The sequence below is a fragment of the Hippocampus comes genome, unplaced genomic scaffold (assembly GCF_001891065.2).
Source record: "Hippocampus comes isolate QL1 unplaced genomic scaffold, H_comes_QL1_v1.1 scaffold76, whole genome shotgun sequence".
Taxonomy (NCBI): Eukaryota; Metazoa; Chordata; class Actinopteri; order Syngnathiformes; family Syngnathidae; genus Hippocampus; species Hippocampus comes.
This window is the reverse complement of record NW_017805277.1, coordinates 3,461,524-3,584,987: the sequence shown is the minus strand read 5'-3', so window position 1 is coordinate 3,584,987 and position 123,464 is coordinate 3,461,524. Positions and strand designations below refer to the sequence as shown.

Sequence of the window (123,464 nt, the reverse complement as noted above, 5' to 3'; positions counted from 1 at the left end):
CTAGATCAATATAATTGACGATGAGGAAATTGTTTTCTGCTGTTTTTGTCAGGCTTTGTGATTGAGACCATTAAATGCAACCAACACAAGAAATCCTCCTGTGCGTCATCGATATTCTTAAACACAATGCAGTCAGACACCAGCGGTTACACGAGTATGCCTGCGTGTGTGTGTTTTTGCAGCGATCGTGTCTGTTGGTGTTTACGGTTGTTGGCTCAGCTACGCAACAAGCTATAACGAGAACAACTATATTATGGGTTGCAATTTAATGCAAACCTCTTGAGTGTGTGGTAAGATGAGTTATTTTGCTTCTTTTTCTTGCCTTTACATCATGGAGTTGTGAGCATCCAACATGTATTTTTATTACAGGCAGAACAGCAGAGCTGTAAGAAAGAGTGGTTTTTATTTAGTATTTATTTCTTGTAAGAAGTGGCTCTCAGACACTTCTCCTGGCAAACTGTCACCTCCCCTACTGCACCCCAATGAACTACTGAACTCCAGATGGAGCAGACTGGCTCACTTATTAAAGATTTACCAGCTGAGTCTGCTGCTGTACCCTTGACCTTCCATACAGTGACTGAACAAAGAGAGTGGGTGTGTGAGCCAGTGTGAGGGGCCAGGAAGTTGGAAAAACGACTTTGCTGGGTTTGCCACTAGATAGCACTGGCAGACTTTCAGCAGAGAGAATGCAATACCATTTGTAGTAAATTACAGGCCTTGTAAGTTAAGTTTGCACTGACAGCTGCCCCGGCCGTCACAAAGAAAACACCTCGACCGTCAAAACTGCACTCAACTGGGGACATTACAACATCAGCAAAAGTATTTCAAACTACAGTATATAAATTAATTTAGTAATCTGGTTCGAGAAATCTTTTTTTCAATGTTTTTCATGGCAGAATTTTATTATTTTTACATGATATCATTACTTTGGCAACAATCACAGCTGTAACAAGGTGATGTCCATATAATAATAATAATAATGTACAATAATAAATATCTAAATACCCTTTTATTTTCTAATCAAAATATACCGTAGCTCCCTTTGCATTGATATTTCACATACAGGAGGTGCAGAGTTTTATTCTTGTTGCACATGTGCAAAGCTGTTAGTAGATGACAGAGGGGAAGCCAGATTTAAGTCTCCAATGACAAGTATGAGGGCGCCCCGATGTCTCAATCACAGCGTACATGACATCTCTCCTGTTTGCTACAAGCTGCGTTTGAACATAAACAAACAAATGTCGTTTTCTAAAGGCTGATAGTTGGTCCTTTGGTGAAAAACAGTGATAAAAGTTGTGTGTCACAGAAGTAACACAGTTAAGCTAAGTGTTTTTTGCTACAACGCAGTATTGTAAGGCGTTAGTAATAAAATCCCCTCTGTGAGCCATCATCTTACCGTGGTGGAGGAGTTAGTGTGTCCCAATGATTGAAGCTGCCAAGTTGTCTGAGGCTTTATATCCCTAGCATGGTCTCCAATGGCAACAGATCTTAGGTGAGGGCCCAGACAAAACACTGTTCACATGACCTCTTATGATGAATAACACAAATGGACATTTTCCCAAGCCTGGACATGGGTCACTGGGACCCCCCTCTGGAGCCAGGCCTGGAGGTGGGACTTGTGGGCAAGCAGCTGGTGGTCGGGTCTGCACCCCTGCATCGTCAGATTGTCCTCCACACAGAGCTTAGGCTCTGGTACCAGACCTTTTGAGAGGTGTTGGAAACTCTTCACCTCTTGAGTGTATGTTGGGGTTCACCCTGGTGGACAAGAGGGTAGCCTCCCTGCACCTTCAGATGTGGGGGGACAGGTCCTGACTGTTGTTTGTGTCAATGCACCAAATAGCAGCTCAGAGTGCCCACCCTCTGTAGGATGTCCTGTCTGGGTCAGGGATGAGATCCTGCCCCTAGTGGAGGAGTTCAGTATTTTGCGGTCTTCTTCACGAGTGAGTGCAGGATGGAGCAGGAGATCGACAGGCAGACCAGTGCAGCGTCTGCTGTGATGCGATCTGTATCTGTGTGTGTTTAGAGATTTGTAGCAGGGAGAATAAAAAAGTATGTGGTTTTGTAGAGGCTGACTGACCGCCGTAAAAAGCAATTTCAGCCCGTGGTGAGACACGGCATGTGGTCATGCTCCAGTTAGTCACTGAGTTCACCAGAGGTCAAGTGTTCCAAAAACACAGAACTTGTGAAATAGATGCATGCACAGCTGGACAGCTCATGTGCATCCACAGTTGTCTCAAGTGATTTTGACGTGTGCTGGTGGCTGAAGGGTAACAGCACCACAACGCAGACGAAGTAACACACAGTGCTTTGCCATGACCCTCATGATTTGTGTGTGTGGTTGAGTGAGTCCATTTTACCGCCTGGCTACGTGGTCCAGACTAGATCTAGATCACTGGCTCAGTGCTCACGCTGATCTCAGAAGAAGTGACCTCAATACATCCAATAACCCTGCTCACACGTGCGCAACAGCAAGATTGGAGAAAAAGGAGGTGTCTTATCTTAGATGGCGCTCTAAATGAGACTACTGCACATTATTTTGTGCTGGTGTAAATCTAAGACAGATGATGCATTGTCATGCGGACGATAATGCAAATGTAACAAATAAAATATCTGCTGCTAAATATTTTTAGGTGCTGTTTTACAAATAGATTACATTTTTTGTTCTATTTCTCATTCGGTTTCATCATGATTCATTCTCATCTGGCATAATTTTTTGGCGTGACACTATAATGAACCCAAACTAATCATAAGACCCTGCCCATAACATATTGCTTACTGACATACTTTCCACGATGACTTGGTGAATGTGTTTTGTGCGTAAACAACAGTTTCCATTTCCACATACGTATTTGCCGTCTTATTACATACACAATAAACGGTCATAGTATAAACACATTTACTGTAATTTAAGACCTGATTTTACAAGAATAAGAACCTTCTGTTTTCATAAGAGATATTAATTGAAAATATACTGTTTAAAACAAACACAATAGCAAGTTGAAAACTGTTCATGTCAACTCAAGTGGCTATTGGCCTGCGGAAGAATAAAAATGAACCAATATATGTAGAGGTGTTTTTGACGGATTATTTTGGAAAATATATACACAAGTAATCACAAATAAAAATGGTTTACATCTTGTGGTTGCTGAATTTACATACTTACCTTCAGTTTATTGATCGGTGATTGCCTGATCCTAAGAGAGGGCATTCCTCAACAAGGTGACTGTGTGGGGACCATGCATTTGGCACTCCTTACCCTGCTAAATGCAAATGATGCAAGATGTGCCGTACGGAGGAATAAATGTCACAGATTTCTGCGTTTTGGTTCCCAGAATATGAATGAGCACCTCTCGCCCTGAAGCGAAGACGGCCTCAAAAGCGTATTACAGATCCACAGCTCCCCCTTTCGGTTGCTTTTAAATAGACGACGCTTGGACAGTGGCAAAACCACCTAAAATCAAATTCTACAGACTGTATTCAAGAAGTTTTTGTTTGTTTGTTTGTTTTGTTTCAAAAATGGGGATGTACTTCTTACACATGAAATGGATGAAAGAAAAGATTTCAGTATGTTTCCTGAAATTGTCACAAGTATAATTAAGATATCAGTCACATGGTTCATCAGTCATCAAATACGCTTATTTTTAATTACTGTCTTTTTAAAAAGACAGAATGAGAGTCTCAAACCACTCCCTCATGACCTGTTTCCAATGGCTGTCGTATAAATAAATATCACATTTCAGACGTACAATAATTATTTCCATTTTAATATGCACCAATAGGTCCCCATTCCACAAAACATTATACAGAGCATATAGAAAAATGTTAACATAACATTTCTGAGAAATTATGCAACCTATGACCTAACAAGTTGACCGATAAAGAAACAAATCTAGTAGTAGTAGCACAAAAAAAACCGGATGCATAGATGAAGTTTTTGTTTTAGTCATTGTAATAATAATGTAATCTGACAAAAAAATTATTAAGTATTGATTTTTTGTGGTAAATGACTGATTAACCACGGTGAACTTCCACTGCCTATTTAGTTATTTATTTCTCGACAATTACACATTACATCTGGTAATGTCAACATCTCAAAGATAGCAAGAAGGGCTGCATGATATCATCATTGCAATATTTAACATGTCGCTAAAGAAATGACTTTTTTATTATGGAATGAAAGAGATACTTTTTTTTTCTTGCGGTAAAATAAGCAGGCTCGCGTACTGTAGGGCTGCTGGAGAGACGGTTATCTCCGTGTTGTCCCTCAAAATTGTTTATCATACCACTCACAATCATGGTTTCATGAAATAAAGTGCATACATATCCACCACCTTGCTCAACACATTCATACTGTTATAAAAACAAGAACAAACATAAGTAAAGTACATAGAGAGTTGTGAGCATGCATAGGTGCACGCATGTGCAGGTCGGTTTGCGTCAAAATGTCAGGGTGGAATTTTTATGAACAGTCCAGCCCTGCTTGTAAACATAATCACTGTATGGGAGTACAGTGTATATATAAAATGTGGACAACTTTCATTTCATGGTCATTAAACAATCGTGAATTAAAACGCATAAACTACAAAGTGGGCGGCATGTTCGTTGACTGGTGAGCATATCAGCTTCACAGACCAAAGGTCATGGGTTCAAATCTGGTCTTTGGTCTCCCTGTCTTGAGTTTGCATGCCATTCCTGCGTGCTTTTTAAAATTTTTATTTATTCATTTTTTTAGTACTTTGGTTTCCTCTCACATTCCCAAAACATTCGTGGTGGGTTAATTGAATACTCTGAATTGCCCACAGTGTGGTTGTTCGTCAATGTGTGCCCTGTGATTGATTGCCTGGTGACCAGTTCAGGCTGAAGCACGCCTATTACCCAAAGATGGATGGATGGCTAAATGAACGAATTAGACAGTCTTTTGCTCTTTAGCAAGGTGAAGTTCCTTAGCATACTCTTCAAGCTTGGTCTCAAGTTCACTGGCTTCAGGCCGGTCCTCTGGCATTGAGCAAAGCATTGACTTGATCATTTGTTGCTGCCAAAAAAATAAATGAATCGATCAATCAATACCACACCATATGTTGACTAAGCCAAGATTCTCAATCATTCAAGCTGCTTCTGTGAAACTTGCATTCATCTTGCAAGTAAAATGTCAAAGTGTTGCTGTACCTCTGTGGGGAAGAGATGCGAAAACTCAGGAGGGAATTTCTGGCTTCTGACATCAGCACAAAGCTGGTTTAAATGACAAGGAATGACAAAATAAAGTAACAGCATGTCTAATGAGGTTGAGTGAAAAATCATACCGTCTTTGAGACACACATTATCACTGTGAGATCACACACCTGTACAATTGTACTGTATTTTCACATAGTGTGGCCGATGCAGTTTATTTACTCCACTGCAAATACATTTTCCTAATATTCGAATCAATCAATAGATGTCAAGTTAACTGACCAGGAAGCACACAAGAAATTCTACGAAAGGTGCACCAGAACAAATTTTACAAATTATCTATCCGTGACAACATGAAGGCAGAATGAGCTAAACTGATTCTGTGTAGGAGGCTAGGAGCATGTGTATTTGCATTCTATATTTAATAGATATTACATATTTAATACATAGAGTAAAAGTAATTTAATCAGAGGACTGTACTCATGACCAAATGTATATTTGGAGCTGTTTCATTAGTTTTAAAGCGAGTGACACGGTCACTGTAAAAGCGTTGCCCAGCAACGCAACTCGCCACACACGTGGGCGCTTCACTTCTATGGAGTTTACAACCGACAAGGATTCAAAGAATATTACATTTATTTAATACTGAAAGAAATGATTAAAAATCTAACTCACCATTGTCACCATTAGAATGACTGGTGTTGTGAGCTGGGCTTTCAAACAAACTCCAAGCCACCAGCAAGAGTCAGCAGCCACTTGGTCAAATGGCCATCACCAGTGGAGTACGAACGCAGTTGTTTGAATCAAAACGCGGAATATGATGTTTCAGCTTTATGAGGCTCTGGTCCTTAGTACAGCCTCCTTAGTGCACGAGACGAAAGATGCTCGAGCCTCTGGGAAAATTTGCGCACTGCTAGGTCTGACAGGGGATACCCTCATTCCAACGTGGCTCCACCCAGAGTGTGTGCTTTTCACAAAGTGTGTACTGACACACTTAAGTCAATGGGAGAATATGTTCAGCCCCAAAAAAGTGGGCAGACACGCGCCTTTTCTGACTCAAGCACGCGGGAGAATATGGTCCTAAATTCAGAGGCGTAGCTTCCCATTCAGCAAGGCAGGCAATTGCTTGGAGGCCGCGAGCCAGCAGATGTGCAGTTTTAAAACTAATCAACATGTACACCACGAATGGTTGTCTTTTGTGCCCCCTAATTCTTTCTGTAACTGTGCACAAGCTTCTAACTTTTACTTGCACTCTTTTCCTCTACCTATAATGACTTTGAGAGGTTACATTTTCGGATCATGCCTCAACAGTAGCTCAACTCACCTTATTTCTTTCACAGCGGGTGAACATGCACCAGAGGAGCTCAAAATAAATCAGACCCAGAGCAAATATGTCCACTTTTCGGTCATAATCAGTCTTGTCTTTCTGCAATAAACAAAGAATGCAGTAGGCATACAGTTAAAAGAAAGTGAGCACTGGTGATCTTGAGCAAGATTACGATGCAATAATTAGTCTTACCTCCCTGACTGCTGTGGTACATATACTCGTCTAAAAGCCTAAAATGTAACGTGCAAAATTATGAGCACCTCTCATTCATTTGTTCTGCAGCACTGTAATCATCACTCAATAGCACACTTTTTATTCAATTGTTATTGACATTTGCATTTAGTATCACCGGTGACATCATTTTAGGAGTCATCACCTGTTCTGAGGTTAAATAAATTTGATACACAAATTGTTTTTGTTTTGTGTTCAGCTCAGGTCAGTTTTTTTGCTTTCAAGCACATAAGCCGATGCATCCATTTAAACACTTTCTGTGCTGTTTCTTCTCATTCGGATCACGGGTTATGTATGCATAGTATATATTCCATTAACCACAGCAAGCTCCAGCCTGTCGCACTTTTTTCTTTGTAGCCTACTAAAGCAAATAAAGTGTGTATTTATTTTCTTCCTAACTACTTTCCTGACAAAATGGACTGCCATAAAAACAAGTTGAATGGGGAAAAAAAAACAAAGAGAGTAATAAGAGGGAGGTTTTGCGTTGGAATATGGCAAAAAAAACAAAGAAATAAAATACAAAATAAATTGTATATGTGGAAATCCTTCAAAATATGATGATGATATCTCCTATTAACAATATTCGATGTTACACAATGTGTGCAGATTTTCTCACTTGCTCAGGCGCCATATAAAATGGGGTTCCACTGTACAAGCTTCTGTCCTCGCTGTAAGTATTGACAGTAACTAGGCCAAAGTCTCCGATCTTCACTTTTTGATCCAGCCCAAACAGGATGTTGGCAGGCTAAACGTTCAGAAAAAGACAAATACACATGTGGACAACAATGTTAGTACCCTTGTCAAGAGAAAGAAAAACCCACAAAAGTCAGTGAACTAAGTTGAAACATTGTCAGCGATGGTAACTTGACTATATCTGGAAACGACTGCTTTGAATGGACTATCTAGTTGAAAACCTCCCCTGAGTAACGTTGTAGCAGGTCGTTGCCCATCTTGTGTGCAGGCAATGTGGGTACAGTGCCAACTTTTCACTCAGTGTGTGTATGTGAGTGTGAATGGTTGCTCCCTGTGGTTGAGCGTCTTTTTGCCTGAAGTCAACTGGGAAAGACTCCAGCACCCTGCAACCCTAAACAGGATAAGTACTGAAAATCGGTTGAGGGATATCTTGAAAAGGGCAAAAGTAATGATAAAATTTAATTTACCTAAAACTACCGAATGAAAATCGGACATTGCTCTTATTGTAGTACAACAACATTATTTTTAAAAATAATGAAAGTACAATGTCATACTTTTGTCGAACAACCCTTAAGAGAATCACTTTAATCAAACAAATTTACATTTGTCACATTTACGTTATTACAGTTATCACGGTGGGTTTTTCTTTCACAGAAGGGTACCAACAATTTTGTTCTGGTGTAATACCTTACTGTACATTAACTCTGTGACTGCAGCACATAAACTCACCTTCAGATCTCTATGGATTAACATTTTGTCATGAATGCATTTGACTCCTGAAATTATTTGCTTTACAATGGGCGAACAGGATTCCGCTCTTTGTAGAGAATTCACATTTTGAGTGTTCATATCATCAATCCAATTTCGGAGGGTTTTTTCGTCACACAACTCCATCTGGATATAGAGGAACCTTGCAGATGCATTTATGATAGACATGCAAAAGACAAAACAAAAAGTCATTCAACCTTGCGTGTTGTTAATATATTCCTTGACATTCAAGAATCCTTGAATAAGACTCACTTGCTGGAGGAACTTTTAGCTGCACTACCACGTTTGTAATCAGCATCTTCCATCCAACATGTGTAGTATCTTACAATGTTGATGTGTTGGAGGTCTGATAAAGCCTTGATCTCTCGTAATGATTTTCTGACCAAAAAGATAACAGATGTTTAAGATGCGCTGCACCGAAGCTTCACAACAGCAAAATTAGAAGAAAGTGTGCATCAATGATTTGGAGTGAACAGAGACTTAACTTACTTTTTGCATTCAACAATCTTCACGGCATATTTCTTCCCTTCTAACTTGTGTTTTGCCTTGTAAACAGAGCCAAAGGTTCCTCTATTTATGGATTCGATACAGTCAAAGTCCTGTTCAAACCTGTTGAGTGGAATAGGAAACTGATGCTATCTGGATTAAACATTGGAACAAAGAATAATCATATTCACTTAAAAACTACCATACCTTGACATGGTTGACTCTAATTTTCGTTCGCTATTTCCTTCACGCTCTTTGAAATCTTGATTCTTCACAACACATTTATGGAATGAAGATGAAATAAAAATGTATTCAACATCAATTTTCAACTACATTATTATTTATTTTTACCTGTTGTCCACAAGCATTCGGAAAAATGGCTGCAATTCTAAGGCGACAGAAAAAGGAAAGTAAACAGATACACAGCTAAATAAATAAATACACACATAAGGGGTGGAGGGGGGCAAGGGGGCGGGGTTAAATATGCCATAGTTTCATCCAAGTTGAACTTAGATGGTGACTTACTTTCTATTGGGCTTGCAGTCTGGACTTTGACCCTTGGTTGAAGAAAAGTAAACAACATACAAAACAGTTTTTCAGGTTAGACACACTTGACCGATCAAAATGCGTTTTTCAAGACAACGGTCTGAAACATTGAAGGATCACAGGCTTTCCCTGATGCAGTATACGAACGTTACATCTATCCATATATCGTTGTTAATAACGCACCTGAGCTTGGGGAGAAGACTCTGCAAACTGTACTGAGAAACTTGAAGAGGAACTCTTCATGTTTTTCGATGCTGCATTAGGGGATCCCCTTTAAAAATGAAAAGAGGGATGTTTCTATGACTCAAACGTAAAAATTTGAGGTACTCACCCATCACTCAGCAACTTACCGGAAGTTTGAAGTGGACACCATGCTACTTGCTGTACTACTGGCACATGCAGAGGACCGCAAGACCTGTCAGGCACCAAGTAAATGACAAAGTAAGTAATAATCAGCACTTGAAGATCTAAATATTTGCTTGTGTGGTACTCAGTGTAAAATGTTTTGGAACCACTGCTATAGAGCGAGCATCTTACTCAAGATGAGACCGAAATGAATACCTCTCACACATTGAAAAAAAAAACAACAACAACAAATGACAAATGAAGGAGGCTGTAAATGCCTGGGAGAAAAACAAACATTAACAATGGAAACGTTCTGTGTTGTCAGTGGCTCACTCTCTTCACCCAAGTGTCCAAAACATGCGGCTGCAAATCCGATGACACAACCACAAAGTCAACCATCGAATTGCGACCAAGGGCATCCTGGTGCCAAGTGCACATATTGACAGCCTTATGTTTTGGTGTTCGTTATGGACAATTTGTGACAAGTACAGTAGTCCAATCACGGAACACCAACAACAGAACACCACTCGGGTTCAGATCGAGGAGGGGCATTCCTGTCAAACACATCCCACAACCTGAAGGCGAAAGGAAGCTACCTTCTTGTCCACTGGGGTGAACTCCAATCTATTGGCTCCGAGCCGGGCGGGGGAATAATTACGCCCACACCCGCTCTGCGCCTCTCACAGTAGAAAACTCCAGAGTGGAAGAGAGTCCACCCCTTCTCAAGACAACTGATAACAGAGCTCGAGCTGTATGTGGAGTTTCGACTTTATGTCATGTCGGAATTTCTCTGGCTCGCACAGCAGCTTGGGGAACCCAGCCAGAGAGGTGACATTGTCCCTTATGCTAGCTTCTGTAGCCGGGGCTCACAAAGCATCCAACCCCTGTGGCCCCTAAATCTAAATATTGAGTCTTATAAAACTAAATATTGAGTCTTATTCATTAAAATCAACTTAAGTATGCTTTTTTTCCAGTACTTTTTAAACATAAAATAGTGGTGTTTTGTTTCAAATACTCTATCTATTCAGTCAAATGAACTTCAGAAGTCTACTTTTTTGTTGTTGTTGCTGAGTATTTCGGAAAAACCTGGTGATGTTCCACCTTGAGTCCCAATATAATGTAAATGCTGTATCATCAGGATTTAAAAAAAACAAAAAAACAACAACAACAACAGCAGAAAACAATAAATAATACCTCATTGTCTTCTTTTTCAAGGGTAGAAAGGGCCAAGTGAGCTGCGTTTTGCTTGGCTTCCTTGATAGTCTTTCCCGCGCCCACGGGGTAGTCCTTACCATCGATCACTAACTTGTAGGAAAATCTGTGGTGACAGGGAGGCAATATTTGAACTTAGTGTTGAAAATGAGATTCTAGTTTGCAAATTGTTAGGTTTCTGGATGGAGACTTGGCCTGACTTATGGTTATGAGATGGGCCACTTCTCTGCACTTCGATAAAATTTGGAGTCCGATGTGTTCTCTGACAGTACTCGTTGATATTTCCGATAAAATTTTTCTCTATTAAGCCATCATCTTCAGTCTTTGAACTTGGTGTCTTGTCACTGCAATACCAAAGACATAGAAATTTATCAAATCAGGTCAGTCCACCGATTTCAAACACAAATGTGCCATGGTTTATGCTCACCAGATCTCTGACATTTCCTCCTCTTGTCGACTTGAAGCACCAGAGGGTTCCTCACCTTCACTCTTCAAATAAATACAATATTTTTGGTGGATTGATTGGAGTGGGCCTACTAGCCTTATGTGGCAAAATGGCCACAATTTAAACATAATTGTGAGATTCTGCAATTTCTTGCGCAGATAGACTGGAGCATCAGGCAAATGCACAGATATTTTGGTGGTAGGTGCTCAAGTAAGAAAAAAAAGGGCACCAATTACGAAAATTAGTATACAATTCAGAAAAAAATTGCATATATTTAACTTATGTATGTATTTCTGTTAACATTATCAACACAGTAAACAAAAAACTATTAAAAAAGAAAGCAAAAGAAAGCTACAGTCGCTATAAAAAGTCTACCGATCCCATCTCAAATGCCATTTTTTTTGTGATATATAAAAATAAAAATCATATCATAACTTTTTCCACCAGTAATGTGAAATCTATTCTTTACAATAAAAAAAAAAAAAAACACCTTCTAGAGAGGAGGAGGCAAGGTTGGAGCATATGCGAGTCGCTGATCAGCGAGTGCACAATTCTTACAAGGATTCGAAAAAATGTCCATCAGATATCAAAACACTTTGTGGGGGAGGGGGGTGTTTGATGACAGAAAGGGTGATTACTTTTTTAAGTACTGATGAATGAATAAAAAAACAGCTCTACCAGAAAGCGTGCATGAGCCTGCCAAGCATGATTACAAATGCGACCTCTTACCTGCGATGCCTCATATATGGCATGATATGCAAGTTTAGCAGCTTCTGCCTTGGCTTCTTTCTTTGTCGTTCCAGTGGCAACCGGATACTCAATCAGCCCAACCAAGAATCTACATCTTAGGAAAATAAAACATTGCTTCAACAACTCTGCATTTATAACTTGGCAGCATTATTGAGACTTACTGAAAGGACTCGTATGATCCAGGCATTGTGTGCTCGATAAATCGAACACTCATCTTGATTTTCTGACCATACTCATAGAGCCAGGACACGTGATTTTTCACTGTTTGGCTGACTGGTCCAATAGAAGATTCTGATGCATGCTTCTTCTGTCAACATAAAATATATTATCCATTTAATTCATTTCTATTTTGAGGTTCATACAAAAATACATGCAATGTATAATAGATAACATCATGTGTGCAATCTGGATTCACCTTTTCCATTAATTTTTTTAAAGCATATTTGGCAGCGTTCTGTTTGGCCTCTTTCCTATTGTTTCCCACCCCCTCTGGATATGCCTCGCCATTGACAACAGCTCTTATGGTAAATCTGTGATTAAACACACACACACACACACATACACACACACACACACACACACACACACACACACACACAGACAAGGACCAACCACTGTATTAAAGTTGAAAAATTCAAAGTGCTCCACGAGATCACTTCTCGGAAATGGCCAAGCCTTTAATAAAATCCACGTCATCCACTTAACCGTAATTATTTTCCAACTCACGTTTTGATGTGATCCGGACCATCGGTTCTGATGTCCTCATACTTGAGTTCCGAACGTGTCCTCTGAATGTACTCGTTCAATTTCGCTATGTAATTTTCGGTATCCATCATAATTCCAAAACTGTATCTAAAATCAAATTGAGCAAGTCAAGACACATTACATTATCGTGTAGAGCCGTATGCAAATTTTCATATAAAAAAAAACAGTTTATACAGTATTCACCGTTTGCCTTGTTATGTAGCTGCGGTGTCAACTGCAGGACTCCAGGACAGTACTGTCAGGTATTCCAAGTTTCAGGTTTCGATTTCGATTTGTCGAAATGAAAACTTCCGGCTTCTGCGTGGTGCCTTCTTGTGTAGTCCGAAAACACAGTTTTCCCGAGTACACACGCAGCAGTCAATAAACACTATTTCTCAGTTTGCAAATAAACCCGCATTGTATATTGTGTATTACCGTATTCCGTGCGTAATAGAGCCATGTACCGTACATAGGTGGCTTACGCGCGACTGTTTTTCTGCAGTGGAACAGACTTGGGACATCTACTCAGTCCTACCCCGTACAAGAACATACTGTGGCGCTGATGAGTTCCAAAAGGAGAACGGAGGTTTACAGAAGAAGAGATTCAACTCGAAAAAGCGAATGGAAATCAACTTCGCTTGAATGGAACGTCATTGTTTACCGTCCAATAAACAAACAATGGCCACACACCAACTGGCCTGACATATCGTTTATACATATGCTTATAACAATGTAGGCAGAAGCAAAAGTAAAAATAAACGGTTAGAGAAAATAAATCAGCGCCAGCGGACTTTTAACTTCCCCCGTGAGGAGCATCTCCACATGCGGATGGGACTTGCAGTTGATGCGCCTGTCACAGACAAAGCGGACATCGTAATAATGGTCCGCAAACTATCGATTTTCTGGGGTGTTTGTGGCGCCACGCGCCCAGTGCGTTACTTAGCAACCTGGTCAACGCTCAACTTGTACCGTCTCCGAAACTTTTTATGATCACGGTATTTTGTTTAAATTACTATCGGATTCATTAAAAAGTGAATAACGCTCCTTCAAAGTCGCCTGTGGATGAGCCGAGCACACGTCACTGGCGGTAACTGCCGAATTCAAAGTGTGAAATCTATGGAATTCTCAAGTCTCATGAAAACTCTATGTTCTGGAAATTAGGGCCACCCTAACACTATACCGAATCACGCCTCTGGTAGTTGTGTACAAACAGTATTTCCAAGTTACGCATGGTGGGTGAGTCAGAGGCCAAGAAGGGAATCGCCGCATCTTTTAAAGTATGGAAGAAATGCGCATAAGGAATTGACTTCAGAGCGAACAGGAGATAATGGCCCATAGCGTCTTGCTCAAGGACACCTTGATTTGTTTGTTCCTGCTTATATTATGAGTGTTCGTGCAAGATTGGTATACAGTACTGTACGCAGAGATGGGCACTTGACCCTACTTCGCCGGTCTGTCCTCCGTCCGCGTCCTGGGTACCCTTTCGTCATCGTCCCTCCATCCTTATTCATATAATAATCTTTGTCCTCTGAACTGCGATCGATGGTCACCAAAATCTATGGAGACATCTTGACTTAATGCCCACATGTAATGTAGCATAGTGTCGTCTAATTAGAACCATTCATACTGCTGCATATCATATTCTAGATTGAGAACTAATCACCAAGGCGGATTGGGAAATTGATGATGGACAGTCCTGAAATGCTCCTCTACAAAATATATAAATAATTCTATCTCACTCTGCACCCCATTACCAAATTGCCAGCCACAGACCAGTGGTTGGGGATAACTGCATTGGTCTACAACTGGTCATAATGACGTGGTCAATATATTAATTTGGATCAGTAAACCAGAGAAATACTTTTTATTAATTTAAAACATTTATCAACATACGTACATTACATTGTGGATACAATGTAATTTAATGGAAATACTGAGGCATGTACAAGAAATTATGGTACTGATTATCGTTTACTCCATTTAAATAAAACCTTGGTACAAAGAAATGTCGAAAAAAAAATACAGTCTAATAGGACCAGTTTCCCTCCACACATCATTACTTTGACTGCCTGTTGTTATTGTTCCTTTCACAATGTCGATGACTCCAGCTCTGAACTATATAGAGTGTCTATATTGATTACGGTAAATTCATTCATGCTCTGCTGCTGTATCCCCGGGACAGTTCGAGGATAGGTCTCCCTCATCTGGCAAGAGGAAAATATTTCAGCCGATCAACAAAGAGAATAAAACAACATGTGTAAAAATGAATAAATACATGTAATGTTATGAATATGATCTAGCTTACCATCATAGGCCGTTCCACACCATGTGCAGTAAAAATGGATCCCTCTTAAATAGGATGTCAGTATTTGCAGTTGATCAAAGGACTGTAAGAGAGAGATTACTCGGTTTCATATGGTGGCGAGGGGTGGCCTCTTTTCCCCCAACTGATCCACCACCCCTTCGCCACCTTGGGTAAAACTTTCTAGAGCCGCCACTGCTTATAATAGATAACCAAGTTGCATGTTGAGACTTCTTGGGAAACCAACCTCTCCACTCCATACTGTACAGTGAACCCCAGCATACTCGCAGCTTTTGTTGGAATTTTGAGAGATGTATTTTATCATCAAACAATAAAACAAAACTTACTGGTAATTCCAAAATCTCATCTTCCTCCTCTTTTTCTTCTTTAAATTCATCGATCTCCTCGTCAACTCCTATTTTTGGCCAGTACCATTGTTCTCTGGGGACTGTGATGCCCTGAAATGAAAAGGCTAATTGTTTAGACACAAGCAAAAACTCAAGTGCTATTTTCATAGTGACAGTACATGTCATTTTTCTGTATGAATATCATTATACTGTATAGTGTACTGGTACATCATTTTTGGTCTGATGTCCTGATTTTCATGCACAAGAACCAATTATTCTCCAACCTTCTGAGAATCTAACTGCTCACAGGCTCGTTGACTTCGTCGAAGGTCGCCTTCAATTTTTCGCTCTTCTCGCTCTGTCCTTACTCTTGACCTTGAAAGGTGACAGTGTGAGCAGAGACAGACAATGAAATACTGGCATCTTACAGTATAGCTCAGATCTATATATTCACTTAGTCTTTACCTAAAATCTTCCAAAGATTTAGTTTCATTTTGTTGTTTGGCCTGTACTTTCTTTCGATATTGCTCCAGTTCCTTCTCAGCTTTTCTCTTTTTTGCTTCTTCCATCCCGATGCCACCTCTATCTGAGTCATTCAAGGTCAAAAACAGAGAACATACAGTAATTGGAGTAATATATCACAAGCATGACAAAATGCTTTCTTACCAGTTTTAATATTCAGTGGAATTGGATCAACTCTGCCAGCCCCTAAATTGGTAAATGATATTATCATCAACACAAGTACAACATACAGTAGCAGATCAAATTTCAGAAGGTCAGATAAGAAAACATGCCTTCTTTTCCAAGACCTTGCCCAGCTTTGTAACCCATTTTTTGCAAAAGTGCAAATCCCTTATTGTCATTACTGATGGAACTCTGTAAAGCTGTTTCACGGCTTTCCTTTTCTTGCTCCTTGAAGGTTTTTTGACGGTTTTTAATGTTGCTCTCTTTGTGCTTTTCTTCCCGTTTCATTGCCTCTTTTACTCGCTTCACCATGGCGACACCTGGTTTGACATCTTGTCTGACACAAGAAAAAGGGCGTTATTATAATAACAAAATGACACTTACAGGAATTGAATGATAAAAATTCACTATTGTGGTTCAATATGTAAGAGTATATAAATATATACTATTCAAATCTTAACGATCAATAGTTTCATAAAGGATTATCTATCCTTTATTGTCTATAAGGTTCATAAACCGTATTTCTTTGTCTCGTATTTACCATGCTGTATGTTGTTGAGCATTTAACAGTAGGCATAATAATAATAATCATCATCATCATCGTAAATTTAAAACATTTTTAGCGTGTAAAAGCAGACCAAAACAGTCATGCCGACACACGTTTAAAGACAAATACCGTCCAGAGCAACACTTACATTTGACTGAGGAAAGCATCGGACATATAATCGTCTTCCTCATCGGACATTATTAAACTTTAAAAAAAAAAAGAGAGAAAATGAACAAATAATGCCAAAATTCTTTATTACTCCAGCACTGTAATGGACGTTGCTGCTTCCGCTAATTTTCGGTTCCTCGACAACGCACTCCGACTAACAACAAATTAAATTTTAATACGCTATTACTTGTATGTGGATGCCAGGAAGTCGTCGACTGGTAGTTTATAATGGCTTTAAAACATACAATTTCACGGTTAAGTCATTAAAATGATCATCTTGGAAATTATTCAACTTAATTTTACGACAGGATTACTTGCCCGGTTATTTTTGTTTCATCCGGCAAGTGTTACTGTAACACAAGTGCTACCGTCGTAATTCTCGCCAGGATACGGGAACACGGATGAATACATGTAAAGTTGCTGTCTGAAACAACCTAATCTATTAAGACGCGGTGGTAAAGGGATGTAATCCATTCAGACTTTAAGTCTATTGACGAAGTGTGGCTTTTGATCGTAAGTACTCGCTAGCTTCAGGTTGCTAACAGCTGGAGGAAGCTGTCAACACTGGAGGATCATCGGAACGAAAAGACAAACGGTAACACGCCTTACATTTAACAGTTTTAACGTGGCAATTAGAACGATTTCGCGTAAGGCCCTAAAAACACAATAAAGTACTGTAGTTTGGTTAAGGCTGTGCTGTTGTACTTCGCAAGATGTTTCAAAGGTGGCTATCTTGTTTGAATAGAATATACAGAGCGCACTGTTGATTAAGAAGTTTTGAGGACATCTGTGAAAATCCTCGCCATGGAGCTGGCTCACAGTCTCCTGCTCAACGAGGAAGCGTTGGCGCAGATCACTGAGGCAAAGAGGCCCGTCTTCATCTTCGAATGGCTCCGTTTCTTGGATAAGGTTCTTGTGGCCGCAAATAAGGTGACTGAAACGTTTTTAAGAACTGATCGCTGTGTATTTTATTATGTGTTAGCTACAGATTTTGTCCTTTAACGACAGGTGGATGTGAAGGAAAAGCAGAAAAAACTGGTGGAGCAACTGACGGGACTGATCAGCAGTGCTCCCGGTCCACCAACAAGAAAGCTGCTCGCCAAAAACCTTGCTACACTGTACAGTATTGGTGACACATTTACGGTTTTCCAGACGCTGGATAAATGCAATGATATCATCAAAAGCAAGGACGACACACCTGCTTACCTGCCGACAAAACTGTAAGATAACATTGTATAGTGTGTTGTTCTTTTTAAACATATATTGCAATGACAGGTTTACATTAATTTTACTTTCAAAATTTCAGCAATGTATTTCTCTGTTAGAGGATTTAGTCGTTAAGCCAAATGTTACTCTGATCTTTCATACTTAATGGTGGGATTAAATATACAAGTGGATCCGTGGAGGCATTAATGCAGCCTGATAATGACTGCATCTCACTGCCTGGCCCATTTGTATCGTAAAGCACTGTGCCCTCAGAAAGGTCTATTTGAGAGACAGACGTTTAACCAAAATGTGTTTGATTGACTCTGGCCAAAACTAATAAGGAATAAATTGAATATTTTTAATTTTTCTAATTCTGTGTTTATGGGCTGCAAAAAATATTGGTGAATGTTTTGAACTCCTGCTTCAATTTTGCTTGTTAAAAGTAAGTTGTGTCATATTGGGGGATTTAGTTGAATATCCAGTAACTGATGTAATGTGTTTTTTCTTTCACCACAAACGTGTTGTGATTGGATGTGTCTCTCCAAGCTGATTGCTTGTACATTCCATCTTGTCTCAAGTGTTTAATGAAACAGCCGTGAATTCCAATCAATCAACTGAATTCTTAACAAATCAATTAAGCAATTTTTATTCCCATCCCCGCAAATGGAAATGTTCAAAAGTTATGTGATAAATGTGCACATAGAATATCTACTGTTAATTTACTTATACAGAAACCTCATCTAATTATCTTTGTTTTCGGTTTTCCTAGTGCTGCAGTGGCATGTGTTGGTGCTTTTTATGAAAAGATGGGCAGGATGCTTGGAAGTTCTTTTCCAGATACCATCAATAATCTTTTAAAGGCATTAAAGAATGCAGAGGTATGACATTAGTAGACAACCATGAACACATTTCATTGACTACACTGGAAGTATAGACTGTAGATTCCTCATGTTGTTACTTAACATTTAGGTTTGTTGTCCTAATTCTATCTTCATGCAGTCTCAAGGCAGAGGAGAAATACTCATCAGTTTGCAGAAGGTGCTCAGTGGACTAGGTGGAGCTGCAGCTTCATGCCACAGAGACATCTACAAGAATGCCCGCTCTTTACTCACAGACAGGTCAATGGCTGTGCGCTGTGCAGTGGCTAAGGTAGGTCACATTGTCATCATACCAAAAAGCATAAAGCTAGGTTTGGAAAAGCTAAAGAAGTAATAATTTTGCCAATTTGTTGATTTTCCAAAGCTTAGGATCCCAACTTTCATGTTCATCAAACCCTATTACTTATCCGAGTGACAATGACAATGATGTCATATCCCCCGAATGTGTATCATGTTCTGAATGTTAAAAAAATCCTCTATTGAGTATTATGATTTCACACAGACTCACAATATCTATTGGTATTTGTAGGAAGACAATATACCAGTGATTTTGCAGCCTAGAAAAAAAAATCTGCATAAAATGCTATCTGATAAAGTATCACTAACATGACTCAAATCTCTATTCCATTTACCCGATCAGTGCTTGTTGGAACTGCAGAATGAGGCAGTATTCATGTGGACTACAGAACTGGAGAACATGGCCACATTGTGTTTCAAGGCCCTGGAGGGTTCAAACTACGGTGTTCGGGTTGCTGTGGCCAAGCTCCTTGGGACCGTCATGGCTACAGCTCTGATGCCTAAACAAGCTGCTGGTTAGATATGACACTTGTAGCCAATATAATTTCTTATTCGTACAATAGTATATTCACCATTGGTATTTCTTTTCCTCAGTGATGCGTCAGAATGTGAAACGGGCGACGCTTGAGGAAGTTTTTGAGTTAATGGCCACAGGTTTTCTGCGTGGTGGATCTGGCTTCTTGAAGAGTGGAGGGGAAATGTTGAAGGGAGGCGTTTCTGTCAGCAGAGAAGTCCGGGTGGGCGTCACACAGGTGGGCTGCATTCCTCATAACAAAACACACTTTGGCACGTTTTCCTGTCCCTTACATTTGAAGCCATTTTTTTTCCTTAGGCTTATGTCGTATTTGTTACTACGCTTGGTGGTCAGTGGCTGGAGCGCAACTTTGCCACCTTTCTCTCCCACGTTTTGGACCTTGTGTCCCATCCACGAGCCACACAGACACATGTTGAAGCTGTGTACTCGCGGCGCTGTGTTTCCTTTATGCTACGAGCCACCCTGGGTGGCTTACTCGGTGAGAAAGCGCAGATAGCAGCTGGCAAAGAAATCTGCCAAGCCATCAGCAAGCAAATGAGGGCTGTGGGTAAGGAGAATGTCTTTTATAGTCTTCTGCCAGTGTGTTTCTGTGATCTTTGTTTTATACTATATTACACATTAGCAGACCACATAACCGTCACAGAGCAAAAAATGGCTGTATGGGCCACTAAATTTGCACACTCATGGTAGGAACAAGCCACTTCTGCTCAACGTAACCGCTACCGGTAGCAATATTTGTGAATTTGTCCATCAGATTTCATCACTTTATCTTCTCTACACACGCTAGCACACGAAACAAAAACTAAAAATGGGGGTTCAGAACTTTCAAAAGTTTTCATTCTTACTCTGGTTTTCTCTTAAACCTTTAAACTGTCCAAATGTGCAATAAGTGGCTTTTGTTGTTTTGTATAGCCTCGAGACAATACTTGAAGAAGATAACAAAATGTATATCTGCACGAAACACAATGGTTTCCGAGAGACACTCTGCTCTATTTGTCAATTTATACAGGAAAAAAATAAATGCAAAATTCAGGAAACAGCTTCTAAATCTATTCGTTAAGTATTAAAAGACTCAAAGAAATAACCAAAAATCTATTTATTGCATTTCTCTGCCCCTTGTTATTCCAGATGCAGTTGTCAATGACCCCAATGGAGAAAACAAGACTGGTGCAACTGATGTTTCGGCCAGTCAGCATGTTATGGTTTGTGCCCTAAAAGAGTTGGGCAGCCTTGTTCAGAGCTTGAGTGCCACAGCTTCGCCTCTCATTCAGGAGCCTTCCATTGGTGCGAAGTGTATTTTTTATGATTCACTTCCAGCAGTCCTTTCCGAATAAACAAAATGCAGTTGTGACAATGGAAGTATATTTAACTGTTTTTCAATGACATCTTTCTTAGGACTTCTGGAAACTGTAACCTCAGTATTGCTACACCCAAGCATGGCGGCTCGTTTGGCTGCTGCTTGGTGCCTACGCTGTGTTGCTGTAGCGCTGCCCTATCAGTTAACACCGCTGCTCGACCGCTGTGCTGAGAGGATTAACAGTCTCAAGAGTTCACCCGATGCTGTCAGCGGCTACAGCTTTGCGATGGCGGCTCTCCTTGGAGGTGTACACCAGTGCCCTCTGGGAATACCACATTCTAAGGGCAAGGTATGGAAACACATCATTGTCTAACAGCAATTTAAACATTCTAGATCCCGCTCATCTCTGTCTTTTAATGAAATTTGTAGTCCTAAATATTAAAATTAGATGTCGATTCTGAGTTTAATATCAAAGCGTTGTTTCCCTGCAGTTGGTGGTAAGCATAGCTGAAGACCTCCTTCGGACAGCAGCTCAGAACAGTCGATTGTCTTTGCAGCGGACCCAAGCTGGATGGCTGCTGCTGGGCGCCCTCATGACCTTGGGTGAGTTACTCACAAATATTATCTTAACTGTGATTTGTCAACTATGTTTTTGCCGTACACCATAAACTCCCCTCTGTTTGATGTGTATGGATGCAAAGGTTCGTCCCTGGTACGTTATCACCTTCCCAAGATGCTGCTGCTGTGGAGGAATGTGTTTCCTCGGTCTCAGAAGGAGCTGGAGGCAGAAAAGGCGAGGGGAGACTCCTTTACGTGGCAGGTCACCCTAGAAGGCCGAGCTGGAGCATTATGTGGTAAACGAATTTTCTCCTACCGCTTTATTAAATTGCGTGAAATCTCAACACGTTCCCTTGTGATTCTATCCCTTCCTGTTAAGCCATGCGTAGTTTTGTGGCTCACTGTCCGGAGCTCCTTACGGAGGATGTCATTCGTAGGCTGATGACACCCATTGAATGTGCTATGACGATGATATCTCAGTGAGTATGATGCTTTCATTATGTACTTTTTTTTCGAGATACGGTTAAAAACGTGGAGGGTGCACAAAAATATGTGATTTTTAAATGGATGTCATAACTTAATGTCTGCTCCTCAGTGTCCCTGCCATCATCAAAGTTCACGGGGCACATCTAAAAGCAAGCGCAGCAATGGTGAGACTCAGGCTGTACGACATCTTGGCTCTACTCCCTCCTAAAACATATGAAGGTAAGACATTTGGATTTTTTTCTAATTCTGTGATTTTTTTTTTTTTTTTTTTGTGAATCAATGAACACACTAAACTAACCATCCCTGTCACTCGAAACAACGTCCATTCTTTTTTTTTTGCTGGTACTAACAAACTTTTTTTTCGAGATACGGTTAAAAACGTGGAGGGTGCACAAAAATATGTGATTTTTAAATGGATGTCATAACTTAATGTCTGCTCCTCAGTGTCCCTGCCATCATCAAAGTTCACGGGGCACATCTAAAAGCAAGCGCAGCAATGGTGAGACTCAGGCTGTACGACATCTTGGCTCTACTCCCTCCTAAAACATATGAAGGTAAGACATTTGGATTTTTTTCTAATTCTGTGATTTTTTTTTTTTTTTGAGAATCGCTGAACACACGAATTTGACTAACCCTGTCACTCGAAACAATGTCCACTCTTGTCTTTTTACTGGTAGTGCCAAAGACACAATAGCATCATGGACTTCCCTCTGAGAACAAATCAAGCTCAGTTAAATCTTGAATTTATTGCTGTGCTCCTCCAGGCAGCTTCAATGCACTCCTCAGGGAGCTGGTGGCAGAATTCACTTTGACTGACAACTCATCCAACACCACCACTTCTTTGTTGCGCTCTCTCTGCCACTATGATGACAGTGTGCTCATGGGCTCGTGGCTGCAGGAAACTGACCACAAGTCTATCGAGGACCAGGTAAAATAACCTGTAATTTGCATATTTAATATCCCCATTGTCTGTTTTTCATTCAAATTAAATCAAGTTATTGTTTTCCAAACTATGATTGTTGCATAACAGCTGCAGCCTAACAGTGCGTCTGGCAGTGGTGCTTTGGAGCATGATCCCTCCTCCATATACTTGCGAGTGCCTGTAGGTGAAGCCATCCCAGGTCCACTCCCTCTGGGAGTATCAGTCATTGATGCCTCTGTGGCTCTCTTTGGGGTAGTTTTCCCCCATGTGTCTTTCAAACACAGGTAAGCAATTGAATCAGGAGCATACCTCACATTAAACAAACGTTTTGGTTTGTTTTTAATCATTTTGGTTAATCAGTGTTTGTGTTCCAATGCTGTTGTCCAAAAAATGAGTTAAAATGATTAATTTGGTCTCGTCTACATAATTCAGGTTGCAGATGCTCGACCACTTTGCAGAATGTATCAAGCAGGCTAAAGGAATTCGGCAGCAAGCCGTCCAACTTAACATCTTCACTGCTGTGCTGAGTGCTCTAAAGGTTAGAATCAATCAATTCCCTTTAATGTTTCTTGAGTCGGTTAAAATATGTTGGGAAACTACATCTTTTCTTGTCTTACTTGAAGGGTTTGGCAGAGAATAAGAGTACTTTGGGCCCAGAGGAGGTCCGCAAGTCAGCCCTGGCCCTGGTGATGGGGGCCCTGGATAATCCCAATCCGATTTTGCGCTGCGCTGCTGGAGAGGCTCTCGGCAGAATGGCTCAGGTAGTGGGAGAGGCTACTTTCATCGCAAGAATGGCACAGACCAGTTTTGACAAGTAAGCATTTTCCTCCTCTTTTACTCAAAGTCAGCATAGCAGCAGTATAATCTTTTGTGTGTGTGTAGGGGGGGGCACAATTTTAATGTTTGAAATATGGATTTCAAGCACAAATTGCCTTCAGATGAATCTAAACGTGAATCAGTTGATTCATAAACTATATGGTGTACCAACCTGTGTTTGCAGGCTGAAGTCAGCGCGCGACGTAGTGTCAAGGACAGGTCATTCACTGGCTCTCGGTTGTCTGCATCGATATGTAGGAGGCATTGGCTCTGGTCAGCACTTAAAGACTAGTGTTAGTATTCTACTGGCACTGGCCCAGGATGGATCCTCCCATGAGGTCCAGGTAAAGTATGTCAACAATCGCAAAGATTAAACTGGAAAATAATTTGCGATTCTCCACGATTTGGGGATTGAGTGTGTCATCTTGTCATTTTAAACTACAATATGTTTTTTTTGTTTGGTAGTTGTTTTTTTGGGGGGAGGGGGGTGTAGGGTGGGGATTAATTTTTTTTTTTTTTTTGGTTTCGTTTGAAGTGAATTGTCAAGATTAAGGATTTCACTCAACTAATCATGACACTTATCAACATTCATATGTTTTTTTGACAGACATGGGCTCTGCACTCTTTGGCTCTCATTGTGGACTCAAGTGGTCCTATGTATAGAGGCTACGTGGAACCCACCTTGTCCTTGGTCCTTACCTTGCTCCTTACTGTGCCCCCGTCACATACAGAGGTGCATCAGTGTCTGGGGCGCTGTTTGGGAGCTCTCATCACTACTGTTGGACCAGAATTACAAGGTACTGTAAATCTATCGGAGAGAAAATCAAAGTCTTGATTAAATATCAGATTTGACAAATGCCCTGTTAATTGCACTCAGCTTTCTTGACCAGTAGGTGGGAGTATTGTCAATTTTAAGCCACATACATTCACAATGATGTCATGACTACCTACACTCTTCCTATATTTGTGAAGGAAATGGTACCACCATCTCCACCATCCGCTCGTCTTGCCTCGTTGGCTGCGCGATAATGCAGGATCACTCTGACTCGCTGGTGCAGGCAGCTGCCATCTCGTGTCTGCAACAGCTTCACATGTTTGCTCCTCGCCATGTCAATCTCTCGAGTTTGGTGCCATGTCTTTGTGTAAGACCAATTGGAATTTATCATTAACGGTTCACCTTATAAAGATGTTATTAATGGTGTTCTTTTTGTGCGGTTTCTACATTACTTCATAACAACATATATTTCACACATTAACATTTTGCCTCATAATGGGGCTTTTTCAGGTGCACTTATGCAGCTCTCACCTGTTGCTGCGCCGTGCTGCTGTAGCCTGCTTGAGACAGCTTGCTCAGAGAGAGGCCTCCGAGGTCTGTGAGTATGCCATGAGCCTTGCAAAGAAGGCAGGAAATGGCAAAAACACTGCAATAAGTGAGTGCAAACCTGAACACTAACAAGAATTTGTTGAGCTGGCATGATTTTTAATGAGACGCTGGTGTTTTACTTGCTGATTCAGATCTGAACATCACTGAGACGGGTCTTGAGGGGGCACTGTTTGGCATGCTGGATCACGAAACAGACAGGAAGCTGTGCTCTGATATTCATGACACATTGGGTCACATGCTGTCATCACTTGCTGTGGAAAAGCTCTCTCATTGGCTTAAACTATGCAAGGATGTCCTTGCAGCAACAACAGGTGACTCCAAACGAGAAGAACATCACCAATTATCATTGTCTCTAAAGAAATCAAGACAGAATACTGTTAACTGAGTCTTCGTTTTTTTATGTGCTTCAAAATATGGCCTTCATTCTCTGTCAGATGTGGGAGGAGCTGTTACATTTGAGGTGGAAAAAGATGAAGACTCCGAGAAAAAAGACGAGATGGACGACGACATCATGTTTACGGGTTTAGGCGATGATGACAAGTCGAAGCCCTCAGTGGCACCTCGCTGGGTGACGCGAGTGTTTGCTGCAGATTGCCTGTGCCGCATTATCCTCCTGTGTGAGAACGCAGACAAAGCACACTTTGACCTGGCAACTGCCCGTTCTACACAAGGAAAAAACCCTAAAGGTATTACACGTGACTTTCTGCAAAACACTGGACACATTTTATTGATTACTGTCCTGGGTTACTTTGATCAATCAATCAATCAAGTCAAACTTTGCAACCTTCTGCAGTCTGTAGCACCATTTAAATTTGCCTTTGATGTTCACTTCAGTTATCTTTGTCAAATTTGTTTGGTGATCTTAAATATTTAAGTGGGGAAAGTATGCAAAAAAAATCTCAATTTGAGAAGGCGGAAACACTTTTTCACAACACTGTATATGTTGGTCTTGGTGCGCAAATTAACATACTGTATAATCTGAGCCAAATGCGGTTGATTCCCAGCCAGATTCCTTGATCAAGGTACTCTCATGAGACCTTGATTTTGGTACTTGAAAGCTACATACTGTGCTTGCTGCCCACAGCTCTCTACGAGTGGTCTAAAACTAATTTCGCTCTACATTGAATGAAGTATGGAACAATTAAAAGTGCCTTGATGTTCATTTAACAGTCGTAAAAGGATAATGATAATTGGACAGCCTTTTTTCACTGTCTCCCAACTAACTGGCTGCTCATTTAAGTACCGGTAATGCGTATGCATTCCTTATATAATCTTTTAATTTCCCTACCATCTCTCTTTTTCTAGGAGAACTGCTAGTGCTCCATTTGTCTGACCTCATCCGGATGGCTTTCATGGCTGCCACAGACCACAGTAACCAGTTGAGAATGGCTGGTCTGCAAGCACTGGAAGACATCATTAAAAAGTTTGCGTCTGTTCCCGAGCCTGAGTTCCCAGGGCATGTCATCTTGGAACAATACCAGGCCAATGTGAGTCTCTTTGAAGGAATTCAGTTATACACTAATAGTCAAAATAATTGATTATCCAATCATTTCACCGTCAATTTTATGTATTAAGGTTGGAGCTGCACTCAGACCAGCTTTTTCACCTGATACACCATCTGACATAACAGCAAAAGCATGCCAAGTAAGAAACTTTGTCATTCCCTTTTTGAAGGAATACATTCCAACTAATGTGCTCTTCATTTCCCTTTGCTTACTTTTGTTTAAATTATGTAATGGCTGTATTGCCGGTATTTAGAGCAGAAATAATCATAATGATCACCCTTAAGGCCATTACAGCCAGCTACGTTACTGCTGCATTATTCATCCTTACGATTAACTTGTATCTGTTCATACATGTACACAGTCACAGTCAACTGTAGAAACAGTAATTCCCCTCCAGTGGCAATTTCTCTCAGAGTGCAAGGACAGTTCCGTTTGCTTGAAAATGTGTGTGAAATATGTACGGCTGCGTTTACATCTCATTGACTAAATATGCGCTGATTCTCTGTCTTTGCAATCTATTTGAATACAATTTAAAAAGTTGCATAATAACAGACCAAGATATGTAAGAAGGACTTTAATAAAGTTCAGATCACCTTCATCTCTGAATGTGTATGTCCCTAGGTGTGCAGCACTTGGATTGGTAGTGGTGTAGTAAGTGACCTCAACGACCTGCGGCGAGTCCACAACCTGCTAGTGTCATCATTGGACAAAGTGCAAGCTGGGAAGGGTTCATCCAGTCAGCTGTACAGTGAGAGTGCCACCACCATGGAGAAGCTGGCTGTACTTAAAGCATGGGCGGAGGTGATACCCACGACTCTTTTGTTCTGTCCATAACACCGATGTGTTAAGCTTGATGATGTGTAAAGGATACTTGTGTAAACACTTGACTATTCTATTATTATGGGTGTTATTAACAGGTTTATGTGGTAGCGATGAAGATTAAGAAAGAGGCAGAATCAAAGCCTGTCAAACCGGTTCGAAGCGGAGATGAGGATGAGGATGATCTGGGTGCAGATGTGCTTCCACCTGACAGTCTCATCACTTTAGTGCAGCCTGAACTGCCCTCGCTTAGTCAACTGTGGTTGGCCATGCTCCGAGACTATGCCCTGCTCACTCTGCCTGCAGAGTTTTCCAGTCAGCTGCCTCCTGATGGTACAACACAACTGTGCCTTTTGATTGCTGAATAGTGCAATGAAATGTTTGAGACATTTACTTCTGTACGAGGCCTGGTGCTCATCCCTTCTTGCATGTGGATGCGCACCGCTGGAGTTCATTGGTTTTTGTTCTATTTTTGGCCTTGCTTTTAAAGAGAGTTACTCCACTATTAACGTTTCAAATGTAATTTACACCAGGTGGAGCATTTTATACTCCAGAGACGATAGACACAGCAAGGCTCCATTACCGCAACTCATGGGCTCCTGTACTGCATGCCGTGGCCTTATGGCTAAGCAGCACTGGCTTTGGAGCTTGTGAAGCAAAAGAAGAGGTTTCTCCAGTACTCTCCAAGGCTCCTGCCCTCCAAACAGGAGCCTCACCGACCGTTAAGACCTTTGAAGAGTCAGTCAAAGAGAGGATGCACCTAATGTTAGGTAAAGATATAGAGACATTGAATGTAATTTAAAGCGTTCATGTTCAACTGATGTTGATTTTAATTTCGTAGCCCCTCACAATCCTTTTGTACCTGGCAAAAAAAACATATTTCTTACTGGGCACCAAAGATTGCAAAAAAAGAAAGGAAAAGAATTGTGTTTTTCTTTGTCTCTCAGGTGTCAGTATAGAGTTTCTTTGCTTTCCCCGGCCCGAGGAACCCATTGAGCATGTCATGTCCTGCCTGCTAGCCTTGTCCACTCTGCTTGAGTCTCCCTGTGCAAAGACCCACATTGCGGAAGACCAGGTAAGGGCATCTTTGTTTTTGATTGAAAAGCTTTGGGACGTTCACACAGCTTTCTGTTTCTGAATTTTTCTGCATTGTCAATTCTGAAACAATTTCTTGCTTTTTAATAAAGGGAATGACAATTTGTTTATTTATTTATTTTTATCTGATTTGATGATTAATCGAATTTTTTTTTTTTTACAGATTATTGAAATAATCGTTAGTTGCAGCCCAAGTATTTATGTTGTAAGAGGAATACAGCAAGCAGCTTCACTCTAGCTGTTTCATTGTTGTACATCAAGTGACACATTTGCCAGGATTGCTTCAGTGAAAACACCTGTTAAATACAACAAGGCCATGTGGTACTTACTGCTTTCACAAGGTGACAAGGGTCACTTGGGTGCGCTATCATACAATAGATCTATGCCAAACCTATGCTTTGATTTGGTTAGGTTGACCTGTTGAAATTCTAAAGGCCACAACACATGCCTGTGATTGGCAAGACTGGAGTATTTGCTTTCTTGCACTAGTTTCAATAAGTGTTACTTTTTTTTCTAGCTGCTGGCAGTGGAGCTCCTGAATGTACTTCACAGACTGTTGTTGACCCGGGACCCTCCTGCAGTCCAGCTCCAGGTGACTGCTGTCGTACAGGAGACCATAAAAGCTGCGGTGGACCATATTCAGCAACAACATATCAACAAAGGTCATGAGCTAACCCATTGCCCTCCTTGGTTTACATGACAACATGACACTGTGTTCCAAAGTTCTTCGTTTGACAATATTTGTTGGTAGGTTTAGACAGCAAAGTGGTGTAGTGGTTAGCGCATCTACCTCACATGTTTTAGGTTGGAGGTTTGATTGAGGGCTCTGGCCATCCTGTGTGACATATGTATGTTCCCCCTTTGCACTAACTCCCAAATCCCAAAAACATGTATGTTTAATTGTTTCATGGTAGACTAAATTGTCCAGAGGCCACAATATGAGTGTGAATGGTTGTTCATCTATTTGTGCCCCATAATTGGGCAACCAGACCAAAGTGTACCCGTCTCTAGTCTGAAGTCAACTGCGACCCAAATAAAGATAAGCAGTATAGAAAGTGGAAGGAGAGGTTATTGGTTTGCTTTCTACTGACAGAGCAATATGATGTTCAGTTTTACTGATCTAGGTCATGATGGCATTTTGCACAGGCAAAGAGGAGGAAGGCCAGAGAGATTCTCAACTCAGCCTAGGGGAAGGAGGAGAGACGGGTGAACTCGTCCCTGGCACCTCTCTGGTGTTTGCCGCAATGGAGCTGCTGGTGTTCATCCTGGTTCGCCACTTACCACAGCTCAATACACGTATGAAGGAGTCACCCAGCCATGTGTTGATCAGGCCTCAACGACTACCTGAGGAGAGTGCACGCCTCGTGGCAAACAGCGTTTCCATCTTGGCAGAACTGCCCTTGCTCTGTTCCCCAGCTGGTAAGACACACATCTTAAAAAAACAATGCTGAGTTTGTTTCACTAAAGAAACTATACTTGAACATTTTTTCTGCATACTATATTACAACTCAGACATTTTTACTGTTGTGTTTATTCATCATGAAAATGATGCCCATGTTCTTGTGGTTTCTGTTCTCAGGTAGCATGACCATCCTACCTACTGTCCTCTTCCTAATCACCGGCGTGCTGAGGGAAACTGCAATTAAGACTGCTGACAATTCCGTGCCTATATCTGTGTCTGCCGCACTGCAGGGCATCAAGACCATTATCACCTCCCCATTGGCTCGAGTAGATAGCCTCCAGACACAGTGGACTGCTCTTGTGAGGAGCAGCCTGGCTTCTGTACTTGAGGACTCACAGCCAGGTTTGTACAGACATACTCATCCTAAAGGACGAACCATGAGCAATATGCGATATGTCAAACATAATTTGTTTTTTTCTTTAGATGAGTCCAGACCAGATTTGGATGAGATCAGTATGTTGACGGCAATAACACTCCTCCTACTGTCTGCTAGTAATGAACTTGTAGGAGTTACTGTCCTGCAAAAGGGCTGCATGGAACGTTTCCGCAATGCCCTCAACTCTTGTGATCCTTGGGTAAGTGCCTGAACCGCAAAACGCTCATCATACACATTGAAATCCTGGATGTGACTTGTTCTCTTTTGTGATTTTTCATTCAATTTTTTTTTTTTTTTTTAAACACTCGTTCCAGGTTCAGGCACGGTGTTACCAGCTGCTCTTGTCAGTGTTTCAACATCCTAGCCGTCAACTTTCTACACCATACATTCACGCTCTGGCTCCACTCATGGTGGAGAAACTGAAGGCAGTAGAGCGCAGTCGGCCAAGGACGTCCGCTGAGCTGCAGGCTGTGCAGGAGGGCATCAGGGTCCTGGAGAATCTTGTTGGCATGGGTGAAGAGCAGAACCGTGAGTGTCTCTTTGCTTAATGGATTACTAATGTGTGCTCTGTTTTTCCATTCAAGTGTATAGTTCAGTGGCTATAAATGTGCATTAGTAATGATCAAAGCATCAAGGCTATTTTTAGGATGCTTACTACAGCTTTACTGGCAATTTTGCTGTTATTGTATTCTATTAATATTCGTGAATTTCTTTTGTATGTCCCCTGACGGATGTACGACAAAGCTATACAAAAATATTCACCGAGTTATGAATTATCTGGCATACCGTATGTGCAGGGCTTTAAACTGCCCCTAAACGGTGGCGTTTTTCTCCTAAAATTCAAGACAGTGCATGTAAATTATTCAGATAGTCGCACCTGTGCAACCAGTAGTAAAGTCGCTGATATATATTTTTTAATTAAATAGTTTCTGTTGGTGACAAACGTCTTTTCCACACTTGAGCCCATTTAGCAGTATTGAGTGGAAATGTTTACTTCCACAAATCCTCTGATTATGCCCCCTACAATGTACACTGTTCTCCCAATAATTTTTTTTTAAAAAGTTAGTGGAAAATATTGCCACCAAAACTGAATGCTCAAGGAGCTGAACTGAATGCTCGAGGAGCTGTTACCTCCTGTCGTATCACAAGATACTGGCACCCACCACAGTAAAACAGTGAGGAAAAAAAAACCCACAATGACCAATGGTGGGTGAATAAAATACAATTTTACTTGAATATGAAAAATGATTCAACACCATCAGATTTTGTGCAAAGATGACTGAGAATGCTGCAATTTGAATTGTATTATAATTACTCAATAATTGACTCACTTTACTCGCATAAAGACTTGGATAATGTTATTTCTAATTATTATTGTTGTATTATCTCATTGTTTTTCCATGTGCCCAATAGGAGTGCAGTTGGTGGCTCTTCTTGTTCCAACACTTATCTCGTACCTTTTGGATGAAAATGCCATTCCTACTGCATCCCAAGCCTCCAAAGGCCTCCATGACTTTGCCCTTCAGAACTTGATGCGCATCGGCCCTCTATACCCAGCTGCCTTCAAGATGGTCATTGGTGCAGCGCCTGAGCTTAAAACCCGGCTGGAATCTGCTGTTCGGGCAAACCAGGCCACCAGCAAAGCTAAAGACGCAGCACGCCAAGCTCAGCCAACAGTCCAAGTTGCACCAACTATCAAACTCAAAACTAGCTTCTTCTAAACACTCAAATGTTCTCACACAGACCTGTTTGATTTGTGTCAAATGAATGTCTGTATCAAGGAATAATTTTTTCCATTGTATTTATTTTAAATCTCATCTGTGTCTTAAACAAATGAGAGACCCTTGTGACGTCCTTAAAATGCATCTGAATGTTCAATGAAAAGATTGTCCCTGTAAAATCCATTGCACATTTTGATCACACAAATGTATTGTCTTCTGGATTGATACACATTTGCGGTATTGTACTTTTGCCCCTACTACTTTCTACCCCCCTTCATCCAAATACATTATTTTTACATCACCTTAAGCCTTGCAGTAATAGGTTCCATCAAATTTTAATTGTCTTGAATTAATATTCCAATGCCCTGTTTTAGTCGTGATTATTTTGAGCGCTCAAGTGTGAGGCTTTTTGGATTAATTGTGTAATTATCTTATTTACATTGAATCTGAACTCTTTCATACAAAATTTTAAAATAAGCCTGTGTCTAGTTTTGATCAGAATTAGCTCTCATGCTAAATTTAAAGATTACTTAACAACCACAGTACAGATCAGGGTCACCAAAATGGCACCATGTAGCTCCTGAGGACCATAGGAGTATCCTGTGGGCTTGTTCTAAAAATAGTGATGGGACATTATGATTTCATATTAATGATGATCATTTCTAAATGTAAACACTTGCAGAGCTATATAGAAATAAAGTGTTGCAGACAGTATTGATATTTTTTTCTTTCCTTTTAAAATCATTGTTGATAATTGTTAGAAGTCATTAACATCATCACTGTCTTCATAGAGATTAATATATTGTTAGTAATAAAAACATACACGGTAAGATGTGCAAATTTGCTATTTTAGGAGTGTGTATCCATCTAGTAGCGCTTTGCATTCATCAGCATCCAAGGGGGGCTCTCAGTTTCCAAACGGTTAGATCGTCCATCTTTAGATTATTCAACACAAATACTATTCGGATAAAGTCCTTAATTGTTGTGTTGACATTTTTTGGGGCGTTGTAATTTGGAAAGCTAATGCTTTTATTTTCAACATCATTCCCAATTGTTCACTTTTTAGTGCCGTTTCCTTGCTCGAGAAATGAAATACAGTAGATGAGTCTGACCCCCTCCCAGCTAGCATGTGGGCGGGGCCTTTACGCTGACGTCATTCAATGACAGCTAGCTGTCAGAAAGTGAGTTCATTCCCCGGACTCGAGAAGACGGTACGCCGTCGAAAGCGGGTATCTGTTTGCTTACATTTAGCGACAAGAAACGGTGAGACAGAGGATAAATCATCGTAGCGAGCCCGGCCATGGATGAACAGGCCGGCCCCGGCGTGTTCTTCAACAACAATAACAACTCGGTTTTACCCGGCGCTGGTAAAGGACCGCTGCCCGATGGTGACGCAGGGGAGGCGGCTCGGGCGCAGTACAGTATCCCGGGGATCTTACACTTCCTGCAGCACGAATGGGCCCGCTTCGAAGTCGAAAGGGCACAATGGGACGTGGAGCGGGCCGAATTACAGGTGAAAATCACCCCATTTTGCACATTGGTGACTATTTATTCTGACAGTCTCGAGGCATTGCCCGATTCCATTCCAGTGCTTCTCGTTTGAGCTTCTGCGAATGATTGTCCTCATTACTAGGCTAGCTTGTTAGCTTTCGCTTAGAAGCTAAACGCTATAACGACCCCCACGACCCGACCGGACGATGGTTGTTTTCGACCCAGTTACTGAACCAGCTTGCTGTGTCGGATGAATGCGTTTGTTTTTTGCGTCGCGTTTGATAGTGGACTTGAACAAACAATTTGTGGATTTCCTGTTAGCAAAGTGATACAGTTGTTAGCTAGCTGTTGCTAACAGTCACGGCTAAGTTCGCTGGACGCTTATGTTTTCGTTGTTTAAGTTCACGAAATTTCCCGAAGAAGCTTTACTAAACTAATGTTTCTATGGTGATGATTACCAAGTACCTATGTAGTTGTCGGTCATTTGTTTTGTTATTAGCTAGCTCCTCCAAAAGCCACATACCACACTATGGAGTCACAATGTATTGTTATGCATTGGATTGGATCGTATGGCTGCCACTGCCACTCCCCAGAAACAAGGCGTTAAGATCAATCTCGACCACTGTATGTGTATATCTCATATCAGTTTCACTTTAAGTCACTTTAAATATAGCTCACAAAACTGAATTCTGAGACCTGGCTAAAAGTATGGCTGTCAATGGCTGTCTCCCCTTCCAAACACATTTACTGTTTGTATATTTTTTCTCATGTAATGCTTCCAACAGTGACATAAGTAATGCCCCAATTTGAAAGCAAACCACATAATTGACTTCCTGCAGTAGATTGACCACATTCTATTTTCTGATTGAATTAAGTTTTCATGCCAAACGTTTATCTCTGTTATTTTGAGCCGACATGTGGGGTTGAATCAAGACGCATTTTGTTGTCTGGGGGTAGAATTGTCCTCCAATTATGCTGCTCACTGTGTGGCCACTGTTTTTAACTTCCTGCCTGTATGCAGAAACAATTCTAGCAAAGCATAGTGAGTTTGCTGAATGTCTTGTTGGGTGGTATGTTTGTGGCGGCAAACTACAGCACAATCAATTCCAGCTTACTTTTTTGTTGTTGGCATCTTTAATGACCGGTTGATATTCTGGGCATGATTTCAATGTCTCGTTTGTGCAATGCGGCATACTAAGCACTTAACGCTTGTTCTTACTCACAATTTTGATCACTCGAGCACTTGTTCTCCATTAATGCATCCATTCTACACCACTTACGCTGTGCAAGGACACAGGAAAGTTTGTGTCGCTCCCAGCAGACTTCAGGTTGAAAGATGTTCGTCAATCACCGCGCATGGCACTTTTTGTTTTGTTTTCCCAACAACCCGAAACGCTACGATCATGATTGTATCAAATGTGACTGCAACCTTTTTGTGTCCTTGACCTACAGTATCCTCCAAAAGTATTGGAAGGGCAAGGTAAATTACTTTGCTTTTCTTGTATAATGAAGACGCTTGGGTTATATTCATCATAAGATTAACATAAAATTAATATGAGGCAAAAGTTCATAAGTTCAACTTTGATTTCATGGTATTTACATCTAGATGTCACAAACAACTCGGGACAGAGCACATTTTGTTTGCAGCAACCCACTTTTCAAGTGAGTAAAATGATTGGAACTGACTTTATCCACTGAATTTAAAGTGAACAACGTTTAATATATACCAGTAGTGGCATGACTCTTACTTGCAATAACTGCATCTAGCCTGTGACCCAAAGACCTCTTCAGATTGTTGCATTTTTCATTTGAAATTCTTTTCCAGGCCTTTACTGTAGTCTCTTTCAGTTCTTGTTTATTTCAGGGGCTTTCTCCATTAATTTCACCTCTTCAGGAAGTAAAATAAATGCAATATTCAGTTAAGTTTTTTTGTTTGTTTTGTTTTGTAAAATGCCTAATTTGTTGTTCTGTTTATTTTTTTTTATTGTTTTTTACTACATAAAGTGCCTTTGAGTGTTCTGTTAAAGCGCTGTATTATTATTGTTCTTATAGGGCTACATTCACACTGCAGGCCGTTATGACCAATTCCATTTTTTTTTTTTTTTTTTTAATCTGAGTTTTTTATGGGCTTGTTCACATTACAAAAACCTAAGCAACTTCTAATGTGAATGCAACGCTTCTTTGATATGACACGCATGCGCACAAAGCACAACATGGCTGTGTTTACGAAAGTAAATATCGTCAGGCGTGTAGGGGCTCATGTTTTTATCATTTTATAATAACAGAGGAGCGATATGGGAGGAGTTAGAAATATTATTGGGAGGTGGGCAATGATTTTCGATCTCTTCCTTTCATGGAGACGTCGACTAGAGATGATCTCACATCATCACCACATGTAAGAAATGAGCCATTTGCATGGCTGAATTACTACTGTCACAACAAATGTCAACTTTATGCTTCATGTTACAAGTGGGATTAAATTAAAGTCAAATGTAAATTCAACGCTGTTACTCGAAACAGTGCAGATTCACGGTAGTCTCCCGAGCTAATATTCTTCCCCGCCTGCACGGAGCGCATATTGGGCTTTTGATGATGTTAAGGTTGGATGCATGCAGACACATTTCATACATATTCAGTTTATATCCAAAGATGTTAGAGGCCCAGGTCAGATTTGAAAAAATATGAGTTGTACTGTTCACACTGCATGAAAATATCTGATACGTGTGGTCAATATGGTCAAAAAAAATCGAGATTTAGCTGCAGTGACACATCACCAAAGACTTTGCACTTTTTCCCCCTGAAGTCCTTTGTTTTGTTGGTAGTGTTTTGGGTCATTGTCTTGTTGCATGACAAAGTTTCTCCCAATTAGTTTTGATGCACTTTTCTGTAAATTTCCAGAAAAATGGTATTGTAGACTTAAGAATTCATTCTGCTGATACCATTATGAGTAACATCACCAATAAAAAACTAGTGAGCCTGTTCTAGAAGCAGCCATGCAAGCCCAAGCCATGACATTACCTCTCCCACGCTTCACAGATGATCTTGTGTGTTGTGGATCATAAGAAGATCCTTTCTTTCTCTATATTTTGGCCTTTCCATCTCTTTGCTGGAGGTTCATCTTGATCTCATCAGTCCAGAAAATGTTTTCCCCAAAACTTTAGTGGTCCATCTCTGTACTTCTTTGCAAAATCCAATCTGGTCTTCTAGTTATTTTTACTGATGAGGGGTTTGCATCTTGTGCTTTGGCTTTTATGTTCTCCTCTTGAAGTCTTCTTTGAACAGTTTATTCTGATACCCCTCCCCTGTGGTGGTTGGCAGTGATGTCACTGACTGTTGTCTTTGGGTGTTTCTTCACAGCTCTTCCAATGTTTCTGTCATCAACTGATGTCGATACCCATAACCGACCTGTTTGATGTCTGTTGTGCACCAGTAATCTTTCTTTTTCAGGTCGTTCCAAATCGTACAATGTTTATGCAAAAGTTCTGATGCTTGTGGAGGCTCTGTCGTACAGGAAAGTTCCATCGTAGAAAGGGTTCCGTCAGTCGTCATCTGTACCTGTGGGTAAAAAAAAAAAAAAACAAACAAACAAAAAAAAAAACTACGACAAAAGTTCTGATTGATTGTTCCTCTTCTCTCAGCTTCAAAATGGTTTGATTGAATCACAAAGACAGTTTTCTGGTCTTTGTGTTTGCTGAACAGCCAATCCAGATTTTACAGGTGAAACCCAAAACAAAAAACAAATACTAGCTAAGGTTTCATCAGTCAATCTAAAAGGCAATACCCGAGCAACTACAAAGACCCATCAGTCACTCGTTCCAATACTTTTGCTCACTTGGGTTCAAACAGAAGATGCTCTGTATACTCTTATCATATATTGCCGAATTAACATCCAACAATTGAGAAATTTAGCATTATTTCAGTCATTGCTTGTTTCAATATTTAACTGAGCCAGTGTGGGACAAATAAAGGATATCTTAAGAGTCCATTTGCGTACACAACATGTCTTATTTTGCTTTATTTGGGCCGATGGCAAGCCCCACAGCATGCAAGAATGTTGCCCAGCAAGCATGTTAGGTCCCGTGAAGAGCCACTCCTCTTTACCTGGGCAGCCCTGAAACTGACTGTACTGTACTGTACTGTACTGTACCTGTCAGCTCTTCTAGTTGCTGTGTTGTGCTGCGGTCAGACCGCAAATGTCCGTTACGACTCGGCCCACGTCTTGTGTTGATCGGCCCATTTTTTTGATTGTGTACATTTGAAACTGATCTTATTCTCTGTTACATTTTCTATGTCCAAGGTTTGTAATGATAACAAAGTAAAGTATATCACAACTGTATGTTCTTGTTTTTTTTTTTTTTTTGTCCCCCCCCCAAGTAAATGTTTTTTGTCATAAAATCATTAGTCTGAGCGGGTCGCTTCCTCAGTTTCTTGTAGGAGATGCTGAACTCCATGTTTAAGTTACTCTTGGTATGTGTGTGTGAGTAGTCTGTACAAGGGCTTTGTTTTGAAACTTTTTTTTATGGATGTAATCCAGTGTTCATAGGGTACATTATATAGGAGAAGATGTTTGAAAATACTCTGGAAGCCTGTTGATAGCGGAAAAAAAATCTATGTTTATGATTGTAAATTGTCAGTGACAACTGAAGTTAGCTTCAGATAAGTTTAGTTTTAGTGAGCCTAGATAAAATTACGATGTTCTTGAGTTGACTTTCAAGACAAAGCCAGACAATTTGGCCCTAACGCTCAGAGGAAAAAAAGCACAGTGCCAAGTTCAAACACAGACTTGCACTTTATGTGGCTTTCAGAAATTCAGTCACTGTCACTCCTTGGTCAACTCAGTACTTTATTTCTCCAAACAGGCTGGAGTTATTTTTACTTCCCAGTACATGCATCAGCTTGGGAAAGTACAAACAAGTATAATTCCAAAAGATGCGATTGTTACATTGCGACTACTCATGTTGTTTCTCACAACAGTTCCCAACTCATAGTTTTAACAAGACCGTCATATTTGGCACCAAAGCAGTCGTTGCAGTGACAAATAGTCAGTGTGAACAGATAACAATCAGCCCGATAAAATATGATTCTTAAAGCTTGTTTCTCTGAGCTTAAGAATATACCCAATGGGCACAGTTTCTCTGATTAAAAAGTAAGAATTGATTTCCTTGTTCATTGTTACTAGAAACCGCAGGGTAAATCCCGAGGTCTCCTCATGCTCCAAAAATAATTAGTCACCCTCTACGCTAGTGGCTACACTGGAGTAAAATGTATGTGTCACTTTCTCTTGAAGTGGAGTGAAGCTGTCGGACATGCTGAAAGCTGTTCCAGATAGCCATGACCTTCTCTATCTTGTGGGGCCACGTCCTCTTAAAAGATGCCAAAGGTCACTTGCTGCTTGCTTGTTCTCACTCTCTGAGGTTGGTCATCAAGAGCAACACTCCATTGTAATACTGTGCCAGTAAACAGGAGATGTAACATGCACAGGCAGTTTAGTTAGGCATAGGCGATGTTTTGTACCATCTTGATTAGTGTTGCACCAAGTACCGGTACCAAACCGAGTCAACATTTTAGCCAGCAAAAATGATTCAGTACCATAATTTTTTCAGTATGGGGATTTGAAAAACAAATACATAAAAATCAGTGATGCCGCTCCACTCTGTCAAAAGGGGGATGCTGCTCAATGTGTTGGTACCCAAGTCAAGTGCAGTCTTAGACACAGACAGATGTGGCTACGAACTCTTGTACTTTGATGTTTAACTAACTCCTTACAAAGAAAGAAGATGCACGCAGTGTTGTCTGGACTTCTTTTGTAGACTTTCCACTTGGGATGGGTACCAAGCCCCGGTACTAAACTGGCCCCTGGGGCTGAATTATTAACAACTGAAGTATCGGTATGCCTCATGCTTTCACATCAGCTGCAGCTGTAACAAATTCCTTTCCAGAACATTTAATAATTGTTTCTTCCATAATAGATTATAGTCCAGCCCTAATTCCAATGCAATGTTGTTCTCATGTGTCAAGAGGAAAACATTGTCATGGATTGAACAGCAGTTTTTTAATTTTGATATGGATTGTTAGTTTTGTAATGGACTAAATTAATCCAAATGATGTTTTATTTTGTTTTTTGTTGCCCCCCAAAATAAACATTCCTGATAAATCCCAGCTGGAGTTAACTGTATTTACTACTCTTTCAGATGATGAATGACTTGCACCTGTCTTGCTTCTGGACTTGTGCCACTTATCATCCCTTGTTGCTGCCACTGTGATGGAATGTGTGGAATGTACTTGGCAAGTTATCAGTTCGAACATCATGTTGATTGTGGTGTGGTGGGGAGCTGAGTCAACTCCGCTCATTGAAAGAAAGCTTGTTTGCATTTGACATAAGGGATTTACACCAACCCCTGTTCCTCCTCCAGTCGCAAAGGGTCACCATGTGTGGAAGCCCTGAGGCCATATGAGTAGCCTCATGCAATCCTGTAAAATGGAGAAAACTCAAGCTTTGTTCAACTGCAATTCATCGTGTTAACTGTTTTGAGCTCGATCAACGGACTTGCTGTTAGTAGAGTCCTTAATATTAATCTCATTGATATCTGGAGTTAAGACGCTTTTGCATCACTTCAGGCCTAGAATACTTAATAATAATAATCTTCATCATCATCATCATCATAATAGAGGTGTCCAAATTAACCGATTAATCAACAACTAATCAATCATCAAATTAATCAACAAATATTTCATTCATTGAGTAATCATTTAGACTCAGTTGTTTAAAATTGACCAACTCCTCTAATTTCAGCCTCTTAATAATAGTTACTCTCTTATTCATGTTGTCCTAATGAAAGCAGACAGATTATTTTTGTGTTTAATCAAAAGAAGTTATTTGCAAATATGCGCTTTTTTTTTGGAAAACAATGACCAGTCCAATAACTGAATCAGTTTCTACACGGTTGGTGAATACAACATCAACACCTCTTTTTGTGTTGCTGTTTAATTGTTGTTTGGGGGGTTTTCCTTACCACTAAACAATACCAAAATAAACAATATTTGGTTAATAAGTAGTTGGGAGAACATTTTTTTGTGATATCTGACAATTTGCCAGAGTCGCATATGAGGACTGACATGTAAAATTGCAAACTCCCGTTCATATCTTGTCCGAGCAGAATTTTTGAAGAATTTTATTTATTTCCGTCCTTTGCCCATCGTCGAAAAAAACAAAAACAAAACACAAACCAAAAAAAACCACCACGCTCTAAGATGGATGCCCACTCCTACATGTCCCTCACTCAGACACACTGAGGAGCTCTTATCCCAGAGCCCAATAATGCAGTCAGTGTGAAGCCAGGATTAAATGCTTCCTGTGTCTCTTTACAGCCTTAGTTGACTCATTACCTTCCTCCTAAGGTTAATGTTTGATCAGGGTGTAGATGGCAAGCCAGAAATTCACAGAGCTTCACTCTTCTCACTCTCTGGCACCACAAAACACCGGGTGTCTTTGGGCAAGTGCTTCATGGGGTGAAGGAAGTGGATGCTTGATATTGGGTCTACATTTCTTTGCAATCACGTCACATATTCCGTGGTGGAAATAGTTCCACAATCACCTGAATTAAAAAAAGAATGTGTGGGTTTGAACACCTCCGCTTTTTTATGTTGATACACCTTTGTTTAGGAAGTTGTCCTGACTGACAATTTGGATTGAAGCCTGAGCACGTTATTTTAAGAGCCTGAGTCTAAATTATCCACTCATCAACGAATAGTTGAATTTGAGAATGCCAAACCCCAAATATGTGGGGGTCCACTGTATTCTGAAGCCGAGTGCTTGTGCTACACCAGATATTGCAAAAGACAAATTCATACATGTGTTAGTGCCTTCCCGCACATACGCACAACAGTCAAGCCACAACATAGCTGAGCGCAACAACAGTTGACGATGATTTCAGTTTGAAAAGATGAGTGACTGAGTAGCCTTTGTTGGGTCTCTGGACTCCTGAGGGTCCGCAAAATAAATAGCATTAATCTCTGGGTATCATGACAAAAAGTGCATTATTACATATGGAAAACACTGTTGCCAATATAACAAATGATACAGTAAATGAGTAGCTTACTTATATTGATATTGGGCCCTTGTCTTGGCACATCGCCAGAGGCGCGGTCATTTCCTAGTAGTCTCTCACTACCACGAAGAATGTTATTTATATTTGTCAACTACATGCTACGCAAAACCCAAACCAGATATACAGAAACTCGAGCGATGTCTACGGGTTGGCCATCGAGAATCAAGTGGAGCCGGGACTAACATTTCGGTTTGCCCGGAATCTAAAATTTCAATGCCTTCGTTTGCCGCATGAAAGTCGCCGAACATGAATCAAGGAGGGCCATTTGGAAATGTGTGTGTGCGCAGTGCACACTAATGTGCCAGGCACAAAGGAAGAACCACGTGGAAGTTCGTGCTCGATGCTCGCCAGCTGCGATAACTGATACTCCTCGGCGCAGATGACAAGTGTGGCTGAACTTTAGAAAAATTATAACAAGAATGAAAAGCCAGTCTTCTGCCTCGTGCAACACGTCATAAAATAATATCAAAGGGGATTGCACTTCAACCTTCCTGTGCTTCCTCTAACTTCATCTCCGACCGTCAGCCTGGTACCAAACCGATACATTTAATCCCAACATTTAGCCAACAAGGTAAACTGGAACTTAAACACCAGATCAACACTCAAATACAAATACCTGACACAGCATACGCATGCCTGCATAGTTATACAGATGCACCATTTTCCTTGTGTGCCCCCCCTCAAATACAGCTTTGTTTTTGTCATTGTTTTTCCTTTTTTTGTTTCTGTAGAAACACGCCACTAGGTTCAGTTAGCCCATCAGTGTTCAGTAGCATGCTGCATTGTTGTATTTTCTTGAGGTTTTTCATCCCCAAAATAGCTCTTGTTCTCTCCTTTTTTGAGCTAAGTACAATTGAATCACCACTGTTAGCTTTTTGTAATGCATATTAGCACATTTAACTTCTTAAAAAACAAATGACCGGTACACCATTTTTAGTAGTCACATAGTACAGTATAGGGAGAAACATGATGTATCACGATGCATTGAAATATACTTTGAGCTGATTAAGGCTGGGTGATTTTGGAAATAATAATAATCACGATTATTTTGATTGTAATTTAAATCACAATTAATAAAAATGATTATTCAGTGATTCACAAACTTGGTATTTTCTATTCACCTACCTAAAACTACCATCATAGCCTTGCTCCCAATCATCCTGGCACGTTGAACACTTTATTCTTGATCACTCACTTATTTTTGTCATGTACAAAATGAGCTTCTATCGTGTGAAATTCAACCCTCTTGCAGTTTCATTCTGCTACAGCCACACCTTTGCTGCAACACATCATTCCACACATTTAAGCCATGAATAAACACATCCCCCTATCTCTTTATCGTACTTATATTATCAATATTTTGTTCTATTTTTATTAGGGATGGTATCAATACCGGGTATCGATGCCGATACCAGCCTTATTTTAAGGTATCGGTACTCATGGACTCTTGTATTTAAATATACAGTGGGTGTCACTAAATAGCTTAAAGCATGCTCAGGCAGTGCAGAATCGCATAACGTCACACGCTTGCTGTACAAGCAACATGGTGTATTCAGGGTACATGCAAAATGCTTTTTTTCTTTGATTATAATGTTTCTAAGAGCAAGAGAAGCCAGCATAGAAATACAGTAACTATTAAATTTAGATTGATTTCTCAGACCTTTGGCCCATCACCGTAATCGACCTGAAATTGATCCCGTTCACGATTCTCAAACAAAATCGCCCAGACCTAATCTGAGTTGGAGTCCAATTGAATGGTGAATTACAAAACGGATTCCCACGCCTGCCTTTCAGACATTGATGTATTGACCTGCTTATTGATGTGACAAGTCAGACAGGCAGACAGGCAGACAGGCAGACAGGCAGACAGACAGACAGACAGACAGACAGACAGACAGACAGACAGACAGAAACTTAACATGGTTGTTGTCCGTGCAGGATGCATTTGAATGCATCCAACTCATTGTGGAATTGTAGGCTGCAGACAGAGTGGTGGATTTGATGTTGCTTCTCAAGAGCACTTGCTGACATGCATGCAAAGCTGAAATTTAGCAGGATTTTAGGAAATCGGTGCAGTGATGAGTTTGTTTGCAAAGAGCGGGGATATTTGAAATGCTACTTCCAATGTGAGGCAGACTGACATGCAGTCATGACTCATTGTTGCGGGCTACAGCAGCTCTGCTTGCTATCCGTGTGAACTCGTCATCCAGCCCACTCAAACTCACACCATCTCCTGCATATAGATTCCAATGCAGGAATTCTATTTCGTTCCCGCTGTGAAGTCAACACAAATTTAACAAAAAAGTGACGAGTTCCCGTCCCGTCTTTGCTTGCTCCTGACAGTTTTTGCGCCATTATCCCAAATAAGCTTCATGAGCATGTCATCTTTGTTTTCTTGAGCGCAGAGCAGCACCTACACCTAAGTCCACCTTGTAAAATTTTACACATGCAAAATATTGTCTTGCACCAGCTTCATGTATGGTATGTGAAAACATACAGTACGTTAATAATAGAAACATTTTTGTACAGGTTGCGCTCATTATATAGGAATTATTTTTCATCAGTGCAAGCTAGGGATGGGCATTTGAATACATTTTACGATAAACTATGGAAAATTACTGACATAAACTGAGACAACATTGTCAGCACAATTGATGAATAATGTAATCAAATCAATAAAAATGCATAGCACAAGATGGTTTTCGTTCTAGTGAACTCACAAACCTGAGGGCGAAGGGGTGAAACAAGGGCTGAGAAGGTCGCATTCTTACTGAACAACTCAAAGGAAGCCATCAATCCATTCACTCTGCCGCTCATCTAAATCTGTTTAATCTATTTAATCATGCCAGCCTTAACTTTTAAGCAATATTGAATCGACTACTATTCCATGAGGACATTTGTTGTAAATAAGGGCAAAAGTTGTGACTTTCCTGTTTTCACACCGCGTCACTCAGTTCATTTATTTGGGACAATTTCTACACGGCCCCCCCATTTTGTTATTTCACTCCTGTGGCGACCAGGCCTCCTTTAAGCACCAGCAAAGTACACCACATTACAATCTCTCTTCGGGAACCTCTTGCTTGTTGAAAAATCCACAGCTGAAAAGGCTGAAAGGAGCATCATCACCATCCAGTGTTCAGAGGCAGTCGCAGTTTCGCCAAAGAACAATTTTTTTTTTAACAGGGTACATGTTAACTGTGATGTGTGAAAAAAGGGAGACCACACTCTGTCAGTAACCTCATATATTTATGCATGTGGTCAGGGAGGGTAGCAACTCCAGCTGCTGCCTGTTTAAAATAAACAGTTAGTGTAAACTGAAAATATTTTTTGGGAACAACGTTGGAGGGTTTGTTGTTGTGTAGGAGTGTGAGTAGGTTAGGCTTATTATTTGCCATCCTGCCACGCATATTGATTTGACATTGTCCTATTTCAGTCTCAACAAAGCTGCTTTTTGATGTGCTGTAGCCTTGAGGAGGGTAACATCAAGTCTTTATTCCAAGAAATAATGTTTTAGGACGAGGTTGCCAGCAAACCAGAAAAATGTTATCTTTTTATAAACGCGGTGCATGTTTTTCTTGTACTCCTTCATAATGTCACCTGTCTTTGTATTTCCAGGCACAAATTGCCTTCTTACAAGGAGAAAGGAAGGGCCAGGAAAATCTGAAAAAAGATCTTGTGCGGAGGATCAAAATGTTGGAGTATGCGCTGAAGCAAGAGAGGTGAGTGACATCACTATCGCGGCTTCAGCCCTCCCACAGACATGTTGCATCTTTTCTTTACCTCTAAAATACCTTTTCGCCCAGAGAAAGGCGAGAAAAGATGTGGTAGTACAGTCATCAGTCAACATCTCCGTGGGTGTTTTGCATTCGAGTGCTTTCATCAGCAAGTTGCATTCATGACGATAAATGTTAGCATTTTAAGATAAATGTTAGCATTTTAAGAGTGCGCACAGTCAGGAGTCATTCGCATTGCGCTTACACAAGTACGATGTCAACAGATTCAGCAGTGGCGTGAGATGCTCTTGGGTTTAGCTGTCTGATGTCTCAGGGAGCATGTTGGCAAAAAGGTCACGTTGGCATGTCTTAAAACATGCAAAAAATGAGGACAAGAATGGAGAATTCTTTTTCCAGACGAAATGAGGTCAACGCCATAGCTTTCCCTCGTCTGAGAGATTTTGTTTTCATTCTCATGTGCTCCAGCTCGTCGCCATCTCACTTGTACCAACTTGATGCTGGTGTTGCCGATTGTTTAGCCATTGAGCAGCTTCTCAACCTATTTCTGTCGCCATCATTGCTCTCTTGACTGGCTTTGGAAACAGCAGATACGCTTGACCTAATGGATGTTTGGCTTGGGTGTAGCACATTTTTTTCAGATAGCTAGTTTTTCCTCCTTTCAGGAGCGCATAACACAAACTGAGTATTGTAAAGCCCAATCTTTTTCGGCGGATTTGGAACATCTGATACTTTCCTAACTGTTTAAGATGTCGGCCATTTAACGACTCTGCAATGCTTTGTCTTATTTTGACCCATCCCACTGCGATCTCGGAGCACAGGAATTCAAAGACTGTGTGTTTCAAACAGTCCGCTGTATTCTATTGACTTATTTCTGCCTAGACAGAAGAAAGTAGGCAGTCCCTCAATGTTGCCCGGGCCACATTTGTGATTTCTGGGAACGTAGTCACAAGTGGTCCTGACCACTTCAAATTGTTGTCTGATTGATCAGATTCCCCCTGCCCGTCTGTCTCCCCGAATGTCTTAACTTTACCTTGACCTGTCGATTTGTGGCCAGTGTTTGTGAGTGTTAACAATTTAACTAGAGCGAAGTGTTGTTCTGATTTCCTCAGTCAGCTCAGATGTCACTTGCACTGTACCTTCCTCTCCAGTCTTTCAAGCATGGGATTGTCCTCTAGCTCTTTTTAATGCGTAGTTATCCACTTTTGCCTTGCGAAAGAGCACACGTCTGCCTCAGGAGAAATGCTTGGAACCCAGAATTACTACTACTTCCCACTGGTTGCTAGGCAACCACTCACATTACCAAGAACATTTTAAAAACAGTGTGAGATTTTTATGAGGGGAGCTTCTTCTGGATGGGGGCTGGAGTCACGAGCTGAAGCCGTGTGAATTGAAAGGTGTTCAATTAATCTTTGTACCGAGCCGCCTCTGCTGGTACATTTGCAACCAAGTGTTGATAACAAGTTTTTTTTTCTTTGATTGTTACTTTGTACATGTTGCATATTACAATATTAGCAAATTCGAAAATAAAAAAAATGAAAACTTCCACCTACAGTATGTGATATCAATTTGCATGATCTTTTTTGGACACATTTGAAATGAAGGCTAAATTATATTTTTTGATGGTCTGAAAAGTCAAGTGAATATGCAGTGGCCTTCAAAGAGGTTGACTTGCAAATGTGTCTAATCCAATTGTTGAGCTGTACACCTTCTGTATTTGTTTTACTTCCAGAGCAAAGTATCATAAGTTAAAATACGGGACTGACTTAAATCAAGGTGACATGAAACCTCCAAGCTACGATTCCGGTAAGTTTGCGATCACCTCCACCTGCTCTTCTGAATTACTGTTATTGTTGTGTTCACATACCTTTTCGTGACATCACCGTTTTGCCTGTCAAGGCTTCACTCATGTCAGATCTTGTTTGCCTCCATAGTTTTCTTTTGTGTCCTGTCTTGACTGATGAAATGGTGCATGCCGATGTTAATACTGCAAACATTATTTCGAAACTACTCTTTTGTAACAGAATGTTTTCAATCGATGAACCTGTTCATTTCAACAAGCTGTACATCTGCTGCCTTCATCCACCCCTCCATATTTTTTATTACCACTTACCCTTACTAGGGTCACAGGAGAGCTGAAGCCTATTCCAGCTGGCTTTGGGTGAGAGGCGGATTACACCCTGGAATGGACACCAGCCAACCATAGGCCACATTTAGGCAAACAACCAGTCCTAGTCACATTCACACCTAGGGACAATTTATAGTCTTCAATGACCCAAACATGCATCTTTTTGGAATGTGGGAGGAAGCAAATGAGGAATGTGGGAGGGAAGACAACCCACACAAGCACAAGGAATACATGTAAACTCTGCACAGGAAGACCGGAACTGCGATTTTAATCCAGAATTGCAGTACTGTGAGGCAGATGAGCCAAATTCGATTTCACTGTCTGCTCCCCACTTGGTTTTCAATTAAACTTACAGTATTTCTGCAAAGGAGCTGGAAAGTTAAATTCCAAGGTGGTCTTTAACATCGGCATGCTAATTAAACTGCGTTAGCACTTAAAGCTTTGTTTCCCCAGCGTAAATATAAAAAAAGAAATGTGCTCGTCTTGGTGGGTCTTTTCATTGGTTTTTCATGTTCAAGTCTTTCGCCAACATCAAGTCATACATTTTGACGATTCCTCTCTTATTTCCTCATCGAGTTTCATGAGCACATTTCAAAGCTCCTCAGCCCTTGAAGTGCCGATGCAGGCGGGAGGTGAGAGAAGATGTGTTAGGTCGTGGGGGGGTAGGTGGCGAGGGTTGAGACGAGTGGGAAGTGTTGCTCATATGGTGACACAGCTGCCAATCGTTCACCTGCTGGACATGTGACCCACTACTTCAAACTTGCATCATTTGACGCCACAACTCCGGGCCACTGTGACACATTCAAATGTTTAACGTGCGTCTGGCCCATACTAGGTTCTCAGCTGACTCGCAAATGGAGTGTGAACGTAGATGAATATCACACTGGGCTTCGAGTCCCCTCATTATCAGAGCGACATTTAAACAGTTCTGGATGCATTATGTAAGGCATAAAATGTTGGCCAAACTGTAGTGGTCATTAAAAATAAAGTGGCTTGTTCAAGCATCAAGAAGTACAGATATTAATCAAGAAAGATACATTCTGAAGTCAATCACAATATATAATTAAATAATTGATCGGTAAATTCTGTTGACAAGTAACTGATAGCTGAGTTTGTGTCGTTGCTACAATGTGGTGAAGAATGTTGTGATGGAGTGTAGATATTATTAGGCCATGCTTTTTGTGGAGCACTGATTTGTGTTGTCCTCCTTTTCTCCAGACGATACGAATGAGAATGACACTTCTGGATCGCTGAACAATCAGCTGTCCTGGAAACAAGGCCGGCAGCTCCTCAGGCAGTAAGAACATTAACAGTATCTTTATACTTTCCTAGTAATCATTTCTTTATTTGGCTACAAAACATAAGAAGTGTGACTTGATTACCTGGCTGTTTGGAATGCTTTCTGGTGCATATGTTTGGCTGATCTCATGCTAATTACAGTTGGTGCACGATGGTCTACTTTGTCAGCAGTAATGAGGCCCAAAAACGTGGACAGGAGCTCCCTCACATGGGCAACATAGTCATTAACTGCTGCGTCTTTTTTGTAACTTCCTATTATAGTTTCATGTCTGTTTTTATGAAAGTAAAAAAAAAAAAAATTTAACTCATTATATGTTAAACTCTTATGCTACAATCAAAATTATTTTCACTGCACTTCCAAAAAAAAGCCACCAAAATAAAAAGATGTCATAGTTCAACAAATGAAAAATCCAATTTGATTAAAATGGTAAATGGAGTGCACTAATTATCAGTGTATCATCTACATTATACGCGAACTACCCAAAGAGCTTTCCACTCACATACACTTATGTGATGAACTGTTAAGTGTAGCGGGAATGCGCTGGTGACTGTCTGCTGGTTTTTTAACTCCTAAAATGCCAACGTTAACAATCCAGGTGGATTAATGTGCCTCGTAAATCCCTGTGAAAACCGAAACCAAGTTGTTTGACCTGAGGTAGTTATTCCATTTTGTGTCTAAATATCCAGACATTTCAGGCAGAATACAGTATATGTAGCGTCACCAGTGTATTTAATTTGCTATGTCACGTTACGTCTGTTCCCTTATCATTTTGTAAGTGATAAACTTCGGTGGAGGTATTTACAATGTTCATGTCTGTTATGTGGTCCCTCAGCTCTGTACAATGTGATCCTTCTCTCCATTCCCCATACTGCAGCCTCTCACATCATCTGCCTCGCATGCTGATCGATCAGGCAACCCATATTTCTTGATGAGCAAAGTGCTAATTTCAGCAGCGTAAGATGCTGTTAATCACATTTGTGCTAGTCGACGAAGCACATTCGACAGTAGCAAGAATCTCTTTCTCCATCTCTGATCCCATCAATGTCAGTGCAACATTTTTTTTCCTTGTCATCATCTCTGTTCCGCCAAGACATGTCTTTTTTTTTTTTTTTTTAATGCAGCACCATCAACTCAGTCGGCAGGTCATCCTTTGTCACGGTTACATTTTTCCTACAACAACTTATTTAACTTTTGTATTTGTCACTTTCTAGGTACCTGCAGGAGGTGGGTTACACCGACACCATCTTAGATGTGAAGTCACAGCGTGTGCGAGCGCTGCTGGGCCTAGCTGGCGATGGAAGTGGGAAGACGGTTGAACATATGAATACGGAGCCTTTGGTAAATGGAACAGACGCATCAACAAAGGGAATGGGGACTAGAGGGTAAGTTCTTTCTACAGTCCTTTCTGGCTGTTAAGTGAGTACAGCATCCATAAGTATTTCAGCAGCCGTTTTGGGTAGTTCAGTGGGCATCCCCACCATCCAATTCCTCTCGTTTCTCATAAGAAGCTGGTATGGACTATGACATACTACAGCAGAGTAGTAGTAACCTCAATCAAATGAATAGTACTCACATAGTTCGTAATTTCTTGATTGTAAATCTTATTGTAAGCATTCACACTCTTAACTCTTGTATTGTGTTCGAAAGCTGTTCTCATCTGAAAACGGGTCTATTCGGATTCATACTCGACAGGAAAGCTGAGCTGTCGTCTGACACAAGCGCTGTACTGGAGGCCTTCAAGTTCATCGAGAATGCGGCAGCTGAGTTCAGTGATGACGATGATGAAGAGGACAGTGAGGGCAAGGACAGGACTAATGTGGAGTCCAGAACGGTAAAATAATAGCTACACCTTCACTTGCTAAAACTGGGTTATAGCGTGACGATTTATATTTGATCTTTCTCTATGTACCCTGCAGATCATTCGGAAGAAGCCATCATCGTCAACGCCGCCAGCCAGTATGGACATTAGTGAGGACCCAGACACAGAAGATGCCCTTAAGGGCTTCGACTTCTTATCAAGTCCCGACGAGATGGACATCTCACCAGAGTGTCGCGGCACAGGGGATGGCACTGACTGGGGTGAGTGTGTTGGAAGTGGCAGCATAATGTACAAAATAAATAAAAACAGCTTCTAAAACCTGAAGAGATTGCTAATTGTTTCAACATTGTAATTTGACTTGAAACGTGATTTCCTAACACTTTTCATTCATTTGTCTTGTGTACATAAATCACAACTAATGGAGTTAATCTCATATTGTGTGATGTCATCCACTCCGTGTGTTCCCGTAGCTAGCCTGTGACTAGAGTGTGTCTCACATCCTGTGCCTTTAATCAGTCTGTTTGTCTTCCACTGGTCCTCAGACTAAAGCCAGAAAAAAATGGGCTCAATATTATACTGAGCTGTTTCTTGATAACGGGTCCTGGTTTGTGCCAGTGTTCAGAATTTTGAATTTTTGGGCATTTCGGCATGCTTGGAACGAAAACCCATCTTTGTGGTCTTTAAAGGACAATTATAGGACATCTAAATTCAACGTCTTTAACTGTATATTCGTGGACATATTTGGAAAGACTGAACAGTCTGCAGCTAGTAGTCTGCAATATTGACTTTATTTTGTTTTCTACGCAGAAACGCATTTGCCTTTGGAAATGTAGAGTTAATCCCATAAAACGCAAATTCTCAGTTTGAAGTCTGTCCACTTGTTGTGCACTCTAAAGCCGACACGCTGGGCATCCAATAATAAAATGATCCTTTTTGTGTTCAAGGTATCTATTACAAATCCAAATTAAAACATTCACGGCATGCAAAGAACCAGAAACAATACCTCTAAGATGAGAATGAGCTCTTTCAACGAGGAGACGCTCATGTGTACATGCTGTCTACCGTGAGCCTTGAGTAACCTCCAAAGTAGGAGGAAATGGAGAGACAGCTCTGTATATGCTCCACCATGCCAGGCCTTTTTAGGCTCACCACTTGGCAGTTCCTCAACAGCCTCTCGGTTTGGTTTTGTCCCCCCTATGTAGACAAGGACGAGCACGGTCCCATTTCTGAGGCCTGGGACGTGGACCCGGGCTTGATAACCAAACTCAAGGAGCAGTACAGAAAGGAACGCAAGGGGAAAAAGGGGGTGAAGAGTAAGTCCTGCCAGGCGTTGCTGCCTCCCTTCTTCTCTCTTTGTAGAGCTTCACTTTCTTGAGTTCCGTCAAAAGCTCCAATCAAATGCCCTTTAATTGGCTTTGCTCTGACTTATTCTTGTCTGTCATTTCATCCTGAATAGTTTCTGTCCTCTGTGCTGCGCATTCCAAATGTGTGCCCTTTCCTTTTCCTCGCTCACTGCATGTTGTTCTGTCCCGCTCTAATGCCACAGATATCACGAAAGGTGGTTCATCTGCGTACCAAGTCATCACCACAGCCTGTTTGTTACCGCACTGCTTTCTGCAGTGATAATAATGTCATTATCACCATTACCACCATCATGGTTTGTCAGCCTTGATGCTTGTGTTACATTTGCAGCTCTTCGCAATTGTCTCAACCGCTCAAACTCTCAGGGAAATGCACTTAAGTCGTGATAGTCTACTTCATTCTGCAATTTTTTTTCTTGCTGTGATTGAATGAAGAAATTAAGGCCATTCGCATTCTGCCTCATTTCGTCCAGTGCTACTTTTATTACTTCTCTGATTTCGCACAGATTAGTTTTACACTTCAATCTGTGGCCGAAGTCAAAGTAAACAGATGTACAGATGCTATGTGTGATACAGTGTTAAAGGAGTTGTATTGTGCATTTTTTTTCACAATTTATAACAGTTGTCAGGGGGTTTGATAAGGTTCCTGTCACATGTTTTTGACCCAAAATGAAGAATTATATCATATTTTACATATCTTATTTCTTGTCTTGCTAAAATTAGCCAGTTTTGAGGGGGCAGCCCTGTCCTACACAAGTGAGTGCTTTTCACCCTGCCCTATATCCTGCAGGGCCAATGGTGGGTAGGGATTTCGTTACCATGACGACCGGGGATGAAGCAAGTGGGCTGAATGAGGCCATCTGCTCCTACTTGCGGAAGCAGAGCCCTGAGTCTGAAAAAAAAATTTGCGAACGTAAAGACAATAATTGAATTAATTACTACTATTTGAATTAGCCCCACTGTTGCAAAAAATAAAATAAAAATAGTCAGCTGATGGAAATTGAGAATGGCTCGCTCAAAGACATATTTTCAGAGATTGGTCAGGCACTCCTGAAACCCCAACTATTTATAATGCAAGCAATTTAAAAGGCAATTGTTTTTATAGCTTGTCCCCATTAGTTAAAATGTATATCCATATTGTTTTGGGCTCCCATTCACACAAGTCTACATTTAATGACAAAAGTACCTCAGCCACCTTCCTGCCTCTTGAATTAAAAAGGCTGTGCTGCTGACTTGCATTCCGTCATTTGTATTGTTTCTGCATCCCCGAATTTTATTGCCTTTCAGTGATGCATTTCCCTCCTTTTCATGTTTAATTTCTTTACACTCTGTGTTTTCACTCATGGTTCTTGTTAACACTCTTCATGGGATGCTTTAAACAGGACCTAACCGGTCCAAGCTCCAGGACATGCTGGCTAATCTGAGAGATGCTGAGGACGTGTCCCACATGCAGCCTCCATCCACCCCCCAATCCCGATCCAACGTGGTACGCTTCAATGAGCTCGACGGCAACCGAGCAGATGAAGGTCAGCAAGAATTAATAAGTATTTTCGTTTCTACCTGCCAGTTATGTCTCACCCTGCTGTAATTTCCTTCACCATTGTGATGACTCCAGCTCTCTATTTATTTTTAGTGGAGGCGCTGACCTTCCCGCCCACCTCAGGGAAGTCGTTCATTATGGGCTCCGATGAGGCCATGGAGAGTGAGCTGGGCCTGGGCGAGCTAGCCGGGCTCACTGTAGCCAACGAGGCTGACAGTCTGGCGTACGATGTAAGTAGGAGGCAGCCAAAACTTCCACAAGGCCATCATTATGGTCACAGTGATTTCTGAGTATGATGATTGAAGCTTAGAGTTTAACACACTGACCGTGTTTCTCTAATATGCAGCGTTCACATCATATAGCCAAAATTCACAAAAATCTCAAGCTTCTATTTTCACTCTCAGAGAGAAATAGATTTGATAGTGCATTTGAAGAAATGCTGGGAAAGTTGGTGGCCATGCGGTCAGTAACTTGAGGCTATCAATTGAAATAAGGCCTATATGTGGGGCTTTTTCCAGTCCCTTCTTTTTTTATTCTACATGAAGAAATATAGCTACAATGCTTTTCCATGGACAATCACGGCATGTCGTTTGCGGTTCAATAAAATAATATAGGTGGTGCTCCAAAATGCTGGTTCTTGATTTAAAAAGAAAAAAACATAAACAAAAACACCAGAGTCCACATGATTTTGTTGCAGCGATATCAGGATTGGTGATAGGTATGCTAGGTAATTTGTTCTGCCTAGTTCAGATGCCTTGCTCAGCGTGCAGCTGGCTTTATCTCATGTCAGGCATACGCAAGCCCCTGTTTTTTTTTTTTTTTTAATTCAGCGCATTTTCACACTTCGGTTCACAATTGTGCCATACTGTTGAAAGTTCTTGACCAGAGACTATTTCCTCAGATTGGCAACAACAAAGATGCCATGAGAAAAACCTGGAATCCTAAATTCACCCTGCGGAGCCATTTTGATGCCATTCGAGCACTGGCCTTCCATCCCGTGGAGCCCGTCTTGGTCACTGCCTCAGAGGATCACACCCTCAAGATGTGGAATCTTCAAAAGACAACTCCAGCCAAAAAGTAAGAAGATGCGACATGCTGGAGAAAGTGACACTTGTGTTTGTTGAGATACTTTCTTTCCATTGGGTTGACTCAGGCATCTGCGGGGACTCGTTCTCGCTCATTAAAGTGATTTCGCAGCGCAGCTCTGTCACACACCCACACATATTTCACTGGGCGTCATTCAGAGTAAACACTTCTGGGTCAGTACAACTTGTTAATCTGCAGTTTTATAATGTCAAGAGATGCCAACTCTGATCATCGCCTCTCAGGAACATTCTGGTTATTTTGTCAGGAACATTTAGATTCAACCAAAACAAACTCATAGCACCAGAAAGACTCAGAAGAACACTCATGCATTCTAGTTTTTCTCTAAATACTGATTTGCTATTCATCGTTGGTTATTCTCCGTCATTACAAACGCGGTTCCAACAAGTGTTGTATGAAAATTGTACTGCAGGTAGCATCAACCATTTATCCCGGCGATTCCTGAATACATTTAGCAATAGTTTAGCATGGCTAAGCATTCGCCTCTCTTCTTCTTGTCCTCCTTTCTCGCAAAAAATGTTTGTCAGAAGTGTCGCTTATTCGCTGCCATGGAGGTGATGTTTTTTGACTTTTGGAGGAATCTCTACTGTTTTGCCACTATGCTAGCCAGCTCCCTGTAGCTATGGAGCAGCAAAGCTAATTTTATACACAGAGGAAGATGATATGACGTCACAAACATCATTGCGATGAATTGATTGGTCGAGTCCAAAATCTTATGTCAGCCAATCACAAACCACGGTAGCCACAGACTCACTTGAAAACTCCCAAGTTAATCCACATCACATGTTGTTCAGTCCTCTCCAGAATATTTTCAACCTCCCAGTGACAGTGGAACACGTAGCAACTGCACGTAACGAAATACGGCCAAACCTGAACGTTTGGCATCTCTGAATGTCATACAAGTGAATGTCACATGATTAGTTAAATATTTTTTTTGTTCGCAGGAGTACCTCTTTAGATGTGGAGCCAATCTACACGTTCAGGGCCCACAGGTACAATTAGTACTCTCACACAAAAACATGTTTTTAGTGATGCCAGACAAACAGTTTAACATCTGATCATACTGTAACCCACAGGGGTGCTGTGTTGAGTGTGGTCATGAGCAGCTCTGGGGAGCAGTGTTTTAGCGGAGGGGTGGACGGCACCATCCAATGCTGGAACATGCCCAATCCCAACATTGATCCCTACGATTCCTATGGTAACCTAGGCATGAATTTTGTGATCAAATAAATACATTTGACAGTGGAACTGAGTGGGTGAATTGAGTTTTTTGGTGTGTAATAGACTCAACAGTGCTGCGTGGGGAGCTCTGTGGACACACAGACTCCATTTGGGGCTTAGTGTACAGCAGTGCACATCAGCGTCTCCTTTCCTGCTCGGCTGATGGGACTGTGAGACTGTGGGATGCCAACAGCACTTCACCAGCCCTCGCTGTTTTCAACGAAAATAAGAGTAATCCTTCCACTCCCGTAACTGAGAGTTATCCGTGGTGCTTCTTTTTGTGTAACCTATGGGTGCTTATGTTTGCATCAGAGATGGGAGTTCCCTCCTCGGTGGACCTGGTGTGCAGTGAACCAGCTCACCTGGTCACGTCCTTCACGAGTGGGGAGATTGGACTCTTCAACATGGAAACTAGTCAGCTTGTCCTCAATTTGGAGTCCAGTTCGGAGCAAGGTCTGTTTGGAAAAAGCGTATATGTGCTTGATTGAAACTGAACAAGGTTTTCTTATCTTATCTTAATTTTAACAGAAGATAAATATGTTGAGTGTCTCATCTTGCAAGGCCTGGTTTATTACAGCTTACCTTCACTACTTACCGTTCGTTAATTTCTGCTTCAGTCTCTCACACGGTTTTCATTTGTGACCATAACCTCATCTGTTACAGGTTTACCTTGCTATTTCAAGTTTTCTTGCTGTTTTTCTTCCTTCTCAGTCAGATCATTCAAAAAAAAAAAAAGTTTTTTTTTTTTTTCGAAGGGATATTTGTTTTACAAAAACTGAGACAATTAGGCACTCGTCACCCCCATAATCCCTCTTCCCTCAACGAGGGTGCATTTGGAAAGACACTCAAAGCGCATTTCTTCACTCAACTGTGCCTTTCGGGTATTCTGAGTGCCCCAAAAAGCAGAGTGCTGGAGCCCAGTGTGTCAGGCAGGACAGTACAAGGAGGGTAAACAAATGAAGCACGATCTTCTAATTATAGGCTGCATTCAGAAATGAATGTGAGCGGCATGCACTCTGCCTCCGGCAGCACACGAGGATGATGAAACGTCCATTTAATAACAAAGTTTGTTTTTTTTTCTTTTTAGTTTAAAATGGCTTGCCTTAACCAGAATCCTGTGTTGCGTTGTAAAGAGAGCTATACTCCTGTTGGTTTAATATGCTTAATAAAGAAGAATCTGTGCCTGAAGTACAGACGTAGAAGACAGTAGACACGGCAACAATCTTTCAGTTTCCACAAGAAAGATTTAGTGTTCATTTTGCATTTTACACGTTACGTTTATTAAGTGGAACAAGTGTTTAGAAGGGTAGGAAACGGGGCTGTCATTGGACCGGCCCAGGCCGAACTGCCATCAATCATGGCACGGAATTACGAGGTCGACATGGCTCGGGGCGCGGGCGTTGTAATTTTGGCCATGTCATTTACATATCGAAGCGTTTCCTGATTATCCTCGCATTCCCAAGCTCATAAGGGGCTTCCACTAGCTCCAATTTTACACCAGCTTTGAGTAGATATTTGCTCCCCCAACGCAGCGTATGGCTGTCAGCGCTGGTGTTAGTGTATTAGACATTGTTCATCAAAGAGGTTCATTTGCGTAGTGATGGGCAATTCAGCCGCAAATGAAATTCATTTTCAGGAATAGATAAAAATAGTAATTATCTTGCAATGTAGATGTAATATCACAAACAATTAAAGGATGCCTAATGGGAAAATTTGTGGTCATTTACACGCATATATTTCTATTCCCACATTAATGCGTCTTTGTGCTGTGCTAGGTCCTCCTATTCACATCAACAAGATCCTCAGCCACCCCACGCTACCCATCACCATCACAGCACAGGAGGACAGACACATCAAGTTCTTTGACAACAACACTGGCAAACTGATACACTCTATGGTGGCCCACCTGGATGCCGTCACCAGCTTAGCTGTGGACCCCAACGGACTGTATCTGATGTCGGGCAGTAAGTGTCTTAACTGGGGGTTAATAGAAATAATCCCATTCCCATGACAGAACAATTACTGACAAGCAATGAAAGAATAAACACCACTCGTTAGCATGCAGTGTAGCAGCGCAGCATTACAACTCGAATCATTTCTGGCACAATAAAAGCCTTGTATTTGGAAAGGCAAGATTATTCTGTGGTCCCTGTTTTATGATGATTCCTCTCACCACCAAAGACGATACAGCCCGAATTTGAAATACAGCCAATCACAGGACACACATAGACAAACATTCGTGCTCACAATCCCACCTAGAGACAGTATAGATATAGAGCATTTAATCAACCTACCCAGCAAGGAAACCGGAGTACCTGGAGAAAACCCGCACAGGGACGGCATGCAAACACAGGAAGGCCAATTCATAACACAAATTTCAGAATTTATCGCCAACCTATGTTGACATTCTAATTACAGTCACCACACGGATAGGGAAGCACTTAACGCCCATAAGATCCAAAATATTGGAATGATTATTTTGATATCATCAGAGTTTGATGTAGGCATATGAATTTTGGTGACTCATGGTCATTGTTTTCTAACAGTAAGCTTTTGATCTATTGTGGAAGAAAATTGCTAAATGCCTATAAAATCCCAAATCCGGTGACGGTTGGTTTGGTATGTTCACGGGTTGATGTGGGCATGACTAGAGATGTGCACTTGATTTTTGATAACGATAGTTTGTAGTTTTCTGACACAAGCTTTTTTTGAGTGTTTTCGTCTGTCCCCACAAAGAAGGTCCCACAGCTGTTCACTTTAGTTGCTGTGCAGTTTCCCTGTTGCACTTGACAATGTGTTGATTCTGACAACTTTTGTCCAGGTCACGACTGTTCCATCCGCCTGTGGAACCTAGAGAGTAAAACCTGCATTCAAGAGTTCACAGCTCACCGAAAGAAGTTCGAGGAGTCCATTCATGATGTGGCTTTTCATCCGTCAAAATGCTACATCGCCAGCGCCGGGGCAGACGCCCTCGCCAAGGTGTTCGTATGACACAGTGCGGCGTCTCTCTCCGAAGCCCCCTCCACCGCCTCCGCCTCCACTGATCAGGGACCAATCGAGGCACAGGAGGGGAACCCGACCTTCAGGCACTGGTCCAAGCCCACCCCCTACCGCCCACTGGTTTTCTATCGGTCCGGCAGACACTGTAGCTGCTAACAGGCCGGGGATCTCCACGTGCAGGTCGGGCTGGGAGAACTGTCCTCCTCCCCCTCTCATCTAACATCCAGGCAGGCCTGGATGTGACCGCTCACAGCGCCCTACACCAACTCAGACTTCACCTCCACAGCCAGGAGGCTCAGGACAAGTGTGAGGAGTCAAAAAACACGGTTCCGAGACGCATTTTTGCCCCGCGACGTCAGCCCGCATCCCTCAGGCCCTCTCCTCCCCATCTAACGGTCACCACAAGATCAGGTTTTGTGTTGTCGGTCAAGATTCACTTCTCCTTCGCTTCCTGGACTGACTGACTCCGCTTGCTGGCCTGCCTTGATTTTCCTTTTTAAAACACTTGTTGACAAATGTGCCTTTGCTTTAAAAGGCCTTGGAAATGTTATTTTAACAAGGTTGTTTTGGGGGAGTGGGGAGGGAGGAACCGGCAGAGAAATGGATCTGGTTGTCACAGTGTTGCTGATTTTAACATTGGATGTAAAATGACAAATGCTTATAATAAACAAAATATATATTCAGTCTTAAAATTAACTGTGTAGTGTGAATTTGAGTGCTCCTTTTTGATAAATGTATTTGGGGAATCAGTTTTGCGCTTTTCCAGGCAAAGCTGGTAGTGTGAGGCAGAGCAGATACATTATATGGTCTGTTTGTTAGATTCTTGTACAATTGACGAGTAAGATTAACGTGCAAATATTTGTGTCTAAGGTAAACCATTTTGGTTATACTCTTACAATTCAAAGTTGGTTATTGGTGTCCATTTTAGGAGTAACTAATTGATTTTGGCCAGTTTGCTCTTGTTCCAATTGAATGGCTTGTACTGTTTGTAGTCCCTTCTCCCCACCGGACATGCTTTATTACGACGTGATGTGTCATGTCCGCTTATTGACAGTAGTCCAGTGTTTAGCAGGAACCTAGTGCAGTACTTTTAGGATTCTTTGACATACGGTAACACGTTCACCATCTAACACAGAGTGAGGTGACATTTCCTGCAACTTCTAATCCTACTGTAAAAATGTGAGGAGACGTTCCTAGGTTTTGAATCAAATGATCGGAGAGTGCAGCATCCAATGAGCCATTTTCTCATTCACTGGTTTGTAAATCAAAGCAATGTTCCAAAATAAAACCTGCTGTAAACTATTATTTTGGCTCTGATGTCAGTCATTTTCATACACGCTTGTCAAACACATTCCCAAAATAGTTCTTTAAAGTTGTCTTCATCTTCTTTATTTTATCAAAACTTGCACACAAAAAAAAAGAAATCATTGTGAGCAAATGCTTCTATATGAATATGTACAAATAGGGAAACAATCATAAATACACTTTAAACAAAAGATGTTTAAAAGCGACCGCACTGTTAAGGAAATAAAATCATGCAGTGCACGTAAGCCACATTCCAACGACCAAAGCACGAACCATAGTGTGCTCAAGGAACCGACACAATGTCCCTAAAAACAAATCTCTCCTGTTAGGAAGAAAATGCACCTCTTCAGAGAGAGCGCAAAGAAGCCACAAGAGGAAGAGCCACGTATGCCAAAGGTCTACTTTTCTTTCTGCAAGAACCACATCCCAATAAGATATTTTAGCTTTACATTTTGTTTCCACCTTCAAATAATATTCCAATTATGAACAGTTGCCATAAAAATGCTACACATCATTTACAGATGCATCTCAATACATTAAAATATCGTGCAAAGTTAATTTCAGTAGTTAAAAAAAAAAGAAACTCATTTTTATAGATCCACTGCACAGAATTTATATTTCATTATAATTATATTTCACACCTAACCGAAACCCCAAATTAACCACAATGAAGAAATTACATTACGAATAAAATCAGTTTAAAATGTTAAAAGTTATAACGGAACCAGCCTTCTGATTTTTGTATTCCTTTCATCTTCCTGTTTAATGAATCTACATATATGAGTTTCACTATTTTTAAATTCAACTGCTGAAATAAATTCATCAAAATGCACTTGTATGGATTTCATTCAACCTGCATTTTAGAGTATAGAAGTCACTGTTAGCTCGTAAATAACGGCGGTGGCTGAAAGCTAATAAAACACGGAAGCGTTACTAGCACCACTGGCAGAATGCGGGAACGTGTACCTATTCTCAAAGATTTGTTCCGTGGTAAAATGAACACTCCCCTCTGCTCAGATACGCCAATACGCCACATGTGGCCAACAGAAAGAGCAAATTTTACAGTCAGTGTTCTGTTAGGGCAGCCCACCACGTTTTGTCCTCAGTTTCTGGGCTGGGAGTTGAACTCGTGGCAGATATTTTGGACGATCTTGGACACAAATTTGTACAGGTTGTCAAACTCATCCACAAAGAAGGAATGCTCCTTGTCGGGGTCAGTGGCGATGTACTCCAGCTCGTCCTGGGCAGCCCAGGCGATCCCGATGGAGTAGGCGATCACACCTGGAACACAGGTAGGAGGAAGAGTTATACACTACAAAGACACAATAATAATGAGATCAGCGCATAACACTGGAGAACAACAAAATCTAATCAGAGATTACTTTATGTGTCCCGAAATTAATGTTTTACTTTTTTTCCACGTACATCCGGTTTTGGACATATTTGCATTTTTTTTCTTTTTAAGTTTGACCAATAAAAGCTTGCGCAATAAAGACTTGATCATGCTTTGCAATACTCAGCTATGATGTTTCTGAAAAATAGTCCACCAGTTACTGAAACTAACTCTTAATTCATAAATAATATGAAATATTTGACACAATATATTATTGTTTTCATATTATTATTGTTATTAGAATTATTAGAGGAAACCAGTTTAGTGGAGCCCAGTTTTAAAAGCAAACATGGTGAAGCAGCATTTAGCTGTACTGCTGCACGAAAGTGATATATGCTCCCAACAGAGGTGAAGACAGCTCCTTGGTAAATTCTTTAAAATTGAATTTAAGAATAGTTTTTTTTCTCCCCTTCATTACTTTGATTAAGGTCTTTTAAGCATTAAAAATCTATTTCACTGTCATTAGTTTTAGAAAGCTACTTTTATTTCTTTACATTGCTCATAAATGTTTGCTGTCCATGAATGATCTTTTACTAATTCTTCGTAAGCTACTTTTGTTGTCTTTTGGTTGTGTGAAGCACATTCAGTTATCTTGTGTATGAAATGTACCGTAAAAATGATGTGGGCAGATTCAGAATCGATGCAAAAAAAAAAAGAAATCATCGAAAAATGTACTTGCATCTCTGATCGAAAACAGTAAGTAAAGATTTGTTGAGCAGTGTGATTGGAATCAGATTTTAGCACCAACTTTGTCTCCTTTACAAACTTCAACAGGTCTCACCTTGGCTATGCACAGCCAGTGCAGGTGCTCTGACATCATCGTAGGAGCGTCCATCTGTGATAACGATCATAATTTTGCGTTTGTTGGGCTTGGACTTGGTGAAGAGTTGCTCGGCGGCGAAAGTGATGGCAGCTCCCGTGCTGGTGCCGCCGCTCCAGTAGTTGATGCGTTTGATGGCGTTGAGCAGCTCGGCCTTGGAGTTGTGTTGCCCGAAGGCGAACTCCAGCCGCTGCTCGTAGGTGTATTGCACGGCGCCCACTCGCGTGTCTGTGTCGGAGATCTCGAACTCTCGCGTGATGTTGGCCACAAACTGGAGCACCGTGCGGAAGTTGCCAGTGCCCACGCTGCTGGAGCCGTCGATGACAAAGGCGATGTCGTTGGCGTTGAGGCAGGTTTTGCTGCAAACCAGTCGGTCTGTGTCGCACACTCGCTTCACCAGAGGTTGCACAGTTTTCCTCAGAGCGAACCAGCTCGACACGGGCAAGGAGAAGAAGCCGTTTGTGCGACACACTGCCTGCGGGATCGCAAGACAACACGGTTTCTGATGAAGTTTGGACACAACTTTTTGACTCAGAGCGAACCAGCTCGACACGGGCAAGGAGAAGAATCCGTTTGTGCGACACACGGCCTGCGGGATCGCAAGACAACAGGGTTTCACCAGATGGTCCTTATGAAGTTTGGACATAACTTTTTGATAATCAGTATTTCGCAGTCTTTTTATTGACAAATTTACTTAAGCCAAAATATCGGCATGTTTAGTTGAACACAAAGCAGATAAGACTATAAATAGAGATTAATCAACAACTGTTCTAAAATTAATCAACACGTATTTTTATAATTGATGACTAGTTTAGAGGCCCTGTTTGATTGAAAATTGTCCAAATCCTATTCTCAGATTTGTGTGCTCCTCCATGAAAGCAGACTGATTGTTGAATCAAAATAATACATCAAACAGCTTTTAATTTGGAAAACACAGATCACAGATTTGCGCATTTTCTGAAATTCACGGACCGAACCCAAAGCTGATTCATACTGAATATTTGTGCATTTTCTGCACTGTCAATTTGAAACAATGTTCTGTTTTCGAATAAAGGGATAAAATTTAAAACATATTTTTGTCATCCAAGTCACCGATTCATCAACAAAATAATCAACAAATTAATTGATTATTACAATAGTTGCTAGTTGCAGCTATATTTTTTTGTTGCCGATGCCAATTGCAATAGTTGGCATAAAATTGTGATTAATGATTAATCGTCCGATTAATTATTTTAAAAATAATGAATTAAATAACTACTTTTTTGATCCTTCAACACTTGCAACAATTAAGATATGAATTACAGGCAGAGCATTTTACTATTTTACAATTCTGTTTCTTTATTTATCTTAAGTATGTGTTTAACTCTATAACAGAAAAAAAAGCGTTTGAACATCTTTATCGTTGTCTTACATTGTAAAGTGCTAATGTTGTGGCGATTTTAAAAGAACCACCTAAAATGAATTGCAACAGCTGGATACACATCAAGTGTACCCTCTGCCATCTAAAGGAACAGCATGAAATAGATCTGCCTGCCACTACATGTCACTGGCATAGATAGCCGAACAAAGATTTTAGGACAGGCTAATGTGACGTGTGTGGTTCGGAATCACTGCTCTGTGGGTCTTACCTTGTCCACAAAATTAGCCTCCACTAGGTTTTGTTTCTCGTTGTCGTCGGCACCCTCGATGGTGACGAAAAAGATGTTGATGCCGGATTCCCTCGCGAGCCGCGACGCCTCCGCCACCTTGTCCGTGGGCCAGCCGTCCACCAGCACCACGGCGACATTTGGAGCACCTCCTCTGTTCCCGTTGGCATCGCTGAAGTAGTGCGTGTTGATGTAGGCCAGGGCCTTCCCTGTTTAGACACCAGGGGGCAGCAAAGTGAAGAACAGTACAACCATGCTTGCATTTTGAATCGGCCTTGTCCTTTTGCGGGTCAGACAATCGTAGGATACATACAGACAACCTTTCATTCACATTCACTCGGATGGCGTCTTCAGTCAACCTAACATGGGCGTTTTGGGAATATGGGAGATTTAAACCCAGGACGTCAGAACTGTGAGGCAGACACGCGAATCACTGTGTTGCCTGTCATATTGTAACCCAAGTATTTATTTATAAGCTTTTTCAGGTCTAAGTATATATATTCTGGTTTCATACTAATTATAACGTATTGGATTTTTCTCAACTGTGAAACAGATGTGCCACTATCCAAAACGCTGCACCCGATAGATATGAGCACGGATACGCCAGGCATATACAAGTGCTGTTCCTCAAGCAAGGTATGAACATAAGGTACAGAATTATGGTTAAGAATAAAAATAATTTAACAGAGAATTGTGCTTTGAGAAACGGCGATTTCTAAATTTACAGTGAGGACAAATTCTCACTTCATCAAATACTTGAGGTTTTGGAGACTTGCCTATGTTTCCTAACCATGCATGCACCCGCTGTATTTGACACAATAAAACTATAAACAGCATGTGTAGCCTATTTCTTATACAAGTCCACACAAGCACGTCTGTAAACTATACAACAGCAGCTTTATATAATGTGATCCTGTCATTAAGCATGGAATAGGCTGCATTCCAATCTAAAAATGGCGAAACAGGAGACACTTTGTTAGTGACTATTATAAGTTCTCATACTTTTACATGATCTGAGGGTGAACAAACAAACAATGCTATTTGAATCCAACTCGTTCTCAGTGAAAGCCCCCCACAAGTCCACCATCCCCCTAACCCTCACTCCCCTTCTGTCTGGTCCGAGCCAAAGAAAAACACTGTTTACAGATGCAGGACTGTAATTTGACTAACAGTGTATGGCAGCAAATTTAGATCTAATTCTATCCTTGCATGTGAAAATGAGCCTGGCTCATAAACCAAACAATAAGAAATTTGCTTTCCCTTTCGAACTTTTGTGTAGTGCAGGCACGGCACTCACCCACATTGGAGACACCTCCCTTTTGCGCAATCTTGGTGATGCTCGTCTTCACGTCTCTGGAGTTGGAGTAACTCTTCAGGCTGATCTCTGTGACAGCGTCATCCCTGTGCAGCAAGCAACAATGCAATAGACGCGGGTGTCCATCCCTCTTAATCCCCACCGCCCCGCCAACCGGCTAAAAATGTTTTGATTTCTATGACAAGAGAGGAAAGAACTAACCCGTATTGAATGACGCCCATCATGGGTCCAGCCACGCCGATGTTGATGACCTGAGCCACCTCAGCCAGGAAGTCCTTCTGGATCTTAAAACGCCGCTTCCCGATGCTCCAGCTCCCGTCCATCAAGAAGACCAAGTCAACCTTACAAGCTAAGGACACACCATAACAGTCACAATTCCAATCAACATGACCTCATGGTAAAATACAAAAAAATTAAAAATTAGGCCTTTTCGGGCTCCAAGTCCACGAACAAAAACAAAAGCCCAATCTAAAATGGTAAACATGTTACATTAAATGCACAAAGGACGCTATTTTCATGACCGCAGGACACATCTCTGCACGGTGGAAAATTAGAACCAATGATAACAGATGACCACAGGCTGGCGGATCCGTGAGAGGGATAGCTGCACTGCTGTGGGAGTGGTTCCTGCTGACATGAATAATGGCCAATCCAAGTGACTCCGTTCAATGCCTTTAAGTGCATGACTAGTTTGAACACTAAATGAAATGCTGTTGAAAATGCAGGTCTTACATTTAGGTGTGAGTCCAACACCCCATCTGTTGAGCTAATAAGCATGTTTAGCATCCTGCATGGTATCTTCAAGCCTTGTGCCACACGGTATGGGGACTTTGGTTCCAAACTGATTTTATTTTATCACCATTTTATTACATTTAAAACCTGCTTGGTGTAATTGATATGTGTTGTTTAATTGTTCCCACCCCTCATACCTGGGTCTCCCTGTGACACAGGTTCAGGTGCTCTGGGTGCAGGTGCCTGCTCTCTCATGCTGAAGCCTGCAATTAAAAGTGACACTTGAGAAAATCTCAAGGGGCGTGCTGAAGCCCACCTCAGCTGTCTTCGGGAAGTAGGCGGGGGACACCCTGAAGTGGTTGCCAGCCAATCACAGGGCACACAGACGAAAAACCATTCACACTCACACTCACAACTAGGGACAATTTTTGAGTGTTCAATCAGCCTGCCATGCATATTTTTGGAATGTGGGGGGGAAACCGGAGTACCCGGAGAAAACCCACGCAGGCACAGGGAGAAGATGCAAACTCCACACGGAAAGGCCAGAGCCGGGATCGAACCCTGACCTCTGCACTGTGAGGTCAACGCGCTAACCAACCGACCATAATAACCTCATCATACTCCATTAATAAAATCGTAAAAAAATATTCATTTTTAAAATCTTTTGCAAACTGATTAAAAAAAAAAAACCCTCAGATAACTGATTTCCGATTTTGGAATAAGGATGATTTCCAGATGCCCTGGCCCTTCCTTCCTGAAGCATGAAAACATGTTGATCAAAGAGAAATAAACAAGCCATATACTGTATATAAGGAGCAAAAAGTAAATTTGTCATAGAATTTTCCCCAAAAACAACAGCTGTCTTCTTTCCAGTGTGTGTGTGTGTGTGTGTGTGTGTGTGTGTGTGTGTGTGTGTGTGTGTGTGTGTGTGTGTCTGTCGGGTAAACATGAAGCCAATCAGGGCCCGCTTTGATCCACAAGCCATCGTGCTGTTTGACATTATCTCAACATCCCTTCAATTAGAGGCCGGCCGCAAAGCCAGATGCTTTTGCCTTGGATAACCTCAGCTTGGTTTCTTTCTATCCTTAGGGTCTACCCAGGGGACTTACTTGGTGCCAAGACAACGCCACTGAGAGGCAGAAAGAAAAACAAGTATTGCTAAAGATCTCACCTGACTGATAAAGGTTTGCATCTGGCCTCCATTCATCCACTGTCTCCACTGCACAGATGATACCACACAAGTCAGGTCACACCCAGCAATACTCACGACAGGCTTGGCATGAATACGTAAGTCACATGTCAATTGAGATGATCTCTATGGTTGTCATGTGCTTTGTCCAAGCTGATGCCTGATTGGATACAAGCAGGTGTTTTGCGGCCATGTTGACCGCAGCTCACCTCTCGTATGGGTTGTATCCAGCGGCGCTTGGCGGTTGCCGTCCAAGTCGCCGGATCGGGACACTAAAAGGAACACATGTTCAGTCATCGCACACCCGTGACGCGCATCTCATGCCAAACAAACACTGCGGCAAGTCGACCCACTCCCACTGGCTTCGGCTCTCATCTGGTAAGTTGTGTGGCGGAATTTTAGTGCTGCATGCCGGGAAGGAATTTCCTTTCTCTTAAGATTTGTTTTCCAGGCGTCTTCAAACAGATGGAGCTTCAACCTGTAATCGGGGAAGTGAGCGCCGTTTGCGTTTTGCCAATGAGCCATAACTGCGCCTATAAACAAATTAAATGAGTTTGCCCTCAAACGTACTTCGAGGGAGCAGTTTGACTTGTTGGAAAATGGAATTATTTGCCCTTTCACAGAGAGGGACAGAAATAAGCGGGTGCATTTAAAACAAGTCTGAGGGACTTCTGTACTCAACACAGGATGCCACAGTGTAATGAAGACTTCAAAGAACAATATCACTTTTATCCTTTCAAAATAAAAAAACGGTTGTATTACCAACTGATGACAATAATTGTGTATGACATCATACTGACATGACAACATGTGTTAAGTGCCAGGAGACTCTCGTTATGTGAACTAACGTGCTATGCTGTAAAAAATAATAGTCTAGTAAACAGTCTGTTAGACCTCAAAAATTTGGTAGCTCTGTATTAGCCAACTTAAATGGAGTGCACCTCTTTCAAACATTTAAATAAGTCCCAATCCAAATGTCTCCACAAAGATGATCATGTTCAGTTTTGATTAACACGATCACAGAGGTATTCACATTATTTTTGTAGTTGTAGAAGGGCTGTTGTTTCAATATTTCGGACCCGTTTATCCAAATCCTCGCGCAAATTACCATCATCCTTGCAAACGTTCCCATAAAATATTCAGAATGTAAAAAAACATTGAATGGAACAAATATTTTTTCTATTTATGTGTATAACACAACTTCTTAATGTCTTTTGGTAATTTATTGTGTCATTTTCAATGGAAGGTACCCATTCTACTACGTACTACAAAAGAAAACAAAACACTAAAAATGTGTCAAGGTGTGGCTCATTTTGTGTTTCACAGTAATTAAAAAAAGTCACAAAAATATGAAAAACGCTTCTCAGGGTGATTCATTTTCATTTACATACTGCAAACTATCAATCTAACGGTGAACATTTCTCATGGATGCATCATTAGTGTTGTTACTCGACCTAATGTTTGATGTTGGTCATTTACGCTTTCAACATCCCTTCAATGTGAGCACTTAGAAAGTTGATGTGTTATTTGGACAATTACAGGAGCCTAATCTGCTCGAATGGCCATACAAAACCAATCCCCAACACTTGTTAGTTCCCTGTAAGTAGAAGAGAAAAACACTTACGGTATGATCCCAAGTTATAATACCAGCGCTCAAAGTCTGAGATATCGGGTCTGTGATCCTGAGCTAGAGGAGGATGGTTTGAAACCTGTTAGTATTCCCACAATGAACTTCGGAGGGAAAGCGCTCATTTCCATGGCTGCGATTGGTCATGTCATGCTTCACAGCCAATCCCAGACCAATGAAAATGGCGACGTTGTGCAGAATCATACCTTACATGCTCAAAGGGCAACCTGCTCAACGCCTCTCTCTTCCACACGGCACATTACGGTTCCGTACTTACACATTACGGTTCCGTACTTACGGCGCAACAATGGCATGCACTCACCCACTCAACACATTCATGCCCTGCATATGTCTAACTGTATCAGTCACATGATCATGCACGATGCGATCCGCGCATGCAGCATGCGTTGATACAAGCGGCTCGCCGTACCCACACGCAATTATGTGCCAGACTCACCTGTCATTTCAGGTGTGTCCGTCTCACTCCATGTGTATCCTGAGTCTGGTGCTGCATAAATAACATCTATATGTACAGCAGAGGGTTGCAGTTCAGGGGCTTGTCCCATTTGTAGGAAAAAAATCTCTCTCTCAAACTGTGACACAGGAGGTTAAGGCCCGATAAATAATTGGACTAGTGCCTGCCAACTCATCAAGTGCCAAATTAAACAACCACGGAATAATTTCTTATCTATTTCTGAAAATGTGTCCGTGAGCGTGCACTTCCACCCCATTGTCACGACAGTGCATCTAATTTCCATAATCCTTGGCTCTATCGTTTATCCAACCATCCGGGAACTGTTTCAAATTCATAGGTCACCTTAACATGTGCATTCTTAGCATTAGTACACTCATGTTCTGGCCCTCTGTTGTGGTACCTGATGTTCGTCTGGCTCCAGGGAACCACTCAGGACGAGGGAAGGACGGAGGGGCCCAGTCCCTCCTTGGAAAAACTGCGCAATGGAAGACAAGAAAGCATGAGGGAGGGCATACTTGTGACCTTCACTAAAGCCGCCGCGTCATTAGTGGGGTGTACACAAGATGTTCAGCCTTGAGTCAAGACATGAAACATACCATAGTCACTCAGACAGCTGAGCCACTAAGGTTGTTTGCATTACACTAGATGGAGGAAGGGATGGAGAATACACACAACAAGCATGCATTCATTAGCTATACTTACCAAGCTGTCTCGCCGCCAATCAGTCGCATCCTGCCCTCAATTCCACATTGTGTGTCTGTGTGTGTAATTTGTATGTACTTGTTTCCCTATTCTATGGTTGTTTTTTGTTAATCTGCTATAATAGCGAGCTTTGTTTCCTTCACGTGTCAACCACAGTTATTAAAGTTAACGAAGATGAATGAATACATTTCAAAAAAACATTTTTATTCATGAAATAAAGTAAAAATACAGAGTACCCCGTTTAAAATAATAAAGTAATTCTTGCTCGAAACTTCATTAATTAAAAACAACCATGAATACTAACACGAATAAAAGCTCAAATAAAACTAAGCCCCTCCCACCACCAATAAAAATCAATAAACAATTAACTGAGACAGTTGATTTGTTTGGGACCAACAGGTGTGCCTCTGTAGGGCTCCTGCTACAGCGGCACACCTGCTGGTCATCATGTCATTAGTAGGTTTTCTGTTAAAAGGACTCTTGACTCGACCACTCGGTGTCAGGTCATTGTTGCTGTTTTTGCCGTTGCTTCTGTTGGTTTGTCTTTATCATGTCATATATTTTTTGCTTATGCCATGGTTTTTTGTTGTTACTTTGAATTCTTGTTGTTTGTAGGACTTTGCTTATTTTGGATTTGGTTTTCTCAGTGTTTGATGAATGCATTTCGTCAAGTTCACCCTGCTCCTCCCTCTTGCTTGCTTTTGGGGTCCTTCACCACCCCCGCACCGTGACATTAACAAACCTGCTCTTAAAAGCAGCGGTAATTAAAACGAACTGAATTTAAAACTAAATAAACCCTAATAAGGATAAGGAAAAATGCCAAACTATTATAACCATGGTGCCAACCATGCCGACAGGCGACCGTAACGTGGCCGTGTGCAATATCAAATCATTGGAAATATTCAATAACAAAAATTGCGATAACTCCTGCATGGCTACAGTAACAGTTTAAGCACACGAAGAGAAGAACAGCACTTGAGTTTTAACGGATTCAAGCAACGGATGGCCAGCTTACACAAGCGCACAGCCTGGGCTCAGGGTTCCCATCCTGAGGCAGCGAGCAGGCAGAATCTGTGTTGACTAGGACGGCGGGGAGGCGCCCCGCCACCCGCTCACTGGAGCGTGGGAGTATTATTGTAAAGTTGGGACAGTGTAGACAAAAAAAAAAAGCAAAGCTCAACTTAATCTGGTCAAAAGGCCCAGTGGTGTACAGCAGACAGCAATGTTATTGTTTTGCCGTGAAAGTGATGCGGTAAAAGGATCGAGATGAGTAGGCCTCATCATAACCATGCCAGCGGTCACAAGGTCACAGAGTGCCACATTTTTAGGGTGTGTGTATGAATGTGTTTTTACCAAGCAAGCCTTATATTTTATGGCAGCACAACTTCATTGTGCTGCTGTCATCTAATATCAAGAATCAATTATTTTACTGGATGTACTTTATTTTATATACCGATGAATATTATTAGGTCAACATAGAATATATGCTGTAAGTCGAACTGTAACATTTTCAAAGGTGCAATAGTCTTATCCATCTGTTTGCGGGAGTTCATAAGCAAATTCATGGGTAAGACCACAAAAAAAAAAAAAAGTCATAAATCATCACTATCCGAGCGCTTCATCCTCTCCTGGAGAAAGAAAATGATCCCTCTTGCTACTTACTGATCTCCACCTTTGACCTTTGAACTCAGCCTTAAAGAATGTCCCTCACGGGCCTTAACCACGACGTGCCTCTTTGAGCTCTTGCTAAGCTTTAACTGTCATTGCTGCTCTGAATAAACTTCACAAGCAGATAAACGGAGTTATGTTACTTTTGATCGTCATGGAGATGGATCTAATTGCAGGGATCAATGGTGTTACATTCCACACACAACAGAGGCACTTCCATTTAAAGACAAAAAGCCTTCTGGTTTGAATACAGCGGGGGAGTAAAACCACATTGTATGCAAAACCGGATCTCCCTCTGCAAGCATTTATAAGCAACAGGAAGAGGGCAGGCCAGATGGACTCTTTTGGCAGGTACGATTTCTGTACTGAGAGAGGGCCTTTCTCATCACAGTCTTATCTTCAGCGCAGTTATGGAACGAGATGAATGCCTTTTATCTCCATGTCAGTCATCGCAGAGGTACGCTACTTAAAGCTCACTTTTCATGTCTCCCCCTTACACTGCATCCCATACAGCTAAACGGAGTTAACATTTATCGAGATTCAAATTCTTCTACATCAAAAGTACAAAAACATCCGACAGACAGTAAGGTCAGCAAATTGTAATTGGACATGACATTTAACAAAATGTATGCTTTATTGTATATGTCTATATGTGTATATAAAGAAATCTATTTCCACCCAATTTTGCTGTCTATGTCATAAAAGGAGCCGTCCATAATGGGACCGCCCATACAATTCTGTTGTCGTTTTAAGATAATATTGCCCAAACAATGATTATCCCACTTTAACTGTTCCTGTCAATCTGTAAGTGCAGACAAGAAGTTGCCCAAAACAAATAAAGGAAAATATACATACGTTTAAAAACACAGCCCCTGGCCACCTACGTATTAGTGTACCTGCTGGCACTCTTGAGTCACTTACCAGGATTGGATTGGCTCATGATCGGTGTCCGTTCCTTTGGGGGCAGCTGACCTCTGTTAAAACCTCCTTGGGGCAATAATGAAAACATAGAAAAAGAAAGTAAAGGAGAAGACATGGAGAGCAGAGAGAAGACAAAGACATGGGGAAGAGGACACATAGGATGAAGGCTACGTCAATCATTTCAGCATATGTTTTCCTGTTGTCCTTGATATGAGAATCTAGTAAAGCAAATAATTAGAATATACTGCTCAAATCTTGTGGAGTGAAAAGCTGAATTTGAGGATGCAATCGATGACAGAAGAGTGGCTACTGGGAAAGGAATGTCAGCTCGACGGGCGGATTAGTGACAGCATGTGGGTGAGGATAGCAAAGCATTTTGGGTGTGGATATCAGGGTCACTCTTATAGCATGTCCAACATTCTTGGTCCAGCACCAATGCCATTCAGCTACATTCCACGTTGGTCCCACCAAGTCTATCTGTGCATGACGCCAATGTGCAATATGTATGTGTGTGTGTGTGTGTGTGTGTGTGTGGGTGTGTGTGTGTGTGTGTGTGTGTGTGTGTGTGTGTGTGGGTGTGTGTGGGTGTGTGTGTGCGAGTGTCTTTCCTGTGAGGCTGACCTGGCCCAACTGGAGAGGATGACTGTCTCCTCATAGGTGTACCGACCTCTGGTCTGCGCAGACCTGATAGCAGACACAAACAGCATATGAAATTCTTTGGGGCTCATCAAAAGCTTTTTTGAACAGAATATTTTTGTATTGGTTTGTAATGCATGATACTAACTAGTTAGGCATGAAGCAAAACAGTCAATGAGTGGTAGTGAAGATAACACAAAAAACACAATTGTGGCCAAACTGAGGCTCAGCAAATGTGTTGAAAGCAGCAGCAGAAGTTCATGCACGGTTGTTAATATGAAGGAGAAATGGAGCAAAAGCATCATCAGGGTTGTTGAAAGGTTGTCTTTACGGTACCTGCGTTGGCACGCTGTGGGTATCTATTTGGATAGGCGCTTCCACGGAATACTTAAAAAAAAAAAAACATCATGATATGGTCAAAGATTTGCCGCATGTGGCATTCAAGGATTTTCCAAGAGCTGCAGAGTCAGTCGTCTACCTTGGGTGGGGCTCTTGCCTTGAGCACTCTGTGATTGCCCTACATCAACGGTGCAATAATATGAACACATTTAGGCAACGATCAACGTAACGGCGTCAGCATCCACCACCAACCGGGTTACATCGTCTCAAGTCCACAAAGTATGCCATAATGCATCGCATTTGAGTTCTCTACTTGACTCCAAAAAAAAAAAGCCTTTTTCACTTGACGTAAAACAACTTTAACCGTGACTCCAAGCTTTTTATCTTGTCTTGTGCCTGGTGATGTTACTTGTCTATTTTTAACAAATAGTTCCTGAAGATGCGAAATGTTTTGTTTTGCTCCCAACTTACAAACGCATGTGAGCAAACAGTTTCATATTATTTTGAAATATGAATTTCATATATTGTTCATTTATGTTCATATATTCATATTTTGATTTTGTTAATGTATTTTTGTCTTAAACATGCATTTAATCCTGATGGAAAGAGCACCTTAAAATTCAAAAGGTTAACCTCCCCTGAATCGAGTGTGTGACAAATGGTGTCATCCTTTTTTTTTTTTTTTTTTTTTTTTTAATGGTTAAGATGTCATGCATCCATCTATCAATTTTCTATAGTGTGTCCATTTAATCCTGATGGAAAGAGCACCTTAAAATTCAGAAGGTTAACCTCCCCTGCATTGAGTGTGTGACAAATGGTGTCATCCATTGTTTTTATTTATTTATTTATTTTTAATGGTTAAGATGTCATGCGTCCATCTATCAATTTTCTATAGTGTGTCCTCATAGGTTTATAGTTGATCTGGCGCCTATCCCAGCTGACAACTAGAACTGGACTTCAAAATAAACATGGTGAAGCCGCATTTAGTTGTTATGGTGCATGCAAATGTCCCTTTGTGGAAATTCTTTAAAATTCAATTCATTAAGGCCTTCTAATCATTTTTTAAATCTTTTTTTTCAAATTTTAGAAACCTTTTTTTTATTTACTTTACTTTTAAAATGTTTTTAAAGTTTTCTGTTAATGTGTTTAACCGTCATTTATGTTCTTTTATTAATTTTGGTAAGCTACTCATTTTCTCTGCTTGGTCTCTGAATGTCGTGAACTATTCTATTTGTAAATGCTTTTAGGTGTCTTTGCTTGTGTGAACAAGTTGCCTTGTGTATGAAATGTGCTATGTAAATAAAACTGCCTCGCCTTGCCTAGTCCACCATGCTGATATCATATCAGTGTCAACTATCCACAAATAATAAAGCATAATTTTACCAAAGTGCTCTTTCATAATGACTTCGATTCTTCCAGTTAAAAGAGAACGAATTGTATGAGCTTGAGTCGGTTGTCCAACAACATCGTGAAAAGGGCTTTCGCTGAAAGGCGCCGCTAAGAAGCAAACACTCAGTGCTTGCCACAGATTATTTTAGAATGCGGGAATGAGCTCGACGTCCCCTCATGCCACCATTATGTAGCGTTACTTTGCTTCACTCACTTGAACTAGAAGCTGCTACAGAGGCAAGGTAAGGGTGGCCGCTGCCTACAGGAAACACAAATGGAGCAAGAAGAGAAAACATGATGAACAGAAAAAGAGAATCGTTTAGGGAGATTTCCGGCATGTGAGCCACATATTAGTTTAGCACACGGCACTTTTGTGGACTCACTGTGGCTGCTTTTGTTTCCCAAGTGTTTCATCATGTTTACATATATTAGAAGTGGTGAGAGGTGCGATCGAATGAGCACTTAAGTCAGTTAGTCAAATGAGCAGCACAAGTGCATGGCAGTGCAGCAGCCATCTGTCATGGCAAGACTTGTAATGAGCTGCTGTCATCACTTAAAATGAAGGCCTGTTTTGTTTGACACGCTGCTGTTCAGATGTTAGTTAGGCGGCAGTATGGATCATTTGGAATGTCAACACAATCCTTCACATAACATGCACCGATCCATCAGAACACACATAACGCAGGTGATGGTTCATTTAGGCTCACCTGCATCTCGGACTTTGTGCACGGCAGCGCGGGTTTTGAGAGTGGTAGGGGGCGGTGGAGGAGGAGGCGTAGTGGTGGTAGTGGGAGCCTGGGTGGTGGGGAGGATGGTGGTAGGTTCAGGTGTCGTGGTGGTGGTGGTGGTGGGTTCAGGTGCCGCTGTTGTCGGAAGCGCAGTGGTAGCCGCGGGAGCTTTGTCCTTTTGACCTGAGAGGAGATGAAAGCCGTCATATAGAAGATGGATAAGCACAGAGGAAGAGCGTCAACTGTCTACGGTTCATTCTTGGCATTTTTCGAAAGAATGATGACGTTATTATGACTACCAACTGAAAACACCATCTAACCTAAATGTTATTTGGAATGAAATCATGGGTGGAAGTGTTTGTAAAAAAAGTTGCACTAAACTCTCATTCGGCAGCTTTAAGTGACGTGACTGAATGATTTATTTATTTATTCATTAGTCATAATAAATAATAACTTCAAGCTGGTGAAGCTCTGGATAAATTTTGCATGCATGCATGTGTGTAAAGTATCTTTCCACTTACCTGTCTTCACATACGTTGGTCTTGAAGGAACAAAGTCAAGGGTAGATGGGTAGATCACGCCCTTCTTGGGCTTCCCCTCTTTAAAAAAAAAAAAAAAAACAACAGCAAGTCAAATCAAATCAGTTGAGTGTTGCCTCTTATGATGTGCTCAAAAAAACCATGAAGTGAATACCCATGACAACGAAGGATTCTCTCCATTTAGGAAGTGACAGAGAGCGCACGCCGTTGGAGTTGCTGCCTTTGTAGGTGTTCTGGCCTGCCATTTTCTTCACAATCACTTTTCCTCCATAATTGGTGATGATTCCACTGTTGGTGGATATGCATCTCTTTTTTTTTTAGCTTCCTCCATAAGCCTTCATCATCTTAATAACCTTCATCAGTGCAGGTTCTACCTGTGGATGGCGGCGTTGCAGATGCTGGAGATGGAGGCGAACACACTCGTGCCATACACCTGCTGCTTGGTCTCCCGACAGTGCGAGGGGCATTTGACTATGAATTCCGGGAGACTAATCTTTCCGGCTCTGACATCGCACTCGATGGCTGGAACAACTATGAACAGAGGAGACGTGCGCGGTACTGTCTGTCAGATTTACCTGTTGTTTTGACAACATTGCAATCACACAAACGATTGATCCGATTACCCGTTAAGCAGATATGCTGATTAAGGGGATTGTAAGCAACAATTCTTACAATCATTTCATTGTAACGGCAGGACTCAAAACAATGTCACTGAGGATTTGTTGCTTGAGGTTTAGCCTGTCGTATAATTAACTCGACTGGACGACATGACTTTTGTTTAGAAATACATGTGATGGCTATTTCAGATTCGTGCTGTGAGGAGCGTCGTTAGCAAAATGCATTACCGAGTCATACTGTATTTCGACATTCCATTTACAGTTGACTTCCAAGAACAAATCAATGCGTTACTTTTCTGGCAGCAATCCTTTTGCACAACTTCCCTGCCGATAAATCTAGTGTCAGCATATACATTATGAAATGATTAATACATAAGCAATTTGTCAGTGAGGTGGGGATGACAGAATCGACAGCAGAGGAGGAAGAAGGCGGAGACGACCGCATGGTAACTGACACAGAAATTACACTTAGTGAGAGTCAGTGAAAGCTACCTTGCTTTGGTTTCTTGCTCCTTGACCCGTTGGGCTTGGCCCGGCAAGTGCAGGACAGAAGCAGTGCTGCGTGTGAAATAAAGGAAAATTCTCATGACAATTTGACACGATGACTTTTTGTTGTCTCTACATAGTGGAGATGGCAACAGTCTAGTGGCAGCAGTCATTCGTATTTTGGCAGAAAGCGAGCATTTTAGCAGAGTGAAGGCAACAAAGACTAACGCCAGAGCTGTATCAAACATGCTGCAAGTCTGTGGAAATAATTGATGAAAAATGTCTACCCTCAAATACAATAAAAGCGTAAATGTCATCAGAACAGTGAAACAGCAAAACACGATAAAAAAATAAATAGTAATAGTAATAATAAGCTGATCTTGGGGCGAAGGCATGCTACAGTATCGGAAATCTGTGCAACCTCATTTAGCCACGCTAGCTTTTCATATGATTTTTAAAAATATATTTCTAAATGATTTTGTCAGCCCTCTTTTAGCACCAGGAGCGAAAAGAAATCCTGGAGCTGTGCCTGTTAAGACATGGTAGCTTGTTGAACATAAATATACAGGCTTCTGGTATTTACAACAAGATTCAGCTTAGGGTTTTTTTTTTTTTAATGTGTTTCTACGCCTGTCCTCTGAAACCAATCAGTGATGCAAAGATGGTTGTGGACTGCTGTAATGTGTTGAAAAAATATCCTTGACATTGATTCTACAACTTTGACTCCTCACATTTGACTACAAATGTATCGTCAGGTCGTTCAACCCCATTCTTCACTGAGTGCCTTGCCGAGGCTGAGGGTCAGCAGTTTTCTATTTATCGGAGTGTTTACAAAGAAAGATGTAGACAACAAAATCATTCATCCTCTCTAGAGATCTGTACCACAAGGTAAAGTTTACTTTGGCCCATGCCACTCAACCACCCGAGTTTTTTTTCCCTTTTTTTTTTAATTTATTTTTTTTAATGTTTATCATCCATCTATTTATTTTCTGTACTACTTACACTCATTAGCTATGTTTATATTACTATTAGTGACGTTTGCTGTGGCGTAGAAATGTCCTGCACCATGAGAGCTGTTCCTAATATTTTTACTTTAGTGGCTGAACATGATAACCACTATATTGGAAATATCTTTCAGTGTACCGTGGTGTAGTTCCACACAACTTCAAACTAAGACAAGAGGAAATATTAATTGACTGACCTCCTATAGTTCGGTCAAAACTGGGCATGATCATCTTAGTGTGGTTAATGATGGGCAGGGTGAGTGCTTTCAAATGAGTAACTCATTTTGTAATAAAACCATTTACAAAAGAAGGCAATAATGAGTCACTAAGGTCAATGATAGCAGGTAGAACGCATGGCCAACCGCTTCCTTTCTTTCTATACTGTCGTTTTTTTTTTCTCAAGGTTCATTTTGTCACATTCATATAAACCTTCAGCCAGATGAACTTGAAATGATGCAGACCACTCAAAAAAACCAAACAAAAAGACAAATAGCAAAGGGTCATTGAATGTAAAAACAATCACATGTGTTTTGTCGGACTCAAAAATTTGGGCTGAACGCAACATTTCTTCATTTCAAAGGGAAAAGAAAGAAAAGAAAGCATTGCTGAACCATTAAGCAGCCTGCAAGACCTTGTAATATGAACTCAAATTAGAGCAAAATGCCAGGGTAGGTATTTTTGTGTGTTTTGGCATTAGTTACGGGGTGTGCAATCAGGGGCAAAACTCTGCTTTTGTAGAGGTATTCCAATTTCAAATGTTGCTGCATTAGTCCTCGACATGAAGTAAAAGGAAACGGACGTATCTCACCGAGGCAGACGACAGTTACTGATGTCCTGATCATGGTGGGATGCGTGTTGGTTCCGTGGGCCGGATGTCCTTGTATAAACTCCTTGAAAAGTGAGCAAAAACAGAACTTTATTGCAGTAACAATGAACGGGCGACTGAATAAACATCTCCCACTGAGAAACCCTTCTTGACGTGTACCTGGACTAAAAGCTGCAAGACTTACACCACACAAGATGACCTCTGCCTCAATATATTGAGAAAAATAAAAAAAAGAGGCTCCATACCTCGCAGCTAGCACCTGTTACAAAATTGCGTGTAACAATACAATACGAAGGACGTGAGACTCAATTAGAGAGTAGTACAAAATTCAATTTCACCGATGACGCCTAAAATCAGATGGCCTCTCTGTTTCACAACCATGACCACATGAAGCTGAATTCCAGTGAGACACGCCTTTTGTCTGGTGTAAACAAGAGCAGAATTGGGGTTCCACACGGCACCTCAGCTGAAGTATTGATACTAGACTTGATGAGTAGCCACAAACGGCCTTTGAACTCACTATTGGTGTTCCCCGTTAGCACTGGAACGCCGTACCTCCCACAAGGGTGGATTCTTATGACACACATGCGACCGTCACAGGACCAAAATATTAATTGAAATTGATATTATTGTATTTTGATAGGCGGCCCGGTAGTCCAGTGGTTAGCACGTCGACTTCACAGTGCAGAGGTGCCGGGTTCGAATCCAGCTCCGGCCTCCCTGTGTGGAGTTTGCATGTTCTCCCCGGGCCTGCGTGGGTTTTCTCCGGGTACTCATGTATTTTGATAGATTTATTTAACCATGTGAAAGAAGCCAAATATCATATAATGCAATGCAGCTTGCTCTACACGATTGCAGCCAACAATCACAATGATGAGCACTGGCCATCAAAACATAGATAGGCCCCAGCACGCCCGCGACCCTCATGAGGATGAGCAGTTCGGAAAATGGGTGGATGGATATCTGGAGGCAAGGCAGTGGAGGGATGCAGACTAACACTTTTTTTTAGCTCAGTTGCCCCTAACTTGAAATTTGAGGGCAAGTAGAAGATTTAAGGTCACAGACTGTAAAATTGACTTGCAGAGTAAATATTCATCAGTCTGGAGGCCTGGGCAGCTATATTCAAAGAGTGCATTTTAATTACTACACAAGGTAAATCAATGTGCTTCACAAAAGTAAAAGTAGACCATTTCAAAGCAGTTACAAAGAAAAACGTTCAAGACATTTAAAAACAAAATAAAGAAATAAAGAGTAGCCTCCTATGTGCACTGTGTGTTCGAATCTTTATTCATTCATATTATTCACTCTGATAGTAAAGAATACCAGCAAATCGGGGACCATGTTATACACAAGTAAAGTGAAAAAAATGCTTTGTAAGGCTGATTTCAGGAAGGCCTTCGACTCACGGGAAATTACAGTGGACTTTCAGTTTTTCAAAACTTCCAAGCTTAATATCAACTTATTTCAGAACTTTTTTTAACAGTCCTCCAGCTGTTGACAATAACCCGATAAAGTGACTCCCTTGCAGCCCCTTTAAATCAGCATCGTTTTTACCGAGGGCTTTGTTATTGTTTAACTTCGTATACGGTGAATACTTTACATTCAACAGCGGTGAGACATGCCCGATGCAGCCCAACATTTTGATCTCACATTCATGAGCACTGACTTCATTTTTCCACTCCGCCGCATTTTGACATGGAAGTCCAATGACTTCTTTTGCCTCGTCAGGAATAACGATTTCCCTCATGGATGAGGGGAGTTGAGCAAGCTGGGGCAGATAAGTGTACCTCTGCGACTAAAAGGAAGGTCTGCATTGGTAGTGGGGGGGCACAATTTATCACACTTTGGTCAGTAAAGTCAAACACTGTATGGCACTTGTCAAAGTCTTTCTCATTCAATCTTCCATAGCGGAGCGTGCCTCGTTGTTTGTACACCATTGACCCAAAAGAGATATATGACAATGATGTAAAAAAAAAAAATAGAGGCTGTCTCAGCATGAGACTTCAAATGCCACTCTCTGCAAGCAAGAAAATGCTATCCAAATGTTAGCCTGCAGAGGAGATGCTAAAGGGACATGCTCGCACTCCATCTGTGTGACACATATACAGACATACGCACAAGAAGAAAAAAAAAATTCCACAATGCATCGAGCAATGAAGATTCACATACATGGGCCTGCCATAAATCACAAACTAGATGATTTATACACGGTGGAGCTGTTACCTATCCGTGTTGAACTTTTGATTGGTCTGTGCTCAGAGGCTACTCTAGTCATCATCCATTGCTATCAATCGATCCATCCATCCATCCACAGATGGAACAGAAACGGAACAGTAATGAAAGAGTAATTTCCCCATTCACGGCAGGGGGCGGGGGGGGGGGTGTCTGCGCAACGGTTCTCAGTCATGTTGTAGTAAACCTGTCAGCTCAGACAGGCCACATAGTTGGAGGAATTATAGCACAATTCACTTCAGGGTAACCCCCTCGCCGCAAAAGTGGATTAAGAGCGCAAAACAGAATTGAGCTCTCTTGCCAAGCTTTCTTCCACACTGCACGACTCATATGAATAAAGACGTCCTCCGGGGGTAATTCCATTTGATGCATTATCAGCAAGAATCGGCTTGTGCTTGATAAGGGACACCTGGCGGGGATAACTCAGGTGTAAAAACACTGCAAACAGGATGTAGGGCAGCTGCAGGAGCCCTTTTTAAGAGGGAAACCCATTCAAAAAGTTATCAGTTTGCATTCACCTGCACTGTTCATACTGGACATGTTGAAAAGGTTTTTACACATTCCCGCTCTGTAAACAAATACGAAAACCTCACAGTCAAAAGGTGCAAGGGCACAAAAGTGCATTTTGTCCCATGCTGATCCATTTGTCCTACTTTTTTTTTTTTTTTTGCCTTGAGTTGCCAATTTCATTGGAGCTACTTAATTGCCCATGGTCACTTCATATTGCACACAACTGCATATTCATCCTATTGTTGGAGATGAATAGCAGCCAGTGCTAAATCCTAGCATTCGCTGGTGTCACAGTTGTATTGTAAGCATGGTCAATGTGCCAAGTGCTGTATCAACAAAGCCAAGCGAGAGCATCATGAGATCACGTCTCTCTAATAGCATTGGCCAAACATTCGTTTATTGGGTCAGCGGTTTGACATTGGGTAAAATGCTTTATAATCATGAAAACACATTATCTATCTTTTGATTGATGTATAGCGTGTGTATGCGCGCGCGCGCGCGCGCGCGCGTGTGTGTGTGTGTGTGTGTGTGTGTGTGTGTGTGTGTGTGTTATACATTTTTTCTGATACAGTTAATTCCAGAAGCACAATGGCTTTTTTTTCTTATGTTGTCTTTATACTCACCGAAATGGATTTGAAAAATAAAACATAAACATGTGATTGAAGGGCAAACTTCCACCTTTAATTTAAGAGCTTTCGCATAAAGATGTAATTGAACATGAATTATAGCTATTTTACACACTTCGTACAGGGCTTAATCATACACGTTGACATACAGTAGTTGTAAATGTAACCATTGACTTTTACGATTATGACAACACATGATTTATTCGTGGGAAGATTGGAAACTAAAAATGAGAAAATATGGGGCAACCTTATCTAGAAAGTTGTCTTTAAAGCTCCCAGTGCCCCGTTTTGTGATCAGACCAAGTACAGCTTGGAATACTTTAATACCTGGCACTGCTTTCCGTGCAAGCCACAGCCTGTTCCAGTCTGCTCCTGGACATTTTGTTTCCACGCCAACTTTTCCTTGATCAAACTTGGCAGACATGTCAAATATAGTGCAGTGCAAGAAATGTGTGCAATGCATGAACAGAGTTGATAAAATCCTTCTGTAAATTAATTGAGCCCTTCAATGTAAAGATTTAGCGGGGGACACAGAATCACCACTATAAGAAGTTCAACTCTTTGAATGCCTGCCTTGGATAACCTAATTAATTCTATTTAAAAGTAATTCAGAAACGTATGAGGAGCTTTACAATGTATAAATACATAAACAGCATGTTGCAAACTTCGAATAAACCATCATAATATTAAAATGTAAATGAAAAATGTTTTAGGGAAGTTAAACAGGTAAGAAAATAAAAAACATGCTGATAAAAGTTAAGACAGACCGGATCACCGTTCCACAATGAGCTCGAATCAATTACGCACAGAAAGAAAGCGGATCCTTCATTGACGCAGCAGCAAAGAGCCAACACGAACTGGCTGTTTGTGCTCTAAATTTTCCCCCCATCCACCAAGTAATTAAAAATAAACTCACCCGATGAGTTCAAGTAATCCCGCAGCAAAGCGCGTTGTGAGTGTAAATGTTTGCGCGCTACTTTGACGCCTCCATTCAAGTGAGTGAAACCTCCACCTGGACTTTTTCACTCGAGCATGATCGGAGCTGCTCATTAAAAGTGGAGAAGTGGATGGGGCCAGAGTTTCTCCTCATTTGCCCGTCCCACTTGAGACACGCCAAGTTCCTCGCTTACGCGCAAAGAGAATGCGTTGACCCTGCAGCCATGCAGCACATCAGCGCGCTGCAAGCGTCCCTTTGTCAACTCCGAAGTCTTTTTTTTTAACTTGCGTTTTTCTGTTGCGCAGAAAAGAGACCATGTTTGAATGTGCTCTGCGTTCTGACCTACTGATCCACTCTCAGAACAGTCTTTCCTCCTCCTCTCCCCCAAACAGACTAACCCACACGCACACTAATCAACACTTGATTGACAGACACAAACTTGAAGTCATGTCCACTCTCACTAAGTCTGCAGCTGTGGTCACGTTACACGTACCCCACCTATCAACACACAGTGGGGGTATGCCATACTAACAGCAAATCCCTCTTAGTGTATTTTACATGTAATGTTGCGTGACCAACAACTCCAACTTTCAACATCATATATAATTAGAATGTAGGTAAAATAAGTATAGAAGCTCGATTTCATGTATAAATGTGAGCACTCGCTTCACTACAGTACACGCTATCCACTACAACATTAAGTACGTGACGAGGAATGGATTGCAGGTGCCTGGGAGAGAAAATGTAAAATATAAAATAAATAAAAATGAATCCCCCCTTTTGTAGATTTAAAATCGCTCATTTTTCTAGGACTTTGTAAAAGATTTTGAAATCTTTGTTTTTTGGCAATTTATCCAGAAGTACCATTAAAGTGAGTTAAAATGTCTCATTAAAATGAGGTAAAAGGTCTGATTTTGGTTGATCTGAAAGGTGAAGAGATTCCCTGACTCATGACTTCATTCATTTCTGGTGTATGATGCCAGTTCAAATACTTCCAAAGTTGAACGGCAAATTCATCCAAGCATGCCCCATGGACCTTAGTTTGTGCAAGAAAAAGGCCTTTTTGTCACATTTTTTTCCACAAAATTGGAAAGGAGGTTTACGCAGTGTGGCCTGACTCATAGCTCGGAGGTTCTGGGTTTGCATCTTGTCTTTCTATCTGTTTGCATGTTCTCATCATTTCTTGCGTGGGTTTTTGTCATTCCTCTGGCTGTCTCCCACATTCTAAAAACATGCATGTTAGGTCACGGAAGGCTCTTAATTGTCCAGTTAGTTTTGTCTATATGTGCCCTGTGACTGACCATTGTATCCTGCCTATTGAGGCAGAGGACCACCACACAATGAACCTTTGTTCCGTTAAGGCATGTTTTTCCTCATCACTTTTACCAGACTAATTGCTCATGTGGAAAACTAATTGGTATATATATATATGTGTGTGTGTGTGTGTGTGTGTTAAGTTCCTTGTGGAGAATCCAGTTGTGATTAGCTGCCATAATATAATGACAGAAAGAAGAAGAAGAGTATTGTCTTAGATTGTGAACACAAGGCCGGACCACTGTAAAACACTGAACCCGCTGATAGTGTTAACAAAAGCTTCTTTTTTGATTCGCAGACACCATACGCACACAGTCTGGCATCCCTCTGAGAATCTGGGACGTAGGAAGTACGTTAGCATGAGAAGCCGGAGGCACCATGTGCGTGAGTGCCATCACATACCTGGGATGAGATGGAGACAGTTTCCAGATGTTTTGGTGCCACTGAGCAACTTTGTTTGAAGCTGGTCTGACCACTGAAGCTTGATTCTGTCAACATTACATGTTTTGGGAAGCTTTATGCTTAAATTTTATGGGAACAATATGGTCATTTCCAGTTGTGACCTGTCATGTATGAATCCAGGTTAGTCCTGATGATGGCTAGAATGACTGAGGAGATACTTCACATACATATACTGTTTGCACAAATATATATTTTTCCTATAATTCATTTGGTAATTTCATTATTTTTCATTTATATTGAACTACTTTCAAAACTCTTTTGAAAATAATATAGCTGGTTGCCATGTAAACTGGAAATATTGGACTAGACTGGTCGTTTTTGTAAATAAGTCTCCTGAATGCGATTCCACTTTTGATGTGAAAGATGAGCGTCGGATGATCTTTCGATTGCACATAATACACTTCAGTGAATCAGTGGATCATGAGGTGAAGCAATTATGGTGCTCATTCGCAAGCTACACATGCATGGACAATCCTGGAAATCATATGCCCTTGCTTACGCACATGATCGAAGCAGTGCTGCTTTGATGCGGTGTCTCAGTGGCTTAATTTATGAACGCAGGCCCCGCCTGCGTCACCGGGGACCCCGAAAGTTTGAGCATAAGCACAGATCCTCCCTCGGGCAATTCAGCTCAGCTCCAACCTCTCTGGCTTATTAAAAACACTCGGCACGGTGTTGGTTTTTAATGTCACCTGCGTGGCTTGACCCATCTCAAAACTGTCAAACACCCCTAGTCTATGAAATTGACAAAACTTGCGTGAATACACTTTATGTAAGAATTGTCAAATAACCTGCCATCGTGAATCTGTTTTTGTTTGACCCCTTGCAAATTTTTGCAATGCATTCTGGCATTGTTTTTCTTAGTGTCCTCCTCACTCTCAAATGTGGTTATTATCACGGACAGGGAGTATACACAAACGCTACGTCTCATTGGACCCGGCAACATGGATGTACTCACGTCTTGAAAATGTTGCCATAAAAGCGAAACATATCAATATAGAGGTGTATTTTTCAGCTCTGATGTTTTCCCAAGCTAAACTAATTCATTACTACCAATCAAAACCACACATGTAGCTTTCCTTTAAAGACATCACAGCATGACTCTGCAGGCAGAAAATAATTTATTGAACGTAGTAATGCATTTTACATCTTTTATTAAGATGAGTAAGAGCAAAAAATAGAAAATTCTCTCTTTATTTTCATATAATAATTCAAGTATGGTTTCGAGTAGAATGGCTCAGTCTTTAAAGTCTGTCACAGCAATATTCTGATGTTTCGATATGTGAGGGCAAATTAATATGGAAGATCTCTTGTTTGTGAAATGGAGGAGTCCGAGGAGGACTATTGACTCCCGAGTCACTCTCAGGATTGTATTGCATCGCTTCTTTCACTGTGTATTTGGCCTCGAGTACCTGGACAGGAAGTGGTGCGGGTGGGGGCGTGGCCTCACCCTTAAGCTTCACATTTTTAAAGCGTTGCAGACGGATCACATCTCTGTTTTCCCCTGCGCATGGCAGCAGGGTGCACACGTCCTTGCGAAATTTGGAGCTCATGCCGAAATAGATGAGCGGGTTGTAGAAGCTGGCCGACTTGGCGAAGAGCCGGGTGATGATGCTGGTTGTGCTTGGCACGTGGAACCCCCAGGCAGACCACATGGACACGACTGCATAGGGCGACCAGGCCATGATGAAAGCCGTGCAAATTACAATGGAAATCTAGAGGGAGGAACATGAGGTCACAATCGTCAGGATTACGAGAAGACTAAGAAAAAACATGGGCTGTATGCTGTGCAGGCAATGAATTGAGTGCAAGTTCACATCCTCTCTAATGGCCAGCAGGGGGAGACTGTATAGGACAATTGCTGAAGGAACACTCAGGCCACACAAACGTCCATCCATTTTGTATTCTGCCTATCCTCAGTATGGATGCACGTAACCCGCAGCCTACCCTTGCTGAATTTGGGCAAGATGTCAATCACAGGGCACAAACAACTATTCTCTCTCATAATCACACCTATAAACGATTAGGAGTCTTCAAGCATGTTTTTCGGAACGCGAGAAAGCTCACACGAGTATGGGGGAGAACATCCAAACTTCACATAGGAAGATGGGTTTTTAACCCCAAACTTCAGAACTGTGAGGCAGATGTCATAACCATCCATGCAAACGCTATTTAGCGTTGCTTCACTGAAAGAGCAACAATGTATTCTGACATTTTGGACTGTATTGTTTGAATAAGGCTGGCATTAAGGAATAAGCTACAGCTCACATATGAATGCCATTTTCCTGCTCCAGCATTGTTGAAAAACCCTGCACCTGAGCGTTGATATTACCTGCACACACTCTGACAATGAGAGTGCCACTGCCACCTACTGTAGTGGATGTGCAATCATACTTTATTCTAGTTCTAAAAAGCATGTTCCCTGCCATTGTACCGCACCCACCCCTCTCCCCGGGTGGGCCCGCCTCATTATTTGAGAAGGACTGGATTAAGGGGTTACAGCGTGGTATTTTGGCTTTTCCTTGAGTCCCTGCATTTGCCCGTTAATGAGGGGTTCACATGGTTCACCTTTAAAAATCAATTTAGTTTAAAAACAGTGACTACGACTTCCATTCATGCATTTTCTCTACTGCTCAGTTCATTAGGTTTGAAGCCAATCCCAGTTGACGGTGGTATGCTGTGGACTGGTCACCAGCCAGTCAGTTACAGAGCACATCTAGACAAACAACCATTCACACTGACATTCCCACCTAAAGACACTTTAGCATCTTCAATAAACCTAACGTATGTATTTGAATGTGGAACGAAACCAGAGTACCTGGAGAAAATCCATGCAAGCATCAAGAGAACATACTAACTCCACTCAGGAAGTCCGGGGCCAAGATTTGAACTCCTAACCTCAAACTGTGAAACAGACAAGCTCACCTCTAGACCTAACGTCCTGCTGCGATGGCAAAAATAACACAAAGTTTGGAAACAGCATTACTTTGGGGGCCTGAGGGGGGAGTATTTGCATACCCTTGTGACGTCTCTCTCCACCTTCCTTTGGCGGGCAGTGAGGCAACCTTCGGCTGACATGGCATTAGTGCTTTTGACCGTGTTGATGATGGAAACGTAGGAGGAGAGCATGATCATCACAGGGATGAAGAAGCAGAAAATGAGAATGGAGATGATGTAAGACTTGTGAATAGTGGAGTAATTGGCTTTGGACCAGTCCACCTCACAGGTTCCATATCCTCGATCTGCATTGTCAGACACGTGATTATGAGAATAAGAAGTTGAGGATATTTTCAGTCAAAATATCCTCCTTCTACAGACCTGTGTAACTGCCCCAGCCCAGCAATGGTGCAATGGACCAAAATGCTGCTCCGGTCCAAATGCAAATCAGTGATATTGCAATGGTGTTCATGCTGATGCAGCAACCTACAAAAAAAGGATTAAGCGTATTAATAATACACTGAATTAAGGTGCAACCTTCTATCCAAGAATCTCTCATGAATGAGTGAAGACAAATCAGAAAAATGGCAACTAACAGACTTAACAAGGAAGAATTTTTGCTTTTATCAATTCCGGAATGTGACAATAAGTGAGCAAGTAGGTCCTTTCTTATGATAACAACCTCAACAAACACAAGAGAATAATGATAAAAAAGACCTCTGTTGACTAGGTACACGCAGCTTTGCGTTCTTTGGAAGAAAACCACTTCTCTGTGCTCGGCTCACTTATCATATGTCAATAAAGCCTTGTGACATACAGTAAAGTTTGCAGTACTCTTTTGTAGAATTTGCTTTGTGTTATAAGGCAACAAATGGTACAGTGTGGTTAACAGGTTCAGCCCTAAATGAGGCACATCAAATGTTATCCCACATAGACCAAACATGTCACCGCCAATGTCAAATGACAGATTTGACTTTGATGACTGACCACAAACATGGGCATGATTAAAACGGTCATCACACAGACTCAAAAATACAAACTGTCACTTTAAGGAACTTCATGACATGTTGGCATGTGGAATCACAGGGGACAAGTGGTGGTTGTTTCCACCTCTGAAGTTGGTATTAAGGTTTTATTAAACCCCTGTCTCGGGCAGGAACTAGTGGAATGTGAAGACTGTATTGTGGACACGGGTGAGAAGCTTGTTTGGTGTGAGAGCAGAATCAGACCTTTGTTGGGGTGGCATCCCTTGATGTATCTGGTGACACTGATTACGGTCAAAGTGTTGATGCTCGCCAGGCCAAATAGCAACGTGAAGAAACCGTCCACCTAAATGGATGCACAGAGATGCATCGAAGAATGAGGACATTTACAATATTTACATTTTAGTGATGATTTTGTTATGGGCTTTACCAATACTTCCAAGGTTGAGCGTGATTCCTTATGGGACACTTCTGATATGTTCAGATATGTAAACACATTTTTGCATTTATATGTACTGCATTGGTATTTTTAGGTAACCTTTTAATAGCCTAAGTAGCCATACAATAGTCTGACTTAGATGACCTATCATGAAGACAAAATAAAAGTAAAATTTCAGTCGCTCTTCATGAATCACATTTTTAGTATATTTAATAGTCAAGTCACTCAAGTGTTAATAGTTAACCTTGAAGCAGTTTAGCGGAACTGTGATTGAAAAGGGATGACGCATACAGTTGACGCTGGAGTCATAAGTTGGTAACTTTCGATGTGCATTGTTTGTCTTCTCTTTTGATACTCTTGTTTTTGTAACACACCTTAAGAATGGTGCTTGTTTTTGACTGAAGACTCACCAAAAAGCCGTATTAAATGCAAAATGTGTGTAATTAGTGTAGGGCCCATGCTTGAAAGTATGGAATTTTTGAGACTGGTGCTGATTTTTCATTTTTACAATAAAGATACTGTATGTATTACAGGCAGAACATTTGGACTGTTTTACAATACTTTGTCCTTATAGTATTTGTCTCACTATACAATAATGAGAAAAATCAACAGTCACTTATTTGGGGGGTTAATTTTTGAATGTCATTATCATTGTCTTGTGTTGTAATGTGTTCATTAATAGGGAAAAAAAAGAATCAGATTTTGGTTGAAAAAATTAATATCAGCAGATCGATTTATCATAGGGCCCTAGGAGTTGGTCCGTTAATGCTTTCAGAGGTAAAATATTTTGCTTGATGGCTTTTTGAACGAAAAAAAACGGCTTTGGAGGCATATTTTTCCAGAAGTAGAATTTAAATTCTCATTAATTGTCTTTTTTGGGATTGCTTTCCGTATGTGTGTCTGCCTATTTGACTGCTAGTTCTCTGGGTGGTTTTGCTGCTGTGTAACCTGGCAACAGCAAGAAGAATCGCTATACCATATACTGTACACATTTTTTTTGGGGGGGGGGCACACCTAATTTTTGCCACAAAATTTTGGTGATCTACTTAATTATGCCTGTGTGAAACCTACAAAAGTTTTATCCTCTAACACACTATGTGCTGTCTGTGAAGTTGGGGTTTAGGATGTTTTTACTTCCCCAAGTCCATTGTTTGGAAAGACAAATGTTTGATTATCTTTTAATCCTAGCTCTCCTGAAACGGAATGATACGACTGTACTTGGATTCCGTCTGGCTTTGACTGTGCACCCCCGACACCCCCTGTTGTGCCATTTGCAGGTGACACGAGCCAGTTGAGGTCTCTGACTTGAGCCCTTTTCTTGATCTTTCTTAGTCGTAATCCTATTACTGTCCGTCATCACATTACCTTCACCCTCACATTGTGCCGCTCCTCCATGTCTGATTTCACGTGTGACATTAAGTCAATGAAATCTCATTAGGTAGCGGCAGTCTTCAAATTGTGTAAGCACCCTGTTTTGAGCCATTTGGAGAATGACAGAAATAAAACGCAGAATGCGCGGGTCAGGCAGAGCTTGCAACCGTTCATGTCTCATCATGATTCATGCCAAAACCGGCTAATGCTTCTCATGCACTTTCACCTTCTTGCCTCCTTTATTCCTGTCGCCGAGCCCTGCCCTCTTCCTTTCTCGGGTGAAATAAAAAGCAAGGCTCAGCAATACATTTTTTTTCCTCCGTCACAGTTGAATGTGTAAGAGATGAGATCGCTCCGTCTGATTTTGAGGGCTTGTGCTCTAGTGAGTTCTAGATACGCAATTTTGGTTCATCCACGGACATGATAATTACTCACCGGTCATTGCGATGAATGTTTAGGAATGTTATGGGAACATTCTTCAGCTTCTTTTGATGTGTTTGGTTGTTAACGGTTGATATTGTGGTCAGAGAGTTACCTTGTGTAAAAGCCTCCGCGTGCTGTAATCTTATTACAGATTTAACCTTCAGCACACATGCATGCAGCTACGCGCGAAATCCCTTTCACACACACGCATTCACATGTGTACCTTGTGCCACTCAAAGACAGGTTCCTTTAATTTACTTCATTAGTTGGGATTGGCAAAATTAAGGAAGCAGATGCATACACGTGGCATCACTCAAGAACATGATTGTGTTCGTGACGTTTTGAAATTGGAGTGATCGTTTTACCTGACAGGTCCAAATCCAGGAGATTATAAAACCATCGTCCTTAAAGATATTGAATATTTCCAAAATTCCTCTGGAGTAACCAAATACTGAGATGCTGGCATCCGAGATGGCAAGATTAAAAGTGAGGAAATCTGTAGGTTGTAGAGAAGCCCTTTGTCGGTACAGGACAAACATCACGAGGCTATTACCAAACCACGACAACCAACCTGTAAAAGGACAAAATTGTAACCATATGATTATTGGTGGAACAGTTGAGTCAAAGATTATGATTCATTAGAATGCACGTTTAGCTTTTTTACTACACTGTGATTAAGATCAAGTACATATAAGAATACCAGATGGGAGAAGACGTGAAACTGCATTTTATTGTTTGTCGTATCATTAAAATGCCTGCAAACTTGGTCATTTCATGGGTGAACCTAGGCCTTTGAGAAGCAACTTAATGACGTAATATAATGAACTGCTGAGACCTTGTTTTTCTAACCTAACCTTCTAACCTTAAACTTTGTCTGTGGTGTTCTCACTGACAATAACATCTGACAAAAACATCATCAGTAGGTCAAGTTTGCCACGATAAGTACTGTTTTAAGTAACAACTGACCCACCTAAAACCAGCAAGTAGATTCCAATGATCGTCTCTCCATGTTCAGACAGCGGAGGCTCTGAATGCAGATTACTCAGGTTGTTATTCCTCCATGGAATATTGACAACCTTCATAGGAAAAGCCTTCAGTGTTATTTCCATGGCCTGAGTGGGTTACGCCAAGGCATGAACTCTCGCTGCGCTCTCTTCTCCTTCCGCAGGACACTCCTGTGATCCTCCAGTCGAGACGAACGGTCTGTTCGTTTTAAATCCTGCTTAGACACGGCCTCTAATACCTCAGAGCTCACTGTCCCAATGATGGTAGAGCTAATCCTAACTATTTGATAACAACTAAGCGGAGAGATGTTGAAATGCTCGCCGGCAGGAAACAATAAAATGCACGATCACCAGGATTCATTTTTGCAAAACGTATGCAGCCATATATCAAACTTCTTGAGTTGAGGAAGCAAAAGAAAGGGATTCTCATCACCGTTAATGTGCATCCAGAATGTAGTTCTTGAAAACAAATAGTTGTATTTTTATGTTCAAATTAATACATTGTGTGGACTCTAATTCAGGTTCTTGAATATATCAGCACTGTTTGATTTGCATTGTTTGAACCAAATACCGAAATAACAATCAAATAATATTATTTAATTAACAAAGGGATTAAATGTAACCCACATTTGCATAGGTCATGGTGCCCTTGAGCAAGGCACTGAACCCCTGAGTCCCTGTGCATGCCTGCAAGTGTGTGGTTGGGTTCACTGTGTAGCGTGCAACAAGATATAACGCACTTAACTTATAATAAATGTAAAAGAAATGACAGAGCAAAGAATAGAACTTGGGTGATCTGCGTGCGCATTTAATTGAGTTGGAGCCAACAGAATAAAGACAGAAAAAACAAAGTAAGTACCAGCCAAACCTAAATTCCCAACATATTGTGCAGCCTCCGGGTTGTTTGGATTAACTAGGAGGAGTAATATCAGTGATTAAACCCTTAAGACAAAGCCATGCAAGCGGCTTCCCTCTGTTTGGAGCCCTCCCACAAGGACGCCGTGCTGCAGCTGGCCCTGCTGTCTCTGCGCTTGGACGTGACAGCGGTGAAGATCCTCTCATGTTACTCGAGGCAAAAGAGCAGCTGTTCCATCAGCTGAACCGACACCGCCATGCAAATTTTCAAGAGAGTTACTGGAAAAACATCTTGTCGCTTTACATCATCCCAGCAAGGAGGAAGTCATGAACAGAACTGCTGGGAAAAAGGCCCACACTGTGTTGTGTGGTCTGGCAGTAATTTCAGTCCTGTCCAAGCTATCAGTAAAAGCCTTTTTTCAAAGCATATCACATATTGGTTTTCCTCAAGAGAGGTGAAATCACTTCCGCAAGACAAGGTTGATGTGTGTGATGGCCGACGTCACACTTGCGTGGCGGCACTTCGATGTAATTGAGGCCAGAATATCAAACGATGTGAGTAATGATCACAGATCATCAGACTGATTCAATGATCAGTCATGACGGTGGGACCATCTGCAAGCCGTACAAAGAGAAACGATACAGTAGGCGGCGGGTTCGGGGGTTAGGGATGATTTCACTTTCTTTTGTTCAATGTAGACTTTACCACACCTCCTGCTACCTTCTCATCGTAATACTTTTTGCCACAAAAGGAGGAATCTCAGGTGCCTGCACAATTTACTCTGTATTGAAGTCACAGTGTGCACCTTGTTTAAAAAAGTCTCCTGGTTGCCACAGAGCCGCTCTGCTGGCCCTCAGGATGTGAACGGGAAGGCCACTGCTGCTGCCAGATGCCTCGGAGCTTCCGAAGTTCCCCTCTGTCAAATCCTTTCTTTGAGCCGCTGGGCCGCCGGGTCGAGTGAGAGAGAGGGATGGAGCTAAGAGAAAAATGAACCTCTGACCCAAGCTGTCACCCATCCAGCAGCAAACACAAGAGCCCAGTCATCGCTCGGCCCCTGCCTTCAACCGAGAGACGTCGCTTGAAAAACAAGCTCTGCACTGATCAGTGCACGTGCGGGACCAGAGTCCCGGAGCTTAGTGGATTCCTCGGTGGAACGAGCCTTCCAGTTTAAATAACTTGAGAATGGTTTCTGACTGAAACTGTGCTTATTGGTGCCAAATGTGAACTTGCTAAATTTATACTTTTTTGAGGGGTGGCTCAGGGCAGCAGGAATGGTGAAATTGCTACTGGCTCTTGGAGAGATGCTAGTTCTGTTTCTGTGATGCTCTTGAGCAAGGCACTTGCACTTAAACAGGTCAGGGGATGGGGTTGCTCTTTATGAGTCCGTTTGTATTGGCTCACTGATTTGTAACTTTTTAATCAAGTGAGCACATTTTGTTGATGGACTTTTTGATTCATAGTTCTCATAAATTGTGTCAATTTTAGACTATATATAATATATTTTAGTTTGGCTCCCAGTGGGGGCAACACAGCGCCTTTTGAGTCAGCACATCTGGCTCTCCCTTCTGAGGTTCGATGGTCAAATCTCAGCTTCCTCCTGCATCCCCAAAATGTATGATAGGTTCATTGAAGAGTCTAACTTGTCCACTGGCGCGAATGTTGAGTGAGACAAGTTAGTCCATGTGCCTTGGGATTGGCTGACGACCAGACATGGGGGTGTACACCACCTTCCACCCAAAGTCAGCTTTGATCAACTTTAGCTTACAAGTACAAACTGTATCGAAAATGAATGCATGGATCTCAGTGAGGAACCACATTTCTAATTCAGGTCTTGCCCTGAAGAGATTTGGAAAATCTGCCCCCACCAAATCCCCTTGTGAAATTAATAAAGTATATAAAAGGGTATTAAATTCAAGGAACATAATAACTAGATGCCTGACGTATATATGTCTGTGACAGCACAAATAGCAGTTGTGTGTCGGTGAAAGTGCGTGTTGCATGGAGGTGCTGAGGACAGCTGGCAACCAAGATTACACCGTCGCTAAACTACAAGGTCGAAATTCAACAGGGAAAACAGCAATCAGCAGGTGCTGCACATGGCTGACCGTGCTCTCTGCATTGTCGGTCCATCGCTCACTTTGGTGTTAAGATACGTGAAGGCGAGACATATGAGAAAGATCAGGTATATTTTCTCTTGGATACCAAAAGAATCTGCACCAACAGTGAGCCACTGTAACTTGGGGCTTGAGATGATAACTTTTTCTCTGGTTTACTTTGTCCCCCTAAGGCCGGCATGTGACGTCAAAAACTCAGTTTTCCAAATGGAAAGTCACAGACATAGATACTATTATGAAGGTGTGTTCATGGGGTGCAAACTGTGAAAGGGCAACAAAGTCCCTCTTCACACTGGGACATAGGCTCGCTCGAGAGACCAATACAGAATCTCCTTGAAAAGGTCCACACACGTTTTTTATCCTTGTCTCCAAACGAGGCTGCTCCAATACAGAGAGTGCTTGTTCCGAGCCTCCACACAGTGGCCTGTCTGTCAATTTGGGCTTGGCCCTTGTACCATATTAGGAAGGTGTCATTTCATGTCTTTCACAGCAACAAAATGGAATGGCACTCAATGAGGTGGAGATCTCCACTGAGACAGAACTCTCAAAACAAAAGTGACAAAGTGTTTGTTTGTCCATCTATTAGTACAAATGCAGGCCATTTCCTAGTTCGCTGAGGGTGATGATCGGACCACAACATTTATTTGTGAATTCTAGGGCTGTTTTGTCAATCAGCAAAAATTCCCAGATGCACACTTGAGGATTGCTGGTTTGTTAGGCTGCCTTCTGGTTCGTAGAGAATGAGGCAAGCAAATGGAAATCTACATTTGCAATCTGAGGCAACAGTAACGGTCCCATAGTCCACTGGCAGAAAGAGAAAATGAAATCCTCTCAGAATCGGGAAAATTGTGAAGCCGTAGAACTAAGTCTGTTATTAAGCAAGCTTCTTCCTGGATCATGGCGATTGATGTCATGAAGTCTGACATTGAGAACGGACAGACACCGTTTGGATGTTGATGTGCGGGGAACAGTTCAATTGGCACACAGATTAAAAAAAGATATACATGATGTATTCTGAACAATAAAGAAAACAACCTGCATTTTTATCCAGATTTGGACTTTCCATTGGTTTCAAAGAAAGTGATTATGAACAAGGTATGAGTAACAAAACTACTGGTGATCAAAACATCAATTCCACTCGCATTTGCGCTTGTGCCCTTGAGGAAAATGTGATGATGAACAAGAGGGAAAACTGCTTAGAAATGGTGCCATATTAGCGGTAATTCTTCCTTCCCCACAGGGTTCTGCGGGTGTGCTGGGCTAATTGAAAGGGACATTCAGCTGGCCTATAGGTGAGGATGGAAAACGTCCAAAAACAAAAAGCTAAAAACCACAACTTCCTGCCCCTGGCATGTCCTCAACTCCCCAGAGAACCCGAGTCTCTGAGGAGTTGTGTCAAATTTGGATGATTGGCGCCGTCATTGCATTTTTGTCGCTCGTGTTACAGTAGTGCTTCACCTGGACAAGGTTTCTCCCCAAATGCCTTGCAGTTGATGCAATCAGGATATTGCACTGAACATGATATGCACCCCGAGAGCTCTTCACCTCCTTTAAAACTCCGCTTCCACGTCTCAGACTCACAGTTTAGGCAGTGACTCAGCTTGAAGTACAAACAGACGATTGTTTTTCACTTGCCACCAAAGGTCAAGGCCGCTGCTTTCACGTTCAATTATTTGACATCTGTGAGTGCTGTACTGTATTCTTGCTGGCAGACTAAGTTGATGGAAATTGCGGGCAGGAAAGAAGCACTTTGGGCCTTATTTTTGTGCCCACGCAAGTCTCATGTAAAGTACAGTCTAACTGTGCATGGGTGGAGTTTTCTTTCTTTTGGTATTTCCCTGACGGGCGTAGGTAGAGGGGGGCGTTTGCGTCGTTGTGAGAGGGAACGCAGCCGACTTGTTTGCCATTCAATGGAAACGGCTCCCCTCAATCTGTTGAATTCAGCGCAGAGAGGCATGCGGTCGATTCTATGCGTGACAATCTCCAGCATCTACATGCCGGAGATCGTTACGCATAGAGTACATTTAAAAGGAACCGAAAGAAGATCTCTACTTGCTTGCGAATGATGTAAAGTTGGCCTTTGTGGAGCGGTCACTTGGAGACCGCCTTCTACACTTGATTGTGCGTCTGTGTGTGATAAGACGCCACACGGTCTGCTAAATTCCCAAACACGGTCACAACTGGACTTGCCCTGCCACAAATATGGAGATGTGACAGTTTTTCCAGGGAAAAAATCAGGCCCTTTGTGTTTTTGATTTTATCTGAGACAAAAGGCTCTACACTGTTGTCTGAAAATTACTGAGTTGTACACAGTGATAAATTTGTATTTAGCTCCACTCGTAGGAAAGAAAAGGGCAATTGTTAAGCTTGTCTCATGCATGTGTGGAGACCAAGAGGTGAGGTGGGTTGCTTCTGTGGCCCAAAACCACATCCAAACATTTATTTGGCCAAGTTTGAAAATTTCTCTTCCGTATATTTGCTTAAGTAGCTTAATTATGTAAGGAAGTCTAATTAAACTTTTCCCCAGAGGTCTGCACATGGCTCTTGACACAAGGGGATATTTCACAAAAATATGGCAGTAGTTCCATGCGGAAATGGAATTCTGTGATTAAAACACGTCTTGCTCAGATGCGGTTCTTTTGCATGCAGCAACATGAATGCTCCCCTAGCTGCTAATAACGAAAGGTTTATGAAGTGACGCTGTCCCCTGGATCCTCTTCTCAGACCGTCTGTGGATTGAGGAGATTAGTGGCCTCGCTCTTCTACAGCTGCGTTAGCCTGAACGCACCTTGTGACCTCCGCGTTCTTGTGATCACTGTCGCTCAAAATAATGTGTTGTGACACAAGGCTGCCTCTGTCTGCGGTGCGAAAGATTCACCATGCATGACCCTTCCCGTCGGGTTCAAAGTCACATCACGCAAGCATTTCAAATTCATTTTAAAATCCCTGACCCCATCAACAACACCTCAGCTGACCTGGCGTCCCAGTGGGGTCGTTAGGCTGACCCGTGTGCGATGGGTGCTTAGAGGGCTACTCCCTCGCTTAAATAACGTATATACAAAGATGACATCCTGACTGCAAGTGTTGACCCATGAGACATATTTGCACCTATTTAAGAAGCCAACACTTCACCGCCCTTTAGACCTTTACGTGTATGTGGCCCCTTCAAAATCCCTAAGAAGCCTCCGGACAATTTTTTACTCCAAAAATTCCACATAGGGCTTGACAGTGAACCATGGTTCACATATCTGCCCCGCGGTCAGAGGTTCCAGCACTGAACCTCGGTTTGGACCTTTCATTGCAGAGTTTGCGTGTTTTCTCTGTGCTTGTGTCAGTTTTCTCCGGGCACTTGCATCTTCCTCCCGCATTACAAAATCATGTATGTATGCATATATGCATTTATCTATGCACGTATGTATGTACTGTATGCATGTTTTTACTTCTATGTGATGTATGGTAGGTGTAAATCTCATTTCATATGTCAGGCTGATACACCAGAGTATGCCAACATGTTCAGATCTGCAAGGCCCTAAGCCTGAAAACCGCCTCAGTCCTTTCAGGCCTAACCCCAATGCCAAGGCAGGAATGTGAGATTTGCTTGACTCTCTCAATACTTGCCAAACAGATATACACAATCTCATAAGTAGAAGCTGCACCACATCCTGTGCAAATAAAACGGGCGTGAGCTTTAACGTGTATATTGTGTATATAACAGTATAGCAAAATTGCAAACAGACCAGGGAATCCCGGCTATGACATGTTTATGCTCTCTTGACAATAAAATCCTAATGACTCTGGTGGTGTGTGAGCTCATTTGAGTACATGTCAACACCTTTCAGTGATCTGCAAGCTGTAAAAGTCTAACGAGGGCCGCCCCTCTCACTTCAAGAGTTCACAAAGTGCAGTTGAAGTTCATCATCACCTCCAACTTGCTGAGTTAAATCACTGCCTTTTATTTGTAGTCACACGATCACGATTAGATGGCAAGGCACTCGTTTCCTTTTACTTCTGCATGTTTATTTATGGAGCCACGGGAATGCCCTAATTGTATGATTGCTGAACATTTAACCTGACTGAGGTCAGAGGTAGAGTTTGTCCTTACATGAACGAGGATGGAAATACAGCAGGTAGATCATACAAAGGGGAACATAATGGCGAGAGCTCAGTCCTTGCAGCGCTTACACTTTTCATGGAGCGTCTTGGCTGCACATGAGCTGAAGGAATTCACTGCAAGGTAGCCCGCAGCACAACATGACTGTGCCCCACTCCCCTTAGTATCAAGGCCTAGTCTTAACATGTCCACCTCTGACCAATTTGAAATGTCGATCTTCAGCGTCATACGGAAAGGAGAGTATGCTTACAAATAAGATCCTCTCAGAATGAAGACAGTCCCTGTTTGCACAAATGTGATTCGACTCAAAAGGTCAACGCTTGCGATGACTTGGCTTCCACATGATCTCTCCGACATTACCAAGATTATGGTTTAGCAAGGCATGTGGAGGCACGACAGCGAGTTTGATACTTGCGTCCCCGCATTTTGCAGCTTTGTGGTTTTGACAGCAGAGAAAATGCCTATACTTATCTCGCGTCCACTCCAAGAAATGGCAACAAATTATACATTCTTTCCAAAAGAATTTGGATAAAGTCCCAATCGAAATCCTCAGTGGAGTCCAGTAAGCACCAAGATGTACAACAACAGCCCTTTTACACTCATACAATCTGCCCCCTATGGATTACAGTAATGTGCTGTGACTTTAGATAAAACAAACCCTCAAGGTTTCCAGTTCAAAATAAAACAAATATAACAATCCAAAATAGTTTTTCATATGAATACATTCGTGTATTGCTGTCACTCTTCTGGTTCATCGTATCATACGGTAGGGTGGCACTGCCAATGCGGCATTCTTGGATTTGAAACAAGTGAGTAAGCCTTGCTGTGTTAATGAAGACTGTAGGACTGTTTAATTTTCTTTTTGATGATGATTGTATTAATTAAACACGGAGTTCAACAATGCAGGACATTTTGTTTTATTTGTTTTCATGCAGACATTCGGATGAAAACATCAATATCAGCGCTGAGAGCTGGCTTGGCTTGGCAAAAATGAAAAGGAAACACGCTGAGCTTGTCTCTGCGGGTTATTTGACATAGAATGACAACAGATACAAACCACAACATGTTGGTTTTGAACTGCAGTTTTTCAGGGGACGATGTAATGATCATGCACATGTAGCAATCATTTCAGTTTTATGGAAACAAAATTACATCAAAACTGTGTCATGTTTAAAAGAGCTCAGATTTAACCCTCTTAAGACAGGACTGCTCATGTGTACATATCTGTATACTAACACTCAATTTTTCCACTCTCACACGCCCACCGATTTGAGCATACCCTAAATAAACAGAGTAAGAAAAATAAATGTGCTCATACCAGACAGATGTTGCCACTGGATACACGATTAGGGTTGGGCTCCATGCTCCCATGAGACCGAACAATAACAGTCGCAAGGTAAATGAGCGGTCATATTAGGTGTGCAGCCAGCGGGAACAGTAGCAGCCAGTAGTGGAAAGTGGATACATGGTAGTCCTGAAGGCCCTTCACTGTGCTCAGACTGAATCACATCTTTCAACTCATGGTGATGGAAGTGCCCCGGAATGTAAGAAATCTCTCCTGGCAATTCAGGTATATTGAAGTATTTCATGCCTATTTGCCAAGAATCCATTAGCGACACTTAATGGCTGGTTAATATTGCGTCCAAAATCCTCCACTGTTGGTGATGGTCGACTATCATCCAGCTATTCATTTTCTTAGTCAACAACAAATTACATTGCACATATAGACAAACAGTTAGCGCGTCGACCTCACAGTGCAGACAGAGGTTGTGGGTTCGATCCCAGCTCCGTCCTCCCTGTGTGGAGTTTGCATGTTCTCCCCGTGCCTGCTTGGGTTTTCTCCGGGTACTCCGGTTTCCTCCCACATTCCAAAAACATGCATGGCAGGCTGATTGAACACTCTAAATTGTCCCTTGGTGTGAGTGTGAGCCGGGATGGTTGTTCGTCTCAGTGCGCCCTGCGATTGGTTGGCAACCGATTCACGGTGTCCCTCGCCTACTTCCCGAAGACGGCTGGGATAGGCTCCAGCATCCCCCGGCAAACCGTGTGAGGATAAAGTGGATCAGAGACTTGATGGACAAACAACCATTCACACTGATGGACAATTTAGTGTCTTCAAATAGCCTAACATGCATGTTTTTGAAAATTATATAACATGTAAATTGCACACGGGAGGGCCCGAGCCAGGATTTGAACAACACCACGCTTGGTCGACTCCTAATTCGTTCTAATAAAAACAAAATAAATTAATTAATTCATAAGGATCAATTATAATCAACCTAATTGGTTCCAATATCAAATCGCTGCCTTAAACTAGGTAATGTTTGAAGCAAGATTTGAATATTGTTTACTATTACACAAGTGTACAAACACAAACTACTGTATACTCAACCATGCTGAAGGGGAGGATGGAAGTTTCTTACACTTGCATTTTATTGTAAAGAATGACCAATTAATTTGTGAAAGCACTATATCAATAAAGATGAGTTGAGTGGAGTGGCGTTGTGCAACTCTGCTGTCTTGCTTTTCTGTGAGGAAAAGCGCAGCTCAGTTTCCCTTCTTTTATATTGATCAGTTGTACCATGCGGCCAGAACAACAACACATCATCCCACCATTCGATTTCAAGCATACAATTACGGTCCAATTCATGATAAAACATCTGAAGAAAATGCCAAATAACCATGTGGAGTTCATATTTCCCAGTGAGCTGAAGCCCCAGAAAATTGTTCAAATCTTTTATGACATCAAGAGTGATGATTGTTTGACCTCCACATTTTTGTGCAACTTCAAGGGCATATTTTTCCACCCTAATTAATACCTACACACACAAAAATAATCCCTCCAGTTGAAGTGTTGAAGTGACACACGTGCAACACATTTCAACGAAACCCTCCCAACCGTATATCATTCCTAAGGAGCCACTTGAAGAAACACTCCCAGACTGTTTGCTCAAGCAGAGAAGGGTTCTTGCTGTGATGACTATTATTCTACTGTCTACAGGGTGGGCTCTTTCACTTGGTGGTATCAAGTGATCACCTATTCTGTTTTCCCTCAAGTGGATGTTGTGGTCAAAGCGTCAATGAGCCACCGTGGAAGCGGAAGCCTCTGACACGCAACCATGAAGGGAGGCTGTCAGTCACCCCAAAGACATATGGACAAAAGTATAGTTTGAGGCTTTTTTTCATTGAAATTCAGACATTTGCTTTTGAATTGTGGTTTAACAGAATTATTTTTAAAAACCCACTAATGAAACAGACTTGGACGAAAATGATGGTACTCCTCCAAAAAGATTTACAATTAACCAAAATGACAACCAAGGTGTGTCCCCTAACTGGCATCACAAGTATTTTCAAACTTGTTATTGGTCAGTCAGCCTGTTGAAAAGGATTATAAATGGCCTCTGTGGTGTTTGGTAACATGGTGTGCACCACGCTAAACATGGACCAGAGGAAGTGAAGAGGAAGATAAGAAAGAAATGTATAATTAAATTATACACAAGCCTATTTAAGGTCAAGGTTATAAAATGTGTGCATTCACTGAATTATGTTGGGAAGATAAAATAGAATGTATAGTTGTACGAACCACCCATGTTGTCTACCAGGACACACGTAGACAGTCATTCACATGCACACTCACTGATTAAGAAATCAACTCACGCTGCCTGCATGTGGTCAAATCAGGTAATCAAACCACGAGACCGTCACAGAATTCATTAATTTGTTGAGAGAGTTTTAAACCTATTAGTGTACCACAAACATCATTTCGAGTCGCTAAATTCAGTTTAAATTCATCTCTCCTTTTATTATTTATAATTTTATCTGTGGTTTTATTGTTCTTGTTTTGATTGTAAAGTGTCCTTGAGTGTTTTGAAAGGCGCTTATAAATGTAATGTATTATTATTATTATTATTATTATTTGTCAGGTCACACTGGCTGCATAAATGCAGCTTATTTGTGCATCAATTCTTTGCAGGAATGTTTGGGGCCACAAGCTTGAGCCCGACCTGTACGTCCATGTGTTGTTTATGGAGACGTGGTGGAAAACATCATGAGCTCATTCACCTTGCCTGTCTTACAGACCAAGTGTTTGCTTAGCAGGATGCTCTCCGTGAAGAGAAAACACGAAAAAGTGATGACTAAATCCTCTGAAAGAAGTTTTTCAGTCATGACATGTTTAAAAACAAAAATGGTCCAGAGTTTATTCCCGCATTCATTTGACAAGCTTCAGTCGAGTCAAATACGAATTTGGGGATAGCAGTGTGGCGCTAAATCAATCAGCGAAAATAAATGTTTGCATTTTGCACTTTGAGTAAACATCCGCAGAGAAGATGATGCAGCTGCTGGACCACATGAACCACAGGTAACGCCACGGCTTGACCACAGGAAGGCCTGTGTGAATCACGTCACATTTGGTTTAAGTTTTAGGAGGGGGGAAAGTAGCACTAAAATAAAGTTCTCTGACCACACACATTTACTACATCCCAGTAAACAATTACACAAGAGTTAACGAGCAAACGAGCACCTTCATCTGCAAACTGGTTGTTAGCTTTTTGGCTTGTCATGAGGTTTCGACCAGAGAGGCGCGTAGCTTCACTTATCACAACTGCAATCAGTTCTTCAAAAATATTCACTCTTACATGTATGTGCATGAACACACGGCACTCTTGACACTTAATTCCTCAACGTGATGGCCGACATTGCAGAGGAGGATCTTTATTTTCAGTTTCACTGCATTCCACTCATCTGTGGCTACTTGTAAAATGTGTTGATTCCAGATGCAGCAAGACCACCGAGAAGAATCGTCGAGGAGCTCCAGACATATCTGAAGCAAGCTCAGTGCGATACTGAAGCTCAGATTGAGAAAGTAATGTAATCGTTGAGATTTTAATGCTAAAATGTGTGTGGCTGGAGGCATTTTTATGCAAGTTACTGAAATGTGATAACTCATTGGAAAAAGTGTCATTCAGAAGAAAATCTTAAACAGTGCAACATGTATGATCTTTCTACATCATTGCATCGAATTAAAAAAAAAAAAAAGAAAAACGTTATTTTCTGCCAAAATAACAGCCTGGAACTGTTTTTTTCCCAAATTGCTCCACTTTGGCATTTGTGGGGAGCACTTATGCCATATATTTCATGGAAGCAAACCACTATGCTGGTGTTCTGTAATTGGGCTTCAGAACATTACTGCCCTCATGTGGTTGGAAAATAATGAGGAATTTTCAGGACATTCTTGAGAATAAATAAAATACAAAACCAGTGCTGTGGAATCTATTAATCAAATAACACATGGGGTCATAGAAAATTGCATCAACAAAATTTCCCTGTGAAACAGGCAATGCAAATGTTGCTTCCAGTCAAATACAAGGAAAGGTTTACCAAGAGAGCTCAACTGTTAGTATTGTCGTGTAACTATGCACATTTTTTTCCCAAATGATCATTTTAATATACAAATGAACTAAATTCAAAATGCAGTTGTGTCGCCAAAGTCCTTATTCCATTGGGTGTACATATTGAGAGTTGCTGGGCTAACGCTGGGCTTGATGCGCTTCAGGGAATCTTCAAAGTCTTTCACCTTGATGTTGCGCATCTGTGAATGTGCGGAGGACATTTTGGAGGTTAACCTCTATATTAATAAGTAGAAGGAACATCTTTGATTGCATGAACTAACCTGACTCGCAGCCATGTGGCGAACTTGGTCTGGTCCCAATTCTGTGTGTGAGAAGAATTTCACATGTGTACTGTAGATTAACTAGATGATAATATATATGATTCAAGACACTAAAAAAGAATGTTACCTATATTTGTTCTAAAAAAAGGACAAAAATAGTTTTTTTCCTCATACAAGCATTCATTTCAATTATACCCACTCATGCTGTTTTGGGAGACTGCATCACACCGCACCCTTAATTCAATTTGAATGTGTGTTCACAAACGCGGCTTCTTAACTGTGGGATGAGTGAACCACAAATGTGATCATGAACCCCGACCTATGCTTATTTGTAAATGACTGAGCATTTCAAACATGTATTCTTATTACAAGTAATCTGTGTTTGAGCTGACTACCCTCTTGTTAACTATCTGTTTCTAAGACACAATCTGTGCGTTACCTTTGTGATTTAACATTCTAAACAAATATTTATTCTGACTTTTAGCTCTGGGATAAAATGTGATCATTTATCAATTGAAAGGTTTCTTACCTCTAATCGGCCCAAGTGCAGCATCTTTAGCCAAGGATGTCAGATCACTTCCGGAATATCCTGCAGTTGCTCTATCAATACAGAAAGGGTGATGTGATTAACATAAAACTGGGGAGCAAAGTAGTGAATATGGATGTGCTAAACATGAGAAACTCACTTTGCAAGCCAGCTCAACTCATTCTTGCTCAGCGGACTCCCATGCTTTGCTAAAAGATGTTGCATAAGTGTGGCTCTTGTCTGACAAAATATAATGTCAACATTTAAAGGTTGATACAAAAAAACCCCAAAAAAGATTTTTGGTGGGAACGGCAAATACCTTCTCATCGGGCAATGCTACGTAGACTCTTTTTGCAAAGCGCCTGTAGGATATATCAAAGAACAATTTGATGATCTGAACAAAAACAACAGTAGCTCACAAAAAATAAATGCGGTACTGTACCTTAAAACTGCTTCATCTAGCTCCTGAGGTCTGTTGGTGGCTCCCATGACAAGTACCCGGTCATCTCCTCCGGATTGCACCTGACCCACAAAAACACACCAAAGTGACAATAAGGACGCAGAGATAATGTTGACTAAATCCCAGTGTGCCTCTTATTCCACTTTCAATGGCCTAAAAACACATCCCACTTACCCCATCAAACTCAATGAGGAACTCTGTTTTCAAACGACGTGAGAACTCCTGTTCTCCCTCCCGCCTCTCACAAAGCAAACTGTCAACTTCATCTAAACGTGGATGCAAAACCAGAACAAGGCTGCTCAAATGTCAAGATAAAGGGGTCTAAATTGGGTGTAAATTTACAATCCAAGTGTGCAACACAAACCAATAAAGATGACAGAAGGTTGTAATTCCCGAGCAGCTGCAAACAATGCGCGGACAAGCTTCTCGCTCTCTCCCACCTGGAGAAACATCACAGTGGAATGGTGAACATATCATGGTAAATATACAATAGAGAAAAATGTACAAAGGAGAATGATCGCATGAACAAATTGACTGTGTTTACATATTTCGACGTCAAACTAGCTGCGCTCATGTTGAAGAAAGTGCTGTTGGACTCGGCTGCAACTGCTTTGGCCTGGTAAGAGAAAACAAAAGCTGTGAATCAATTACTGACAATTTAAAAACAACAAATGTGTGTTTTGGTGTTGTGGAGTCAAGCACATCCATGCTTCCCTCCGCGTGGAAAAAATATTGAGATTGATGTGAAATCAGTCACTCACCAGCATGGTTTTCCCATTTCCTGGTGGGCCAAATAAGAGCAAACCTCGAGCTGGAGCTCTCAAGCCAGTGAAGAGCTAAACAGGGAAAATTGACAAATCATGAAATGTGGCACATGTTTCGGTGACCGTGACACATCTTTTGATGTTTACCTCCGGTCTTAAGGCAGGAAGAATGACAATCTCCTGGAGTGCTTGTTTGGCCAAATCCTGGCCTGCAATATCATTAAAGGTGACAGATGCGCCACTGAAATGAGCACATAAAAACATGGAAACATTACTGCACAGAGTCTTTTCCCAAAAAGTAAATTATTTCAACTTACGTGTCTACAATTTCATTCAGGATCATGTTTGCCAGTTTGCTGTCCACATTTTTAAAATTTTTCAATTCCCTCTTCTGGGGCTGCTTTGAAGGTCTTCCCACTTGTGGTGTGACCTGAGCAACAACACACAGACAGACACACACACAGACACACACACAGACACACACACACACACACACACACACACACACAAACATTTCACCCACCATGATAATAAGACACATGATTATGAAGGTGATTTACCTTAAAATCAGGGGTTCTATAAGGTGGTCTTCCTGCTGTGGAGGGCCTAGAGTTTTTGAACACCCCTCGAACCGCAGGCTGACTTTTAGGAGGAGGTTTTGTTTGTTTCTGAGCATTACCTGAAGCGTTCTGTGGTTGAATGCTGCCTTTTGAAGCCAATGTGGCCTCTGTACAAACAGCAACAATAATGATCATCAACAATTAAAAAAAACAAACATCCCAAACAAACTGTGTGCAGAATAAACGAGACCCCAACAAATTTGTTCGAAAACCATTAACTGGTGACTAGTGAAAAGGGAGAACATGCACGGTCCACACAGAAAGGCAGAGGGCGTTATTTGAACCAAAACCTCATTAACTGTAAGGCAAATGTTCCCATGGGGAAATATATGGGACATAATCAGACTGTCTCCTACCTAAAAGAGCAAGTCTGTCTTTAGCCATGGTGAGGTTGGTGATCATTTTATCCTGAAGTCTCTTGGCCCGCTCGTACTGCTCTCCTGTTGACAAAGAGTCTTAGCATAAAAGCAAGGGAGTCCTGCACTGTCCTGATTGCTCGGCTCCTACCTTGTCCTGTGATCGTTACCGCGATGCCGTTTTCAAGCTCAACAATCCCCCTCTTGTACCACTGCAGAGCCTCCTCCTTCTCTCCTGCCACCACACAAGAGTTCTTCCAAAGCTGTCATAGGACCGCACCGAGTAACCAAGTATGAACCCACGAACACTGCAAACATACCTGTATCATCTTCGTCAATCCTCAGTGCTTTGGATATATACTCAAACGCTTGCTTGTGATAGTTTTTAACCACTTCACCGCTATCTGTGCCTTTACCCGTGTCCGTTTTTACCGACATCACTACCTTGTTGCGATTCTACAGTTCAGACTTTAGCATATTATTTGGCATGATGCGATAAAGTTGGACAAAAACACAATAGCAAAGTCGGATCGATGGCTTTTAAAACACAGCGGTATCAATATATATACAATATATCATCTGAAAATTATTTCGAAAATTCTGTATTCTTGTTTATCAGTGGGTTATGCCACGGTTTGCGCAAAATGTTTTTCCGAAAGCGATCCCGAACTTCCGCTTTCGGATACAACCCCGGCTCACTTACGGCTGCCGAGCAGCAAATGGAGAGCTACTTCCGTGTACACTTTCAAAATAATAGCAAGACTTCAGTCGGAAATACAGTACGGCACACACGGATGATAAAGACGAAGCACTTGTATTGTATGAGCATAACTGATTTATGTGATAACAATTCTTAATTATTGGTTTCGGTTTACATCATTGTGTTCTCTCATTGTGTTTAATGCACTCAGAATGCACCAGGTGTCAAATTATATACTCTCTTACAAATGTGAACATTAAATTTACTGAGTGTGTAATACAGTATTTTACACAAAATGGAACAAATAAACAATTGATTTAAATAATGCTTAGCCGGGTCTTTGGAAAGACTGGACTGAACACAACATATTTTTTGTGTGGGCTTTATTCCCGACTGAACAATAAAAATGTGTACAGCATTAAGATGAAAGACTGAGATGTTAAGATGAAAGACTGAGATGTTTACTGAATTTTAAAAGAGTTCGAAAAAGGATAGAGAAATAAAAAGACATTGATACATACCAGAGGCGATTGTTCCAAGACTGCAAGGGAAGCTCATCTTCCCCTGAAATGTCAAAAAGTAAGTGATCAAATATATGTGTGTACATATACAATTGTGTAGACATGTCATTGACTAAATATTGGCTAAAACGCGCTCAACTTTTGTTCCGAATCATTTTCTTATTACTGGTTACGATGCAACTCTCTTCTCATTCATTCCTGCAGCTTCACTGTGTTTTAAACAGTGTGGAAGCTGAGCGTCTGCAGCGCGGAAGTTGGGCGTCTCGAGAGTTCTGAGTAGGTTGTCCCAATGCATTGAAACGAGACGAGTCATTGGATAAATGCTGGTTTTGTCCCGACCGTCGGACGCTCGGCGTCTCTGGGAGTCTACGGACAGTGGGCGTGTATCGGCCCACCCGGACGCTGAGATTTTCTGCATGATGATTGGATGATCTGTCTGAGGCTGAATCTCTTTCTGATTGAGAGCGAAATGAGCCAATCACCGATCTTTTGGTGTAGGCATCAGTGGGAGCATTTTTCAATTCTCATTCTGTTCTGAGTTGACCTGGAGGCTTCTTCTACTGTAATCATTTTAGCGACACTCTCTTTGTTGAAAACGACTAGCGACAAATTAATCTTTTATTTCTGGTGGGTTTTATTGTAGTTGCTTGTGTTCACAGACTGACTTATATCACCACAGGGTCACAGATCATTTTCTTGAAAAGGAATGGAGAGTAGAATTCACGTATAAATAAACAGACACATTTCATGATGTAGGCCGAAATTGAGCTTCCCCTCCTTGACAGACCAGCATCCGCCACTGATACATACATACATACATACATACATACATACATACATACATACATACATACATACATACATACATACATACATATGATTGTGGATACATGAAAAAATAACGAAGACAACGGGTTCGCAGCATTTTACGTCACGTCCGAGGCTCCGCCTGTTTCTCCTACGAGAGCATAACATTGTCTATAAAGTGCCTCAACCAATCACAGTTGGTGAAAGTCGTCACTAGGACCACTTGGGCGACGCCCCTTGGCTGACTTGCTAATCAAACGAACATTTTCCTCACTTTTAGACCGTGACAACTAACTGAAAGTCTCGTCTCCTCTCTGATTGCGCCCGCTGTGTTGCAATTTTTGTACTTTGTAGTTTGAGCTGCTTGACTGAACGTAGGTTCCCCCTGAAACTGCCTCTCGACCAACCGGCCAACGACAAGCAGCTGACGGAACACTTTAGCCTCCCAGCCGACTGTTTCCCTCGTCCCAACTGTTCTTTGTCTCTTCTCTACGAACAAGTTAGCCACTGCCACCAATTCCCAGACGTGTTTGCTGACACTGGCTTACAATCAGATTTTAACCGAGTGACAAGATTTAACTACACCAAAATAGGCGGCTTTGGAACCAAGATGTCCAACCGAGTGGTGTGCAGAGAAGCAAGTCACGCCGGGAGCTGGTACTCTGCTTCGGGTAATTGTCGACACAGCACCGGCCGTGTTAGCACCCCGTGTGATAGCTGCCTTTTGTCTTTTTATCTCTGCAGCGTATGCTGTGGCTTAGTTAGCATTTTATTTTGTATCCGGTGACAGCAACCCCATAAAATCGATTCAAGAGCTTTAGACAACGCGAGCTAACGTTTGGTTTGCAATTCAGCTGATGGAGATAAGACGGCTAACAGTTAGCAATCGCTTGTCTTGCTCGCTATTTGTCATTCTATAATTTCTGCTGTTTACTCGCGTTCGTGTTTAATAAGAAACTTATATACAGTTCAACATTTTCCGACAGTCAAAGCAAAAAAAAAAAAAAGACGGTGTGACAGATCTTGCTTATCCTGAATAAAACATCATGGCAGCAACTCTGTATGACATGAAAATGCATGCCAGTCTTGTGGCCTCTCTTGTCTGTGTGTGACACTGGAATTCTTTAGTTCTGCCGTTAAAACAGTCCCTGCTGACTGACAACTAGGTAGGGCAACAGCATTGAGCATCAACGTTCACCCCCCCCATTTCAGCAGCCAATCTGTTATCCCTTTAAGCCTCTCTGTCTGCATTGTAATGATAGCCAGTTTGTTTGCCCTATATGTCGTGTCCTGTGCTTGAATAGAAAACCTGCATCATTACCCTGCCCAGAATTAATGCAACCACAGCGTTGTTGTTTGAGCTTGAATGTATATTTCCTTTGTACACCCTACAGTTTAAGCACACCTTATAAAACAAATTAAAACATTATAACTCAACTTTTTCAGATTTTTATTAAATCTAAGCTACATGAGAGGCTTAAATATTAAAAACGCCTCCCAGTCTATTGCAGTGCAGTTCCATACCACTGTAAATTATAACCGCCAGGGATGTGCATCTTTGCAGTCAGGAAGATTGGATACATCTCTCATACATATGGTACAATGCGAGTCAAGGATGGCGCATCCTCAAGTGGAAAGATTCGATTCAGCGGGATTACGATTCGATTCAATTATGTTGCGTCAGTAGCTTTTATTGATATGTGCAAGCTCTTCAAAACCCAAACTATCCAAGTTAATTAAATTCAAAGAGCCAAAAAATCAGCAACAGGAAACATTTACACCCGATGTGCAACTCTCATGAAAGATGATTCAATATGAATCTAAATACACGGGGTGCTCTACGATTCAAGAACGGTACATTTTGAAATAAAATGATTCGATTCTGTTAAACCAAAACTGATTTTCCGATTTAAATTGGTTTTCATTCACACCCATAGTAAACACAATATGAAACATTTTGAATTAATCTTACTTTCACACTGTCAATTAACGGTGAGCATTTTAAAGTCGTTTCTCAAAGTAGCCTTTGAATTGGATCTCATAAGCTTGCAGTACGGTTCATTAGTTGTCAGCACATCTGCCTCACAGTTCTCATGTTCTGGCCTTTTTTTTTTTTTTTTTGTGGAGTTAGCAAGTGGCCCTGCTCACTCACGACCCTAATTTGGACAAGCGATATAGAAAATGGATGGATGGATAAATTGTGATGGTATAATATATAATATTCATGTCATCTTGCATTTGATTGGTATTTGCACCAACATTACTACAGGAGGGAAAACGTGGCAGAAGCTTCCTGAGTTTGAACTTCGTCTTTCATCAACAAAGGTTATCCTGAATAAAACATCATGGCAGCAACTCTGTATGACATGAAAATGCATGCCAGTCTTGTGGCCTCTCTTGTCTGTGTGTGACACTGGAATTCTTTAGTTCTGCCGTTAAAACAGTCCCTGCTGACTGACAACTAGGTAGGGCAACAGCATTGAGCATCAACGTTCACCCCCCCCATTTCAGCAGCCAATCTGTTATCCCTTTAAGCCTCTCTGTCTGCATTGTAATGATAGCCAGTTTGTTTGCCCTATATGTCGTGTCCTGTGCTTGAATAGAAAACCTGCATCATTACCCTGCCCAGAATTAATGCAACCACAGCGTTGTTGTTTGAGCTTGAATGTATATTTCCTTTGTACACCCTACAGTTTAAGCACACCTTAGAAAACAAATTAAAACATTATAACTCAACTTTTTCAGATTTTTATTAAATCTAAGCTACATGAGAGGCTTAAATATTAAAAACGCCTCCCAGTCTATTGCAGTGCAGTTCCATACCACTGTAAATTATAACCGCCAGGGATGTGCATCTTTGCAGTCAGGAAGATTGGATACATCTCTCATACATATGGTACAATGCGAGTCAAGGATGGCGCATCCTCAAGTGGAAAGATTCGATTCAGCGGGATTACGATTCGATTCAATTATGTTGCGTCAGTAGCTTTTATTGATATGTGCAAGCTCTTCAAAACCCAAACTATCCAAGTTAATTAAATTCAAAGAGCCAAAAAATCAGCAACAGGAAACATTTACACCCGATGTGCAACTCTCATGAAAGATGATTCAATATGAATCTAAATACACGGGGTGCTCTACGATTCAAGAACGGTACATTTTGAAATAAAATGATTCGATTCTGTTAAACCAAAACTGATTTTCCGATTTAAATTGGTTTTCATTCACACCCATAGTAAACACAATATGAAACATTTTGAATTAATCTTACTTTCACACTGTCAATTAACGGTGAGCATTTTAAAGTCGTTTCTCAAAGTAGCCTTTGAATTGGATCTCATAAGCTTGCAGTACGGTTCATTAGTTGTCAGCACATCTGCCTCACAGTTCTCATGTTCTGGCCTTTTTTTTTTTTTTTTTTGTGGAGTTAGCAAGTGCACCTGCTCACTCACGACCCTAATTTGGACAAGCGATATAGAAAATGGATGGATGGATAAATTGTGATGGTATAATATATAATATTCATGTCATCTTGCATTTGATTGGTATTTGCACCAACATTACTACAGGAGGGAAAACGTGGCAGAAGCTTCCTGAGTTTGAACTTCGTCTTTCATCAACAAAGGTCCAACTTTCTGGAGGTTCTGATCTCTTTTGAAAGGGATGGTTGGATGGATGTATACAATGTAGTAGCAATTTTAAAGTATTCTGAGTTGAAGTAATATAATAAAAAGTTGCCATCTAATGTTGATTGGTCTTTTACTTCTCTCTTTTCAGGAGCCCAGCTGAATGCACAACTAGAAAGCTGGCTGTCCCAAGCACAGTCCTCAATCAAACCCGCCAGAGCCATCATAGCTCCGTAATCACATTGAAAAACTGAAGACAAATATTATCTGGGCATCTAAGACATCTCATTTGTGTGTTGCGTTTTTGTTTTTTTTGCAGGCATGCAGGGTATACCTACTGTGGTGCTTGTGCCGCGCATGCCTACAAGCAGGTTGACCCTTCTGTTACGTAAGTCTCATACTTCATTGAAGAAGAGTCTTTTTTTTTTTTTTTTAAAAAGTACAGCACAACCTCTTAGGTCAAATGCTGTCCAAGGGTGCTAGTTCACCTTAGCAGCGCAGTGCTGTTGTGGGTGGGGTGTCTACTGCATGGTTCTAAAGTTCAGGATTCAAATCTCAGCTCTTGCCTTCTGTGACGTTTGCATTAGAGGGGAACTCGAGAGCGGATGAAATAAAAGCTGTACTTCTGAACTTTTGTCTCATATTGATCTGAAACCTAGATGTCTTGAGTAAACAACAAAAGCAAAGGAAATGACCATGTAGTAAATGCATACATACAGTAAATGTATGAAAAACAGTAAGTGCGATGGCAACTGAGCTTACCTTTTTGTGCCGAAAGCCGCTGTGCAAACTAGTCCATTGCATGCAGTTCAATAACTTTGAATCATCGTATGCCACGACTGCGATAAACAGAGGACCCCCCGATACAGGCAGTTTTCAAGGAACATATGAACATTCTCTATAGTCATACAAATGTGAATGCACATTTATAACTTTATCAGTACTGGAACATAAACACAACAAAATGCCCTACTTGATGTTTGCTGAACGTTGGACTTGTGAGGCACTTGGACACTCGTTCAACATGCTGAGCCTTTACATCAAGTCATGCATGAAGTGTTTAGTTTTTCCAACCTTATAACAAAAATGTTTGACCATCTGGTACCGTGGAGTGACACAATGTCTGTTACCTTCAGTCGTAGGGTGTTCATTTTAGGACCCTCTCACCACGTGCCCCTGTCCCGCTGTGCCCTATCATCAGCAGACGTCTATAGAACACCTCTGTATGACCTGAGAATCGACCAGAAGGGTATTCGTTCTTAAAACCTTGTTTTCTTTTTAGGATTTCTTTACTTCTTCCTCCATTGTGTGGAATGATTAGAACAAATGAAGGCAACTTTTGTGAAAATGTCTATTTTAGCTTTTTTGACTATCTCAGATATTTGAGCCTTTCTTCATCTCAGCATTTTTACCCCCCCCCCCGAAAAAAAGAACTAATTATAATTAACTTTGGCTTTCCAGTTTATACTGACCTCTGGAAAACAGGGTTGTTTGAGAGGATGAGCATGCAGACGGACGAAGACGAGCACAGTATTGAAATGCACTTGCCTTATACTGCGAAAGCCATGGAAAGGTAATCCATGTTTGATGACACAAGTTTTAGGCTGGAGTTAAACTACAAGGTTCAATAGATGCAATTGTGATGATTTGTTTGAGTGACTTGACTGACAGATTTCAATTCTTCTCAGCCACAAAGATGAGTTCAGCATCGTGCCCGTGCTTGTAGGCGCTCTGAGCGAGTCCAAGGAACAAGAGTACGGGAAGCTGCTCAGCAAGTACCTGGCAGACCCTACCAACCTTTTCATTATTTCATCCGACTTCTGCCACTGGGGTCAGTGCTGATCAACACAAGTAGTGAAAATGACACGCACATATGCGTTTGGGCTGTCAGAGCTTTTCAAAAGGTTGACTTGATTCTTTTTTTTATAGGTCAGCGGTTCCGATACACGTACTACGATGAATCTCAAGGGGAAATTTACAGGTCAATTGAACATCTTGACAAAATGGTAAACAATGTCAGCCTTTCAAATGTGTTCAAAGTTGTTCAAATAAATATTTGTTTTCCAGAATAGAAGACATCTCATAACCACCTAGTACAATATTGAGCATGTTTACCATTGGATGAAGATCATCCAAGATCATTGTTTGTTACCTGTTTGTTGTTTAAAGGGAATGGGCATTATAGAACAGTTGGATCCCATGTCGTTCACCAACTACTTGAAAAAGTATCACAATACCATCTGTGGGCGTCACCCGATTGGAGTGCTACTAAACGTGAGTACAAAATCAAACATTTATATCAGGCAATACATGTTTTTTTTTTGGTTTTTTTTTTGTAATTCATTTAATTCAATTGCATTTTAGGTATTCCGTATTTTAGCTGCTCGGTTGCTGGTGTTAAATAATGGCAGCGCCCCGAAGTTAATAGACTGATAGTTTTTACCCAAAAGTTCTCTGACTGAATGTTCAGCACAATTCACTGCATTATGCAGTCATCTGCCATTCATCAAAACCGTTGCACCCAGTCACCTCTAAAGTGACACGGGAGCTCGACAAGTAGTTTGTCTATCACAGTGCTATAATCATGGCAAACAATAACTCAAGCATTACAAATTTAGTTTTGTGTTAAAGAACTTCTTTATACTCGTGTATTCCTTGCAGAAGCATGGAAGTGGTGCACACTCTGAATTGGTCACCAGTCAATCGTAGGGCACACACTTTTCGACAAACAACCATTCCCAATCACATCTAGGGGCTGGTTAGTGTCTTCACCCAATGAAAGAGGCGTTTTTGGGCAATGTGGGAGGAAGCTGGAGTCCGTGTAGGAAACCAACACAAGCATTGGGAGAACATGTAACATACAAGTACATCCATCATTGCCTTAGTAATTCTCATGCCTTTTCAGTCTTGGGCAGCTGTGACGTCAACATTTCATTGGGTTGTAATCTCATGGCGAAATTGGGCAGCATGGTTACAAAGTGGTGAGCACGTCTGTCTCACACTTCTCAGGTTTGGTGTTCAAACCCCAGTTTTGACATTTCTGTGTGAAGTTTGCATATGATTGTGGGGAAAAAAGGGTGGATACTAAAAGCAAACTGAAATGTATTATTGTTACTACTTTATGAAAGTTGAGCCATTTTATGGAGTTTTACAAACGGTCAACAATTAACATCCAAGAAAACATGCCTTGAGAAGACAATCTTTTAGAGCGTGTTTGCGCGCAAGTGATCAGTTCGTGTTGTGTGTTTCGATGTCTTTCAGGCTGTAGCTGAGCTGAGAAAAAGCGGTATAGACATGAACTTCAGTTTTCTGAACTACGCTCAGTCGAGTGAGTGTAGAAACTGGCAGGACAGCTCCGTGAGTTATGCAGCGGGGGCTCTCATCGTTCATTGAGGTCGACGATCGCAGGGGTCACTGCAGCATCGCAGCCCTGCCATTTATTATCTCTTGCCATAACCTGACCTATACATGCTCCCCACCCACCTTAGTCCCCTGACAATCCCCAACCCCATCCCCAAAACAATGCCTTCTATTTGCAGGAAGGACCGAGCCACGTCACCCTCCCAGCTCTCCTGTCTTTTTCCACTTTCCTCTCAGTCAGTCTCAGAACTTTAGGTGGAATATTTCGGTTGAAAGTGAAAATTTGAGACGGATAGGTCAGTGGAAAAGTTGATAGAAGCGGTTAGGGTTGAATATTATTTTGGTTTGAAGTTACGTGGGGATCTTATTTGGACTCTTGCAAGGGGCATCGTCGTTCCATGGATTTTGAGATGTGATAAGCAATCTACGGTGGACACATGGTGGTTTGTGCTCATGTAATCTTCCTCAGAAAAGGAATGAAAATAAACCTGCAGATCATCATGGAAATCAAAAATAGAGACGATACAGGATGGAAGTTAGAGAATCGTTTTTATGGCTGCCTCAAACAACATGTAACAATGACATCAGTTTCATAGATTACTCAACATAGTACGTTGGCGTTTTTAACAAAAGGGCTGCATTCAGTTGTGTTCACTAACCCCCTGCTTTACAAAACCAAAAACAGTTATAGCTTTCATTACCTAAACACATTTTAATCACTTTTATTTTTAATCGTATTTATCCCTTAGCTTGTTTTAGGAGTTGTGCTATTATCTGAGTACTGTGTGCATTTGGACACAAGCAGTGTTGTCGTAGATGCTTTTTAGTCATCAATATAATTTATCCAGCAAACTAGTGGTGCAATAAAGTTCCAACAATATGTTGTAACTTTTCCCTGTCATACTTACAAATTAGGAATCTTTGAATTTAACAATGGATGGTATTTAAGCCCCCCTGCCCCCCCCCCCACCTTTTTTTTGGGAGCTGCACAAAGCCATAATGCTTTGCTGTAGTTGGAAATTAGCAGTTCTGACCTTTACATCCGCCAAATGAAATGTGCTCCATAATGAGGGTGTTAAGTGCATACAGAAACTGAATGCCTGCAGTCGATTAATTTTCATGGTAGCATAGACAAATTGCAACATATTTCAGGCAGCACACGGTTTCCATCATCCTGCATTTGAAGATGATAATTTTAGACCGGGGGGGTTCTCGTCTGGATGTTTCCCAAAATGCTTAACATAAATGAGTACTTTCACCCCTCTTTGAAAGGTAAACTTTTCCATTTCTCAATAAACACAAAAACAAGTTCCAGAATTTGATGACGATTAGTCAGCTATGGTTAAATTGTTATGAATTGGACATTTTTCCCATCTGAAATTGTAATTTGGTGTGTACGCATTTTGAAAACAGTATGGGGGAAGAAAATACATGTTTTGTGTGTGCAAAATGACAAGTCACATTTTCAATCAATGACCAACATTTATTGAGTATTTTTTAGTATACAGTAGTAGAACATACTGATACTTAAAGGACCTTCTCGGTGTCCCTAAAATTTTGTTGGGCTTGAACTCTTTATGTCAAGCACTGTACATGATGCAGTCATCTCAACGTTTGTTGTCCTCAACACCATAAGAGTGAAGAGAAAATACTCCAAAATTTTGTTTTGGGCACAGACTGAAAGTTGAATCACCCATCAGTCACTTGGCCTGGTGTTGATCTCAAACCAGTAAAGCATGACACACTTGTGTTATTGTGCCTTTTATCAATGTTGTACAAACACATTTAAAGTATAATCTCACAAATAGTCTTATTTCAAAAGTGTTAATACTGCACAATTTTTCGCCATGTGTCTCGCCCCACAACGATCCTCCCTTACATGGTGCCCACAAAAGTCACCTCCGGCCTGCAATGTGTGTGACCTTTCCCCGTCTCAAGTGGCACCCACTGATTTCGCATCTGCTTTCTCCAGCAGGGAGTGGGGGTCCCCCCCCCCCCGCCCCCACCTCGCCTATTTCCTGTAGTGAGACAAAATTCTGAACCTCAACACTGTTCTTTTGATTTAAAATGATCTTTGTATTTTAGATTTTTTTTGTGTTTTATTTTTGCTGAGAACACAACAACTTATACACATCATTTTCCAAAAATATACTACTCCTTAAAAGGAGTTTTTTTGATCTCAGGTTCCACTGGCAAAGCATCGCAAGAGATTCTTCAGATGAGGCAAAGGATTTATGTTACAAAGCAAGTAAAATGTACTGAAAAGCAAATCTGTTGTCTTGTCTTTCCTTATATTCCACTCATTTCTGCAAAATATGCAGTTGTGTCATTGGTACTTATGTTTTAATTAACAACATGGGCATTACTGACGAAATTCTCTTGACACCATGACACTTATGAAGCATTTTTCAAATCATTGTGTTACACCTGCATGTAAAAAGTACAGATAAATAGTTTAGGATCTAATGTTTGTACATGTTACATTTTGAAGCTATCTACACTGATGAGAAAAAATGAATGAAATAAGCAATACAATCAAATCATATAAAGCTGAAAGTTTTTTTTATACGAAATACCAAAGCAAAGGGTGTTCATTTAAAAGGAGAGGTACTAGTGTTGAGCAGGTTAACGATAATGAGTTGACTTCAGAGCCAATGTTATTCTGATCGGACACACACCTTTATTCATCCACCATCCATTTTCTGATCCGCTTATCCCCACAAAGGTTGCGAAGTCCTTTCTTTTAATTTAATTTTATCTTTTTGTCTCTGCCTGACCCCAATTATCTTGGAGAATACGTTGACAATGCCGTTAAGGCAGGTTTGGGCTTTGACGGCGCATTGACCCGACAGAAAAGGTTGAAAGGCTTTTCATAAAAGCCTGATCATATTGACACAGTATCACAGTGAAAAGGAGTTAAGCTTGCGCAATAAACGAATGCTGCGTCGACGGTGCTTGACCAGCGTATCTTTGCTCCAAGTCAAACTTTTAACATACAATCATTCAACACAGTACAACTGCCAAGGCATTTATACGATTCGACAAGCTCAATTTCTTAGGAATTATTTAACTCTTGTTTTGGGAGTTTCTGTCTAAAATCGCTGATTGGCTCCCTGGATTTGAGAGCCGTTAAGTCATTTACGACCCAGGCGATGTTGTCTTTACGACGCTTATACGCTCTTCGCAGTTCGTCCTTTTTTTTTAAACTGAAGATTTAGGTGAGCATTTACTACCGCAGTATGTCCTGTAGTCTATGACATTGATTATGACTGGCTGTACATTGGTTGCTTTTCCAACTTCCGACTGGTAAAGTGCATTTTTTGGTGCAGCATCTCACGTAACTTACGTTAAACCTTGGTGGTATAAACTTTTTTTGGTCATTCCAATTGACAATCTTTTGTTAACTGTTTATATTTAACACAGCAGAGACCTCCATTTGAAAAGTGACCAGAAGGTGGAGTCAAAGGCAAATGTTTTGGAGAGCATGTTTGATTGAAATGACCAGGCCTACTTTACACCCTTCACATTTCAGCAACCATTTTTTTCTCACAAGGGACTATATTGTGTAAATGAAACTTGGATATGTTTTAGTTTGTCTATAGCTTGTTGTGTGGCATGACATAAATTCACTACCGGCTGCAAATGACTGAACAGCAATAATCAGAGATGGTTTAATGTGCGGTACATTGAACCTGCAGTTGCAAGCAGCTGATGAAACTAAAGACATACATTACACTTGCATTGCATTACATGAGTATTACATCAGATACCATGACGTTCTTGCTGACAGTGTTTTTTTCCATAGCCCTATGTCTTTAAAGGGTAAAAAATTGTTATTTAATTATTTTGCCAGAGATGGGCACTTTCCCCTATTTTGCCGGTCCGTCCTCCGTCCGTGACCTTTGTATATGCACACAATGAACTCACAGGTGACACACTTCTCTTTGCTTTTGAAAGTTTCCACAGTGGCTGTTTGACATTTCTGAGGACTCCACAAGAGGGAAAGAAATTCAATCGACCGACAGGATGTACTGCAATCAGGATTTATTGAACTATCTCAGCTTTGGCATGGTCTTGGCAGGACTATGGCATCTGTACCGCCACAAGAAAATCCAAACGTGCTATGGGCGCCACATGATGCAAACTTCCCCCACCAGGTTGGTGCCAGCCCGCCTGGCCTGGTTCATCCAGGAGTTACCGGCTATTTTGATTCCTCTACTTCTGATGCTCACTTCGCACAAGCCCTACAGTGTGGGAAAGATGCTACTACTTGGAACCTTTTGCCTGCACTATTTTTACAGGTAAAGGAAAAGCAGCTGTGAGGAGGTCTGTTGGTAGATAGCAGTTGGCTTTTAACAGCGACAGCCGTGACATGACTAGATTTTATTGGCAAGACCGCGTGCATATGAGATCAGGAATGGATGGATGTCAGTGCATGAAAGAGCACAGGAATTGTATTTAATTGAACAAATGATCGTATCGTAAAATTTTGACAGATTCGTTGGTTGGCACATTCACACTAAAGAGGATAAGTGATTGAGGCCTCCATGAAAATGCATGAAAGGATGTAAGGTGTGACCCCTACTGAGCAGAAAGTCATGTTGTGTGCATATTTCGTTTGCATCTTTATAGCTAAAGGTTTAACTTGCTTTGTGAACCCTCTTTCAAACTCAGAACATTCATCTATTCATTTCTGGTCAGAGGACAACCGTACCCACTGAATGCGATGGTGGGAGCAATTTTCTTTACCTCCATAAACGGATTCTTGCAGGGATACTACCTGTTGCATTGTGCTCAGCTGAACGAGTGGAAAACTGACTGTCGCCTCAAAATCGGTGGGTGTCAAACACGAGTGAAGCATTTAGACATGTCGGCTACATTTTGTTGCATATCAAAAATGCATCCCTCATTTACACATGGCAGTACTTTATACCTGTTTTCAAATAATAATTATGAGGATTTCTTTTAGGTTTATTACTGTTTTACACTGGGATGGCAATCAATATTCACAGTGATTATTGTCTACGAAACTTGAGGAAAAGCGGGGAAGTGATTTACAAGGTCCCTAAAGGTAAGAAATAGTTTAGAACTTCGTAAACTCATGTGGTATTAGCTATGTGCGGAATCACTTTTGTTTTTAATTTTTCCTGCAGGAGGCCTCTTTGAGTATGTATCTGCTCCAAATTACTTAGGAGAGATTGTCGAGTGGTTTGGCTATGCCATGGCCACTTGGGGCTTTCCATCACTCTCGTTTGCTGTATTTACGACATGCTTCATTGGCCCAAGAGCAATTTACCATCACAGGTGACCATTACTAAAACCTTAGCAGTGCGGACAAACTATACCACACACCAACTGAGTGCCACACTGACTCATTTGCTGTTTTTGTTTTTCCCACTTAGGTTTTACAACAAGAAATTCAAGTCGTACTCCAAGTCTCGAAAGGCTCTGATTCCATTTTTACTTTGAAAAAAAACATCCCGTTGTGATCCAAGTCAATGGAGAGAGGCCCGCATAATTGAAAGAAACTATTAATTTGCTACTTACGTTTTGTTTATGTGCAAAAACACATTGGCTTATCAAGACCGTTTAGTTGGCAGTCAGGGCTGAGTACATTTATTGTAGTTCCTTAGAACAAGCTCTGAAAACACTTCAAAATGTCCAAGCCACTCAGAAAAGTAAATTGTAACAGGACTTCCTCTGGGTGGACTGTTTGGGGACATGCAGGGACAGTGCCTCAGGCAAGGGCTCGGGCAAAAAAATGGCTTGTATGTTATTCTTAGGAAATCTGAGGTTGCTTTTAATGAGATGTAAAATGATGGTTCGTTAAAAAAAAAAATCCTTATGTACTTTGATTGGTTTGAATTAAAACAAAGGGAGAAGCACACTTGTGTTGTGCTGTATTAGGCTCATCCATTCCTTTTATTCCATCATTTCTTCTTGTCACAATCCACTCTTAACATTTTAATTTAATTCACATCTTGTATTGTATATCGTATATCGAGGACGACATTTACAGTTTCAATAGCAACTTGTAGAGCATTGAGTTTCGCTGTGAAAGAGTCAAGCACATCCGCATGCACAGTAACATCTGGAGACAAGGATGCAGGTGAGAATACGGGATATTTAGTGTTCAGGTGACACCACTTCTTCGTCTGGCTCATCTTTATTAGCCCGCAGCCACACTTTCTCTCACAACTCTCCATGTCCTCTTGTGTCACATCTTTTGGAAGGGTCCAGTGGTGAGCGCAAGTCAGATCAATGAGAGAATCTTCACTGTCGTGCTGTAGGGCTGCAGCCACTGACTCAAGAGAGCTACAGAAAGCCTCCACACCAAGAAGGTACTCTGTTTGCAGGCAGCCAAACACTGATGCACTTCCGGCGGCGTCACACTATGATTAAAACAGGACAATTAAGTGGAGGAAATAGTGATAGCAAATAAGACAAAAAGAA

The 123,464-nt window shown here is 41.3% G+C and overlaps 10 protein-coding genes and 1 long non-coding RNA gene across 36 annotated transcripts in view; 5 read left to right on the top strand and 6 right to left on the bottom strand.

The window, feature by feature from the left end:
- Positions 1-4,494: 4,494 nt before the first annotated feature.
- Positions 4,495-13,287, bottom strand: eif2ak2 (eukaryotic translation initiation factor 2-alpha kinase 2). 4 transcript variants are annotated; one of them, XM_019870524.1, is made up of 20 exons: positions 12,921-13,259; positions 12,699-12,824; positions 12,388-12,502; positions 12,134-12,279; positions 11,952-12,066; positions 11,205-11,266; positions 10,978-11,121; positions 10,760-10,883; positions 9,571-9,635; positions 9,404-9,491; positions 9,200-9,231; positions 9,026-9,062; positions 8,882-8,943; positions 8,678-8,797; positions 8,441-8,566; positions 8,150-8,330; positions 7,344-7,472; positions 6,494-6,595; positions 5,167-5,229; positions 4,495-5,032 (listed from the first exon to the last, which is right to left on the bottom strand). In XM_019870524.1, exons 2-20 carry the CDS (start codon positions 12,806-12,808, stop codon positions 4,907-4,909), a joined length of 1,947 nt encoding a protein of 648 aa, XP_019726083.1. In that variant the 5' UTR covers positions 12,809-12,824; positions 12,921-13,259; the 3' UTR covers positions 4,495-4,906. The 4 variants fall into 4 exon arrangements, with proteins under 4 accessions (XP_019726083.1, XP_019726084.1, XP_019726086.1 ...); XM_019870525.1 differs by lacking the exon at positions 12,921-13,259 and having other exon boundaries at positions 12,699-12,913; XM_019870527.1 differs by lacking the exons at positions 12,388-12,502; positions 12,921-13,259 and having other exon boundaries at positions 12,699-12,796.
- Positions 13,288-14,567: 1,280 nt separating this feature from the next.
- gpatch11 (G patch domain containing 11) lies at positions 14,568-16,897 on the bottom strand. Of its 3 annotated transcripts, none has more exons than XM_019870528.1 (8): positions 16,745-16,897; positions 16,160-16,386; positions 16,032-16,073; positions 15,831-15,951; positions 15,650-15,740; positions 15,366-15,476; positions 15,022-15,103; positions 14,568-14,920 (listed from the first exon to the last, which is right to left on the bottom strand). In XM_019870528.1, exons 1-8 carry the CDS (start codon positions 16,792-16,794, stop codon positions 14,865-14,867), a joined length of 780 nt encoding a protein of 259 aa, XP_019726087.1. In that variant the 5' UTR covers positions 16,795-16,897; the 3' UTR covers positions 14,568-14,864. The 3 variants fall into 3 exon arrangements, with proteins under 3 accessions (XP_019726087.1, XP_019726088.1, XP_019726089.1); XM_019870529.1 differs by having other exon boundaries at positions 16,160-16,381; positions 16,745-16,889; XM_019870530.1 differs by lacking the exon at positions 16,160-16,386 and having other exon boundaries at positions 16,745-16,889.
- Positions 16,898-17,008: 111 nt separating this feature from the next.
- On the top strand, positions 17,009-32,835 carry heatr5b (HEAT repeat containing 5B). The gene is made up of 36 exons (XM_019870523.1): positions 17,009-17,359; positions 17,510-17,694; positions 17,773-17,984; positions 18,740-18,848; positions 18,970-19,119; positions 19,489-19,660; positions 19,740-19,897; positions 19,978-20,227; positions 20,809-20,964; positions 21,076-21,326; positions 21,469-21,580; positions 21,679-21,831; positions 21,915-22,014; positions 22,131-22,240; positions 22,786-22,949; positions 23,052-23,227; positions 23,376-23,481; positions 23,567-23,757; positions 23,944-24,103; positions 24,367-24,556; positions 24,732-24,901; positions 25,045-25,189; positions 25,275-25,454; positions 25,578-25,829; positions 26,449-26,630; positions 26,719-26,787; positions 27,270-27,449; positions 27,566-27,800; positions 28,001-28,237; positions 28,415-28,542; positions 29,080-29,224; positions 29,709-29,981; positions 30,142-30,366; positions 30,448-30,599; positions 30,715-30,928; positions 31,814-32,835. The coding sequence occupies exons 2-36, from the start codon at positions 17,569-17,571 to the stop codon at positions 32,119-32,121; spliced, it is 6,141 nt and encodes a 2,046-aa protein (XP_019726082.1). The 5' UTR covers positions 17,009-17,359; positions 17,510-17,568; the 3' UTR covers positions 32,122-32,835.
- A 450-nt stretch (positions 32,836-33,285) lies between these two features.
- On the top strand, positions 33,286-60,229 carry strn (striatin, calmodulin binding protein). 2 transcript variants are annotated; one of them, XM_019870514.1, is made up of 17 exons: positions 33,287-33,634; positions 45,336-45,439; positions 47,184-47,257; positions 48,798-48,876; positions 50,091-50,261; positions 50,572-50,710; positions 50,796-50,958; positions 51,901-52,011; positions 53,442-53,585; positions 53,693-53,829; positions 54,501-54,676; positions 55,648-55,695; positions 55,780-55,901; positions 55,988-56,155; positions 56,237-56,377; positions 57,700-57,888; positions 58,746-60,229. In XM_019870514.1, exons 1-17 carry the CDS (start codon positions 33,422-33,424, stop codon positions 58,913-58,915), a joined length of 2,349 nt encoding a protein of 782 aa, XP_019726073.1. In that variant the 5' UTR covers positions 33,287-33,421; the 3' UTR covers positions 58,916-60,229. The 2 variants fall into 2 exon arrangements, with proteins under 2 accessions (XP_019726074.1, XP_019726073.1); XM_019870515.1 differs by lacking the exon at positions 51,901-52,011 and having other exon boundaries at positions 33,286-33,634.
- LOC109516193 (uncharacterized) lies at positions 37,593-42,019 on the top strand. The gene is made up of 3 exons (XR_002168313.1): positions 37,593-38,063; positions 38,095-38,096; positions 38,147-42,019. It is a non-coding gene; the product is annotated as an uncharacterized LOC109516193 (long non-coding RNA).
- Positions 60,230-60,290: 61 nt separating the features above from the next.
- On the bottom strand, positions 60,291-83,923 carry vit (vitrin). 12 transcript variants are annotated; one of them, XM_019870502.1, is made up of 24 exons: positions 83,566-83,923; positions 79,264-79,345; positions 77,458-77,523; positions 76,723-76,879; positions 76,503-76,636; positions 76,331-76,408; positions 75,789-75,992; positions 75,296-75,340; positions 73,832-73,870; positions 73,690-73,740; positions 73,339-73,401; positions 72,718-72,783; positions 69,827-69,901; positions 69,409-69,474; positions 68,949-69,011; positions 67,534-67,596; positions 67,307-67,354; positions 66,333-66,398; positions 65,605-65,752; positions 65,386-65,489; positions 64,071-64,297; positions 62,985-63,031; positions 62,404-62,870; positions 60,291-61,510 (listed from the first exon to the last, which is right to left on the bottom strand). In XM_019870502.1, exons 2-24 carry the CDS (start codon positions 79,295-79,297, stop codon positions 61,332-61,334), a joined length of 2,490 nt encoding a protein of 829 aa, XP_019726061.1. In that variant the 5' UTR covers positions 79,298-79,345; positions 83,566-83,923; the 3' UTR covers positions 60,291-61,331. The 12 variants fall into 12 exon arrangements, with proteins under 12 accessions (XP_019726061.1, XP_019726060.1, XP_019726063.1 ...); XM_019870501.1 differs by lacking the exon at positions 62,985-63,031 and having other exon boundaries at positions 62,404-62,917; XM_019870504.1 differs by lacking the exon at positions 62,985-63,031 and having other exon boundaries at positions 62,404-62,917; positions 69,409-69,459.
- A 2,541-nt stretch (positions 83,924-86,464) lies between these two features.
- On the bottom strand, positions 86,465-92,732 carry opn6a (opsin 6, group member a). Its single transcript, XM_019870324.1, has 6 exons — positions 92,486-92,732; positions 91,881-92,086; positions 89,529-89,628; positions 88,681-88,785; positions 88,381-88,604; positions 86,465-87,077 (listed from the first exon to the last, which is right to left on the bottom strand). The coding sequence occupies exons 1-6, from the start codon at positions 92,622-92,624 to the stop codon at positions 86,607-86,609; spliced, it is 1,245 nt and encodes a 414-aa protein (XP_019725883.1). The 5' UTR covers positions 92,625-92,732; the 3' UTR covers positions 86,465-86,606.
- Positions 92,733-104,297: 11,565 nt separating this feature from the next.
- On the bottom strand, positions 104,298-108,703 carry spast (spastin). The gene is made up of 16 exons (XM_019870697.1): positions 108,318-108,703; positions 108,149-108,232; positions 107,998-108,081; positions 107,582-107,748; positions 107,339-107,451; positions 107,169-107,262; positions 107,019-107,093; positions 106,802-106,873; positions 106,622-106,697; positions 106,432-106,523; positions 106,240-106,319; positions 106,117-106,159; positions 105,958-106,037; positions 105,801-105,871; positions 105,272-105,312; positions 104,298-105,190 (listed from the first exon to the last, which is right to left on the bottom strand). The coding sequence occupies exons 1-16, from the start codon at positions 108,433-108,435 to the stop codon at positions 105,065-105,067; spliced, it is 1,416 nt and encodes a 471-aa protein (XP_019726256.1). The 5' UTR covers positions 108,436-108,703; the 3' UTR covers positions 104,298-105,064.
- A 1,524-nt stretch (positions 108,704-110,227) lies between these two features.
- On the top strand, positions 110,228-119,281 carry memo1 (mediator of cell motility 1). Of its 2 annotated transcripts, XM_019870663.1 has the most exons (10): positions 112,175-112,350; positions 113,651-113,666; positions 113,803-113,884; positions 113,971-114,039; positions 114,788-114,900; positions 115,113-115,224; positions 115,340-115,482; positions 115,581-115,657; positions 115,821-115,925; positions 116,913-119,281. In XM_019870663.1, the coding sequence occupies exons 1-10, from the start codon at positions 112,207-112,209 to the stop codon at positions 117,042-117,044; spliced, it is 993 nt and encodes a 330-aa protein (XP_019726222.1). In that variant the 5' UTR covers positions 112,175-112,206; the 3' UTR covers positions 117,045-119,281. The 2 variants fall into 2 exon arrangements, with proteins under 2 accessions (XP_019726223.1, XP_019726222.1); XM_019870664.1 differs by lacking the exons at positions 112,175-112,350; positions 113,651-113,666 and adding an exon at positions 110,228-110,696.
- Positions 119,282-120,840: 1,559 nt separating this feature from the next.
- srd5a2b (steroid-5-alpha-reductase, alpha polypeptide 2b) lies at positions 120,841-122,898 on the top strand. Of its 5 annotated transcripts, none has more exons than XM_019870709.1 (6): positions 120,841-120,940; positions 121,093-121,312; positions 121,686-121,846; positions 121,981-122,082; positions 122,165-122,315; positions 122,414-122,898. In XM_019870709.1, exons 2-6 carry the CDS (start codon positions 121,146-121,148, stop codon positions 122,478-122,480), a joined length of 648 nt encoding a protein of 215 aa, XP_019726268.1. In that variant the 5' UTR covers positions 120,841-120,940; positions 121,093-121,145; the 3' UTR covers positions 122,481-122,898. The 5 variants fall into 5 exon arrangements, with proteins under 5 accessions (XP_019726268.1, XP_019726269.1, XP_019726267.1 ...); XM_019870710.1 differs by having other exon boundaries at positions 120,842-120,891; positions 120,969-121,168; XM_019870708.1 differs by having other exon boundaries at positions 120,842-120,891; positions 120,969-121,312; positions 121,713-121,846.
- Positions 122,899-122,904: 6 nt separating this feature from the next.
- mkks (MKKS centrosomal shuttling protein) overlaps positions 122,905-123,464 on the bottom strand; it is a 2,292-nt gene continuing 1,732 nt past the window's right edge. For all 4 annotated transcript variants that reach the window (XM_019870700.1, XM_019870704.1, XM_019870703.1 and 1 more), the window contains one exon: positions 122,905-123,403. In XM_019870700.1, the coding sequence (XP_019726259.1) occupies positions 122,981-123,403 (423 nt within the window). In that variant the 3' untranslated portion in view covers positions 122,905-122,980. The remainder of the gene's footprint in view (positions 123,404-123,464) is intronic.

Coding starts and splice junctions, on each gene's coding strand:
- srd5a2b (XM_019870705.1), top strand. CDS start 121,038: ATGTACTGCAATCAGGATTTATTGAACTATCTCAGCTTTGGCATGGTC. Junction 121,313..121,685: donor TGCCTGCACTATTTTTACAG/GTAAAGGAAAAG, acceptor TTTCAAACTCAG/AACATTCATCTATTCATTTC. Junction 122,316..122,413: donor AGAGCAATTTACCATCACAG/GTGACCATTACT, acceptor TTTCCCACTTAG/GTTTTACAACAAGAAATTCA.
- memo1 (XM_019870663.1), top strand. CDS start 112,207: ATGGATGGATGGATAAATTGTGATGGTATAATATATAATATTCATGTC. Junction 114,901..115,112: donor CCTGAGAATCGACCAGAAGG/GTATTCGTTCTT, acceptor TTGGCTTTCCAG/TTTATACTGACCTCTGGAAA. Junction 115,483..115,580: donor ATCCGACTTCTGCCACTGGG/GTCAGTGCTGAT, acceptor TTTTTTTTATAG/GTCAGCGGTTCCGATACACG.
- heatr5b (XM_019870523.1), top strand. CDS start 17,569: ATGGAGCTGGCTCACAGTCTCCTGCTCAACGAGGAAGCGTTGGCGCAG. Junction 21,832..21,914: donor CCGAGCTGGAGCATTATGTG/GTAAACGAATTT, acceptor CTTCCTGTTAAG/CCATGCGTAGTTTTGTGGCT. Junction 27,801..28,000: donor CAGTCAGCTGCCTCCTGATG/GTACAACACAAC, acceptor AATTTACACCAG/GTGGAGCATTTTATACTCCA.
- strn (XM_019870514.1), top strand. CDS start 33,422: ATGGATGAACAGGCCGGCCCCGGCGTGTTCTTCAACAACAATAACAAC. Junction 48,877..50,090: donor GGCCGGCAGCTCCTCAGGCA/GTAAGAACATTA, acceptor GTCACTTTCTAG/GTACCTGCAGGAGGTGGGTT. Junction 54,677..55,647: donor AAGACAACTCCAGCCAAAAA/GTAAGAAGATGC, acceptor TTTTGTTCGCAG/GAGTACCTCTTTAGATGTGG.
- spast (XM_019870697.1), bottom strand. CDS start 108,435: ATGTCGGTAAAAACGGACACGGGTAAAGGCACAGATAGCGGTGAAGTG. Junction 108,233..108,317: donor GATTGACGAAGATGATACAG/GTATGTTTGCAG, acceptor GTGTGGTGGCAG/GAGAGAAGGAGGAGGCTCTG. Junction 105,872..105,957: donor GAGTTGAGCTGGCTTGCAAA/GTGAGTTTCTCA, acceptor CTGTATTGATAG/AGCAACTGCAGGATATTCCG.
- vit (XM_019870502.1), bottom strand. CDS start 79,297: ATGATCAGGACATCAGTAACTGTCGTCTGCCTCG. Junction 67,597..68,948: donor TTATAACTTGGGATCATACC/GTAAGTGTTTTT, acceptor TGTTCCTTTTAG/TGTCCCGATCCGGCGACTTG. Junction 62,871..62,984: donor TCCTTGCCCGTGTCGAGCTG/GTTCGCTCTGAG, acceptor CGTGTCGAGCTG/GTTCGCTCTGAGGAAAACTG.
- gpatch11 (XM_019870528.1), bottom strand. CDS start 16,794: ATGTCCGATGAGGAAGACGATTATATGTCCGATGCTTTCCTCAGTCAA. Junction 16,387..16,744: donor GATGCTTTCCTCAGTCAAAT/GTAAGTGTTGCT, acceptor TTCTTGTGTCAG/ACAAGATGTCAAACCAGGTG. Junction 15,952..16,031: donor TCCACTGAATATTAAAACTG/GTAAGAAAGCAT, acceptor TGAATGACTCAG/ATAGAGGTGGCATCGGGATG.
- opn6a (XM_019870324.1), bottom strand. CDS start 92,624: ATGGAAATAACACTGAAGGCTTTTCCTATGAAGGTTGTCAATATTCCA. Junction 88,786..89,528: donor GGGATGCCACCCCAACAAAG/GTCTGATTCTGC, acceptor CTTTTTTTGTAG/GTTGCTGCATCAGCATGAAC. Junction 88,605..88,680: donor GGGCTGGGGCAGTTACACAG/GTCTGTAGAAGG, acceptor CTGACAATGCAG/ATCGAGGATATGGAACCTGT.
- eif2ak2 (XM_019870524.1), bottom strand. CDS start 12,808: ATGATGGATACCGAAAATTACATAGCGAAATTGAACGAGTACATTCAG. Junction 8,944..9,025: donor CGAATGCTTGTGGACAACAG/GTAAAAATAAAT, acceptor TGTGTTGTGAAG/AATCAAGATTTCAAAGAGCG. Junction 7,473..8,149: donor TAATCCATAGAGATCTGAAG/GTGAGTTTATGT, acceptor CTGAACGTTTAG/CCTGCCAACATCCTGTTTGG.